The sequence below is a fragment of the Dipodomys spectabilis genome, unplaced genomic scaffold (genome assembly GCF_019054845.1).
Source record: "Dipodomys spectabilis isolate Male_0828 unplaced genomic scaffold, ASM1905484v1 ptg000054l, whole genome shotgun sequence".
NCBI classification, from domain to species: domain Eukaryota; kingdom Metazoa; phylum Chordata; class Mammalia; order Rodentia; family Heteromyidae; genus Dipodomys; species Dipodomys spectabilis.
Window position 1 is genome coordinate 36,739,708 of NW_024870731.1, and position 144,179 is coordinate 36,883,886.

Genomic DNA, 144,179 nt, shown 5'->3' on the forward strand with positions numbered 1-144,179 from the left:
TAAGTTGTGGCCTCAAAAGAAAACGCCCTGGGCCCACACTGCCTCCTTGTTCACATCCGCAGCATCTGCGCTCACGGACTTGGTCCTAGCACCCCAGCAGACCCCAGGTACTTGCTTCATGCACCTGGTTCTGTGTGGAACAGAGGGACCCCAACAAGGTCAGCTGTGTGTCCAATGAAGGGGTCCCATAGCTGCCTGGTCCCTTTCTTTGCTTCCCGTTCCCCAATTTTCCCACATAACCTTTCAAGGAAACAGTGCAGGTGTCTGAACTTCCCATGGTATCTGAGATTGCAAATGTGTAACTAATAGCTACATAGAATCACTCATCGTCTAGCGTTAGCACAGAGTAGGTGTACAGGAGGTAGCATTGTGATCATTTCACGTATGTCTACAATTTAGCCTGGTCAAACACTCACCCCTCTTCTTTATTTCCCTTTCCCTCCTTCGTCCTTAAAACAATTCCATCAGGTCTTACTGTTCTGTTTTCACACGTAAACAAGTATAAAGTTCTTCAACCATGTTCAATCTCATTCCCCCTTCTGCGAGTGTATCACCCACATATCTCTTGATAATATAAAAGAGACTATATTCACACAAACAATGAAATTAAATTAGTATCAAATTCATTAAACTGAGTATCAAATACATTATTCATCAAATTGAGTATCATTGAGTATCATGTGTATGACTACAAAAGCATACTATACAGCCTGGGTTATATAGCAAGACTCTACATTTAAGCAGAAGAACTCCCTCCAAACTTGAAGTATTACTTGAATACCACTCACCTTGACACGTGTTATTTAACCAATATAAAAAACAGAACACTACGGAGACCCTGCTACATGAGCTGGGCAATGCCATTATTAATTCTGTCTCAGCTAATAGCAGAGTTACATGAGGTTGGTTTCCCCTTGCTCTGTAGGAGAAAGATTCCTATGCATTTAGGATCCATTATCTCTCGCTTTTCCTACCTTGATAGTGTCATAAAATTATTACAAGGTACAGTTCCAGCCTGGTCATGGGAAAATGAATTTCACCTTCCTTCCCAGCTAAGCGTCAACCATGTATTCCCACTTACTGAGAAGTGTGGCTGCCGAGCGATCGGCAGCAGCTGGCCTTATCTCTGGGATGGTTGGTGTTTTTGTTGTGGATTTTTTTTAAACTCTGACGTGGATCTTTGTTCTTTCACCATCGCTGTTGTTGTGGTTTAAAACTCGCAAGCGGCAGGCAATGCCATGCAACTTCTCTAAAACATCAAGAATTCGTAGCAGAGCTTAACTGCACGAGATCCATCCTGGGCAGATTTCCACCATCTGAGAGCTGTGTCCTCTGCATTTCCTGCTTCATTTTTGTGTGGGGGGGGTGAGGGGGGGGAATTCCCCCTAGTGTGTGCATGTGTGTATGTGTGTGTGTTTGTGTGTGTGTGCACGCCAGGAGAATTTCTCAGCATGGTAAACTGCCGGGGTGGATAACCTGGCTGGGCTCATCTTACATACACTGCCACCATGGTAGGGTTGGCCTGGGGCACAAACCTCCTGTAGTCACCTCCCAGATGCCCATGTGGCAAACAGCCACCCCTGGCATGCTCCAGCATCAGAGGAGTGACATGGGTTTTCCTGTCTTTGGTTTCATTGCTTATTCTGGGCAATTTCAAATTCTGGCGAATAACTTTTCATATATATGTTATATATATACACATACATACATACATACATATATATACATATACACAAGGCCTTTGAGAGCCAAGTGGCGGAGGAAAGTCCCTGCGAAGCAGACTCCAGAGACATTGCCAGACTCCAGAGACATTGCCAGGCTTTGATTGGCATTTCTGTCTGCAAAATGGCGCTCGAGGAAATGCACACAGCGAGTACAATCAGGGTACTGTTCTTGAAGTTCCCAGAGTAACTGGAATGACACCAGATGAAAGGAAAACAGAGAGAGAAAAAAAAAACAGGCCAGAAAGGGCTCTATCTCTTTGTTACTGTTAGGTTTTTTAAAAGAGGTAGCCGAGTAAGAACAGCACCATCCACATGGTATTCAGGTAAGGGGTAGGTTTATTTAGTAGACCTGCTGGGACCAGGCAAGGTTGGCATTCCACAGGGCTGGCAAAAGAGGGCGTCTGGCCCTGGGTTAGGCCTTATATGGGGTAGGGGGCGGGGAAGGGTGTGTCCAGGTAAAGGGAAGTGGAACCAGGTAAGAGGTGGGACCAGGTGGGAGAAAGGTGTGGCCACATCAGATTCAGATGTGACCTCAGCGGATGCAGATGTGACCTCTTCCAGGTGTCCCAGTTGCCTAGGTAATGCAGGTACTAGGCAGGGTCTGCTTGCCATCCAGGAATGGACCTTACAGTTACTGAGCACGAAGAAGAACTTAGCTACAGTATCCACCATCTGGCCCACTCTCTAAAGTCCTGCACATTTAATTTTATTTATTTATTTATTTTTTGCACATTTAATTTTAGATGTCACATATTCATCACCAAACCATCTTAAAAATGTTTTGCAGTCATTGTGAGGGTAGGAATCTGGGGTTTGAAATGTTGTTTTATGTTCCATACATTTCATTTGCTCAAAATGTGATTTTTGAATATAGCCGTGCAGCGTCAGTTGTATGAAGGATTTCAGAAAAACCAGATCTGTCTACTGCCCTGGATACCATTTTTATGGGCAGATGAACTTTTACTAACTCTTCCAATTCACAAGATACAAAGCACGGGCTTATATCTTTTGTATGCATATTCATCTAAGCCCAAAGTAAGAGAGGAGGGAATGTGTATAATTTATTTTTATCATGGAAGATTTATTCTTTAGAATGAAATGCAAATGTCCAAAGACATTATAATGTAATATGCTGGAAAAATTCACATTTAAAAAAAAATATGTCAAATCGAGTTTGCTAGTATTCCCAGAGAAGGAAAGCAAGAGGTTGGGCAAATAGCAGATGGAATGATCTGAATAGAAATAACATGGGAAGCAGGATTTAGTGGCTCCCTTGAACTCTTCTGGTTAAACAGGCTTTGTAAAGTGTAATATGTAGACAGATTTATACAAGACTGAGCAAAAATGTGATGTACTTTGACTTGTAATATAAGAGTGGCTAAGAGAAGGTCGATAAATAAAAACATTAAAACAGTATTTTTAAACCCTTTCAGAGCTGGGTGCCAGCAGCTCACACCTATAATCCTAGCTACTCAGGAGGCTGAGATCTGAGGATCTCTGAAGCCAGCCCAGGCAGAAAAGTTCCAAGAGACTCTTTTTTTTTTTTTGTGGTCCGATCGTGGGGCCTGAACTCTAGGCCTGGGCGCTGTCCCTCAGCCCTTCAGCTCAAGGCTAGTACTCTACCACTTGAGCCACAGTACCACTTCCGGCTTTTTTTTTTCTGCTTATGTGGTGCTGAGGAATCGAACCCAGGGCCTCATGCATGCAAGGCAAGCACTCTACCACTGAGCCACCTTCCCAGCCCCCAAGAGACTCTTATCTCCAATAAACTACTCAGAAAAAGCCAGAAGTGGCTCTATGGCTCAAGTGGTAGAGTGTTAGCCTTGAGCACAAAGAAGCTCAGAGATAATGTCCAGGCCCTGAGTTCAAGCCCCAGGATTGGCAAAGCAAAACCAAACCAAAACAAAAAAAAACCCTCTTAATAACAGGGTGTCATAGAGCAATGAGCGCACTCATAATATTCAGTGTACATATGTGACAATGGAACCAGTTAACTTGAGGGGAGGGGTGGGGTTGGGAGAGATGGGAGGGAGAGCAATGGAAAGGGTGACACTGATCATACTCATACACCGACATGTTGAAATGAAAGCCTTAAGCTCAGCTATTTAACTATATTAAAATGAATTTAAAAAATAATCACTATGCAGTATCTGCACCTGGTCCCAGTGTAAGAAGATAGTTGAGGTTGACTCCAATGTAGACAATGACAAAGGAAGACGTTAGAGCCTCCTACATATCGCTGGGGTTGTGAAATGGTGCAGCCTCTTTTGAAAAGAGTCTATCTGGCACTGCCTCCAAAGGAAGTAGACTTAGCATATTCTCCAGCACTTCTAGCCCCAGGCAACCACCTACCCAAGACTTGAAAGCATAGAGTTCTGCCAGTATTATTCAAGATAGTCAGGAAATGGAAACCACTCAATTGTCTACCAACGGATGAATACAAAAAGCATAAAAGCTGAGTGTGACAGCTTCCCAGGAGGTCGAGATCAGGAGGACTGAAGTTTGCTCAGGCCAAATGTTAGCAAGACTTCATCTCAACAGAAAAAGCTGGCAGGGATGGCCCGAGCTTGTCATTCTAGTGCAAGGGAAGAGTAAATAAGAGCACCATAGGGTCAGCCTAGCTGTGGGTCAAAAGTAAGACCTTCACTCAAAATTAACCAGAGTGAAAAGGGTTGGAGGTGTATTTAAAGTGGTAGAGGGCCTTTTGTAGCAAGCAGAAGAATTCTGAGTTCAAACTCCAGTAATCTCCTGAAAGAGAATGTATAGTGTAGCCATACAATGGAATATTGCTAAGCAATAAACAGGAAGTGGTGATAAATGCTGCACCACAGACAAACTTTAACAAGAAGCCAAGTCCGGTGAGTCCCCCAAGACCACACAAGCGTGATTCCACCTGCGTGCCATTATGAAAGGCTCAGAACAAGCTAATCTACAGAGGTAGAGCACAACTGAGCGATGATACATTGTTTAGGGGAGGAGTCTGGAAGAGTGTGACAAAAAGTTAGTAGCAACAACTAACAAGTGAGAGGTTTCTTTGGGGCCCATAAAAATATTCTGTGCTGTGTATCGTGGTAGTTGTCAACTTGGTAGATATACTAAAAGCATGCAGTTAATTCTGTTTAGGTGAAATTTGATGAAATGTACATCATATCACAATAAAACTATCACAAAAATACTGGAAAGATCCCCTAGCAAGATTTAAATGCAATCCCAGGTAGTTATTAGAAAAGGCCCAGCGTAAACATCAGTGTGCAGACTGACCATGTGTAGCAAAAACAAAAAGCTTGTCTTTCTTCAGTGAAGACTTTCAATCATGTCAGCTTTTCTACTTCTTTACGCAGCAAGCAGTTTGTTCCTTTGAAATCCAGATATAGAAAATCAGGTAGATGTGTGGAAGCAATAAGCAAAGCTATAGACAGACTTTATTAACAAACAATCATCGCCTGTGTGAGTCAAGAGAACCCCCACTATGTGCTAGAGATTGCCATTTGCCTTGTATGTGGTATACTGTGGCCCTTTAAATCAGATTGACAGATGAGAGGAAACTAAAGCTTAGAGAATCCACTTCACCCCATTTTTCTCAGAGGCTCCCCACATTCACACAGCTCAGCATGGGGGAAAGCGGTCATTCTTTAATTGTCACAGGATTTTCTGGTTTGTTTTAAAAAGGATATGTTTCTCTACCTTGCGTGGACTATCTAGTTTGGCTGAGTAAGAGATCCCTTTTCTCCTCTCTCTCCCTTTATTTTTTGGGCAGTCTTGGAATTTGAACTCAGGGCCTGTATTTGCTAGGCAGGTGCTCTACCATTTTAGCCACACCCCTAGCCAAGAGGGGCTACTTCATAAGAACATCCTGATCCTTTTTCGCTAAGTCTGACTGTGGTCTCCTGTGGGGAGCTTTCTCTAGCTCTCTGCTTCCTCAAGTGTGAACTCAAGACTACAGCTTGTATGTATCTTTATTTTGCTTTGATAGCGGGATATTTGTGCCTATCACTGGAGAGAGTTGTGCATTTCACTTTTTGCATCTGAGATATGGGTTAGAGGACAGGCCTTTAGCTTGGTTTTGTCTGAACTTTTCCTGGTATCCAGTGCCAAGAACAGGTCCTGGATCTTAATCAAAGAAGAGCCTCCTGGCTTTGCCAGAAAGAATTCTGCATGAGCTATATTCAAAGAGAAACAAACCATGCAGGGAACATTACGAAGAAGGGGAGTTGAATCTCCACCTGGTTCAGATCTGAGGCTGCTGATAACTTAGGATTTTGAAGGTGATTATTCTCAGTTTTTTACCCTTGGGCCTTCGTTCTCTTTAACTATTATTGAAGTCCCATCTTTTAAAATTAATGACCCTGTATGAAATTTCACAGCAGCGAAAATTGATTCGTCTATTTACTTACCTCTTTTAAATGTAAAATAAAATTGCATTTGTGTGTGAAATCCCCCAGCACCAATGAACATTGAGATTGTACATTTGCTGAGAAATATCTTTATTTGTCCTCTGGGAGATCTTAAACTTTAGTTGGCTTCTATTAAACTTTTATGAGAACAAAACTAGTGGATGACTTTTTCTTTAAACAGGTACTTTGTGTTGTTCCAAAGGAAAAACTCACTCCTGAAACAGAACTTGTTCTTTTCAACAAATTACTTCATGTCATTTACAAAGAGAAAGTAGGGGAGGGAAGGGGAAGGAAACGAGACACTAACCACATCAGTGTGCCTAAATTGCAAAATATTTAAATTAGGGCATAACTATCTTCTGTCTTACCTGAATATTATCTCAAATACCTTTTCCCAAGGTGCGACAGGTGTGAATGACTATTAGTCATTCCTATCTTCACCCACAACATCACTAACTGGGCATATCTAGATCTAACATGCAGGTATTTCTAGAAAAAGCTAGCAAAAGTGTATAGTGGCTGGTGCTGGAGTTATCCTGGAATGAAAAATGTGTGGATGGATGAATGGAGGTATGAATGGATGGATGGGTGGATGGGTGGATAGACAGGAGTAGATGAATAGCTAGGTGGGTAGCTAGGTGGATAGTGGTGTGGGTGGATGGGTGGGTCAATGGATAAATAGGTGAATGGACAGTTGGGAGCGTGGATGGATGGATAGGTGGAAAAATGGATGAATGATGGATGGGTGGGAGGTGGACAAAGGAATGGACAGGTAGAGAGATGGATAGAAGGTGGATGGATGGATGGTCCTGTAGGTTGCTAGATTCATGGATGAGTGAGCGAATGAGTAGACTGAAAGGGATAAAGCAAAGTTAAAGTCAAAACTGTTCCTTATGCATCATTATTTCTCTCTCTAGTGGCAACAAATGAATTAATTTCTCAGAAACACAAACAAAAATGAGGTGCCAACGGACATTTGAACATTGGGGAGACCCTTTGAGCAGCCTAAGAGATAGCTTATGTCGAAGTAAAATAGGAGCTCTTTAAGGAAATGTTTATCAAGTACTGAAGTGCATTCGGTTAAGGCTCACAAAGTTAAGACTTAATGACTTAAACACTGAAACTTATTTCTAAACTCTTCCTAGTTCATTTTCCTGAATTGCCTTAACATTAGGGTTCCACTGCCTCCTAACGGAAGAAGAATATTCCTGACTATTGTTTTTCTACAGAGTGGTACAAACTTGCCAGACCCTAAAAACACTCACTGCCCATGAAAACTACAAATACAATAAGATGCAAAATAAAGCACAAACCCCAAGGAAATGCTTGTTCTGGAATTCCTATGTTTTGATCGAGATGATTATGAGCCAAGCTCCTATGACACTCAAATACATGTTTTACTGTGAGCAGAGTTTTCCTTTCTGTGGGCCAATGCTTTGCAGAGGGGTGGCTTGGTTGTAAGGCAAGTGCACGGGAAATCACTAAACTGTCATTCTCCATGGCTGCACTAGTTTACTACTGTTTTTTTGTTTGTTTGTTTGGTTTTTTTTTGTCCTGTTGTGGGGCCTGAACTCTGGGCCTGGACACTGTCCCTCAGCTCTTCAGCTCAAGGCTAGCGCTCTACCACTTGAGCCACAGTGCCACTTCCAGACTTTTTCTTTTTGCTTATGTGGTGCTGAGGAATCGAACCCAGGGCCTCATGCATGCAAGGCAAGCGCTACCACTGAGCCACCTTCCCAGCCCTGCCGCACTAGTTTGCATCCTCACCGACAGCAAGTGAATGAGACATCTACTGCTCCATATGCTCCTCTGATTTTAATACTGCCAGATTTTTTTAAAACATTCAAATAGGTTTGCATGGTTGTCTCATTGTGTGTGTGTGTTTTTAATTAGTAATTCTCTGGCCACTGGGTGATCTTGAATATCTTTCCATTTGTATTATACTTCGATGCCACGCCCATAGCTTCACTATCACATTTATTCCTACAGATTTTATTTTTAATACATAAAACACATAGATTTGCATTGCATATTTTTTTTGCTGCTAGGATATAAGATTCTTCACTGTAGCCTTGCATCTCGAGGCCTTGTTAAATTGACTTATTAGTGGTGGCATTTGTTCTGCTGTTTGCTATGATTTCTTTATAAACCATGCCATCATAGGAAGAGAGGGTTTTACCTCCTTCCCTATGGCTACACTTTTTAACGTCTTCCTTCTTGATTTATCTTCGTGGTGACGTACTGCAGTCACATGTTGAAAGTGAGGTGACGGAGCATCATCAATTTGTTCCTAATATTGGGGGGAGGGTGGCAACAATGTTGTCATTAAGTCTGCTGATAGCTGTGGCTTTTTCATAGATGCCTTAACAAGTGTTGTGGACAGCCCTCCTGAGTTTTAGAAGTTGTTTTTATGCATTCTGAGTTTTAAGTGATTGTTGTGTATCTATTAAGATATAGTTTTTCTCTTCTTTTTCCCCCTTCTCTTCCTTTCTCCTCTGTATCCTCCTCCCTTTTCCCTCCTCCCTCCTCTCCCTCTTCTTCTCCCCAACCTTCCCCTCCTCCTTCCCCTCCCCCTCCTCCTCCTCCTTTCTATTTTGAGACAAGGTCTTGCTATATAAACCAGGCTGGCTTATGATACTCCTGCCTCCCCTCCTAAATGCTGGGATCCCAGATGTGTACCACCATGCCTGGCCAATTAAAACTGATATCAGAGTTGGGGGAGGAGGTTAGGAAACTCAGTGGTTAAGATCCACGGCTTGGAGGGTGATAAACATCAACTCTTGGCCTGCTGATGTTAATGGATTGTTTTTGACTTGCAAGCCTTAGAATCTGCAGAAAATGACAGTACTAGTCTGACCATTCAAGGCTCAGAACTCCCCTGCCAGATGTAAAGTAGTTAATGAGACATGAACCAGTCTCCAGGAGTCAAAGACACATAATCTAGTTTTCCAGGAATGAGCACCTGCATGTCCAGACACCCCCCCCTCCTTGGGACCCTTAGCACAGATGCTTCTTCCTAAATATGTGGACTTCCTGTCTGAAAGGTTCACTTAGCTTTTCCTTTGTGTGGCATTAGTCAGTCTCCTCCTGCTAATGTCTTTGTATTCCTCTTTGTCCTTCACTTCATTCTCTGCAGAAATCCACAAGCCTTCTGGCTTCCAGACCCAGGGGCCCAAAGTAGATAACAATACAGAGTCTTGTATGGACTGGCTTATGAACATTAAATCGACCTCACATTCTTAGCATTGGGGCCAACTCAAATAGATAATGAGTCGTTCTATACATTGCAGGATTCAGTTTTCTATTTGTTTCTCAGCTGGAATGGGATGTTAGTTTGTAATATTTTATATTGACTTTTAGAATTATCCTGGCTTCAGGATGAGAGGAAAGTGCTTTTTTTTTTCCTGAACATTTTTCAACTATTTTATTCATTTATTGTTATGATAAATGGGATGTACAGAGTGGTTACAGTTGCATACATTGGACAGTGTTACCCCCAGTTTTTCCCTCCTGACCCCACCCACAAGTTATGTAATTGATTTTCAACATAATGTGGAGCAAGTGCCCCGCTGCATTTGTTCACTCTTTGATCCAACTTTTCTGTGCCTCCCCCCTTTACCCTATCCCAAACAGATAAATGAACAGACAAAAAGAAAAGAAAATCAACAACGAAGAAAAATCGCTTGTTTCCATTTCTATGAGTTCATTTCCGCACGCATCATTTTGTATGTTCAGATGCACATGGGCATTGTGCCTTTGTGTTCTTTGCCTAAGAGTATCTTTGGTCTCCCTTGTGTGTGAATGCCTAGAGAAATGTATACTTGATCATGTCCCGGTTAATTTTTAGATCTAGCTTCCATATAGAATAACTTGTGCCGTTTGTCTCTCTGAGATTGGCTTAACCTCACTTACCATGATTTGCTGAACCATTTTTTAAAATTGGCAAAATAGGTGCTATTTGACCCCTGAAACGATCTGGGCCTGAAATTATGAAGGGTTACTGAACAAAATTCATTTTTTTTAAACAAAGAGCTATTTAGATTGATTTTCAAGCTCATTCAGTGCTTCACCGTGCTGCTACTTAAAGAAAAAAAAATACAGTTCGTCCCTACCCTGTGTGTCACCAACGGTTAGCATGTGATGGAGTGGTCGTGGAGAGAGGCAGCAAGGGCCTTCAGGGGGCCGGCTTTTCTTGCTCCCTCAAGGTGCTGGATGCCGTCCACAGCTGTCTGTCTGGAGCTGTGCTTCTCACAGGCCTCGACACCCCTGGGGAAAGGAGGCTCTAACAGGAGGCCGCATGCGCTTTTCAAGGAAAGCTGTATGTAAAAGGCTCCACTCTCTCACGTTAAGGCTCCAGGCCTTTGCCACTGGATCCTCTCTGCCCTAGAAAAACATTAAGTCTCAGCTCTTGCAGCTAACAAAGCCTCCCGCCCAGGGCCGGCCCCGCTTACACCCGGCGCGCACACGCAGCCATTCCCGGGCCTGCAGGGCTCAGCCGCCGAGGTTCCAAGTCCCCGGGCGCCCTGGCATCAAATCCAGCCTCGGCGGGGAGGGGCGGGGCGGAGACCCGCCCAGGCCCCGCCCAGGCCCCGCCCAGCGTCCCGGCGTGATGACGCCACCACGCTCTATCCCGGAAGTGCGCGTGGCGGCGGGGCGGCCTCGGGTGAGCGCTCGCCAGTGAGCCGGCGGGGCGTGCGTCTCCGTCCCTGCGCCCCACGCACGGACCCAGAGGGTTCCGGGGGCATCCGGGAGGCGGGGTGCGGCGAGAGGCCGCGGGGCGCGGCTGGGGTCCCCCGGCGGCGTGGCGGCCGCGTCCGGGCGCTCGGCCCGAGGGGTTTGGGGGGGGGGACACCGTGCGGGCTGACCCCGGGGCTGGGGTGCGGGGTGCCGGGGCGCCGTGCGGGCTGACCCCGGGGCTGGGGTGCGGGGTGCCGGGGCGCCGTGCGGGCTGACCCCGGGGCTGGGGTGCGGGCTGACCCCGGGGCTGGGGCCCGGGGCACCCGTGCGGGCTGACCCCGGGGCTGGGATGCGGGGCACCGTGCGGGATGCTGGGGCACCGTGCGGGCTGACCCCGGGGCTGGGGTGCGGGGTGCCGGGGCACCGTGCGGGCTGACCCCGGGGCTGGGGCCCGGGGCACCGTGCGGGCTGACCCCAGGGCTGGGGCCCGGGGCACCGTGCGGGATGCTGGGGCACCGTGCGGGCTGACCCCGGGGCTGGGGCCCGGGGCACCGTGCGGGCTGACCCCGGGGCTGGGGTTCGGGGCGGGTTTCTGAGCGGGTGGGAGTCGGGGCGGAGTCAGCTCCCGGGTCCACGTGGCCGGGACGGGGCCTCCCGCTGCCCCGCGCCTGCCCCGCATTGAGATCGCGGGGTCCTGAGAGCCCCCCGTGCGCGGCCAGGTCTCCGTGGGGGGGGTCGGGAATCCGGGGTGCCTCGATGGTCGGGGGGGGATCCAGTTCGTGTCCTGGAGGCCTGCTCCCCCTTCCTCCCTGTGTTTCTGGCGCGGGAACTCGGGCCTGCGGCTCCTGCTTGGCTTTTTTTCCCTTGTTGCCGGGGCGGCCCTGCCACCCGCGCCCCCTCTGGACAGGGAGGCGAGTTCCTCGCTGTTGGTGAGTAACACTGCGTGTTATTCTGTGCTCAGCGCGTGGAGCTCGGTCGGTGCACCCGCGGCCCGCCTGGTAGAGGTGTGGCCACTGCTCCAGATGCTGAGACTCCTGTGTCCTTGGAAGAGGCGGGGACCCGGCGCGGGCTGGAGCAGCCTCTGTCTTCTGAAGCGCTGTCTGTTCACCATGAAGTTGCAGTCTCCGGAATTCCAGTCCCTTTTCACAGAAGGATTGAAGAGTCTGACAGGTGAGACCTGGCTTTGGAACAAGCGGAGAGGCCTTAGGTGGAAAGACACAGGGTGGACGATTTTTTTTAAACCAACCTTCAAATATTGCTGTTGTTGAAGTGACAAAAGGAAGACTTGTGAGTAAAGCAACGAGTGGAGAAGTTGACCTTTAGCTCTTCTGTACGATGGTTTAAGTACTAGATTCCTGATGCATTATGGGATCCGCTGTACTTACCTGATACACTGCCTCCTCCTAGTGTGTGAAGAGGTACTTGGGAACGCTAAGTCTCTGCCAGTGTTTCCAGAACACATAACTGGAAGGAACTGAGTAAAACATACATTCAGTCCCCTGTCATCAAGATACGATCACGAGTGTGAAACTTACAGAACAATGTTACATCATTTCCCCCCACTGTTAGCATCCCTTGTTTGTACAAGGTTATTTTTTGACGTGTCTAGGTATTCATAGTACTTGATCACCCCCCCCCCCCAAACTCTCCCTGATCCTTTTCCCAAAGGGATCTCAGCAAGCTTCACTGTTCCATTTTCACGTTACATGTATTTTGACCATAGTCACCCTCCTTCACCCACCCCATTTGCCCTCTTCTCCCCATTAGCATCTTGTTGTAGGACCTGCTTTACATTCCTGTCTTTCTTGTTTTTAGAGTTTGCTAACTCTTCAAAGGGGCTTCAGCTTATTTCACACATGGATATACAGTATCAGACTGACCCCCTTTTTATGTTGTTGTAAGACTTCCAAACCTGGAACACATTTAACACCATGTCTCAATTCAGACTTAAGTATGTTCTAAGTGCTCAGTAACTGCAAGTGGTGAGCGGCGCTGTCTGAAGAGACCAGCTCTAACATCACCAGTTTGGGGCTGACTGAACTGTTTCTTTATGGCTGTGCCTTCCTCCGTCTTGTCCTCTGTTGCAAGAGTCTCCTCGGAAAATATTATTGGCAGTATACCCTCTCTGATCATTCTGCCTTAAAAATCAAATACTGCAGTTTCTTTAACATCTTTTAGTACTACTATATGATTTATAAAACCTGAGTTTCTGAGCTTTATTTTCTTCACTGTGAAAGTTGGAAGTTCTAAAGTCAGAACCTCAGTAGCGTAAAACAGGAAGTGGTTTTCAGGATTCTGTCTGTGAAACAACACTATGGAGGGATATGTACTGAAGGTGACTTCAAACACCATCAGTAAACTCAGCGAATAACTTAACTACTTTGTAGGATTGGGTGCCCTGGCATAATGAAATGTCCTATGTGAAAACAAAGTGCAGACAGACATATTTAAAACCTCTGTGAAAATTGGCATGGTGCAGTTTAAATCCTGTCATGAGTTCTAAAATCATCATAGTTGCTTTGTCCCCATATACGATTAACTTTCAGCAGAGAAAATCGAGGAAGCTAGGATAGTTTGTCACAATCATATAATGCAGCGGTTCATGATTTGCCAGATTGTTTCATTTTTTTCCCTCTGCTTCATTTGAACTATATCATTTCCATGGCAGATTAAGGTTATTTCCTTAGAGATAAGACCAAAGTTCTAAAGGTCATTCACTTCTGAATTACATGGTTCAGGTACTAGCCAGGGTTTCCTTGGCTGTGTGGCTATGGTCCATAACCATTGCTGGGTGATAGCACTTGATGGTAACGTAATGCCAGTCATCTTGTTATCATTGGTCAAAGATGTCCTTGCCTGACTGATGTGCTTGGAACACATTCTGCAGAATGCCAATTTGTAACAGTGCAGACCAGCTTGTGTGAAGCCAGCTGTGGACATCATTCTCAGTAGACTGGCCAGAGTTGTAGAAGCCTTGTCCTCACCTGTGTGGTTGTTTGTAGTAGTTTTCCATGTGCATTGATTTCAGGCAATATTCTCACAGGCTGTCTATTGAAGGATCTTGGTGGCAACATTTATGATAAGGGGCCTGACAGCTGGATGCATGGAAATGCTTGTATATTATTCACAGAACTAGGAGGAGACTTGGTTTTCTATTTTGCATTACTCTTTGACTATAATTCATATTTGTAATCATGATTGTGAGGCACTGTAGAATTTTGAGTTGTCTTAATCAGCAAAGCAGTCATGCAGGTTCTGTTTCCCATGGTTCTCAGGCATCTACAGCACAGCCACTTTGTGTTTTCCGCCTTGTTTTGCATGAAAAGCAAGGCCTTCTTACATGGTCTAAACTGTCCCAATAAATGGCCAAACCTTGTACTTCCGGTAACACGCTGTCATTACTGAAACACATTGTACTAAAAATCTTGTCGCTGTCATTTCAGAATTATTTGTGAAAGAGAATCATGAGCTGAGAATAGCAGGAGGAGCCGTGAGGGATTTGCTGAATGGGGTGAAACCTCAAGATGTTGATTTTGCTACCACCGCCACCCCAACCCAAATGAAGGAGATGTTTCAATCGGCCGGCATCCGGATGATCAACAACAAGGGAGAGAAGCACGGAACAATCACAGCCAGGGTGAGTCACAGGCTGATACTTACTGCACTGCGTGAACATCTGCTTACCAAAGTTCAGGAGTTTTTTTATAGTTGGGAAACAAAATGCCTAATTAAAAATAGCAGTGTCTTCTACTCTACCCTAAGTCTTTCATTCTTGTGTGTTGTAGCCACTGCTAAGTTTAACGACTTGACCTCCACAAGTGGTTTTGTGTTTTTACAGGAGGACCCTTTCCATGCTATAGTTTTTGTTTTTTAAGTTAGCATTTTTAAAATATAATCTACTGACTTCTTGTGTAGCTTTCTGACTGTACTCCCTCCCAACAGCAAATAAGTCTTTCCCTATCTCCACAGTAGGTCATTTTCCCAGTGTGTCTCTGATTTTTCATTACATCTCTATCTCTATCACTTTTGTTTATAGGTGTGCACTGTGGAGTATTATTTCTGTTTAAAACTTTTTAACTCATTTAACATACTGTTCAGTACACAAAAAAATTCTTTATTCTAAAAGTGTTTTCCTGTTCTTTGGATTAACAAGTAAGTGCACAGCACTCGCCTTGGCTCTACAGGGTCTGGTCATGATGTCACTGTCTTAACTCCAGAACTTGGCCCACTGCATTCTGGAGGAGCAATGACACACGGAGCTGACATCGTGTGTGAAAGTGTGTTCTAGGAGCTGCTGAGGCTGGTTTCCAGCAAAGGAAGTACACTCCAGAAAAAGTACAGTGTAGTAAATCCCTATTAGAGGAAGCATTCAGTTTGACATCATTAAATCATGTACTGCACATAACTGTGTGTGCATAGGTCTAAACTCCTGGCAGTGCTGCATGTTTGTTTACACCAGTACAGACACGGGGGAGTATGGTGTGTTCCATGATGAATGAGCTGTGGTAGAATTGCTCAGTTCCAGGATCACTGGTACATGCAGTCCAGTGTGGCACATGACCACTTATTTTGCAGCTTCTATGCTTGTGTCAGATGTAGTCACTTCTCTTATTTTCCTTAGGTTCTCAGTGGTAATTGTTTCAACAAAGTCTTCATTTCCTTAAAGTTCTTTGGCTGTCATCATAGTTGGGTGCTGCAGCACCCAACTTCAGGGCTTCGTTGTAATTCTACCTGGGACGTGCTAGCCAATTAGAAGTGTTGGAATCTGCAGGAGTTTTCACTATAACTAGAGAGCAGTCCTGCAGTGTATAGTTGCCCTAGTTCAAGCCGTTTCTTTTCCCTTTTCCTTTCATAGATAAATTTTATAGTGAGAATGTAATGTGTATCTGGAGGAGAATTTGTATGAAATCGTGAGAATCCTAGAAGACTTCAAATGATCCCAGTTTTTGCCTGTGAATTCCAAATTCTTTATCAAGAAAACCTCATTGCTGACTACTGGTAGAATGCTATTTGTCAGTGAGATTTCCCCTTTTATAAATTCCCTCTGTACTGTGTCTTTGGACACGCTTTTATTTGAAATGTGCTTCTGTCTACATCCACATCGGCTTTCAAGGCTCAGCTCCTGTTCCTTAGCCTTCCCAGCTGGAGGCAGTTTCTCTCCCCACGGTGTGTGTACCTATCACCTTAACCTCACTGGGGATGACCAGTAAAGACCCTAGGTTTGTTACCTATACTTATTCCTGACAGGCCTTTGCTCTGTGGCATATATTAACATAGCTCTGTGCAAACTGACACTGGCAAAAAAACTAGCTCGAGAGTAGCCCTTTATACCTACCATGCTGCTTTTCAGTAGCCATGTTTGCCTGTAAACTCAAATTATTTTACAAAAAGGTATTCTTTGGATATGGCCTTGAATATTCTGTTTCAATGTTTTTATACTGGTTGAGTTTAAAGACAACTGTATTACCTTGCCTCAGTGAAGCTTTCCAGTCTTTAGTGATGCTATAAACTAATTTTTAAAAAGTCTTATATTCAATTGCAGCTTCATGAAGAAAATTTTGAAATTACCACACTAAGGATCGATGTCACAACCGACGGAAGACATGCTGAGGTAGAATTCACAACTGACTGGCAGAAAGATGCCGAACGCAGAGACCTCACTATAAACTCCATGTTTCTAGGTAATACAAGGATAATGTGATCTATCAGACTATGCCTTCTTTTCAAGTGAAACTTGCATTCTGGGAATGTCCTCCAACTGAAGTGGCATTCATCTCTTCTAAGAGACAGCATATCATGTTGACAGGATCCAAAAATACTGGCTGAGATTCTCACTATATTACTCGCTAGCTGTAAAACACACAGGTGTTAATGCTAGTTTATTTTGTAGGACTGTTGTAAAGATTAAGGGAGCTAATGATTGTATATGCTTGGAGCAGTGCCTGACACATTCACACCTTCATCTGCTAATTTATTAACTGCATCTAAACAGTGCAAGAAAAATGTATATATGTGCACATGCACACACTCCTCCTGTCAGTGTTCATAGGGCCCTGTCATTTACACACATGCTCCTTCTCCATCCTTTCCTGCAGGGCCTTGGCATTGGGGCGAATGACTTCAGCAAAAAGCAAATTACTGTTGCACCTACACACACCTCAAGTTCTTTCTTAGCATTGCATCTTAAGGAATCACAAGTCTGCCTTGGTATGTTAAGATGAAGCCTATTTGTCATGTAGGTCCTTAAGTTCTTTGTTAATGAAGGTGTGCTCACAAAGGGCTAGAGGTGAATTAGGTTAGAGTAGGCTAAGGTGGGACAGGTGAGACTTGCAGATGTCATGTAACTTGGTCCAGGTTAGAGCCTGGGTTTCCAAACTCTACTATTAAACGGGGGACTGGAAGGAGCCCAGCAATACACACCTCCTCCGTTACACAACCAAAGCTTCAAGTATCCACTTCTTCCAGCATTACTCACATGGTGCAGCCTTCTCTAATGGTTTCCTTGTAGGTTTACTATTGGTTTCTAAACATTTGCTGAGCCCTATTTTAAACTCATAACATAGTTTAGTTTTCCCAGCAACCTTCTGAAGCAGTTGGTGCTGTCTTAACTCCTGATAACCTGCTCAAAGGTATGCAGCCTGTATACTGTAGTGTTATTAGTTGTAACACAAACTGTCTCCAAAGCTTATGCTCTTAAGCATAAGCCACTTAGCTGCATTTCACATTTTTACTAGTATACTTTAAAAGAAAGATTCAGAGCAAAACAAAACTCATATTGGTATCATACTAATCTATATTTTCAGCTCAGGAATTTTTTTAAGCCTTTCTGCTGTAGACATTTGTTGTTGTTATTGTTGTTTTTGTTATATTCCTAGGATGCTTTTCCTCTTTTCCCCCCCCCACCCTGGAGCTGGGGTCCTGTACGTGCTTGGTCTACCACCGCGCCACATCACTGGCCCCCTTATGTTGATCTTACTAAAAAAGCCTTTCTGCTGCCAGTATGTTCAACACGCATTCTTTACCACAACAGTAAGATAGACATAGGATATTTGCCTTTTTTAGTCCTATTTTGCCTATGCACTTTTGAATCTGGAGCCTGTAATTTCCCGTATTTATCAAGGTAGTTCCCATTTAGCAAATCCCTGTGTGCTGCACTAAAAAAGCACTGTCTGCCCAGAGTGGTACTTTGCGGATAGCCAGAAGGTATTCAGGGTTCAAACAGAATTAAATGGACACGTGATTGTTCTTCACAAGTAGTAACAGCAGTGCCCTGTCCCTGATGCCACCCAGTGAAGTGCCTCTTGGGGCCAGTCACCCACCTGCCCCCTTGGCAGGTCTCCTGTTGCTTTTCTCTGTCTTGGGGAAGACCTGTTGTCTGTTTGGGATTGAGAGTTTACCTATGAGATATGATTTGCAGTTTGATAACTAAGAAAATCCCAGTGAGAATTGTTTTGTTTACAGTACAGCATTTTTATGAAGGGATAATAGGCTCTCATGGTTTAGTCTCCTAACCTATCCTGAACCAGGTAGTAGCAGACACTACTTGGAAATTTACCAGTGGGAAAGAAACCCGGGAAATACTATTTCTACTTAATACTGTTTTACTTCCTATTTCTTATTACTGCTGTTGAAAACGCTCATTTTACAGATTTCTGTGTTTCTTCTGTATGTTTGCATGCTATGGAAATTAGCCATTTGTCTCTATTGATACTGACTTTTGGGGTCTTTCTCTGAGTATCTCTTAGCTTAAGATTTTTTTTTTTTGGCCAGACTTTTATGCCTTACTCAAGAAGGCATAATAGATATTTATTACTGATATTTAGTTTGAAAGGTTTAAAAGGTCTTTCTTGATGCAGGATGACAAAGTAACTGCCCTGTGGATTCCCCTGCCACTCCTGATTTTCCCATACAATTTTGGCTATTCATATTTTTTATACGAGCGTGTTCTCCTCTCATCCTCAGTCTATACATATCTGGCACATTGCTTTAGGTTCTTATTGGAGGTATAATCTTTCAATTGTAAGGACAGCTGTTTACTCTGTCTCTGAATTAGTAGTGATGTATACTGTCACTATATGTGATAAACAGCCATGCTGAATTTCTCCTGTTTGTGGTAGTTTTTAGTTTATTTATTTATTTTTTTTGTTAAGATTGTTAATGATTCTGTTTCCTCCTTCTAAATGACTAGGCTTTGATGGTACTTTATTCGATTACTTTAATGGCTATGAAGATTTAAAAAATAAGAAAGTTAGATTTGTAGGACATGCACATCAAAGAATACAAGAAGATTATCTTCGGATTTTAAGATACTTCAGGTAAGAATTTTTTGCAAATTTTAGAAACAGTTTTTAATACTGTGTGTTGTGTACAGTAACCGAACGGGTAGGTCTACAGAATAGTGACATCCCAAATGTGTGTCTGGTGATGAGGTAATCCATGTCTTATGTACATGTTACTTTCATACAACATTTACTATGATCTTTTGCTATAAAAAAAGGTTTTGAGGGGTTAAGAAGGTGGCTCAGTGGTAGAGCGCTTGCCTTGCATGCATGAGGCACTGGGTTCAATTCCTCAGCACCACATAAAGCAGAAAAGGCTGGACGTGGCGCTGTGGCTCAAGTGGTAGAGTGCTAGCCTTGAGCTGAAGAGCTGAGGGACAGCACCCAGACCCAGAGTTCAGGCCCCACGACCGACCAACCCCCACCCCCCAAAAAAAAACAAAAAACACGTTTTTGAGCACCTTTTAAATGTCCATTCTCCTTTCTATTAAATAATGCTTTCTTTTCATTTGTGAGCATGCCAAGCACCGCTATCTGACACAAGAGGGAAGGAGGGATTGTGGGAGAGAGAAAAATAAAAATCTGCCTTCATGAGGCTTATGAGTTTTACCTGCTGCAGCACAGCTGCACCTTAGTCACTATTGGTGAAATCGAGTCCGCAGGCTTCTAGTGCTTACTGACTTGGAGGTTACTTACATTGTAATTAATCTTGGGTTTGTACATCTGAAGAAAAAGGTGGAGATATGACTAATGCTTTAATTCATTTCCATTAAATAGATGCAAAAATGAGAAACAGAATTCTGGCTGTTCTGCCAGTATAGGTGCATTTAGAGGATTTTGTTTTCTAGGTTTTACGGCAGAATTGTGGACAAACCTGGTGAGCATGACCCTGAGACTTTGGAAGCAATTGCCGAAAATGCAAAAGGCTTGGCTGGAATATCAGGAGAGCGGATTTGGGTAGAATTGAAAAAAATTCTTGTTGGTAACCACGTAAACCACTTAATTCACCTAATCTATGATCTTGATGTGGCTCCTCATATAGGTGAGAACAAGTTATAAAACATTTAAAAAATACTTTCTTTGGTTGGTTGTGGGGTATGAACTCGGCCTCGGCGCAGTCCCCAAGCCTCTTGTGCTCAAGGCTAGCACTCTGCCACTTGAGCCACAGCATCACTTCCAGTTTTTGAGTGACTAATTGGACATAAGAGTCTCACAGGGACTTTTCTGCCTGGGCTGGCCATGATCTTGAGATCTCAGCCTCCCGAGTAGCTAGGATTTCAGGAGTGAGCCATAGGTGCCCAGCAAAACATTAACATTTTTGGCAATGAAACATTTAGTTTAAAAATCCTTAAGGTAAAAATGTTTTTACTCATGTAGTTACAAAATTCCACATGGAGAAATCAAATTCCAAGATAATCTTTGGGATCACAGGTAAGGAGTAACTCAAAAGACTTGGCTTTGATTAGGTTAGGTTAACTGACACTTACCAGCTTTGTGACTTGTTAGTTTCTGAAGAAAAGGAGTATAGAAATAATAGCACTTATCTACTGAGTTTTTAAGATGCCTTATGGATCAATAAATGTTATGATTAATACTGACCAAGGATGATCACACATCAGGGAACTTCAGGACATTTCATTAGTCTTGAGTCATTGGGAAAGGGATTTTCATAAAGTGCTTTAGGATTTGACTGGTCTTTTTTTAACACTAAAAAGAGAAAAAAAATTTTGTTCCTGCAGGTTTGCCTACACCCTCAAGTTTAGAAGAATTTAACCAAGTCAGTAAAAATGTTGAAGGTTGCTCAGCAAAGCCAATGACCATCTTGGCCTCACTGCTGAAAGTACAAGATGATGTCACAAAATTGGATTTGAGGTTGAAGATTTCAAAAGAAGAGAAAAACCTCGGCTTATTTATAGTTAAAAATAGGAAAGACTTAGTTAAAGCATCAGACAGTTCAGAACCATTGAAACCCTATCAAGACTTCATTATAGATGTAAGTATACACTAGGTTTGGTCCAAAAATAAGTTGTCTTCACTTGCAGAAAAGTTGGAAGATAAAATCCAGAATTTATTCATTAAGTGTTACTTATTTGGAATGGTAATTTTCCTAGAGTATTTGTCATTTAAATATCGGGTAAACCATTAATGGGGGCTGTAATGTGTATGGTGAACTTAATGTTTGTTTGCACTTAGTCCAGAGAGCCAGATGCAAGTGCCCGAGTATGTGAGCTGCTGAAGTACCAGGGTGAACGTGGTCTCCTGAAGGAGATGGAGCAGTGGTCCATCCCCCCCTTCCCCGTGAGCGGACACGACATTAGAAAAGTGGGCATTTCTTCTGGGAAGGAAATTGGTGCTTTGTTACAGCAACTGCGTGAACAGTGGAAAAAAAGTGGCTACCAAATGGAAAAAGAGGAACTCCTAAGTTACATAAAGAAGACCTAGAATGACCTGGTACTCAAAAGGGACAAACATTTGGTAAGACTGGTCATCTTCCCCTGTCTGAGATTTAAGAAGCTATAGCAGAGTTAAAAGAGAATCTGTTAAGAAAAATTTTCTTACTTTGTGAAACTGCATTTCAGGTACTGACTTGAAATGGAGTCTACCTCCTCTTAATATGATTGTATCAATGAATCCTAGAATGCTTTTGGAGTAGGTTCTGACTTGCCTGTCTATGCTTTTTAAATAAAATGGTTTTTCCATAGGGAAAAATTAGGATTGACTTTAAATTATTTTGCCGGGTGGTATACACCTGTAATCCCAGCTACTTGGAAGGTGGAGACATAAGGAACTGAGTTTGAGGCTCACTAGCAGTTAGTGACACCCTGTCTCAAAAGCAAAGTATAAACAAAAGGCTGGCCGTGACTCAAGTAAAACAGCAAAAAAAAAAAGAAAAAAGAAGTGCTTAATACTCTGCGCATTGAGATGAATGGGCTGCTTGGCCCATTGATAGATTTCAGTCTACCTGAATTCCAAAATGAACTGGTACCTATAATTGTTGGTAAATCTGTGTAAAACACCTATCCATTTATTCATAGTGGATTTGTTCTAGCAATTTGTGTTTTGGTATGGAGCTGTTATTTGTCATAAGGATTGCTTTATGTGTGTGAAGCCCGGAGAAGTTAACTTGTACAGTCTCATTATTTTAGTAAAATATTACCCTTGGTTTTGGAAGGTAACTGGGTTTATACTACAACTTTACCCAGGTTAGTAATTAAATGCAATATAAAATATCTGAAAACATTTAAGTACTACAAGGATATTCTATATGATGTAGATTTAACTAACTGTTACAGAAGCCTGTGGTGTATAAGATGTCTCTGGGCAGTACTATGAATCTGAGATGCTACCTCTGAGGAGCAAAAAGGAGAGATGCTTTTCCCTCACTGCCTGTGTTTTGACTTGTCTGCAGAGATGCAGTGTCCTAGATCTCCCCGTAGTATCCCTTTAGAGTATAAGTGTGTGTGTGCATGTGTGCGTGTGCCTATTCTGGGACTTGAACTCAAGTTCTCTTGCTCTCACTTAGTTTTTTTCAACTCAAGGCAGTCACTACCATGTGAGCTCTACACCTCCATTTCTGGCTTTTTGCTGGTTATAGAAGTCTCATATTGGTCTGACTGGGCTGGCTTTGAAGCTTGATCCTCAGTTCCTGCTGCAGAATTAGGATAGAATAAGTCCTGAATGCAGTGCAAATGAAGTTTATTTTCATTTACTGACACAAAGTTAACAGTCCGTTTTTGGCCTCAGTATTAGAAATTGATTAGACGTTTGACCTGATGAGTTTTGAGTTATGTAAATCAGTGAAGGATATGAGACCAAAGTTACACAGCTGTAAAAGGATTCAGTAAACCTTCAAATATATATAAGCAAAGAGGTAGGTAGCAATCTATGGATTTTATCTTAGTTATTTCTTATACCTCCATTGTTCAGTTGTGAATAGGTTACATTATTTAAATAAGGAACATTAAATTTAGTTTTGGTCAGTTTACTTACACATTTTCTTCCAGTTACATCAACTGAAATAGATTGCAAAATACAGTGTTATTTCAGCCCCATAGTAGTTTAAGTTAAACATTTTAGGAGCTAGGGTTATAGTTCAAATAAATAGTGCAAATGCACAAGTAAAAACTTTTCACCAAGAAACATGTAAAGGAAATGGGGATTTTTAACTCAAACTTCATATTTAATATTTTCAAAATTTACAAATCAGTATGAGCTAAGGAAAATTGAGAAGAACAGAATCCTTTAAAAGTAACGCACGCTGCCTTGCTGCATTCAAAAGGAAACTTGTGCTTGGCACCCTAGCTTGGAACTTGATCATTCAGATGACTGGTGCCAATGCATGATGAATTAAAGTGTTTTGTGTGAATGTGTGTGTGAGCGCGCACGTGTGTGCACACAGCAAACAGGATCATCAGTTTCAAAGAGTTTTCTTGTATTCTAGACTTCCTTTCATCCTCTCTGAAAGTGTACTTTTCCATACAGGTGGACTAAGAAACTGTAACCCTTCATACATAATGTTGCTGGTTACTTACGTGTACGCATCAAAGGCAATTTCCAAAGCAGATCATATCTTTACCGCTACCATATTACATCCATTTACAAGCAAAGTATTACTTTGTCTGGGCTTAGTTCATCTTCTGTGTCTGGGATTGTGGGCAACAGAGCAGATCGGGTTAACCCCCAAAATTTTTGAGGGGACATGTCTTTTTTAGTGGCTGTAAATTTCCATCCAATGTGGCTTGCACAAATCTTACACTGGGCAATGGTCCAGGCATACCTATAAAATGAAGGGAAGATGGCAGCTAAGGAAGCATGACTCAGTACCCAAGCCTGCCGTGGAAATCTTTTGCATGGAAATTTCTTAAGAGCCAAATTTGAAGAATTAAAAAGACTGGCCACAGTGTCTGAGACCAAGGCCAAAGGATTTACAAGTTTGAGGTTAGCCTGACTTACATGGGATTTAAACCATACACTTCACAGAAACATTGTACAAGTATTTGGTCACTTTTGCAATTCCTATGGTAATATATCAGCTTTCATGTATAATTGGCCGTATTAATGATTTGAAGCTATATTATTTGAAGCTATGGTTCGGTTTTTCTTCCACTGGGAAGACATTTTCCCTTTGTTGCTCTGTAGAGTACCAAGTTGGGGAACAGCAACCCACCTGCACACATACACGTTTGTTTTAGTCAACTTGCTATCTTCAAAGAACAGTTTAACTAGGAAGAGCTGACTGGAAGCTCTGTTGATACGGGACCCACCTGTAGTGCCTTGGCCACCTCCTACTGTGGCTCTCTCAAAGCAAAGGCTGATTCCATATGTGGAAGAGAATGTGGCAGGGCTAGCTATTAGGGTAATACAGCAGGAAATCAACGAGTTCTGAGACTCTTAACGTTGAGAACCACTGGGGTAAAGTAAAATAAGTACAAGGAAAAGAATTCAGTGTTCTCTGTAGCTTATCAGGAAAACTCGATTTGATACTACTGTAGAACATGATCCACACATAGATTATGTGCATCATTGCAAACAGCTCATTTTTAGCGCTAACAGAAGAGAGTAACTTCGGATTAGCTATGTAGTAATTTCAGGACAACAGTAATTGTTAACCTTTTTTCTCCATATATTCAGTTCAATGGTACTATGCAAACAGTTCATAAAGACATTTTTGTCTATTCATGGGATAAAGGCTGTTTAAGTTATTCATGTCATGCCTGTTTTCTTTTCATTGTAATTCTAGCAACTCTATTTAGAACTTTGGGGTTTTCTACCCATTAAACCAAAACAACAAAAAAACCACCATCACCATCCTCTTACCCAGGAAACCAGCTGTGCTCTGTGGTAGGCCGGCCTATGAGATTCAGGTTGCCGGCTCTGTACACGGTAAGCGTCTCATGCACATATCCATGAGGATTCACATAAGCAGCCATCGGCCCACATAAGGATAAGCTAAAGCAAAAAACAGCATGGACTATAAGACAATCACTAGATTTTTCTGATGAATTTTAATCTTCTGTGTTGGTACTAAGGCTTGAGCTCAGGGCACATAAACACTGTCCCTTAAGTTTTCTGGCTCAAGGTTGATGCTCTACGACTTGAACCATGGCTCTACTTCCACCTTTTTTGCTGGCTACTTGAAGGAAAGAGTCTCACAGACTGTCTTGCTCTGACTGGATTTGAACTATGATCCTCAGAGCTCAGCCTCTTGAGTAGCTAGAATTACAGCGGTGAATCACTGATGCCTGGCTAATCTTTTAGTTTTATAGTAACAGAATCTTGTATGAGTCATCATTGGAAGGTAGCAGATATTCCTTTGTGTAGGTGCACATGATACCCCAAAGGAAAAAGTTAGTTTTAAAATTCAACAATAAGTTTAGTGAAAACATCTTGGGCAACTGATGCCTTTTTCTTTTCTTTTTTTTTTGGGGGGTCCAGTCGTGGGGCCTGAACTCTGGGCCTTGGCACTGTCCCTCAGCTCTTCAGCTCAAAGCTAGCGCTCTACCACTTGAGCCACAGCGCCACTTCCGGCTTTTTTCTTTTTGCTTATGTGGTGCTGAGGAATCAAACCCAGGGCCTCATGCGTGCAAGGCAAGCGCTCTACCACTGAGCCACCTTCCCAGCCCCTGATGCCTTTCTCAAACATGTTTCATCACTTGTTTAGAAGCACGCCCTGCTTTGGCAGAAGTGATGTTCTCCACTGCCATTCTTTATATGGCCACAGCTGCTGGGACTTCACTATCTGAAAGATGGCCTTTCCCTAAATTGTGTTAATTCCATGCATATTTCGTAAGTATAGTTTCAAGCAATGGAGGGAAATATGTGGGAATGGAAATTAAGACTTGACCCTAATTTTTGATAAAGCAATTGGAAATGTATAAGGGTACATAAATAAATATTTTACCTGAATATTTCATTTTTGGTGGTTATTTCTGTTTCTTGACACTGTTTACAGCAGAGGGAGGTACACTAAGAAGTTAAAGAGGAAATGGTTAGCAGGGATGATGAGCATCAAGAAACTTTTTTTTTGGTCAGTCATGGGGCTTGAACTTTGAGCCTGGGCACAGCTCAAGGCAAGCACTCTACTTCTTGAGCCACAGCGCCACATCCAGTTTTTTAGTGGTTTATTGGAGATCAGAGTCTCAGACTTTTGTGCCTGGGCTGGATTTGAACCATGATCCTCAGATCTCAGCCTCCTAAGTATCTAGGGTTACAGGCGTGAGCCACCAGCGCCCAGCTAAGAAACTTCTTTTGATATATTTCACCACATTCCTTCAAATACTGGAAAATGTGGATGGGATAAAAACACCGAAACTACGATCTGCTAAACATGTACTGACTGTTACCCTTACAAGGTCATTTAGTTTTATAAGCAATAAATAACCACAAATGTTCCATGATTATCATCATATGGTTTCATAGTTGAGAAATGCAAAATAGTTAAAAGTTTCTCTGATGCCAGCTGAAATTGTAAGTCAGTTTGACTGACTGACCCTTAACAAATTTGGGACAGGGATTCTACATTTTGGAATACATGCATGGACTGGCTGATCACACCTAGTCCCCAAATTCAAAATGGTCTGAAACCTCAAAGGAAAAACATCCAGAGCACTTTGGATTAAATCTGAATGCTCAATCTACTTCGAAGTGTTTTTAATGTAAACTGTGACAGGCAATCAAGAGTTTCTCTAATTACATGACTACATAACTTAATGCTAGTGACAGCTCTCTTGCTCCCAACAATAAATGGTTTTCTAGTTTGATTAAACATGAGTATCAGCAACATTCACTTTACTTACTTTACTCATGATGTCTAATTCACAGCGGAGTCGTTGGATAGCACTACCAATTTTAAGGAGCTGAATTCTCAATACATCATCAATAGGAAGACAGGCAGCTACTCTATAAGAAAAATCTTAAAAAAAAAAAAAAAAAGGGATTTTCAGATGCTAAAATTAAAAATCCTCCAAAACATACCAATTACTATCTTCCTTTAAATAAAACCAAAGGCTCAAACCCATGTTAGAGGTCAATTAATTTTCACTATGTAAATGATATTATGTGTATATAAAAGTGTAAATTCTAGAACTATAGTCACTTGTAAATAATGCAAGAACAGAAAAAGGTCTGTGCTCAGGAACTATATTTGAATGACAGACTTAATTGCAATTTGAGTAGAAAATCTGGCTAAAATGAGAGTATTCCCAAAATTTCATTATTAACAAAATGGCCTGCTTCTCAGAATTATTTTAACCATGTCTTAAATTTCTTCCAGCAATATATAGGCCACAGCAAAGAAGTTGACTTTTCATACCTATTGGATTTGAAGGAAGAGAGTCCTCTTTGAGATTTTCATCCCATTCATGTAGCTGTTTCTTAATTCTATCCATTAAGGTTTCCTGGTTAAAAATAAAAGTAGCCATGGTAAAGTTCACAGACTTGTTAAACTTTACTATGAGTTTGTAATAAAACTGTACTGACAGTAGTTGGAACCATTATATGCAATAGGCAGTAAGATCTCAAACCATACACCCAAGTTCCAGTGTGCTACACTGAAACAATGGAGCAGGCTTCTGACCCACGTCCATCTGACCCAAGGATGCTCCCAGCTGCCCTGCAAGTGTCCTGTTGGCTTCTGCTTGGAACTGGTCCCTCTTCTAGGGCTTACTCAAAGCCTCTCCTGGCTCAGTATACCAGACTGTGGCCTTACAGATCACTGCTCTAGCATTTGCTGTCTGCACATCTTATCTGGAACCTATTTACTACTAAAAATGCTGTTTATTTTTTTCTTTCTTCAGCCTGTTCCATAATGGCTCAAAGTGAAGAACAGAGAACCGCTACCTTTCCCATAAATGATAAGTGTGTCCTAAGTGCTCAAAACCTACTTGGTCAGCTTTCCCAGGACTTTGGATTTGTTGCACAGTGATTCACCTAAGGGGAATCTGTAATACTTGTTGAGTATCAGCCAACTGTAGTAGCTTCTACTCCACTTTCCTTCCCTGTATTTACAGAAGTAATCTGCTCCAAAGCACAGTGACAGAAATTGAGCCTGAGTCTTTTGTAGATTCTCTAAGCTACTCCAACAGTCAGTGTGGTTTTGATAAAAGCGTGGCGATGCCTGCTATTAAAACCGGGAACAAGCCGGGCGCTGGTGGCTCACGCCTGTAATCCTAGCTACTCAGGAGGCAAGGATCGCGGTTCAAAGCCAGCCCGGGCAGGAGAGACCGTGAGACTCCTATCTCCAATAAACCACCAGAAAACCGAAAGTGGCGCTGTAGCTCAAGTGGTAGAGCGCTCGCCTTGAGCTGAAGAGCTGAGGGACAGCGCCCAGGCCCAGAGTTCAAGCCCCACGACCGACAAAAAAAACCAAAAAACCGGGAACAGAAGCACTCATGGAGCATGCTTATTAGACTAGAGATCAAGAGAAATGAGTTAATGATCTTGTTTAGGGGAAACCCAAAGAAAAATGGTATCTGAGACTTATTTGCTGTTTGTGTCTATCACTTCTCCCAACAGATTTTCAGATGTTCAATAAACCTTGAAATTTTTCATGGTATCATATCCTTACAGTCACTGACAGCTGTGAAAGGTGACTTTGGTCAGACTGTAAGGGTATATCCAACAGTCTCCTTCAAGCGCAGTCACTGGCACTCTTCTGAAAATGGCAGACTACAGAGGGTAAGTCCTGGTAGGGCGGCCCCGCTTTCATGATCCTTCCGTAGGACAGAGTTTACCACACAAGTTTAGGATACTTACCGCATCATATAAGGAGTACAGCCAGCGAGGCCATGAAGTCAGATTTGCACAGTGAAACTTCCTCTGCAAACAAACAAAAAAAGTCACTTAAAAGCAGGAAAATAACCTGAAAGAGCAACAGATGAAAACAGGTTTTATCCTGCAAAAACATTTTCTAATTTCAATAAAGCATATTATAGCTAATAACATAATAGATATTTTTATGCTTGACAATCATGTTTTTATACTCTAAATACATACTGGGGCTAGAACTGTCATTCCTATTGAAAAAGTACAAAAGTATGTCTCCTGGTTAGGTGACTAGCATGTGAGATCTGTGCTGCTCTGTGGGGCCCACACTGTGCAGCCATCAAAAGTGCACTAACAGAAGCTCTAAGTTACTAACGCCTAGGCTGCATGATAGCTTGTTGCTCCTAGACTACGCACAGCACATTACTCAATACTGCAGAAAACTGTAACCCTTGAAATTTGTCATTTAGAATAATAAATTCACGCACTCCAAAGGTTTTTAAAGGAAGCCAATTTGTTCTAGAACACAGGATATGACTGAAATATGGATTGAAGCAATGCCATTAAAGCAACAAATGGGACAAGCTAAACATCAACAATGCATCTTTACAGCTGAAAGTTTATACTAGTTTATACTGCTGCTAAGCAGCAGACCAAAGCACTTTAAACACTAAATAAAGATCAGTAAAGCAAAATCCATAGTGTTCAAACGTCTGTATATCACAGCAAAACAGAACAAAACCACTATGACACAGTATGACACATGAAATTTGGAGAGAAAAAGTAAAGCACCAGCCAAAGAAGCAAGGTCACACTCTTGAATCTGCAAGACCATGAGAACAGGTACAAAAGGAGAGAGATGTAGGTACACATTGGAGGACTTATGTGACACTGCACCTGTGTACAACTGTGCTGTAAAGCCTCACTGTATCACAACTCTAAAATCTAAGGAAAGAAACAGTATGCTATATTCTATACTAATCACAACAGAAATACTGTTAAAGAGGAAGTCTTAGGTTGGAGGACTGACCTTGGCAGGTGTCTCTCGAGGAGATCATACTTGTATTCAAGTATTTTAGGAATTGCTGCATGGGAGAGGACAGACCTATTCTCAAACAGCCCTGAGCTGCAGCTCAAACACGGGGTCATTTAATGAAAACATACACACAGATACACACACACACAAAACCCACACACCTACTACTACAAACGTCCTCATAGCCGAGGCTACACAAAGATTGGTTGGAATAGCCTCCTAGCTCCTCAGACAGTGCTTTTTGCCTAAGAATCAGACCATAAGACCATAATGTGCTTTCCAGGAAGTTGTACTTTTAAGACTAAATAATGCCAGGAACTGTTGTCAAGGCCCAATTGCAGAATTAAAAAAAAATGCTATCAATAACACAGAAGATAACCAAATATTTAGTAATAGCAGTAGCAACTGTTAATACTGTGGCAAGAATTTTATTGCCTCTCGCAAGAAAATTAATGGCTGATAGTAATATTACCATTTTAAAGACAAGGAAAGAAGGATCTACACCCTCAGAAGATAGATACCTTGTTAACAGTCGCAGATAGTAAATGCTGAGGAGCTAGGATTTGTCACAGGAAGTCTGCCTATCACTTATTCAACATACTTTAAAGCACCTAATGTTCCGGGGCTTACATATCTGTGGGCTTAGATTTAGTAGAAAACTGAATCACAAATGACAAGGATCCAATAAAGTTTCAGTTTGGTGGGCTGACACACATCCAATTCAATTGTTCAAATGTATTTTGCACCTTAAAATGATTACTTCTCCAGCACAAAAAGTTTCCAAATTTGTAAGTTTATCTGGCACCCATATGAAGATAAGACGGTGAATAAGAATAAATCATTTGTGGACATACAAATTCCAATTTTCAGTGGAACAGAATGTTAGGGCAGAACAGGAGAGCAAAGCCACTCTGCCACCCACCATAAGAAAGCTACGCAGCTGCAATGCCTTTTCAGAGCACATCTAAAACTCCTGTTGGAATTATTCCAACAGATTCTACAAGCTCTATTTACAAATCAGTTAAATACTTTAAGGAGCTCTTCATATTTGTGAAGTGCTTTATGTTAATTACACATACTGCAGAGAAATATGCCAGAAAACACTAGTGAGCTTTGACAAAGCAACTGCCCAAAGTGACATCCTGTAGATAGCTTCCAATTTATGAGTCCTATTTTATATCTGAGTCTAGCAAGATTATCAACTTCATATTAGACAAAGAGTTTAAGCACCTAAAAATGACCAGTGCCTGATTCTCTTCTCTAGGTACTATTTATTCTGGGAAAAGATTTACTACTACAAGCCAGCAGAAAGGCCTGAACGTGAATCCCTCTCACCCTTTTTTTTGGGGGGGGGGGGGGGGGGTGGAATCCACTACATATTAACTATGGCTTTAGCTTTACCTTCCCACAATGGAGGATATTAAAGAAAATGTAGAATTCTAACTAAATGGGTCTTTGAAGGACAGTTAAAATGGAAAGGAAATGCAAGAACACCAAATATAAAGATTAAATCATGCCCATTGATTTCTTTCCTTTTTTCTTTTTTTTGTTGGTCGTGGGGCTTGAACTCTGGGCCTGGGCGCTGTCCCTCAGCTAGCTCTTCAGCTCAAGGTGAGCGCTCTACCACTTGAGCCACAGCACCACTTCCCACTTTAAATAGTAACCAGTAACCAAAGATGTTCATTTACTGTTTCAATTTCTACTATAATTGACAAAGTAAATTATACAACTAATTCACTCCAATAAACTAGAAGGTAGCAGTTCCTTCTTGGTAGTAAGAGCTGCAGCAGAGTATGTTACTGTGGATCCCTAAGGCTTACAAGCAAATGCAGCCATACCCACAGAAGAAGCTGGGTGGGGTAAACCACCTGACTACAAACAGCCACAATGTCATGAGAAACTAGCTAAAGAACAGCAGTGAGGAGGCATGTTAGCTGTATTTGTACTTACACAAATAAGCAGCCATTACAACACAACATAATACAACATAAACAAACTGACCCAAAGAGGAGGTAAAGTAAAAAACACTCATCTATGACATCACTGAGTTTAAAACGGTGAGCAATTTGGAAAAAGAGGAAATCTTATCAGGAAAACACATGGATCCACACTTTCCATGAAATTATTATATAAGATGTACAAGGAAAACACGGGAGCATTCTGCTTGGTTAAGTCATATTTAGTTGTGACTCAGAACACAGAAACAGAGCAATTCCACTACATAAAAGGGAGGAAAAAAACAAACAGGCCACATTCCAAACTGTTCTATCGAGACTACGTATTGATAGCTAACCTTGACATACTCTTATTTAAAATTATGTTCAAAATTACTAAGAAAGCAAAATTTTCCCCAGCCAGCAGGAGATTTAAAGTATCTGTATCAGGTTTGGGACAGAAGCTTTACACACATAGTGATAATACCTTACACCTTAACAATCCTACTCTTAAGGCTGTTTGGAAGTCTTTAAGCAGGCTAATTATATCATATACTAGAATCTTTAGAAATACTCATTGAAGCATTTTGTACTGTGTAAGATTTGGTCAGCTGAAGTACACAGACTAAGAAGTCTACAGACACCCACACAGTGATTCATGTGCCTGAGGCCCTTCAAGTACCCATTTAATCCAAACTTTCCTTTACAACCAGTGGAATTCTACAGAAAGAACACTGCAAGTGAAAGTATGTGGTCAAAACTAGAAGACCCCTTCAGGAAGAATCTATGCTCATTTCCACAGGACCCACTATTTGACACCTATATTTAAAACCTTCATTACTCTAACTACAAAGAGTAAGGGATGATTAACAAAGAACTTTTATGTTAAAATAAAAACATTTATGAAGTCTGAAAAGGCCAGTTTAGAAACCAGTACATTTTCCCTTTAAGCAAGAATGAAAAATAGTGATTATTTTATATGTGAAGATACGCATCTCATAAATGGTTAAGGAGAATTATTTAGCCAGAAGAACATAAGAACCAATGCTCAATCACTGAACCCAGGGCCTTGACGCTGCTTAAAAAGGGGCTTGACCACTGCTTAAAATAGAAATTGTTTTGCTGGTAATGCAGTTTGAACTCAAGGCCTCATTTTTGCTCAGCTGGTACTCCAATATTGAGGCCCTCTTCCAGGCCAGCTTTTGCTAGTTATTTTAGAGACAGAGTCTCACAGACTTTAGTGCCCAGGCTGGCTTTGAACCATGATCCTCAATTCTCAAGTCTCCTGAGTAGCTAGGATTACAGGTGTAAGTAACCAGCATGTAGCTCAAACAAACAATACTTGTAAAGAGCGTCAAGCCTCAAGTCCATTTTTGTGAGTCAATAGTTGTCAAGTAGGAGAGCAAAAGAAGCTAAGGAACAATGCCCAGGCCCTAAGTTCAAGCCCTAGAACTGGCACAAAAAACAACAAACAAACAAAAAATTAGAGGCCTAGAAGAAATAGAATATTCTCTATTTCTATTATCTGAGTGCTATCCTAAGTGAATCATTTCTCTTTTTTTTTCCCCTCCAGTGAAAGTGCTCTACTACTGGAACCATGTTCTCTACATATTTTTTTGGTGGTGCTGGGATTTGAACTCAGGGCCTCTTGCTTGCTAGCCTGAGCTATGCTTGTAGCCCTGTTTGTTGCTGGTTATTTAATTATATTTTTTATTTTTTTTTGTGTGAGAGGGGCTTGAACTCAGAGTCTGGGCACTATCTCTTAGTTCTTCTGCTCAAGGCTAAAACTCTACCACAGCCTCATTTCCAGCTGTTTTTGGTGGTCCAGAGTCTCATGGACTTTGACTGTGCTGGCTTCAAACCAAGTTCCTCAGATCTTAGCCTCCTGAGTGTTAGCTAGCTTCCAGGTATACACCATGAGCATCAGCTTCAGATTAGTTTTTAGTTAAGGTCTTGTCAACTTCTCTTCCCAGGCTCGCTTTGCCTCCACCTCCCAAACAGCCAGTAATACAGACATGCAGCACCATGTTCAGCCAAATATCTGCTAAGATCACAGAAACTGCTATGGAATTAAACACCACAAATGATAATTAATACACAACTGGTAAAAAGCTATTATCAAGAATGCCTTACAACTGTGGCACTGTACTTTATTGTGAACTGCTATTCCTTAAATAACCATCTGTGAAATTTTCAAAAGTTCCAACTAGGATCAATACAGCCAGAGTTCTGCCACAGAAGGTATCTGGGGAATGAAACATGACAGTTGTTTATGATTCTTAAGTCAGGTAAAATGGAACTTGCCATTTTTAGAAGATGCATAAAAAGTTGGTTTCTCACCTTCTGGTATTTCTGCCACCACTGACATGAATACTGGTCTTCCCACGATACAGGCTTGGAAGGAAATATCTGACACTTATTGAGGGATTCTAACTGCACTGCAGACATGGTGGAAGGCAACACACACTCAGGAAGAATTTGCACTTTAGCCTGCTGGATTCTAAAAGAGAACCAAGCATGGTGTTCATTTGTAAGATAAACAGACAATCTACAACACTCAGGATATTCTTAAACACTAAGTTTCTCCAGTTTTGTTGGAATGTATTTGCCAAATGCGGATATTAAGATACAAGAAGTTTTCAGAAAATAATTTTATCTCACAAGACAAAAAGTCAATACCAAAGAAAATGCAAGGTTTTCAGTCTCACTGTGGAATGAATAGAAAGGGACAGTCATTTCTCAAACAGTTTGTTTTTCAGTATCAGTGCAAAACCTACTCTTGCTTACCTGGCACTTCTACGTTGATGTCGTTGGAGTCCTTAGCAATGCCAAGCCTCCCCAACCCCCCTTCCCTCCACAGCTCATTCTTACTTTCATTCTTTGCCAGAAATCATTCTGAGGATCACAGGAAGGAGGAAAAAAAGTCACAAACCCATTTATAGATGGTTAAAACACCTGGAAAATTGCATGTAGCTTTCATTTCCCTGTGCCCTCCTCTTTTCATTCTCAAACATTTCATGTGAGTATGCAAAAGATCAAAATATAAAGATTTTTTTGAAAGCAAAACACTAGTCATTTCCAAAATGCTACTGGAGACTACCATAACTGCAAACACCTTAGAAATTAATGCAAACAGAGAGGCTGAGCACATGAAGCAGCTTCCAAAGAGGCACTGGATCTCCTTCAGCATAGCTTTGGAAGGAAAGAGTATAGATAACTACACTGATAGAACAAAACACTTTGAAACTGAGTCGATGCGTCTCTGTCTCATCTTAAGACTTTGAGAGTCATCTTTCATCATCCACACTGTCTTGACCTATGAAAAGTTACAAAATTCTGTTATTTCTATTTATGAAATATCTACATGTGTCTCAAACAGCGTGGTGTTTTTATCCAACCACTACGTGACTGTTTACTACCTAGGAACATTTCTGCTACGGGAGCCATGGCTGCATCTGTGGTACCAGCTGTTGGAACGGCCTCAGGGGACCAAGGGCTGCCCCACATGGTCTCCAGTCAGCACTCCTGAGGCCCTGGCGTGTGCTCAGGCCTGGCTCCCTCCACCACTGACTTCTGTTTCCAACTTAAACTAATTCTGTTTCTTCCCAATGTGTTTATGGCAGTTGCTGTGTGATTCTAGCAATTTGTGTTATAAAATGAGTGAAATGAAAGTGTAAGGAACATTAAAACATAAATACTGCTTTCAAATTAGGTAGACATCTCCAATATTAGGAAAAAGTACACAAATCCGAACAGATTCTGTACTTGAGCTGCCTCGGACACTCTTTAAGAAAACCTAGAGGTATACACTGTAAATGGATAATGAATAATGAAGAACCAAGAATATCTATGGCTATAATGTGCTTTCAAGAAAACACCTCATTTGTGCCTCAAGAAAGAAACTCTAACAACTGTATGCTCATACATTTCTGGTTGAAATGTTTTTGAGATCTATGTCTAACTTTCTGCCTGATAATTACTGGCCTTGATCAAGGCAGGTAGGGGCTCACCTCTTGTAATTCCACTGAGGCGTTAACCGTCCTTTTGCTACGCACTCAGGAAATAGGGATTTCTGAGGAGGGATCCTACACTGACCCAATGAGACTTCCTATGTTTTCATTCACTAAAGAAAAAGTTCACATATGCAGAAAATGCCAAAGAAACAAAGACAACATAGGGAAGGCTAGAAAGAAGCTATATACTTTTTATTCATAAGACATCCTTTACATGTAAAGGAGAAAAATACAACTACCTTGAGTTTCCCATATGCTCTGGAGACATTCTGATATACTGCACAGGGAATTAGTTTGGGATTCAGGATGTAGACTCAAGGAACTGCCTTTCATATGACTACAGGCAAATTCCTAGTGGGGCTTGAGACACAGAATAAAGCCAGGGCAATCAACTCCACAGAGGTCTCTGAAACAAAGACATCTTCTGAGAGACTTTAAGAGGCTTATGCACTACTTAGGGGACACACCCTTTCAAAGTCTTGTCTAGTACTGTCAGATGGATTTTAATCTTCACTGCCATCAAACTACATTCTTTCAAATGACTGCACACTTAAGGATCTACTGCCATCTTGTGTTCAAGAGTTTTTACACAATCAAATAGCCCTAAAGTCAAGGTAAGCTGAGAAATACACTGTCCTAATTCAATTTCCATTTGGCTTCTAGCAAACGATAATAATAATACTCAAAAATAAAGTTGTATGAAGCATGTAGATGAGTAGTAATCTGAAAAAGGAACTTAGCAAAATCCACAGTAACAAACAACTGGCTGATGATGACAGTGCAGAGCCCTCCATGGCTCCTCTGTCCTTTAGGACATTCATTGCTGTAAGCCTCAGGGCTATGTGAGCTGCGAGCGCAGAGTGAACGTTCTGTGGAAACACTTGGAAGAACTCAGCACCCCCATCTCCCAAGAGGTTTGGTAGCCCAACTCACATGAAATCTCTATGCAATCTCTAGTTTCACAGTGCAGCGATATGAAAGCCCACGGAAGGTCCCATTTAGGAATGAAGGCCTTCCTGAGCTCACACAGCTCACATTCTTCTAAATCTTCAACAAAACCCCCAAAACTTCTCTGCCCTGAAGATGACAGGTGCAACCCAGAGATATGATGAGATGTTCAATTCTGGCCACAGATCAAAGGCCAATTCCCCAGAATAAAGGGACATCCAAAAAGCTATCTATAAAACAGATCCCTTTATGCAGAGATGAGGATCACAATTTCACAGAGAACAGCCAATGGTTAAGAAAAAGCCTTATCGCCTTTTATTCTTGGGAGGCTTAATTAAGGTAATTAGCATTTAACAACACTGCCACAAAAAAAAAAGTATTCAGTGACTATACAAACAATTCTAACATGAGCTGCACCTAAATGGGTAACACTAAAAACAATTCTTGGGGGGCTGGGAAGGTGGCTCAGTGGTAGAGCGCTTGCCTTGCATGCATGAGGCCCTGGGTTCGATTCCTCAGCACCACATAAGCAAAAAGAAAAAAGCCGGAAGTGGCACTGTGGCTCAAGTGGTAGAGCGCTAGCCTTGAGCTGAAGAGCTGAGGGACAGCGCCCAGGCCCAGAGTTCAGGCTCCATGACCGGACCCAAAAAAAAAGAAAGAAAGAAAAACAATTCTTGGTAAACTCTGAAACCCTACAAGGCAACAGGACTCAGGTGTTTCTCAATCACTTTGTGTGTGTGACAGAAAATTCATACTGGAGGTTGGCACAGTTCGGCACAGGAATGTTTGCACACAGCTCCCTACCTAGGTCTCTATCCCTTATGCTCTGGAGAGAAGTTCTGCATCCCAAAGAAGCCACACTCAAGGATACTTCCCTTTGACCCATACTCAAATTTGGAGGAATATTACAATCACCTGGAAATCATTTTAAAAAGATGTCCAGCCTCACCACACACTAAACCCCTCTCTGGGGATGAGGCTAGGTTGGGACTCAAGCTTATACATTTCCAAAAACTTTGCAGATGGTTCCGTGGCCCACCAAGGTTGAAAACTGCTGGGAAAGAGAACAACTAATTCAAACTTGCAAAACAGGAAAATTCAGTAAGACAAAATGAAAAACGAAATCCCAGCAAACTACTGCACTGTGAGAAGCTCACAAAGGTTTAAGACAAGGTACTTCTTACCCATCTGACTGTGTTCTTAGCTCAAGGACTTTGAACCTCTGTCTGCCAATTGCTTTCACTTTCACGACTTCGATTCCAAAGTCCTGCTCTTCTCGGTAGGCATAGATCTCTGCTGTGGTTCCGAACTGCGCCTCCCTCTCCTGTGTATTACTTCCAAGGAACATATTAAGAGGGAAGATTTCAACGTTTAATTTTTTAAACACAATTGCGTTGTTATTATTAAGGTGTACTGAGGGGTTACCATTTTAAAGTCAGATAATAAGTGCATTTTTTTTTTTGGACAGTGTCATCCCTTCCTTCATTTTCTCCCAATTTCCCTCTTCTGTCCCTGCTCACAGTTACATAGTTCATTTTTCCACATAGTATATACTGAATAGCATCACTGCAGTTTGAACAATTTTTTAAATACACAATGTTGCCAAAAGCAAGATATATGGGGAACCAATTTACAACACTCAATCCTCAGTGGAACATTTAAAAATTACATGGATAAAGCCAGGTGCCTCTAATCTTAGCTTTTCAGGAGACTGAGATCTAAGGATCCAAGTTCAAGGCCAGCCTGAATAAGAAAGTCCAGGAGACTCTTATCTCCAGTAAGCTAATAAAAAGCCAGAAATGAAGCTATGGCTCTTGTGGTAGAATGATAGCCTTCAGCATATGAAACAAACAAACAAACACCCTCAGAAAGCATACCTAGGCCTTGAGTTCAAGCCCCAGGATTGACTAAAAGAAAATTACATTGATATGCAACAAAGCTTCAAGATGTACAATTAACCCCCTTTGGGGAAAAGAATGTTAATGACTGAAATGATCTAGAATTAAACGTTTTAAAGTATTATTTCCCAGCTGGGCATGGTGGTGGTTCAGGCCTTTAATTCTAGCTCCTTGGGAGGTAGTGCTCTTGATCATTACAGTTCAAAGCTAGCCCACACATAAAGCTAGCATGACCTATCTCAAAAACGAAGAGGGCTGTGGCAGTGCACAGCTATATGACCTGAGCTACTTGGGAGTCATAGCTAGGAAGATCATGGGCTGAGCGCAGCTCTGGCAAAAAACACAAGATCCTACCTACCTCAACATAAGGTACAAAAGGGCTGGGGGACTGCTGACACAGCAGAGTACTTAGCAGGCGCAAGGCCTACTGCCACCCAAAGGTTTTAAAACACAATTAACTTTTTTTTTGTACTGAAGATTGAACTCAAGACCTTGTGTATGTTAGACAAGTACTCCAGCCGTTTTGCTTATATTTTGTTTTTGAAATAAAGTCCAACTAAATTGTTCTGGTCTCAAATTCCATCTCCCTAACAGCATTTCCACACTCAACCCAGACCAAATAGTGTCTGCCTTTGTTAGACAATCATTTCCGCTTCTTATCTGCAGCTCTGTACTAGGGGAGCAGCGGGGCAAGGGCAGAATGAACAAAGAACACTTCCTGCTTTTATTTCCTGTCTCTGCTACAGACTTCCGGTATTTACCATGGACTACTTGAAGTACTACTGGTTTATCCTGGCACAACTTACGAATTCTGAGAAAGATGAAACGACTCTCAGAAAAGTAATCATTTACATTAAAATATAAAAGTCCTTTTTAAACAAAGAGAGTTCTAGAAACTAATTTTTAGAAATGTTCTTCATTAAATATAACAAAGTAAGTTTTTCAAAATTCTCAACACTAACATGGTAATGAAAATGAAAAAAGGTAGTCCAGTTTACACTTTCACACTTTTCTCAACAAAATTCTTTACCTCACATTCTGTGTGTGAGCAGGTGATGATTTTAAGGACTTGAACTCAGGGCCTGAGCACTACCCTGAGCTTTTTGTGCTCAAGGCTAGTTAGTGTTCTACCACTGAGCCACAGTTCTACTGCTGGCCTCTTGGTGGTTAACTGGAGACAAGAGTCTCACAGACTTTCCTGCCCAGGCTAACTTCAAATGTCGATCCTCAGATCTTAGCCTCCTAAGTCGTAAGCACTACAGCCACCAGCACCAGGCAACCTCATACTCTTATCGACATTTTCTATATGTAGCTTCCACTTCAACACTGACGTGGGTTGAGACTACACAGGGAAGGACGGTGGTAAGTAAACTTACCTGTATGCAAGGACTGCAAAGGTTCTGTCTTTCTGAATTAGATTCCGCACCATGCTGACTTCTTGAGGGCGAGAGAGGTGCAGAGGTAAAGTCTGCCCGGGAATGAGGATCATCATCACCTGCGGCAGCACGGGGATCACCTGACAGCTGTCGTCGTCATGCAGAGTCCGGCCGTGGAACTCCTCCATATCCGCGCCCAGGTACTATTCAGAACACACACCACGTCAAACAGACACACAACACAAATCCAAGAGCAACGCATGAATGCCAAGAACTAATCAGATGCACAGAAAGTTCCAACAGAATACTAATATTTATTTATACAATAAGTTTGCATACTAACATCCTACATGAAAATCTTCTTTTTCCATCTAATATTTAGTGCTAGAAGTAGAATCTCAAATCTTATGAAGAATCTAACATATACCACATTCAAGAATATTTACCAGGGGCTGGGAAGGTGGCTCAGCGGTAGAGCGCTTGCCTTGCATGCTTGAGGCTCTGGGTTCGATTCCTCAGCACCACATAAGCAAAAAGAAAAAAGCCAGAAGTGGCGCTGTGGCTCAAGTGTAGAGCGCTAGCCTTGAGCTGAAGAGCTGAAAAAACAGCACCCAGGCCCAGAGTTCAGGCCCAAGAATGGACCCCCCCCCTCCCAAAAAGAATATTTACCAACAGAAGAAACTTGTCTATGTCCGAATACTACAAATGACAAGCCTACTACAAGGCTGGTACATAGAATGGCACCCAGCTCCCAGTAGTCTGGAGAACATGTACTAAGGTCCACTGGTAACAAGGCTGTAAGCAAGTGACAACTCCACAAAGATTTATAGCATGGCCCACTAATAAGCTGTTAAAAAAGTGGTTTCAAGTTTATCTACTGAAAAAATAGACTATGCCCTCAAAGAATTATACCAGACATAGTACTGAACTGCTAAATATATTAATCTGCTTATTCACTGAAAGAAAAACCCGTGTCCTCATCCCCAATCTCCATGTGGGGTAATATACAGCTAAAAGTAAGCCCTTTAACTTTATGGCCATTTGTCACAGGCAGATGTGTAGGGACTACATACTGTATGTGAGGTTGGCAGACTGGTGTCAAAGTTGATGATGTTTGGTTTTCTGGCTTCTTTGCTATCCTGGTCTTCAACTTCCATTTCATCTTCTTCTTCACTCTCTGCTGAAGTACAAAAAAGATGAGATGCACTAAAAACATTGAATTCCTTTCCAAACCCACCATCCTTGAGAAAAGGGGCTCCAGACTGCACATCGGCGCTCTCTACTGTGGCAAGGACGCAGCAGAGAAGGGTCCCGCCGCGCTCCCCACGAGATGGTTGCCTCCTGTTCTTTTTAAAGTTCAATCTACTTTTTATTTGAGAACAGTTTACAATTTACAGAAATGTTGGAAAGACAGTATAATGTTGCTGTATTTCCACTTTCCCCTACAGTCCACATGGTATATTAGTGTGGTACACTGTGGCAACACAGTCATTAATATTAACACATTACTACTAATTAAGCTCTCCACGTGATGAGTGGACTTTCCTCATTCTACGCAGTGGCTCTTTCTGGTACAGGACCCCCTCCAAGGTTCCACACTGCCCTGAAGCTGTCATGGCTTTCCTCTCTGGTTTCTCAGTTTCCCTTCCTTTTGAAGGCTTTGACTGCTTTGAAAAGTTGGGTAATTTGTATACCCTCTCAATTGCAAAGCTGTAAAATGTAATTCTCATGCTGAGCCCGAGGATATGCTTTCTTAGGGAGGGAGAGCACAGATGCATGATTTCCCACTGGGCCCTCTAAAAGCCAAGGACTAAGGAAAGCCTACTTGAAGGGTGCTGTGGTAAGCACTACAGCCCGGCAAAGGAAATATTGTGTCAATTCTCCTGTATACATTTTCTCTTCTCAGTTTCAGGCATTTGACACCTAAAATAAACTTAAACAAGACTATCTCTGAGCTTCTTTCCAGCTCTTAGCTTTAAAGAGCTAATACAAGAGAAAAAAAAAAACAGAAGAAACTAATCAAGTAATCAAAGATCTGTTAACTAAAACTGAATAAAGATAACGTAAGAACATGCCAGAAATAATGCTGCAGCAATTTCCCAGGGACATTACTCCTTGGCTGTCACTATCTTATTTTAAAGTGAGTGCTTGTATAATTATTTTCACAAACATTTTGCTTTGTGAAGAGTTTAACTTTGAAAATAAAGTTGCCATGAAACATAAAACATACTTTAAAAGAAATACCCCAGGAAGCTTTTTCCATATACATTTCTTAAATTACAACTAAAGCTGACCCTAGCAGAGACAAGAATGGAAGTCAGAAAAAACTACACTACAAATACAGATGTCTTCCAATCATGGAGGAGCCGGTTCTGTCCATGTCACCGGATCAAGTCCGGCTTGTGCAATCCTGTCATCTTCCTACCTGAGATCGAGGACAAGGGTGGATCTCCCCGTCCTGTGACTGCCACATGGGAAGATATGGGTGGGTGTCATGCGGAAGAGATTCCTACTGGCGGTCTAGAGCAGTGGGCCAGGGACGCTATTATTCTACTACACTGCACAGGTTCTCCTCACAACAAACTATGTCGTGTGTCGAGGCTGGGAGTGAGACTCTAAAGACTTACTCTCATTTCTGACCTCATGATTCACCTATCTTTAAACATCCTCAAAGTGTCTCAACCTAGAAAGTTACTAGCAATCACTCCATTGATTTCCTTTGTGCCCATCATTATTTAAGATAAGCCATTTCTAGGTAGGTCACTGACAGAAAATACAAATGTTTTACAATAGGGTTAACTGCCTGGGGTTATTCATTCTTATATGTTCATAGAAGGTTTGGTCAAAGAGATGAACATAACCATTTCGGCCTGTATGCAAACAGCCAATGGACTAACACTGTACATATACTTTCTCCTGAGAATAACGACGTTTCATGGGTGATAACAAAGAAAAAAAATTAAAACTGCTGAGAAAAAAATCTTCCGTCTCAATTCTGGAAGCATGCTTTTCACCTGGAGAGACCCACTTTACTACATTAACTATTAGCTCAAACGATGGAATGATTGCTTTACATTTTAGCTCTGATTTCTAGTCTCGATAGGAATGTGTTATTTGTTATGTAAAGCTCATTCCTCCTAAACATAGCCCAAATCCCACTTCCCTGACTTGCCTGTGTTTATCTATTAATGCTTCATCATTTAGCTTGAATTCTTCCTATCTCAAATACCAGGCAACTCCTTGACACTTAAAGAGGATTACCCTTCAGAACAACCCATACTACATGGATTTATAGACAGCCCATTATTTGCTCTACACATAAAACTCACATTTAATTTAGAAGAACATGATGGTAGAGCTACCTCTCTGGGCTCCCTCACTTGTGACTTTTTCCTCCGAGACTGTTAAGTGCTACCAGGGTGCAGAGTGATGACTCATGCAGAAGCCTGTGTGAATGCCAACAGAACATCTGTATCCTCCCTCTTCACCGTTCTGCCTCCAACACTGGATTTGACAACTACAGGGTTGGGCTGAAGTCTCTAAAGAAACAGCTCAGTTCTTCTGTGGAACACTGACACACTTGCCCCTTTAGCATTTCAGTTAGGTTGGCTTCAAGAACAGCCCACAGAAGCTAACCATGGTTTGGGTTGTGGGAAGTGGAAAGGGTGTCCTGTAGGAGGTGGGCATGCACCTCAGCCGTTTTTTTTGTTTTTTGTTTTTTTTTCCCAATCCATGTTATTCCCAGAGGACAAACTAATACTCCAAGCACAGTCGTCCTTAGGCAACAAGGTGAAACTGGTGATTAGCAACCCCAGGAAGAAAAAACAACACAAACCCTAATCCCAGTGGGAGGAGATGCAAGTTCCCCAACCACTTGGACCCAACTTATCTCCTGAAACTTTTCTCCCGGAATCCCCCCATCCTGAGTGTGTGTGTATGGCCACATCTACCGCACCAGGCTCTTCTTCCCCAGTTCTTCTGACCCCCTACATCGGCGATCCTTCCCTGGGAAGAACCATATTGGGGGGGGGGGCACTCAGTGCTAGAAAGGGAGGCGCTGGATTACGCGGCCAGCCCTGAAAGGAGAAAAACACTTAAGAGGATGCTCGGCGGCATTCACTTATCTGCCGCAACTCCACTGTCCCTGGGCACCAGCGCTCTGCACAGCCGGACCTCGAACGGGACCTCGACCAAGAGTCCAGCCGGCATTGCACGTCTTTCCATCCCCACAACTCTTGGGCCCAGTGAGCTCGGGGAAGAGGGGGGGAGGTGGGGAGCCCTTCATATAGCGACCGATCGCCTCCGGCCTCCCGCACGACACGGATCTTCTGTATAAACCGTTCCACATCCGCCTGGCACTCGGGGCTTCTAACACCAGGCCAGAGGCCGGATGTTCCCGAAAGTCAGAGGAAGGAAGAGGAGCCGAATTGTTGAGAGAGAGAGAGAGAGAGAGAGAGAGAGAGAGAGAGAACCGGCCCCCAGTTTCTTCAGGCAGGGACGCGCCTGGGTGTCTGGTCTGGGCTGACCCGTCCCCAGGCTCCCAGCTACGGAGCGGCCGGGGCCGGGGCCGGGGTCGGGGCCGGGGTCGGGGCCGGGGTCGGGGTCGGGGCCGGGGCCGGGGTCGGGGTCGGGGCCGGGGCCGGGGCCGGGGTCGGGGCCGGGGCCGAGGCCGGGGTCGGGGCTGTCAGACGCGCTGCAGGGCGGGCCGCTGGGGGGGGGGGGGGGGGAGAGGCAACCCCGGCTTTAATCCCACCGGGCCGGATGGAGAGCACAGGGTCCCCAAAGTCTCCAGCGGGCCGGATGGAGAGCACAGGGTCCCCAAAGTCTCCAGCGGGCCGGATGGAGAGCACGGGGTCCCCAAAGTCTCCAGCGGGCCGGATGGAGAGCATGGGGTCCCCGGATCCCCGAAATCTCCAGCGGCCGGACGGAGAGCACGGCGTCCCGGCCCCCAAGCCCCCCCGGGCCCCGCCCCGCGGCCCCGCGCCCCTCAATCCCCCGCGGCTAAGCGGGGAGCACGCACGGAGCCCCCGCGCCCGGCCCAGGGCGGCCCCGCGCCGGCCCCGCGCCCGAACGCGGCCCGTCCACGCCGCACGCGCTCCGGTCCCGCCCGCCCCGCGGCCCGGCCCCGTTACCGAGCAGCAGCGGGAGACGGTTGCCCATGTCGTGCGCAGCGTCCTGCGGCTCTTCCTCGTCGGCCATGTCTGTTTACCCGCAAAGCAGGCTGGGACAGGGCGGTGCCGCCGCCGCCGCCGCGGGGAGGGGCCGCGCCGCGCCGCCGCCGCCGCGCTCCGGGGCCACAGCGCCGCCTGGCGGCTCCTGGGAAACGCGCCGCGGCCCCGCAGGCCAGGGTGTCAGAGCTGGCGGTGGTCCCGGCCACACCGGACCCAGGGCTTCATCAGGACGCTGGTGCTGGAAGCTCAGCCACCACCTCGGTTTTAAAGAAGAGGGGAAGCGGAGCACATGCACACCTGTTCACGCAATGAGTGCTTCCCTCCCCCCATTTCATGCATTTAAAAACCTTGTTATTTATAAAGGTGCTGTCCAGGGGGGCTGCGGTTACCTGAGTCAGAGCACATTTCTTGTTGAGCAATGTCACCTGCGGAAATACAGAAATGAGAGTCAGGGACATGCATCCGTTATCTCAGGAGCGCTTGAAGTGGAGCTGATCCCCCCGACCTCACCCCGCACACACACACACACACAATTTCTGCCCTCCTCCTGTGTAGCCCCAGCTTCACCTGCAGCAAGCGTTTGCAACCATGGTTACCTATAATCAGACAAGGCCTATCATTTTAAAATAAAAGTGTCAGACTGCTCGTGATGATTTTCAGTGACCAGGTCATTAGCTGGTGAAAGGATTTTTTTTTTTTTTTAAAGATAAATTCTCCTCCTGTTAGACAGGTTGGCCCTGTTCTTCCTGTTCTCTGGCCTAGGTGATGCCCTCAGTTTCCCCAAGACTCGGTCGGTGCTAGTTTCACCTAAGTCGGGCCACAAGGGGTCTCCTGAACACACTGAAAATGTGTCACAGACTTTTCAAAAACTCCTCGACTTTCACTGTGATATACTAAGGGCTGCTTAGTAAAATACATACACACATACATACATACATACAAATAAACCCTTGGTTTCCAAAGAAATTTATGAGGATTATTAAACTCGGCTAGAGACTGCAATTTTATATTAATTAAGACGTCTGGCCACTACCCAACGCATTGGCAACGATGCCCATCTTCTACTGAGAATGTACCACGTGAAGCCAAGGGATTCGCAGCACTCTCTGGAAGGGTGCATGGGTTTTTTCAATTGTTATTCTTAGTGCATACACTAGTATAGTTGAGAAAAATGTAGAGATTTGCTCTTGTCCACATTTTATAGACTGATTCTCTTCCCCCCCCCCCTAGGAATTTTGTTGATACTGGCACTCACTCTAAGTCTTCAACTTGATTATTATTTTTTTTTTCTTTAGAAAGCAAGTACGTATAGGATGAATAGAATTGGGTATTTGGCACTCACATTCTGAGTGAGTTAGGATCTACAAAGTCGCAGGCATGTTTTAAAGCTCAGCCCGATGGCTTCTGAGCTTTACCACATGTCCATTTTCCTGTTGATAGGAATCTGCACAGGCTGAAGATCCTTGAGCAACCTATATATTCCAATCAAGCAAACAGACTAAACAGCTCTCTGCAAAAGCAAAGAGTCCAGGATTTCTCATTGCATTAATCTCCCCCGCTCCCACCCTGTGCATACAATGCCACAAACTCTTTCTTTGCCAGGTTTGGGCTGGGGAAAAAAAAGCACAGTGGTGAAGCTCTTATTATTCTGAAACACTCAAGCATAAATCTTGCTGATGGCAGAGATTGGCCCAATGCCTCCGGCAGTGATATAATCGATGAGTACAGAGAACAGAAAATGCTTATCATTTAACCCTTTTCCAGCAACATATATTTCCTGCCTCACTCAGTTCAATTGTCCCTTTCACCAGAAGTCCTTCCTGATTCTTTAAAGTGGTCAAGGCATTTACATTTTACTTGGTTGGTTTTCTATATTCACTTCCCCAGCTCTGCAGAAGAGCTAGTGAGGATAGGAATCATGCCCCCCAGCACCTTTGTATGCTCAGTGAGTAATGGAGTGTGGAGTATTGAAAAATGATTGTTGAACGGAATTGTTGGACTCAGAGAAGCAAGTCTGGGCCTCTCTCTAGACAATCCTGGTATGCACTGTTAGAATGATGGCTTGGAGGAAGGATCTTAACGTCTTTCAATTCAGGCTAGACCTCTAGATCCCAAGCTAGGACAGCAGAAAGGGGAAGAAACAGAAGAAAAATGGTTGCAATGAATTACCTTCACCCAACACATTCAATCTGCCAGGAAAGACTTGAATTCATCATTTCACAGACTCCTTCCAGTGGCCCAGAAACAGACAGCTTTAAGACAACTGAACAGGAACCGAAGAATTCTGTGACTGAACTTCACAGTGTGGAGGTAGAATTGGACCAGCCTGTCTTCTGATAGAATTTGATAATTAGTTGAAAACAACGAGAGAAATAATTGGGGACAGGAGGAACACTCCACGTGAGAGGTGGGACAGGGTGCTATACCCCTCACAAACACACGGGGCATTCTTAGGAAACGCTCTGTGTGTGTGTGTGTGTGTGTGTGTGTGTGTGTGCACGTGTGTGTGTGTGTGTGTGTGTGTGTGTGCTTCTTTTTTTCCAGATTTACTTTATTATTATAGAGGGGATGGACAGAAGGATCACAATTACACGAGTCAGGTAATGAGTACATTTCTTTGGTACAGTGTGTTCTGTTCTCTCTTTCTTTCCCAGTCCCTCTCTCCTATCCCCACCCATGAGTTGGATAGTTCACATTCATCAGTATCCAGTGAGCTCCGCTACTGTACTTTTTTTTACTCCTTTTCTTCGGATTCTATGACATCCCCTCCACCCTCCAGAAGATGGGCGCGTGAATACACCGTATAGAAGGTAAAGAAGACAGAATCATCAAGAAACTCAAAACTTAAAAGACAAAAAGTCTTTCGTTTCCCTATCCTAAGAGTTCATTTCAGTACGTATATTATTTTCTGTAAAGGTGAAGAGGTGCTTAGGCACTGCACCTTTGTGATTCTCTGCTAAATGAATCCTCTTTTGGTCTCACTGGATGCAAGGATCTAGAATCTGGTGTAATTTGTCATCTCCCAGTGCCGTTTTAGATCTAACTTCCACCTATGCCATTTTGTCTCTCGGAGCTTGGCTTCCTTCACTTAACATGCTTTGTTCTAGTTCTATCCATTTTCCCACAAATGACATGATTTTCTTCCTTGTAATGTCTGTGTAAAATTCCATTGTATATATAGTACCACATTTGTGTGTGTGTGTGCTTCTTACTCGGCAGATCGATCCTGGCCATCACCTCTAAACTCTCTAATACAGCTGGCCATTCGGTGACCTGAGACTTTGTGGGTGCTCATGAGACCTGGATGGATGGTGGCAAATAAGATCTCTCTCCTGCTGAACGAGGAGAAGCAGCCCATACAAGGCTGCTTTGTTGAGAAGGAAAACTACAGATCAGCTCTCTGATCAGCTATCTTCATGGGGGTGTAACAGTTCACCCATTCACCCCACATCATATCCTTTTTCAAGTGATTACAGTGTCCCAATTTAATGAGAGTAACCGAGGAGGGACAGTGAGGGACAATTACAGCCTCGTCTAGAAAACACGGTTCAGACACTGAGTCAGAAATGATGAGGACTATACAGAGTCTGGGCAGCTAGAAGGCTCTGATTGGAGAAGCTGGATCCACTGGGCCTTAACGAGGGAGTGATGGACAAAACAGTATTAAGAGTTATCCTCAGGGAGTGAGCGCAGATTGGGGGAGGGGAGGCTGTAGTAGGAACAACACATGTAAGAAGAGGGGTGGGGGGGGAGGGGAGGGAGAGCAGGGATTGCACAGGCAAGACCCAGTAGTGTGGGAAGTTAGGAGGGCAAGAAGTCAGGGTGAAAGTGGCTGAGGCCAGCCAAGGGGCGACTGCCGGGAAATGAGCGCCTGATGGACCATCTTAAGAATGTGCACCTTCTGCCCAGCACTGGTGGCTCATGCCTGTCATCCTAGCCACTCAGGAGGCTGAGATCTGAGGATCGCAGTTCAAAGCCAGCCCAGGCAGGAAAGTCCGTGAGATTCTTATCTCCAATAAACCACCAGAAAACTGGAAGTGGTGCTGTGGCTCAAGTGGTAGCATGCCTGCCTTGACTGAAGAGCTGAGGGACAGCGCTCAGGCCCAGAGTTCAAGCCCCACGACTGACAGCAGCATCATCAACAACAAAAGAATGTTCACCTTCTCCAGCAATGAATCACTGCATCAGGTGTGCATTTTGAAATCAGCCTTTGGCTCCCAGGTAAGGGAACAGTGGATTAAGGCAGAGATGATGAAGTAAGAAACATCCATCGAGAGACTGTGGGATAATCTGAGGAGAGGAACACAAAGGCGCAATGCCTACGTGCATCTGATCATATAAAACAATATCATTGACATGCGCTCCAGGCAATGGAAACAAGAGGGCTTTTTTCATTGGTTGTTTTCTTTTTGTCTTGTTTGTTCATTTATCTGTCTTTGGGAGGGTAAGAGGGGGTACAGAAATGGAGGGACAAAAGGGGTGAACAAATGTAGCAGTGGTACTCACTAAACACTATGTTGACAGTGAACTATACAACTTGTGGAAGGAGGGGGGTGGGGGGGGGAAATCTAGGAGAGAACAAGGGAAGGAGAGACACTGTCCAAAAACAAATCTGAGTTGTGTAACTGTAACCCCTCTTTGGGAGTACTGCAGACACCGAGGGAGCTCAACAAATCTTAGCTCTTACCTTAATTCTGGAAGACCGTCACACGAATCTGTCCTTTAAAAATATATTAGTATATATATATTATATTAGTTAAAAATATATTAGTCTATATTATACTATATTATTATAAAATACTATTAAAAATCTTATTCTATATTATTGAGATATTATTATACAGAGGGGTTACCATTTCATAAGTCAGACACTGCATGCATTTCTTTGTGGACAATGTCACCCCTTCCTTTACCGTCTCCCAGTTTTTTCCTCCCCTCTAAAGGAAATCAGGTCTTCAATTTATTTCAGAGATGCACAAATAAATAAGTGAGTTCTTCTATTTCCCCCAAATCTCCTACAGATGAGCCTGAGGAGGCAGCATTCAGGGGTGGACAGCAGTAGGATAAGGTGTTGTAGTAGTTCGGCTGTAGCCAAACAATCACACAGAGGTAGTGACTGTCTATACAGCTTTCCTGCAGAGAAGGCTGGGCATAAAGGTTCTTTGGATGGTTTTTGTGTTTTGGCAGTCCTGGATTTTATACTCAGGATCTTGTGCTTGCTAGGCAGGTACTCTACTCCTGAGCCATGTCTTCTGAACTGCTTTTTTTCACTGCTTCATTTAAAGACAGGATCAAACTTCCTACCTGGATTGGACCCCAATCTGCCTACTTCAGGCTGAGACTACATTGCTAGAATGACCAGTATGCTCCACCCTCTCCCGCTGCCTTCCATGGATATCAGGTCTCAGGGTATGCTCTGCCTGTGATGACCTGGAACTCAAGTCCCAATGTCAGCTTCCTGTTTAGCTACGATGACAGGCACGTGCCACAGTTCTCAGCTTTGGGTTGAGAGTCTCTCAAACTTTTTGCCAGATTGACCTCAGACCATGATCCTCCTATTCTCTGCCTCCCTCATAGATAAGAGCCACTGGCACCCAGCTAGGCATAAACTTTGATCCTAGAGACATCAAGTTCTCACCCAAAGACTAAGACAAGGAGCAGGAAACAGAGTAAAACAAACATTAATCTCACACTAACAAAAATCTGTGGTTTTTCCACCACAATGACAACCATTCCTGAAAGACCAACTAACAGCAGATAAGAACTGCACAGATGAATACAGAAGGTAACGGAAGAAAGACGCTGATTTCATTGACTATCATTTCTTGATGAGCTCATATGACCAGAAAATACTGATTACTGTAAAAGTTCCCTTCAGTTGGAGCCTGCCGTTAAATTTCCATTTCTCATTTACTATAATCTTTTATAGCTTTCGTTTTTTGATACAGTAAATCTTTATTTTTCCAAACTTGAATATGAAGATGAAAATGAATTTGGTATATCTGGAATGCTGCCTGTACTTGGCACTTTTAGGCTACAGGGCCCTGAATAAGTTTTGTAAACGTCCTGTTTCCTTATCTTTCATATCCTCCACAGGAACTATGATATTACGCTTTATTTGGGGGGGGGAGGGGAGACTGAACTCAGGGCCATTTGCATGCTGTCTACCATTGAGCTACAACTCAGCCCCTGATAGATAGTTCATACCTTGACTTCCAGACCAAGGGCAGGCACAAAAAATGGTGAGTGGGGGGAGAAAGGAGGAAGAGAATTGGGGCCTTGGGTGGGAGTGAAACAGGGAGCAACTTTGATGAGGAAATCCTGTGCAAATATGGAAACATGACAGCGAACTCCTTTGTACAACTAATATATGAGTATTTTTTTTTTGTGTGTGTGTGTTTTTTTTTTGGTCGGTCGTGGGGCTTGAACTCTGGGCTTGGGCGCTGTCCTTCAGCTTTTCAGCTCAAGGCGAGTGCTCTACCACTTGAGCTACAGCGCCACTTCCGGTTTTCTGGTGGTTTATTGGAGATAGGAGTCTCACGGTCTCTCTTGCCCGGGCTGGCTTTGAACCGCGATCCTGAGTAGCTAGGATTACAGGCGTGAGCCACCAGCGCCCGGCTAATATATGAGTATTTTAAATAAATTATTTTAAAAGACATGGCCTCTGTCTTTGGTTTCTTGTAGCTTGGAACTTAAAACACAAAACAAAACAAGACAAACTTAATCATAACATCACCCATCTGCTAAAAAAGGGTTCATTTTATTTGCCAGTCCTGGGACTTGAACTCAGGGCCTAGGCACTGTCCCTGAGCTTCTTTTGCTCAAGGCAAGCACTCTACCACTTGAGCCACAGTGCCACTACTGGCTTTTTCTGAATAGTTAATTGGAGATAAGGGTCTCATGGACTTTCCTGCCCAGGCTGCCTTTGAACCTCAATCCTCAGATCTCAGCCTCCTGAGTAGCTGGGATTGCAGGCAATGAGCCCCTTGTGCCTAGCTTAGACAGGGTTTTACTTGATTGTTGAATCTTTTGTCTGATGCCAGTCAGTGCTCAGGGAAGGTCTGTTGTGTGATTACTAGGAGATATTTACTTAAAACATCTCATTGCTATTCTCACAACTCTTCATAGAGAAGACATTCATATATATTTACTGAGGGCATAAAAATGAATTCTGAAACCATAATTACAGTTTAAACTACTCTGTGTCTCACAAGAAAATTGACTTCGCATTCTTTAAAACTATTCATTGAATTGTCACCACATTTCCCAGGTAAAGTATATAACCATTCAAATACATTTTCTACTTAGTGGGAGAATTGTTTTCTTGCTGAAGTTTTTAGCACTGTTATGTGGTTTCATTTTCTTTTTTGGGGGGGAGGGGGTACTGTTGTGGGCTCTGAACTCTGGGCCTGGGCGCTGTCCCTCAGCTCTTCAGCTCAAGGCAAGCACTCCACCACTTGAGCCACAATGCCACTTCCGGCTTTTTTCTGCTTATGTGGTGCTGAGGAATCGAACCCAGGGCCTCATGTATGCGAGGCAAGCCCTCTACCACTGAGCCACCTTCCCAGTCCCTGTGGTTTCATTTTCTAAATGATTTTTCTTGTTAAAATTGTAGGCTTAGCTTGCTGTGCTCCAAATAGGAACAGAGAGCTCAGCTTGACCACAGACCACCAAAGACTCTGGTTGACCAGAAAATCCTTTTAACTCTGCCTGACTTGTATCTATTCATTCACAAAATGGAAGAGGTTGGAGTTAAGGAAAACGAATAAAGGCCCTACCAGCCATGATTTGTTCATCCCATCCTTTGCAGACATGACTAATCAATCACATCATACTTCCCTATGGAGTCCAAATGTAGCTCCGGCAGGCTTAGCTGACACATCAGAATACATCCACTAGCTTTTGCCCACTGGTCAGCCCTTAACAAAATGATCAAAATGTCTCTGCAAAATTTCAAAGTTCTGTGGTCCTAGGACCTACTAAATAATAATAATCTCTGTGATCGCTCTGAGACACTGTGCACTATTAAAGGGACCTTCAAATTCACCAAAGAAAACAGTTAATTTCCATAGAACTCTATCGTGTTATCTAACTTTGCAAATGGTCCTCATGTATGTAACACAATTCAGCAATACATTTCATTTCTAGGATAAGATGTAAGTATTAAGTATTAAGTATCCCCATATTAATATAAATGCCCCAAATTGGAAGTTTCTTCTGTGCCTTCACTAACAACAGTAGAATGAATTTTCTAAAAGCCATAGTGCTCGACAGGTAGGCATTTTAGTCTACAGCTTCAATCAAGGAGTGAGTTTAGGGAAATCAAGAGGGAAAATTTTATCTTCACGTCCAACTGGCTCTGGACAAGCATCTGTATCTAAATGTTACACTGTATACTAAATGTTACATTCAGCACACTGCATGGTTTGTGTGGTATTACTGCTAATGTAGTATTATTTGGTGGAGGACTTGAGGTGAGGAGTCTGTGGCTTTCTTTTCTATCTATGTAACTTAATTTATCTTTGGTGCCAATACTTGGTCTCTGACTCAAGATCTCACATTCTTGCTTGGCTTTTACGTTCAAGTCTGACTCCCTTCCTCTACCTCATGCTTTTTGCTGGTAAACGGGAGATAAGTCTCACATGTTTTTCCACCTGTTGCCTTTAAACTACCTCAACCACTGTAGAAAAGTTGGCATGAGCTACCAGTGCCCAGTAATATCTGTAGTTTCATAAATCTGTGGCATTCATATATATGCATGCATACATATATTATGTGATTGCATACATATACTTACATAGACATGATTAGGTGAACACACTTCAGAAAAGTTATTTATTTTTTATTTTATGCTTTTGTTGGCTGTGAGACTTGAACTCGGGGTCTTGTGCAGTCCTTGAGCTTGTTTCCTCAAGACTAGCACTCTACCACTAGAGACTAGCACCACTTCCAGAGGTTCATTGGAGATGAGTCTCATGGACTTTCTTTCCTGGACTGGCTTTGAACTATGATCCTCAGATCTCAGCTTTCTGAGTAGCTAGGATTACAGATGTAAGCTACCAGTGCCTGGCTTTTTATTATTTAATTTTAATTTCATTTTATTTTCGAAGTTCTGGGAATTGAACCCAGAGTAGTACACATGTAGGCAAGTGCTTCACCACTGAGCTACATCTCTAAGCCCTTGATGGAATGCGGCCACTGCAGGCCAAAGAGCCCCAGGAATCCCCGCACAAGAGGCCTTTGCCTGCCTAGTCGGTCATGAGTGCAGAGTCTCAGACTCCTGCCTGTTTCTTTCCTTCAGTTTAAGGATCTGGTCATGGGCTTTCTACTACTGTCATAGTAGTAAATCACTACCAACTTGTCACCATGAACAATAGAAAGTTAGAAGTCAAAAGTCCAATTCAGGCTTGCTATTATGGGCTGTGTGTTATAACCTCCATGGAAGAACCTGTTCATTGCCTCTTCCAGCTAGAAGTCCTGTGGCCAGGGCTTCCTTTTCTCTCTTCAAAGCTAACAATGTGGCCTGGGTCTGATCCCTTCCTCCAATACCACAGCTTCATCTCCCTTTGATCCTCTTAAAGATTGGGCCCACCTATAGAATCCAGGATTCTTTTTCTACCTTAATCCAATCCTACATGCAACATCTCCTTGTTAAGGAAGGCAACAAATCCACAGGTTCTAGGGATCTCAATTTGGCCATCTTTGGGGAAATCATTATTCTACCTACCATGATATAATTCGTGGAGGTTTTCAGGAGAGCTTATTTTTTCACACCCAAGAACAGATGTGTTGAGAAATTAAAAAAAAATTAAATTTGTAGCTGTTCAAGATTTCACAGTCAGTTGGTAAAGAAAGTACTCTTTGGGTACACAGCTTAATTTTTCCATCACTTCTAGTGGCTTTTCTGACTAGATTCCTGCTACATAAATGACCTCTTGAAAGCTAAGGAAGTGGTTTTTGTCTTATAAAACCATTGCTAGAAATCTCTTTCTCACTGAAAAACAGTTTTCATGGAGAAGAGAACTTTGTTAAAAGATGGGTACGGATGCAATTTGAAGATGGTTTGCCATTTTTCAGAAGAGTCATTTTTAAAATCCCAAGTGACAAAATGATACCATTACCACAGGGTGCTGGTATTTCAATAAAGGTCATAGGAAATTGGGGGTTGGGGATATGATATTTTGTGTCAGAAATTTAAGGATACATTCAAAGAATCTTTGAACTGGGGAATCTTTAGTGCTCTGCCATCTACTCTTGGGCAGTCTTTATTGAAGACCCCAAGAAAGGGTTTAGGGTTTAGGATTCAGGGGAGGAGGAAGGTAGAGTAGGAAGAGAGCCAATCAGAACTCTGCTCTACATGCTACCAGGATTTTACTGTCTGCATTTTATTGGAGGGATGGGGTAGGTTCTCAGATTCTTAATGAAGGCGTCACCTCCCTTAACAAACACTTAGGAATGCACACTCTAACAATTAAAATGTATACAATGTCAAATACAAATCCATATTCAGGTTGGTTTTTCCCAACCATGAACCACTTCCCAGGACAAGAGGATCTGTGTCAGGAAACACAGCCCTGGTCAGAACTCAAAGCGTAAATGCCATGCCACCGAAGGAATGTTTGATATTACATGCCTGAGTTGAGATTACAGGTGGCAGGTTCCCGGGCCTTGGTTTCCCTGAAGTGAAAAACCACAAAAGCTCAGCCTGTTATGAAGCTCCCCATGGCTGGTCTTAAATCAGTTATCTAAATGTCACTTAATAAACCCCACAAAATCTGGCAAACATCGAAATGCGAATCTCGCAGCTGTTCTGAGTTGATTGTTGCTTTGGAGAGGCGCCGGTCCATTGCTAAAGACCCCAGCCTTTATCAGAGAGCTTTTCACACCTAATCACACACCACTGAATAATGGATGGCTCCTCTGAGAATGTTCACTTTTAGCAGCATGACCTGAATCCCTACTGCTTCAAAAAAGTACTAAAGATCCACATCCCAACCAATTTCACTGAATTACTCAAGTGATGTCAGTTTACATCAGAGAGATGTTTGTTTCTCATTTGTATCTGTTTCTATAAGTGCTTATTATTATTTAAAAGCATCTTTTTTGAGGCTGTATTGAGGATAGAACCCAGGGCTTGCATTTGGTAGGTAAGCACTCTACCACTTGAACCACACCTCCAGCTCTTCGCTATCGGTCAGACAGGGTCTCACGCTTTTTGCTCAGCATGGCTTGGATCTGAATCCTCCTACCTGTGCTTTGCATTCGAAAATAAAGCTGAGGAGCAGGCATGTGGACCAAGTAATGAGATGTTGAAATAAATAATTTAAAAAGTGAAGAGCTGAAGGAGAGAAGGCTGGGGGCAATCCTACTTTTCCTTAGTGGAAAAGAAAACCTTCAAAAGTCTACTCACACAGATGCACCTGAATTCTCGCGCTTGTTTTTCATGGAATTCTGGCAAGGAGGTGTTTTTTTTTTTTAAATTCACCTAATCTGTAACTGCCCTTCCTTCCTTTTATCATGAATATTTTCACAAGGATGTACTTTGCAACCTCAGAAATCCTGTTCTGATCATCGAAGATGATGAAAAATCGTGACCTTGGTACTTTTCAAAAGTGAGATTTGAGCCAGGTGTACAAAGACCTATTAGCCACAAGATGGCGTGGTTGATATGCACAGAGAGTGTCTGGGGACCCAGAGGTAATCAGAATTGCTTTCCCCTTTCCCCCATCCCCTGCTTTCCCATCTCCTCCTTTCTCTCCCCTACTCCCTCCCCTCCTTTCATATTCCCTCTCTTCTCCTCTCCTCTCCTCTTTTCTCTCTTTTCTTCTTCTCTCCTTCCCCTCTTTCTCCTCTCCTCTCTTCTTGTCTCTCCCCACCCTCCTTTCTTTCTCCTCTCTCCCCTTCCCTCTCTTCTCTTCTTTCCTCTCCTTTCCCTTCTCTCTCCTCTCCCTTCACATTCCCTCTCTCCTCTCCTGTCCTCTCTTTTCTCCTTTCCTCTCTTCTCCTCTCTCCTCTTCATCTCCTCTCCCCTTCCTTCTTCCCTCTTCTTCTTAGACCTCTCTATCCCTTTCATCTCTCCCACTTTCCCCTCTCCTCTGTTTCTGTCTCCCTTTCTACTTAATTAGGGAAATGAAAGCATATGAGAAAAGAAAGGCATTTAGAAATGTTCAACTGAATTTTCCCAAATAGAAAAATGATCCACCTGCTTGTCTATGAAAGCTGATGTTACTGGGTGCGTGGCCTCTTCTACCTAGTCTTCATCTATGGTGCCGATGATTTAAATTTTCCATTCCAAAATACATTTCCCTCCCACTAAGACTAAAGTGAATGTTTTCTTTAAGTCAAACAACAAGAAGTATGTACGTTGTTGAGTGCATACGATTGGGTGTGTCAGAACATAGTGACGGTCTTCTCCCTTTTTTCCCCTCCTTCCTCGTGCGGTCTCCATACTCCACGTGCCCTGCCCTCACCTACCTCTCTCTACACTTTGCTGTTCAAACCATCCTCATTTCCATCCTTTGGGTTGAAGAAAACACAATCTCTGCACTTCCTCTGTGTAGTCAGAGTGGTTGGTTCTCTTTGCCACTGCGAAACGTTTTCTAGTGTATCTCCATCTCTGTGGGTAAATCCCAGGAGTTCCTTGGGCTGGCTTTAGACGCGGGTCTGAGAACGTTCACATTGTGTTTCCAGTCCTTCCACGTGGCTTTCCCTTTGCATGTGCAGCTTTGCCACACTCCACACCCACCCCTCCTCCATCACCTGGACATGGAAACCTCACTCAGCACGGCTGATCATTATTTTCCAAAATTCTTCCCTTAGCGTTCAAAAGACTTTCCTTCTTATGGGGCTACAGAGTTTTCTCATGGCGGTTCTCCCTGGATCTAGCTTGCAAACTTGTTTCATTGGGCCCTGGCATTAGAGTAAGGAACTCACCATCTCATCTTGCTAACTAATTCTCTCCACTCTGCGAAACCCACAATAAAAGGAGAGCCAGGTAGATTTGCCTGCTTTCTATCTGCTTTCTTGATCTGAGCTTAAAAACAGCTCAAAAACAGCTCTATTTTGGCATGCTGGAGCCTACCTGACTAGCATACAGCCTGGAATCTGGGCCACGAGTCCCTGACTTTCATACATTTACTGTGTGACCTTGGAGGTGACCTCCTTGAACCTCTGAGTCCTTGGTAAAATGAGGGTCTTGGAACCAGGCTCTGGGAGACCTCTTCTGGTTGTAACATTTTATAATGTTGTACCTCAGCAGTTCTCTGCTTCATACCACCTTTGCCAATTCTTGTTGATTCCTAACTCGTTATGTGCAGGGCTGCTCTGACACAAAGAGGGAATGGGAAGGGGCAGAGTGGGGAAGGGAAGGGAGGGTGGGAGGGAGGCGAAGAGTAGGGCTCAGCCTCACATTCCCCTCTCTTCCCAAATCCTGTCACTCCTGTAAAAGCTGTGCAGGAGCCAGAAAAGCAGGAATAACACAACACCCGTGTAGGTGACATGCTGACTTTCACAAGTCATGTTTTGAATCCTCTTTGGAACAAGAAAGGGAATAAACAAGGGACATGCAGAGTGATATGAAAAAATGATAATTTCACCTTCAAAGGACATAGAGGCCTCTTAGTGACATTTCTCGTTGACAATGAATAAGTAGAGGCCCCGCTGTTGCTGAACGCACAGAAGAGGATCTGTCCTTGCTCCTCCACCTTCCTAAACGGCTTCTTCTCATGTTTGCGCCCCACAGGAGCTGGGTCCTGAAGTCTACGAACACATGGATTATCAGGCACATTCCCCTAGTGTGCCTCATACACCAGGCTCAAGGTGATCAGAATTCTACCCACTTCCTAGATGTACTGATCTCTCTTCTAGGACCATAGCTCCTTGAGAATCTCTGACCTGAGAAAACCCGTTGGGCCTTCACTATTCACATTCTTGTTACCTGAGAATGGCTTTGCCTAAGAACAGTGGCTCCAACCTCAAAATCTTCAGCTGGCCCTTGTGCATGTGTGTGTACACACACACACACACACACACACACACACACACACACACACACACGTATGTGTGTGTTTTACAGATAAAGAGAGATTTTGCAGATGTGATTAAAGTAAGTATCTCATAGTGGGAATTAACCTAGTCTCAAGCACCTTTATAAGGGGAAAGAAAGAGTCAATGAACACAGATGATGTGGCAACCAAAGGAGAGAAGGGTGTAAGGGGAAGAAGGCCTGCCTTGGGCAGGCAGGAAGTGGGAAGAAGGTGGGAAGGGTTGGAAGGAAGAGTTGCTTTGTTGCTTAGCTCTAGCTTCTTTCCAATGAAAGACTAGGTTGGGTAAAACTCTGCCTGTCATCCCAGTTACACAAGAGGCTTTGACTGACACGACTATGGTTCCACGTCAGCCAGCCAAATTTTGCAAGGCTCCATCTCAACAGAAGGAACTGGGCCTCATGGTGCACACCTGCTGTGCCCCCACCCCATGGGAGGAAGCATACAATAGGAGGATTGCTGCCCAGCCATTGAGCCTCACGTAAAATGAGACTCTTATCTCAAAATAACCACTGCTCAGAAGGACTAGAGGCATGGCTCAGTGGTAGAGCATCTGCCTTGCAAGCACAAAGCGCTAAGTTCAAACACAAGTACCACAAAACAATAACCAAACAAAAATTAAGCCCTAACTACCAAACTTACCAAAGCATCTTGTTGATAACACAATACACGGAGATTGCTGGTAGCTTCCTTTGAGTACGTGGCTGACTGAAGTTCAGCGCTCTCCATCCTTGCCCATTTTCTCCATAGAGTATGTAGTACATACAGCCAGGTTGGGAAATGCTCAGATTTCAAAATTCAAACTATGTCATCTGTTGAGTGCTCCATTCTTTAAGACCAAAAAAAAAAAAAAAAAGAGAGAGAGAGAGTTAAAACTGAACCATTTAAAATGAGGACCCTCTGTACCTGGAAGACGAGAGGTGTGTTTTAAATCATCAAACTCAGGTAGCCTATGGAAATCTTAAAGTAGGCTCTATTGGACCCTAGAGGAAAATTCCAGAATCTTCTAAACAATGGACTCTATAAAAGAGTCAAGTGAACTGATATGAGAGCGCAAGGGAGAGCAGAGGGAAGAATCAACCATCAGTGGACCTGGACTTTTATTTCTAGTTCCACCTCGAGCTAGCTAGCTGACCTCAGAGGAGTCTCTTTAATTTCCCGGGCTGCGGTCTTATTACGGCTATGATATTAGAGATTGGTACAGCTCAAGTCCCCGGGGAGTATCTTAGAAGACTCAACTCTGCAAAGACTTGCCATAGAACCAGGGTTCCATTTTCAGGCAGTTTGGGAATGCCAGGTTTTTCTGTGAATCTTTGAAAGCAAATATAGGAAAGGTCCTATAAAAATGAAACCTGGGCTTTGTATAATCGAGTGTACTTTGCAAATGTACTTGACCAAAGAATAAAGTGAGGGAAACTGCAGTCTAGATTTCATTGTATATACCCCCAAATTAAGAAAAATAAGGGAAGGGATGGGTAGAGGGGGGTGAGAATGTTGAGAGGTGACACCGATTAAGATGCACTGTATTCATAAATTGCTTGGTTAAATGGCATGTCCATTGTAAAGATAATTTTTTAAAGATTCTATTTAAAAATATTGTTTTGATTGCTTCAGTACTGGGGCTTGAACTCAAAGCCTCATACTGTGCCTTAGCTTTTATCCACAAGGCTGGTACCACAGCTCCACTTGAGCCATAGCTCCCCTCCTGGCTTTTTGCTGGTTAATTGGAGATAAGGGTCTCATTTTCTGCTCTGCCTGGGCTGGCTTTGAACCATGATTTTCAGATCTCAGCTTCCTGAGAATGACAGGTGTGAGCCACCAGCACCCATCTTTGAAAGAACATTTTCTAAAAGAGGCATCTATTAACTTGGTGCAGAGCTTTTGTCTGCTGCATACATTTAATGGGTCCCAGCTTATCTGAGATCCCCTCCAGTCTAAGGGTTGTAGGTATAGGTTCAGATTTTGAGGGACTTCTATTTTAGAATGTTTCTAATTAATTCATTGTATTTTATCCATTCCTCACTTCCTCTCCCACCCCTCGTGGATAATATTCTATTTTTCTCTCCTGCCAACAAATTAGCAATGGAAAATGCATCCTCTTTGCATTTTCTGAATTCGATTTTCCTAGGTCTTCCTTCTCCAGATGTAATGGTGCTCACCCCTTCCAAAGTGACCATTATGTGACTCAAATATTGAAGTCTGGCAAGAGCAGAGCTTTGTGGAAACAGTAAGGCAATATAATTACCATACAATGGCGCTACCACATTTGCATATTGTTGAAATGCATCTTAATGGGAGGAGGAAAAAAAATAAAAACATTTTCCGGGGGAAAATATTTCCTGTGTCATGATTTCTCTCTTCTTTGTTTTCCTTATACTCACGGGTCCAATCGGAATGCTTTATTCTACCAATTTGAAATAAATCAGGGATAAAAAAATCTACTTCCTATGAACGAGGCAAGCTTAATCTTTTATAGTACCTTAGGGGTAAGTTTGGGAGCCCTGAAAAATATAGATCCTTGGGGAAAAGTAAATTCTTTTGAAAGAGCTCCTGAACGTGCTGTTTTCTTCCATACAACATCACATCTGTAAGCAGACCTAGAGCAGTCAGCTTGCAAGCCGATTGTACCAGGTACTAAACACAGGCACTAAGTGTTCTGAGGGTGAATTTTATTTCTATCTCTAAAACAGTCTGAATGGCAACATTCAAATGCTTCATGCACAGCTGCATTTTTTTATCCCCCACAAACAGAGAATGCTTAGGTGCTCTTTTCAGTGCTGAGTTTCAACATCCCTTTGTTGTCTTTTCTAAAACACCAATGGTGACAGCAAGTAGTTTCCATTATTTTATTGTAGCCTGGCCTAGAGTATTACTTACTGCCTGCTTAGAGACTTGGAGCTTGCATCTAGAAAGGAATGTGAGTATGTGTGGCCTTCTACCGCTACGCTACCTGCCCAACTCTTTCGAGAAGGGTTTTGAGAGTAATAAACCATACACCAGGAATCCGGGCCATTTGATATTAGAATATATCTATGGTCTCTGACAAGTTAAAAGAATTAAGTTGCGCAAACGTATAATGTGTATCTAGAACAGAAAACTGAAATTAATCATGTGCTCATCACACAACGCAGGCTCAAAGTTTTTAAGAGTGTAAGCAGGTGCCCACGATTCACGGTTGTAATCCTAGCTACTCTGGAAGCTGAGATATGAGGATCGCTGTTCGAAGTCAGCCTGGGTAGGCAAGGCTGTGAGAGTCTTTATCTCTAATGAGCCAGCAAAATTCCAGAAGTGGAGCTATGGCTCAAGTGATAGAGTGTGAGCCTTGAGTGAAAAAGCTAAGAGATAGCACTTAGGCCTGAGTTCAAGCCCTAGTTCTGGCACACATACACACACACACACAAACACACACACACACACACACACTTACTTTGAAATTAGAGACTAATATTGAAACTAAAGCTTAAAATGGGAAGCATCTACACTTGGCAGTCCAGATGTAGACTACTAAGTCTGTATCAGAGAAGGCTGATGTTGGTGTGGGGGTTCTAGAAACTGACAATCAATAAAGTATGGACTCTGAATGGCATGGCATGGCATGTTTGTGTCCCCCAGGGCTGGTTGTTTGGAAGAACTAAGAATATGAGAGTCCAAAAAAAAAAAAAAAAGGAAAGGAAAGGAAAGGTTTAAAGGAGGCTGACTGTTGGCTACGATGTAGATAAAGGTGGTTTTCTCATTTTGACACACAGCTCCACTTTCTGTTTTGTGGTGGTTTATTGTAGATAACAGTCTCATGGACTTTCCTGCCCAGGCTGTCTTTGAACTGTGATCCTCAAATCTCAGCCTCCTGAATAGCGAGGATTACAGGCATGAGCCACCAGCACCCGGCTATGTGATACTTTTAATTCTAATGTCTGATAATAGAACTTAGATTTGTCTAAAGTTTTCCACTCTTTCCTCCTTTTTTCCTTATTGTATGCTAAAGGATAATGGTATAGCTCCAGGAAAAATGCTTTTTCCTGAATTAAGGAAGAGCTATAAAATGTGTTTGTTTGTTTTTTTGTGATTCTTCACGTATCTCTGTTATTTTCAGTATTCTGTTCCCTATTCTACTCCCAAACAAATCCAATGATAAGCAAAATGTGGACTGTTAAATCATAAAAAGCTCATTTAATTAGTAACATCTAAATCTAAAAGTACCAAAGTACAGTCTACTCAAAACAGAACAGTTCCTTCTCTTCCCTCCCTCCCTCCCTCCCTCCCTCCCTTTCTTTCTTCCTTCCTTCCTCCCTTCCTCTCTCCCTCCCTCTATCCATCTTTCTCTCTTTCTTTCTCTCTCTCTCTTTCTTTCTCTTCCTTCCTTCCTTCTTTCCTTCCTTCCTTTTCTTTTTTCTTTCTTTTTTCTTTCTTTCTTTCTTTCTTTCTTTCTTTCTTTCTTTCTTTCTTTCTTTCTTTCTTTCTTTCTTTCTTTCTTTCTTTCTTTCTTTCTTTCTTTCTTTCTTTCTTTCTTTCTTTCTTTCTAGCATTCCCTCTCTCCACCTGGCTTGGTTTTGATTGCATAGCAATGACCTTTATTAGCAAAGTAACTTCCAATTATTTTCTCCCTATTTGCCTGAGCTGTTCAAAGGGCTCTAGCCATAAGAAAGATGGTAGAGGGCAGACTGGTATATTTGTGTAAAAAGGTAATGCAGAGTAGCACAGCAAATACATGGGAGAGAGCTAATAGTTCTGAAACTTTTCAGCAATTAGAATAACCCAAGGATGTTAGTGCGGTGATCCTCTGACCCTGGAACTCCATAAGCAATGTTGAAAATCTAGGCACATCAGTGGAGTCTTATGATAGAGGAGATGTTAGATTGCTACATGGTTTCCAAGCTATTCGTTCTTTCAAATCACTAAAAAAAACCCCAAAACAGCAATGATCAAACAAAACACAGAAAGCATAGAGGTTCTCCTAGCTGTCACTCCTACTGAAAACCAATTTTCTAGTCCTCTGCCAATGTCCTGCTCCATTTCTTTGTCTTAATCTGAGAGACATAGCCAAGATATACGACCCTGCAAGAAGAAAGTTCTGATTATTTCATCTCGTCAGCAGGATTTCTGGGTGCAGGGAACTGAAATGGGAAGGGGGCATGATAAGGTTCTACTTCAGTGTTTCTTCTGCATCTACTTTGATTAGAGAACCCTGTTGACCCTGTAGGTGAGAAAGCAAAAAAGACCAAGAGTCTGTTATCCAAGGACATAACCATCTTGTTGCGGACATAAAAACGCAGGGGACTAAATCATCTGTCATTCTTCACTGTGGCCCTGTCCCTTCCCAAAGCCAGCTGCTCAAATCGTAAATTCAGTCTGCACAGTCACCCTTCCCCCTCCTTGCCCTTCCCTCCTTCGTTTTTACTGCTTCAGATTGCACCCTTGCCCACACTGTTCCTCTCCAAATCTGACTTTCCAGTGGTAATACTTTCAACATTGGATGTTATTACTTTTAATCAGTTACTCTCAACTGAAAAGCTTATTCTGACTCCTACATTTATTTCGAAACAATCTAAAACCAAAGTATAGTCTTGAGATGATTGGCTCCAAATATTTTCTACCATTTCCAAAGGATTGGCTCTGAGGTCTTATTTGACATGCCTGGTCATCTGCAAATGTTTTCTGAGCTTTTCTTCTGCTGGCAGTATCTTCCTCTCAGTATCTACCTATTTAAATATCACCATCCTTTAGTTCATATTCCAATTGTGTTCCAAACTCCTATATCTTAAATGACTTCTCTTATGACAATGAAGTATATTTATCTATATGGAATAAAATAGAAAGGTAAATTTAACTCTTAGAAATACAACTAGCTGCTGACAAATGAGAAACATCAGTAATTATTTTAAATTTAGATACAGAAGCATATTTTTGTGCCATTCAATGAAAACAAGCCCCAAATTGAGATTAATCTGCCAGATTTGATGTCAGTGTATGTCATAATGTAAACATATATGCTTAAACACAGTGCTTTAAGCACAGTCCCACAGTTTACTGAAATGACCCCTCATTCGCCTTCACTACTGAAGTGAGCACATGGTTTAGACGAGAGAAGGCATAACACTCTCAGTCACCTAATTCAATTTCATTTTCCTCTTCCTACACAAATGGAAAAACCAGAACCAAGTTCACTCTAAAGTGGTGCTCAACCTAAGAATGGCGATCTGCAATAATTCACAGTCCTGGGTTTTCTGGGAAAGACATCTTGCTCTGGGACAGGTCCCAAATCTTCCTTGGGGACCTCAAAAAGAAAGCTGAGCGAGCTGCTTCTTTCTTTTTATGCTGGCTTTAGAATCTAGTCTCTGTGTACGAGGCAGCCCCTTATCTGGAGCAAAACTTTTAAGTTTTGGAGCAAAAGTATCCGAGAACCATAGTCAGGGTACTTTGGGGGCTTGATAGCAGTCTGATGAATAAGGAAATAACCACATGTTCAATGGTGAAGATGTCACAGTTAGATGTTCCTTTCGAAATGTACAAATTCGTTGAGAACTGTCCCATCTACAGTCCACAAAACCTACCGTGGACATTTGTAGAACAGCTACTCCGAGAGGATCTTAGCTGTGACCATAGATGACAGCAAAACTAACTTCCTCCTTCTTCTCCACCTCTGCCACCCACGGGGACTAAATATCTATATCATAACATTTAAATGAAAGTAAGGGAGACCCGTTTCTGGATCCACAAGCTAACAGCCAAAATACTTATCTACAGAAGCTGGGTCTACTCCAGATGGATTCTAGTTTCTGCATTCCAGACAAGCTCCTCTCCCCTTCCCTCCCTCTCTCCCTTCCTCCCTCCCTCCCTCCCTCTCTCTCTCTCTCTCTTTCTCTCTCTCTCTCTCTGCTCTAAGATATACGATGCATCACATAAACCTGATTCATGTTAATGACAGCAAACATGGCACAGCTGATGGCTGTTTGCTTATTTACCAACCTGTGGATCGACCATTTACCATTCTGAGGCTCCAAGTGGGCTGTGTTGCAAATGAGAGGAAATCACCCAAGCCATATTTCAGTTGAGAAGAAGAGATTGTCAACTCATTGAAAATGTATGAAAATAAATCCACCTGATATATGTATATATATATTTGATCTGTTCCAGCAGGACATGATAAAAATGTCTCTGGGTAAATTTTATTGCTGATGAAAAGCAGAGGCTGACAGCCACAGGGCAGGTTTGTAGCGCACAGGGCCTGTAGGTTAGGTCTCCTTTCCACTGCAAATAACTCCACTGTTTCTCTCTGATCTATCCAGGTGAATTATAGTGTTCAAAGTTGAAAGGGATCTGCTATAACCTTTGCTAGGATTTTGAGCCTGAAACCTACAAACTTTCAAAGCCATCTAGGAGATCCCCTCCCCCCCCCACCGAATAATATGAAAACATTAAACAATCATGGCACAATACCCATACCATAAAATATAACATCTAAACAATTTGTTTTCTTAGACTTTTCTGAGACAAGGTATTAATTATGTAAACAATGCTGGTCTTGAACTCAAGTACAGACATGTTACTAGCACATACATCTCATTTTAACTGTGTGTGTGTATATGTGTGTGTGTGTGTGTGTGTGTGTGTGTGTGTGTGTGTGTGTCCGTGCATACATGCTAGTCCTGAGGCTTGAACTCAGGTCCTGTGCACTGTCCCTGAGCTCTTTTCCTCAAGGCTAGTGCTCCACCACTTAAGCCACAGCACCATTGGTGGTTTTTTGGTAGTTAATTGGAGATATGAGTCTCACTGGCTTTCTTGCCTGGGCTGGCTTCAAACCATGATCCTCTAATCTCAAGCCTCCTGAGTAGCTAAGGATTACAGATGTGAGCCATTGGCACTTGACTTCATCTTAACTATTTGTAAGCATGCACTGATATTGTCAAAGGCATTCTGTTGTACAACAATCTCTAGGTATTTGCATTGAGGAGTCTAACCTACATTCATGATACTTCACAAGGCAGAGGCAAAACTGGGAGAATTTTAGAACAAGGCCCCTTCCTAAGTCTTTAGGTATAACCCACTGTGGAGGCAGTCTGTAAGATCAGTCTTGAGCTCTACATCAGAGTCATATTGAATTTGGTTACTAATGAGGTATGGTTGAAGTAGACATTGGTCTTTCTTGGGAGACTAGTTGTAGAGGGAATGAACTTGTTACCATGGGAACTGATTGCTAGAACACAGGGCATTTTGATGCGCCCTTTCTCTTCTGCAGATACCTGCTCATCCTTCCAAATACTCTTCTCATAGGGAGCCACCTGTCATGTTACAATGGAGCTTGAGGCCCTTACCAGCTACAGCCATATGGACTTTTCTGCCCCCAGAACCAGGACCTACATAAGCCTCTTTTCAGAAGTCATCCAGTCTCAAGTAGTCTGTTATATTATAGCCACAAAACTCTAGGAAAGAGAATCTAGGTGTGATATCTGTTGTTCTCAACCATCCCCAACCTCAGCCCTTCCTTCACAAGACCTCTCCAGCTGCCTTAGACATTTAGTAATGGAAATCTCAAGCAGAGACACCCCTGGAAGAGGATAATTGAATTCTAACAAGATGGCTGAAAATAGACAAGTAATCCCCCAAATCTATTCTTTAGAGATAACAGGCACAGCAGTTACAGACTGGAGGTGAAGAAAGATCCAGAATCATAAGCAAGCTTCCCAGCGAGGATTATTTCCATGAGGCTGAGGCTGGCTATAGGGTGTTGGGGTTGGGGGAAGTCCGCACATCAGAATTGATGAGCCTCCCTTCCCCCCATCTTCTAATAATAAAATTCCAATGGTCCTACTTCTAATCCATTCTGAGATTCCATCAGAATGGTGTGTGTGTGTGTGTGTGTGTGTGTGCATGAGCGCATGCATGCACATTCAAACACACACACACACATACACAATAAAAGCAAGGGTGTGAAGTGGCAATCTCATCAGAGAGTCTATTATCCATTCTGCCACACAGATCACCTATTGTGCATTCTCTGATGACCGTACTGAGACAGGGTTCCACAGAGCAGCTTTATTCTAGCTGAGATGCCATTGGTGAGTTCCAGGGACACTCAGGGGCAGGTGGCAGCAGGGCTGGAGGGGACCATCCCAGGCACACACACCTCAGGTCTGCTTCCGAAGCCCTCCCACACCATTGGTCCTTCCTTGTTCCACTTCCTCCAGGCAGCCATCTATGGATGTGTTACTGTTCTTATCTTCCACATACCTCCTCTTTCCTTCACTCCCAATCCTCTCTCCTCATTTCACCCCATCCCTGTCTTTGCCTCTCATCATCTCCTATTTACGGTCCCCTAAGCCTTAACCCTACTGTGGTTATAACAAAGATGACAAGACTGGTCCCTTGTCCCTGGAGGAAGAGCTAGCATACAGGAAAGCCAGAGACAGGTCAGTGCCAGAGGACAGAGAGAAGCTGACAGGAACCTCACCATACCTACCATTTCTGACCTGTCTATTCCACAGCAGTGTAGAACTAAGGGCGTGGAAGATTTCACCTCATCTTATTTAAGCCTATGATGAGTAATCCCCTTTGATAAATGCAGAAATGGGGGCCAAAGTAAGTTATGGACACTTATTGTATACCTTAACTGTAGATAAGTGACTATATCCTTATTAAAGCCACCACAAGCTGTTGGTGTTGATTAGAGGTTGAAGCTCGGCCCTTAACCTCTAAGGCTTTAGATCCTGAAAAGAAGCAGAGTAAATTTGTTTAAAAAGGAGATGTGAAGGCCAGGTGTTGACTGGGTCTTGGATCTAGAGGTGTTCCATATTTCCTACCTGGGGGTTGGGAGTGGGGATGAGAAACCTTCAAGCTTAAACAAGGCGTAAATATGCTCTTCCGCCCCTCCTTCTGAGTGTGTTCATTCCAGTTTAATACTGTGACAAGGATGCTTTAATGATCCTAGTACAAAGAAGATTCCAGAAATCAATTTTCAATCCACATCGGTCATTGAAGATTTCTATGGTAGGTGCTTCTTTTCTTCCTAGTGAATTATTTAGGACATCCTGGTTCAGAAATTGTGAGCTGATTATCATTTTCATGGTTTTATGATAAACACATCCCTGAATTGAGATGTTTAATTTTTTTTCCTAAGACTCCCCAGGAGTTTCATTTTCCTTTAAAAATTTTGCTTATTACTTATTCATTAACTAGATTTATCCTGAAGTAGATAATATCATCTCTCTTGAGCACAAGTTTCATTACCTTTCTTTGAGGTTAATAGCTGAAGGTCAACTATAAACCTGCCAAAGAGCTTTTAACTTACCGTGGATGGCTGTTGTCCTGGTGATTATTGGCTGCATTTAAAATGATTCTACCGCGACCTTGATTAGAGCTTTGACCCTTGAGATCCTCAGTGTAGCCCCTCAAGGTAGAATGTTAAATAAACATTCATTAGGGAATTAGGACCCGTTATCATCTATTTCACACATCCCCTAGTGTAAGAGCAAAAAGGCATTAGACTCATGATAGCACAGGCAAGTGTTTCTATCTAAGCTTACAACAGCTCAGTAAGGCATCACAATTCTCCCGATGCACATAGTGAGCACAAAAAAGGAGGAGCAAAGGAACTTGAAATGTGTGTGTGTGTGTGTGTGTGTGTGTGTGTGTGTGTGTGTGTGTGTGTAGAGGATTGAGACCAGGGCCTTGAACATGCTAAGTACTCCATCATTGAGCTATATGCCAGCCCTCCAGAATAATTTTTTTTAAATTGTTATTATAACAGTGATGTACAGAGGGGTTCTGTTTCATAAGTTAGGTAATGAGTACATTTTTTATGGGTAATGCCACCCCTTCCTTGTCTCTCTCTCCTAATTTTTCCCATCCATCTATACCCACAAATCCTATAGTTCACCTTCAACATAGTATCTAGTGAGCACAACTGCTGTATTTGTTCACCCTTTGTCTCTCCATTTCTGTGCCCCCTTTTTCCCACACCCCTAAGACAGATCAACAAACCAATAAGACTAAAAGAAAAAAAGCTCTTGTTTCCCTTTCTTGGAGTTCATATCAATATATATTATTTTACATGCTCAGAGGCAGAGCGGCATTGAGCCTTTGTGTTCCTCCCCGAAGGATCCTCCTGTGATCTCACGGTGTGTGACTAGAGTTCAGAATAAGTTTTAAGCATTAAAATCAAGAGCGATGCTTGTGCTGCATGTCTCATTTTCATGTAAATTTCTAGCAGTTCCCAAATAGTATACACATGTATGTATATGTACACACATGCACACACATACGAGTGGACTCACATTAGCCCAGTAAGACAGACTCCAGGTTCTAAGATCTGTATTGTATATTTTCAAATGAGTTTAATATCCTTGCCACCATACTATTTTACTCTATGAAAAGTAAATATGGAAGCTGAGCACCAGTGGCTCATACCTATAATCCTCACTACTCAGGAGGCTGAGATATAAGGATCATGGTTTTAAGCCAGCCCAGGCAGGAAAGCCCATAAGACTCTTAACTCCAATTAACCACCTGAAAACTGGAAGTGGCTCTGTGGCTCAAAGTGATAAAGTGCTAACCCTGAGTGAAAAAGCTCAGGGACAGGGCCCAGGCCCCCAGTTCAAGCCTCACAACTGACAAAACAAAAATAGAGTAAATACATGTTCCTTCTGCATTAATTTATTTACTGATTTGTGCTTTCTTTTCCCCACAGCAGCATTGTGATAATTTTGTGTGTCAAGCTGACTGGGTCATGAGATGTTCTAGGTAACTGTTCTGACATTGTTTCTAGGTATATTTATTTATTGTGTTGCTCCTGGGGCTTGAACTCAGGGCCTTGCCACTGTCCTTGAGCATTTGTGCTTAATCAAGGCTACCTTAAGTACCTTAAGGCTCTACCACTTAAGCCACAACGCTACTTCCTACTTTGGTTAATTGGAGGTAAGTTTCTTAAAAACTTCCCCACCTGGGCTGACTTTGAACCATTATCCTCAGATCTCGGTTGCCTAAGTAGGATTACAGGTGTGAGCCACTCGCACCCAGCTTTTCTAGGTGTATTTCTAAAGAGGTTTCTACAAGGCATTAGCATTTTGAATCATCAGACTGAAAAAAAAAAAGCAGTAGGCCCTCCCCAAAGATTTTGATGAACCTATCAGAGATCAACAACAACAACAACAACAAAACAGCAAAATAAGAGGAAAGGAGATTCCTCCTGCTTTCTTCTTGACTGCTAGAGCCAAAACATCTTTTCCAGCTGTCAATAGTCTGCTTACCAGTGTGAGACTCAGACCTTCCCCAGTTCTTAAGCCTTTGGACACAGACTGGAACTATGACACAGGTTTGAAGATGGCCGATCTTGCGACTTCTCAGCTGCTGTCATTGCATGATCCAATCTCTTACCATAAACTCCCACACCCTTGCACCTGCCCTGGGACTCTCTGAATTTGACTGCCTACCTGTCAACTTCCTATTTGTTTTGTCTCTTTGCACATACTAAACAATATGTGAAATGGAGGATGGCCAACTCAAATACTTACAGGTAGGTTGGACCAATTGGGTGAGACACATGAGGGCAGGAAGGTGTTCCTCATTGTCTGTGGGGACGTGTAGCTTTCCATCTTTTTTCATTTTCCTACTTTCTGTAAGGACATGTGTCCACTTCATCTTACCTTTGCAGTAAGAAAAAGACTAGCACAAAGATGAAATGCCAACTAATTCTTCATTTTTTTCAGGAAGCAACACAGTTTGCTGGGACTGGGTAAAACTGCCATGTTGGCATTTGTTGCTAAACCTTCACTAACTGACACGCAGAGCAAAGCAAGATCTTCTTCTTTCCCTCCAAGAGAAGCTAGAAATTTGAATTTATATGTAAACAGCCCAGTTTTGGAATGACCTCGACTCAAATTTCTAAAAGAGAAAACATGTAATCTACTTCTAGTAGGAATTCTAAATGGTGTAGAAATAAGAAGAACCACTGTATGAAATGATATTTTAAAAAAATCAGTTACTGCCAGGCACTGGTGGCTCATGCCTATAATCCTAGTTACTCAGGAGGCTGGGACCTGAGGCTCACAGTTCAAAACCAGCCTGGGCAGGAAAGGTTGTGAAAGTCTAATCTCCAATTAGCCACGTAAAAATTGGAAATGGAGCTGTAGCTCAAAGTGATACAGTGCTAGTCTTGAGCCAAAAAAGCTTAGGGACAGCACCCAGGCCCTGAGTTCAAGCCTCAGCCCTTCCCTGCTCCCCAAATGAAACAACCTGAAGAACTAAAACTTAAAAGTTTGCATTCCATTGATCAGATCAACTCTAACATAGTTAAAAATGGCTGGATACAGTCCTAATACCCAACGTTCGTATGTGAAAATTGAACCAGGGAACTTTGAGGGGATAGGTGGTTTCCCATGGAGCAGAAGAATGATGGAAGAGGTGAAGGGAGGATTCTGATCATGACACATTCACTCATAAACTGATTTGTTGAATTAAATAATAAACCAAGTTATAAAAGGTATAAGAATAAGTAATTGAGCTGGTCAGTTGCTGTCAGCGGCAATGGAACAAGTCTGCAGGTTACCACTGGGACACCCTCTGAATCTAACATTAAGATGGAAGCAACTTTATAAGCCAATTGTTTGCCTAAAGCAAGCAGGAAAGTGCAGCCAATGGATGAATCCGCTAACAAGAATTGCCACTGTTAATAGAAGTTATAAACATGATCGGAGAGAGGCCATGCCTTTAGTTCTAAGGAGGAGGGCAGGCCAGCTTATCTATGGTCAATTTGGTTAGGAAACAGCATTGTTCATTATTGACACTCTGGGCTGGACAACTCCTTCATATGGAAGCTGTCTGGTATATTTAGCGACGCCCCTGAGTTCTTCCATTAGATAATAGTAAGCATAGTGCCAAACTCACGGGCTGCCAAAAACAGTCGTGGCAAGTAATGCATGTCCAGGTGCCACCACCATGGAGTGTCCCCAGGGTACAAAAGTGTCCTCTGTTGAGCATAGCTGTGAATAAGATTACCACTCAAGAGGCATAGCCCCCTTTTATCCAGTGACTTTTTATAAGGACTCCTTTATTATATTTTAGTGGGAAACTTCCCAAATTTTGGTCATCCTAGCACCATGTCCAAATGTTTGCTCACTGCAGACATTTGAGATGGTTTATGATCTAGCCTAGGCTAGGCTTGAACTTGAGATCTTCCTGCTTCTGTCTTCTGACTACAGCATGATTATAGACATGTGTTACCCCACTGAGTGTATATAGTTTCTTTTATTTCCAGGATATAACTTACCTAGAATTTCACAATCAATATGTTTTGACTTCTCTTACTTTGTGGCATTAGATGGTGATTCTAATTCAAATGTGTCCTTGATTCATTTCAAATTAGAAGCTCCAAGCCCATTAATGGAAGAGGATTTTATTTGGGTAACCAAGTGCTGCATTCAATACTGATTTCTTCTTGAGCTAAGAGAGATTCTGACTCCAAGTCTCAAAGCCTCTTAAAAGCTGAATAAACAAGTTTTAGACCAGAGAAGCAAATATCTCATAGGAATACAGACTTCATTAAACCTTCTCTGTGATTTCAATCAGACACAATAATTTCTCCTAGCACTGGTCTTGTGGGCTGGTGTATATTTTCATGTTGCTGTTTTTTTTTTTTAATGACACGAAAGGAAAGCTTCTAAAATTCCAACTGGCTGTGAAGACAACACAGGCTCACAATCCATAACTTCGCTGAATTGTTTTTTTGCCAGTCCTGGGGCTTGAACTTAGGGCCTGGTCCCTGACTCTGAGCTTCTTTTTTGCTCAAGGCTAGGCACTCTATCTACCATTTGAGCCACAGTACCACTTCTGGCTTTTTCTGTGTATGTGGTACTGAGGAATTGAAATCCAGGGCTTCATGCATGCTAAGCAAGCACTCTACCACTATGCCACCTCCCCAGCCTCTCACTGAAGTTTTTAAAATTTTCTTTAGGAATGCCTAGTTTCTTCCTTTCCTCCCCAGTATGTTTGACTTTCCTAACATACTGGAAGTAAACTTAGAGGCAATTTTGCATCCAAGCTTACTTTTTCTATAGTCCAAGCCCAGAGAAGGGACAAGCTGATACTCTAAATCCTACCTAAAACAAATTATAAAAGAAGGATAAGAAAATGATTGCCTCTAGAAGGAAGACAGAGGTTTTGGGATGAGGAAATAGATGAATTAGAAAACTTGTTCTGATTTTATAAGCCTTGCTAAGGGCTTAAATTTGCTTTTTTTTTTTTTTTTGCTTTAAGGCAAAGTTTCAGTCTGCTGATTTCTTATTGGTTTCAATGTCTGGTAAGGCCGGTTATTCTTATCCTTTGGTTCTACATCCATAAGTTTGAAGCAAAAATATTTGAGAAATAAAGGATTTTTTAAATGAGCATATACAGATATTTTGTTCCTTATGCTTTCCTTAGGAAAACAGCATAACAACTATTTAGATTTAGATTTGCATAGAACTCACATTATATTGGGTATAAGTAATCTAGAGAAGATTTAAGGTATTCAGGGGCTGGTAAATAGGTTACAGACAAATTACACGCATATTATTATATTACTCAATCTTTTATAAGGGATTTGAGCCTTTGGATAGCACAGATTATTGGTATCCACAGAGAACTCACGTTCTATTAGGTGTATGCAATCTAGAAAGGAAGATAAACAGGGGGTTGTACTTGAGCTACAAGCAAATGTCACTCTATTTTATAGAAAGGAGTCGAGCCCCTATGGATGACACAGATTTTTGGTCTCCACAAGTGATCTTAGAACCAATCCCATAAAGATACTGGAGCACAACTGTAATTAGTTACAGTGAATATAAAGTGTAACTAAATCCCTTCACTTGAATGATAATGCTATGGCCGCTCTTACTTCAACAAAGATACATTGGTTTCTTCTGGATATCACCCTGCTCCATTACATTCAGGAATGATTCTATTGGCACGGAATGTGGGTCTCTTTGCTGGTGCTGCAACCTAGTCTAGCACATTGCATTCTGAGTTCTTCTAGGAAGTGCTCCACATCACCATCCAAGGTTTTATACACCAAACTAGCCTGTCTTTGTTGCTGAATCCAAAGTTCTTCTCTAGGCCCTTGCTCTCTTCCCTCTAGGTCTTTAGCAAATTGCAAAGCAGAAATGTATCTTAGTTGCCACGTTACTCTCTTTTGCTGTCTCCCACCCTCTTCAACTTTGCTTTGCCATCCTCACCGGATTATTACCATATTCAGACAATGTGAAAGAGACCGGGACGCGTGTATGAATCTGTTATAAGCTGCTTTCTCAGTCTCTTTCCTCTGTCCCACACTATTGGGAGTGTTTCCCTAGAAAACCCTGGTTAAATGCATCCTGGAATCTGTGACTATTAATCTCATTTGAAAAAAAGAGATCTTTGAAGATATGATTAAGAATCTAGATGTGAGGAAATTTCCTCAGCTAATCTGAGTGAGTGCCTTAAAATCTAATCACAAATACCTTTAGAAGAGACAGCCAGGAGAAGACAGATGAAGGGAAGAGAGATAGAGGCAAAAGAAGCCTAGATAGACACCAAAGAGAAGGCAATGAGAAGATGGAGGCCGAGATTAAAATAATGTAGCCAAGGAATTCCCCCCGCCCCCCTCAAAAGCCACACAGAAGCTGAAAGAGGCAAGAAATGAATTCTCTCTGGAGCTTCTGAGGGAACGTGGTACCTGGACAATTTGGCTCAGAAATTCTGGTTTCCATAACTCTGTTTTATTAATTTCACCGTTATCATCTTAAAGCAGCCATAGGAAAGAAAGATTGTAACTACATAGGGAATTTCTATTACTATTAACTATCTTCTCACATACTGTCCATAACAAAACCTGTTAGAGTACAACCTGGAAGAAAGTAAGTAAACTTTCTGAGCATCCTTATGAATGACCACCTAGTCATTTTACACATTATTACTCCACAGTTGCTCGATTTACTGGGTCTCTCTGAGCTGAATTAAGTCTTATTATATATACTGATGGAGAAAATTCTGTTTCCACACATTTAAAATTACCTTAGGCCCCAGTCAGAATGTCCCACATCCACAAATCAGCCAACGACAAATGCTGGAGGGGATGTGGAGAAAGAGGAACCCTATTACACTGCTGGTGGGAATGTACACTTATACAACCACTTTGGAAAGCAGTCTGGAGGGTCCTTAGAAAGCTAAAGATTGACCTTCCTTACGACCCAGTCATACCACTTCTAGGCATCTACCCTGAACAACAGGAACCAATATACAAAGACACATGCACCTCCATGTTTATTGCAGCACTGTTCACAATAGCTAGGATATGGAAACAACCAAGATGCCCCACCACAGATGAATGGATCCAAAAATTGTGGTATCTATACACAATGGAATATTATGCAGCCATTAGAAATGACAAAATAATGGCATTTGCAGGGAAATGGATGGAGCTAGAAGGAATCATGTTGAGTGAGGTAAGCCAAGAGCGAAGAGACAAACAGTACATGGTCTCCCTGATAAGTGGATGTTAAATCCAAAATGTTAGGTGATACGACAAAATTAACAGGACTTAAGAAACAAAGAACTCCCACTCATCTGGTCGAACCACTACTAAATATCCCCATGCTGCTGATCACATGTATGGTGTATAACATGTGAACACCGTTATATGGTATAGACTGTGATAGACAATTTGCTCCAGGAAAGTTAGAATGAACTTGTGACTTTAAGTGAGCATCATTATTCCACAATACTGTGAAATTCCGGAAATTATGTAATCACTTAATCACAATAATAAAAAAAAAAGAACCTCTGGGAAGGTAGGGAGGGAAGGGATGGTAGGGGGAAAACAATGGAGGGGGTAACAATGTTCAAGAGGAAGTGTACTCATTACCTCACTCATGTAACTGTAACCCTCTGTATAGTATCTTTACAATAAAAATAAAATAAAATAAATTTACCTTAGGAGTGGGTGGTAGAACTCACCTTTGAGCTACTAAATGAAGCTCCTCCCTCCCCACCTTCAACCCCTCACCCACCACATAATGTAATCAGTATAAGATTGCAGTCTGAGAGCTGGCTCAGGCCTATAATCCTAGCTACTCAGGAGGCTGAGATCTGACAATCACAGTGCAAAGCCAGCTCTGGCTGAAAGTCCCTGTGAGAATCTTATATCCAGATAACTACTCAAAAATTGGAAGTGGGACTGTGGGTCAAAATGGTAGAGTGTTATATTTGAGCAAAATTGCTCGGGGACAGCGCCTGGGCCCTGAGTTCAAGCTCCATGACCAACTGAAAAAAGAGAGAGAGAGAGAGAGAGAGAGAGAGAGAGAGAGAATTTTCCAATAAGGTTAGTCAGGAACACCATCATACTCAGAGGAAAAGTCACCAAGCTCTTCAGTTTGGGAGAAGTTACTCAATCTCAAAAGTGTAATCAGGGCCTGGGTTGGACCCAAAGTTACCCATACAGCCTGAGTTTATCTTTATCCTGACTCTGGTACTGGTTTCAACCTGGACATGAGATTTCTGATACAGCTACTCTATCTGTGTCACCTCTGTTCACTAAACCTCCTGGTATGAAGAGAGCCTAAGAGCCTCCAATCATCTGTACCATACTTTGTCAGTTGGTTCCTAGATGACTTTTTTTTTTTTTTAACTAAACCTCTGTTTGGATTTTGTAGGTTGGTTGGGGGGGTGGCAGGGTTTGAACTCTGGGCCTGGGTACCGTCTCTGAGCTCTTTTGCTCAAGGCTAGCACTCCACACTCTTTTTCTTAATACTAGTGATAGTAGTAGATGGCCAAGATAAAATATCAACCTCCATTCTTCTTCCCCTAAGCTCTGCCTATTCTATCTCTTCAGGGAGACAGACCTCTTACTACCTTGGGACTATAAGAGGACTGCACTACTTGCTAAATAGGCTACTAAAGTCAAAAGATGTTTGTGACATGGAAATGGTTTCAAGTCCAACTCCCTAAAAGGGATCTGCAAATACTTATTCCATTGTGGGGGCCAAGGTCTGAAGCGCTGATGTTTAGTCACGGTGGCAATGGGGTAGGCAAGGTTGGCAAACCCAGCTTGGACAAGAAATCTGAGAAGTGGGCAGAGAAGCATCCTCAGTGCTTTGCCCTATTTTCTGTTTTTTGTTTTGTTTTTGTAGGTTGTGGGGCTTGAACTCTGGGCCTGGGTGCTTTCCTGAGCCCTCCAGCTCAAGGTGAGCACTCTACCACTTGACCAATAGCGCCACTTCTGGTTTTCTGGGTGGTTTATTGGAGATGAGTCTCACGGAGTTTCCTGCCTGGGCTGGCTTTGAATTGTGATCCTCAGATCTCAGCCTCCTGAATAGCTAGTATTACAGGTGTGAGCCACCAATGTCTGGCCCTATTTTCTATTTGAAGCCTGAGAATTGAGAATTGATAGCTCAGTCAGAGAAGTACAGATGGGTCCTGTCCCAATTCTGTGAAGGGAAGGTGATGCCTAGGGATTTCTGCCAGGTATAAGCTGAGGATTGGGTCTTTGTGAAGATGCTGGAAAGGAAACTCACCCAGCTATGGATTCTCCAGGTAGACATCAACTTCTTGGTCTCCAGTTTTTGTTTTTGTTTTTAGAGAGCTGCACATCAAATCCCATGCCAGGTTCTTTTTCGTTCTTGTGTTTCCTACCCAGTGGTAGATTCAACCACACACTGGTCTCATTTCCAAATTAGTGCTGGTCTCCTCTAAGCTGAGTCTCCTCACCAAATTGGCCCAAAGAGGGACATAGCTGTATCCCACCCAGGCCTGAGAAACATCTCCTAAACCAGGAGAAAATAAAAGAGCAGCATCCTATTGACCCATGTCTGGGAAGGGCTATTCTTGGATAACTCGCACCTCTGTCTTCCTGATTGTCCATTTATGACTCAAAGCATCTTATCTTTCCTAGAAACAACCCCCTAAGAAATAAATATGCCATCGCTCTTCTCCCTGAACAAATTCTGTGACTTCTTGAATCACCAGTCACAGAAAGTTGTTTTTAAATGTTAATAACTCAGTCCATTTACATACAGAAGGTCAGTATTAGAAAATACCTTTTCCCCATTGTGCCTCTTCTACACCATAACATTTTCATATACATTCCCGCAGTGCTCTCCGTGTGATGCCAACACAAGGAATAAATGCGTATCGATAAAAATAATTAGGAGAAAATGCAAAAATTATTTGGAAACTGGCACTGAACTTTTTCTTCCAGTTTATTTTCTGCTCGTTTAATAAAGCGGCTAAAGGGAGGAATTAAAAACTAATCCTGTGATAATGTCAGTTTACATCTAGTGGATCAACAGTGGCCATAAATCTAAATTTAATTTTATACTTAATAAAAGGCTCCACATTCCCTGCACTTGAGTTGAGGAAACTGATTTGCTCTACCCCGGTGACTTTCTCTATGCATTAAGCGGAATATTGAATCTAATCATCTGATTTGCTGCCTTCAAAACACACGTAATTTTTAAATAAGACTGTTGATAAGGCGTATTGCCTTCTTATTTAGGTTGGTTTGGGTTTTTAATATTGTAAATGTTATTATCCAGAAGTAGTTACACAAGAGTTTCCATTGAACAAAGTAGTGTATAAATACAATGCACCTTCATCGGGTTACCCTTTTAAGTCTCACCCACCCACCCCTCCTCTCCCCTTCCCTCATTTTTCTTAATTTTGTAGGACATACATTAAACTCTTGGCTGCATTCTACCTGCTCCATCTCGTCATTCATCTGCCCCTTTCCTCTCGACTCCACTCTACTCTTTTCATGTACTCGTTTCCTGGTGTTTATTTTGTTGAACTTCGCCTTTCTAAGGAATTATGCTAGTTGAGTTCTCCCTTGAAGTTACTGTATTTCAGTAAATACATTTTTATACACTTGCATACCACCCAGCACATTTTCTTATAAGTAAGAGAAAACATAAATCCTTTGCTCTCTGGGACTGACTTGACTTCACCTAACACAATTTTTTAAAATAAGTTTTTTATTGAGAAAATACTGTACAGAGGGTTACAGTTACATGAGCAAGGTAATGAGTACATTTCTTATCTTGTTGCCTCCTCCTTTGTTTTTCCCCTACCATCCCTTCCTCCGGCCTCCACAACTACACTCCCCCCAATCCCCCCCACCCTAAATTATAAAGTTCACCTAACATAATTTTTTCCAGGTCTTTCCATTTCTTTACAGAGGATACAATACCGTTCTTTCTAAGGGGGAATAAAATTCCATTGTATGTATATACAATGTATGTATGTATGTTATATTAATTGTCTTTGAGGACTTATGATTTATAATTTAAGAACTCTAAGAAGGACCAGGGATTATCTGATTTAGCTCTGTCCTCATATCTTGAAGATCATGCTTGGTGTCAGGTTCATTTCTATACATCTCTATATTTCATAGCTCTTTGTAGTAAAAACAACAACCTATGCTCAGAACTACTTTCAATAAGTCTGAAGGACAAGAACCCATAGCTGAGTGGAGTGTTCAATTCGGTTTCTACGGAAGCTGTGTGTGTGTGTGTGTGTGTGTGTGTGTGTGTGTGTGTGTGTGTGTGTGTGTGTGTGTGTGTGTGTGTGTGTGTTCATTTGTGCATGCATACCAGTCCTTGGGCTCAGGGCCTGAGCACTGTCCTTGAATTTTCTTGCTCAAGGTTAGCATTCTACAGCCTAAGCTATAGTTGTACTTCTGATTTATTGATTGATTGATTGATTGATGCTTAGTTGGAGATAAGAGTCTCATAAATTATCCTACCCAGGCTGTCTTTGAACTACAATCCTTGGATCTCAGCCTCCTCAGTAGCTAGGCTTACAGGTATGAGCCACTGGCATCTAGCTTCTAAGGAAACAATGTTTTGAAACAATGATAGAAAAAGTCCAAATAGTGCAACCACAAATTTTCCCATCATCTAAATTTGGGAGATAAATACTCTCAGACTTCAGCCTTGTACTCTATAATCAATGAGTTTCTGAGAACATGATCTCATATACTGTCACAGAGAAAGTATATTATGATGACCTGCACATTGACGGTCAGTGGTGACAATTCCCAACGGTTCCATAGAAAATGTATGGTATCAAAGGACTCTCGTAGCTAAAGGAACACTAGCAAACTTTTACAAATCCAAATGATGGATTCATGTCATAGAATTTAAGTAAACCTCAACTGACATCAACTTCAATAGAGCTTTGGTATATGTATCTATTGGATTTGTTTTTGTATTTTGAGGTACTGAGGTTGGAACTCAGGGCCTCACACTTGCTAAGCATATGCTCTACCACTGGAGCCATATCTCTAGCACTAGATGTACTTCTAACAGTGGTGGAGCTGGTGCAGAAATAGAGAAATGTATGAGAAAATCATATTACCTCTAGATTAGTGTCAATGGTTCAGGCCATCTGGAAATGTCACAGTTCCTTTCAAAGTCTGCCCCGCAATCCGCTGCTATTCCTCATTCAAGGAAGATACGTGCAATGCTGCAGAGCAGCACAATCCACAGCAGTGTGCACCAAAACATGCTTGTGTATTTATCCTGCCTACCTTGTCCTTCAGTCTAGCTGAATGGATTCTCATATCATTGGACTAGAATTCTGTCTGCACAAGTGCTCAAGTCTTGGGTTTCCTTCATGGAACTGGGACAGAGGAAGAGGTTGTATTTAAACAGTATACATAATTCAGGCCTTCCCTCCTCACACCATGATTTAATTCTAATCTTTTTTTTTCTCTTCGTGATGGTAGTGGGGCTTGAACGCAGGCCTGGGTTCTATCTCTGAGCTTTCTTTGCTCAAGGCTAGCACTCAACCACCAGAGGCACAGATACATTTCTGGCTTTTTCTTTTTGGTGGTGAATTGGAGATAAGAGTTTACCTAGGCTGGCTTCAAGCTATGATCCTCAGATCTCAGCTAGGATTTATACATGTGAATCACTGATGCCCTGTCTTAATTCCAGTCCTTCTGAGTTGTTAGCTATAATTTCTGTTTCATAATTCTCTGAGACTCATGATGAATATAATTTTCTCCTGGGTCCCTCAAAGCTACAGAGATCCTGCTCACTGGGTCTCACTCAACCTCCTTCCACAGAACCCACACACTGCTCATGATCTGGAAGCTGCTCATCTATTGAGAATGCTCTGCGATCTTCTCCAACATTCTAGCCTTTCACTGCGTGGAGCAGATTCTCAGTAAACCAGTGTTGGGAAAAAAAAGAAGACATTTGCAAAATAAGGGAGTCAGACCAAAGAACTTCAAAGCACTTTCTAATCTTCTGTATATATATACATATGTATATACATATAGTAATTAATCTTTCATATATATACATATGTGTATATGTATATACATATAGTAATGAGCCTTTCATGTCTTTTCCCAGCCACAAAAAGGCATGAGAAGGTCTCTAAGGCACAGAACTGTTCAGGTTTGGGTGGTGAAGGAGATATTCTTAGACAGCTTGCTTTGACTGGGCCATGGTGCCAGCACCTGTGTTGCTGAAGATAAGATAATGTGATCTGCAGAAATAAGCCCATGACATGGAATCAGACAGCGCTGGGCTTAAATTCAGATTTCACTAGATTTCACTAGATGCGTGAGTTTATGCAACCTAATCTCTTCCCCATCTTTCAAAATCAGAAATGCAAATCAAAATGAAAAGTTAGAAAGGCCAGAATAACGATTGCTGCCCAGGAAAATGGTACGCGGGAATCAATGAGCTAAGGATGTGGAGCACTAAACACACTGCCTTTACCAACCACATAGTAGGTGATCAGTAAATCACTGGAGGATCAAAGTGAGTTTATTCTTACTGTCCCTCTGGTGCTTACTGAATGGCAAGTTGACCTGGGCTAGCTCCCAAAATATCCACAGGAAGTCAGAAGAACTAACAGAATCAGACTCATAATCAATGAGCTGAGACCAATACTGCACCCACCTTCTCTTGGCAAGTTATTTAAAGGCACTGGACCTGCCCCCTCCCTGTTCTCTAGCGTGAGGTAATAGAGAAATCCATTTGCTTCTGTCTAGTGTGAGAATCGGTACAGCGACATCCATACACCCCATATTTTAGCACTTTAGCATCTTGAGCTCTTAATTGGTCTGTCTCACCGCATCCACCATGTTTTCCTGGGATTTACTCGGAGGAGGCTCCCAGCTGGGTCTGCTGTGCAGTTCTCAGTAGACACGGCACAGCTACGGCTGCATCAAACAGAAGAATTTGCATCAGAGAACAGAGTAGGGAGAGCGAGGCAGTGTGTCCCGTGAAACACAACGTCCATGCACACCACCCTCTTAAAATGGATTCGGTTGTTTTGTTTATGAAACATCTAACAAAGACTGTAAGCATGGGACAACCAAAGCACAGCTTTTGGAAATAGCTGGTCAAGGAAAAATTTTGGATGATTATTTTTTTTTTTTAGCTCTTCTACCACGAAGCTGTTTGGGATCAACACTGCTACTGCTTGGGGTTTTGCTCTCATTTTTATTTTGAGGCAGGGTCCCACTATGTCGTTGAGGCTAGCCTCAAACTTGGGATGGTTCCTTCTGCCTCAGCCTTCTGGATGCTGGAATTACAGGCAGATACTACCATACACAGCTGCTTTTTAAAAATGTGACAGCTATTCTTTCTTTTATAAACTATATTTTTATCTTCAAATCATTATCTTAAAAAAAGGCAAATTGTGGCTGAGTGCCAGTGACTCACAACTGTAATGGTACTCCTCATTAGGAGGTGCAATTCAAGAGGACCAATGACACAGCCAGTCCCAGCCAAAAGTCCATCTGCAGTGGTTCATGCCAATCATCCAGCCACAGTGGGAAGTACAAATAGGAGGATCACACTCTGGGCTGATCTGATCTGGGCAAAAAAGCAAAACCCCTGTTTTCACTGTATTTGATGTTGGTATAATTTGGGGAGGGGAAGGGAAAAAACAAATTGTTTAAATTGTGGACTCATTGCAACAATGAGATGGGCAAGTCATTACGTTGAAAACGAAAGTTACAACTTTGGCAAGGGAAGGAGGAGACAACAATGCTTGATAAGACATGTACTCATTACCTTGCCCATGGAATTATAACCTCTCTGTATGGTATTTTCACAATAAAAAACTTATTTTAAAAAAATCAGCAGAGCACAAACGGCTTGGAGCACAGTGGAAGCGGCAGAGTACCTGCAGAGAAAGTGTGAATCTTTTTTTTTTTTTGGGTCCGGTCATGGGGCCTGAACTCTGGGCCTGGGCGCTGTCCCTCAGCTCTTCAGCTCAAGGCTAGCGCTCTATCACTTGAGCCACAGCACCACTTCCGGCTTTTTTCTTTTTTGCTTATGTGGTGCTGAGGAATTGAATCCAGGGCCTCAGGCATGCAAGGCAAGCGCTCTACCACTGAGCCACCTTCCCCAAAGTGTGAATCTTTAAGTTCAACCTCCAGGACTGCCCCCAAAAGAAGATAAAATGTGACTCAAAGGAAACAATTTAATGGTTTTTTTTTTCTATTCAGTTCTGTCTTAGATGAGTGAAGCAAACATTTGAATAGAAGTATTCAATGGGGCCATGCTTTGGGATTTGGTGTTAAGGAAGAAACACTTGACCAGGAATCAGAACTCCTGTTTCACTCAACAACCATCTGTGTGGCCTACAGCAAGTCCAGGAACTTGACTGGATTTTAAATTCTTCCTTATTTAATCATGACACCAATGGCAGTGTTCAAATTAGGCAGTTACCAGATACGCTCTCCCCATCTCAATACCATCAAGGAATACACACATATGGCCAGCCACAGCATTCATTCCCACACATACTGCGTAAAAGGAATATTATACAGACACAGGGGTTGCACAGAAAAGAGACTGTGCAGTGTAAGGATGATCAGAATATTATTTAGAATCAAATGAACAAAGTTCATTTACCTCTAGCCAAGTACAGTCAGAAAAGTCTGTTTACATACTGAAACCTTATTGGCACTATTAACAACAAATTAATGAGAATGATTATTGACATCACTACCTATAGTATCTGGTGTATTGGGGAATACAAGAAGCAATCAAAGGTGCTTGCAGATGAATGCCCATGTAATCCTAGCTACTCAGGAGGCTGAAAGTTCCCGGTGAGACTCTTATCTCAAATTAACTACTCCAACAATGGAAGTGGTGATGTGGCTCAGAATGGTAGAGTACTAAGCCTTGAGCTAAAGCTCTCAGGGACAGTGTCCAGGCCCTGAGTTCAAGCCCCAAGACTGACAAAAAAAAGTGCTTGCGAAAATGCCTGGTACTTTATAGAGTGCTTATTTAGAAGAGAAAATATTGACTTAGAAGTCCTAAACGTCATTAGAAATTGTCTGATGACTCTTCTTCCTCTTAATAGAAATGTTAAATGAGGTTCTGAATGTCAAACAATAAAGCATTAACTGTGACAGAAAAAAAATGCCTGGCACAAGGTATCGACTTCCTAATAATAATATATTCAGGGAAATGATTCTGAAACCTAAAAGTAGTTTGAAATCTCAAAATGACTTCTAAGAAGTAACTTTTGTAGAACAGGAAAAAAAGGAACCATCCATAGTTTTTCCAGTTGTCTGGTTGCAAATGTATCTTTCCAAGTAGTACTCTGTGGTGAATTTTATTTAGGAGCACACATCTATCTCTATCTACCTAACTACCTATGAACAATGTTGTGGAGATTTGACCCTTGGTCGAATGGCTCTCCAGGTTTTGAGAAATGCAGGCGACCATGTGACCTCCACCTCCACACCAAACAGTTCCCTCTTATCTTTCCCTAGTCAAGCTCCTCATGCTCTCCAACCCCCGGGAAATATTGACCTGTCTTCCATCCCTGTAGCGTTCCTTTGCTAGAATTCCATGCAGAGGAGTGATACAGAGCTCAGACTTTGGTCTGGCTTCTTCACTTCAGATTCCTATGTGTTCAGAACCAGCAGTTCAGTCCTTCTAATTGCTGAGTAGTATTCCACTGAATGCCCAGCCCACAGTCTAGTTATTAGTTGGTGGATTCTAATAAAAGTTGTAAAAACAAAATTGGGTAGGTATGTGTTGAAATATCTAGGAAGGAATACCGGGTGGGCTGGAGGTGTAGTTCAGTGGTAGAACACAAAGTATGTGTAAGGCACTGGGTTCAACCACCAGCACCAAAACCAGCCCTCCATCCAACTAATAAACCAGAAAAATCTGCCATGGACCCACAGATATCAAGTGTCTAGGAATGGGTGTTGTTTAGGGATGTGCTTTTAACTTTGTTCAACATGGCTCCATTTGTTTTCCCATGTGGCTGTGCTCTTCACATGCCTACCAGAACATAAGGAGTGTTCCGGTGAGATGATCCATTTCCTTGGTTTTCAGCTTTAATCCTACATTCTCTGGCCCGTGGCCTCTTCCATCTTCAAAGCCATAGCAACTGGTGGAGTCTTTCCTATACAACGTTACATTGATATTGAGTCTCTGGCCTCTCTTCCAAATTTAAAGGGTTTTGCTGACAACAAACAGAATAATCTATTTTTTTAAAAAGTCAGATGACCGGCAAATTTAGTTCAATTGGCAATGCTATTTTCTCTTGCCATGTGATGAAACATATGGTCATGGAGATTGTGCTGTGGACATCTCTGAGATGGTCATCATTCTGCTGACCATAGTCTATAACTTCATAAACAAAAAAATATCATCAATCAAACAATGATCGTTTCACAGTGGTCAATCCTTATGTTTCTGTTTCTGTTTTGTTTTATTTTTGTGCTACTCCTAGGGCTTGAACTCAGGGCCTGGAAGCTGTCCCTGAGCTTTTGTGTTCTATTAGCGTTCTATTACTTGAGCCACAGCTCCACGTCCAGTTTTTTGGTGGTTAATTGGTGATAAGACATACATAGACTACTTTTTTTTGCCTCGGATGGCTTTAAACCACGGTCCTCAGATCTCAGCCGTCTGAGTAGCTGGGATTACAGGAATGACCCACCAGCACCGGGCTGTACTCTACTTTTGATGCTTAGTGCTCATGAACATTCAGATTAAGCATCTGTCCTATGTAGCGTGGGTGGAGGGAAGAAGCCACCAAGCACTGATTTGGAAATCATTGGGAGCAACCACTTACACAAGGGACCAGCCTTGTTTGCCTCTGGATGAAACACCGTTGGCTTATCTAGAACCAGGCTCATGTTGCCTCTATGATCACCGAGTCTCTGAATAGGACTGAAGCTGCATTTTAATAGGGATAGATGTGGGCACCCTCTTAGCCAAAGAGGACAGTATGACTGGCTATTTTCTCTCCTCCCTGCATTATAAACAGGATTCAATTACCCACAATCCTTTGGAACAGAAAGAATCAAGGACACAATGACCCAGAGGTGGTGCTTTGAGGTGTACTATCAGCTGTCTGGAAAGAGGATTTACTATGGAGTCACAAGGCTAAGACTCTTGATGCAAACCGTAGCAAGAGAATACTCTGCAGAGAGATTTATCGGACTTGGTTCCTGAATGTGTTTGTGCTCAGCATCTCGGTAATGGCCTATGGAACCATGTTCTATGGCATGCCACTTTGGGAAATACTGCCCTTGAATCCTGAGAGCTAGCTACACGTAATATAGATATTACCCACCTACCCTACTGTCTCTCATTCTCAGAGTATCTTAACATTTTGACCATTCCCCTAACTTCAATAGATTTTCTTCTCTTGTTATAAACTTAGTGTGTGCAAGTAATTAGGGTGGTCTACATACATTTTGTGGTGTCCATAAAAATGTGTGAGAATTGTTCAAGGCCCTTCATAAAAAAAAGGGGGGGAAGATAAAGTCAGGTGCTAGTGCCTCATACTTGTAATCCTACTCCAGAGGTGGAGATCTGAGAATTATGATTGGAAGCCAGCCCAGAGCAGAAAAACTGTGGTACTCTTTTCTATAATTAACCAGCAAAAAGCCAGAAGTAGAACTGTGTTTCAAGAGGTGGAGTGTTAGCTTTGAGTGAAAAAGTTAAAGGAAGGGTATCTAAACCCTGAGTTCAAAGCCTAGTACTGGCACGCACACACACACATACACACACACACACACACACACACACACACACACACACACACAAGGAAAAGAATAATGATAATATTGTGAATCTCCAGTTCAGTAATGATAATATTGTGAATCTCCAGTTCAGTATTATACTTGGTAGTATGTACAGACACTGCCTCTAATTTCTGTGTCACTAACAGATGCTCCTTTCTTGTCCTTGGTTCCTGATTTTCTTTGCCTCTCTCTAGACTGCTTTCTGGAAGGAGGAAATGAACATAGCAGGATACATTCCAGTACTTAGCTGAGGGGAGGCGGACGGGAAACATGCATGCATGGGATTTTCCTCTGTCCACAATCTTAGGGGCAAGTAGGACACCAGCAGTGACAGCCATTCTGAATTCTATTGTGAGGGCTTTGAGTCTTGTGTACAGCCTTTGGAACTCCCCATATCCTTGGAATCCACTATTAAGTCTGTTGTTTCCAAGGGAGAACCCTTGCATCTCAGGGAGGTGACCTGAGTTTTCCCATAGCACAAAGTTGGTGTCTGGGGGGAACAGGTGATTCCAGAAGCTGGTCCAAGAATACACCCTCAGATCTGAATACAATGGGAGAAGAGAAATCAGGCCAGGAGTTTCAGACTCATACTCATGGTGACAGCTAATCAAGCAACACAGACAGCTGATCTAGCCTCACCGATGGAAGAGAGGGAGAACGAAGAAGTGAGCAGCAAACCTCAGAGGCTGCAGCTCTATTAACGAGAATCCTGTGGTGCAGAACATGAGGGATGGATAACGTTCAAGAAGGTGGCTCGTGAGAGCTGCTAATCCCTGGCTATCTTCCATTCTGAGAGTCTAAGATTAGGAGAAATAAGAGTGGACCTGTGTGTGGGGTGGGGGGATTTCTGACAACTCTCAGAGTCTCTGTAGAACACCCCGCAAATGGGACCAGCTGCACCCACATCTGCTCAGAGCCCCACACCGAGATGCGACCAAGGTGGGTTAAAGGCTTGGATCTCATCATTCTTGAAATTTGTAGTCCTTTTATTTTCATGCATTAAAAATTGTTATTATAAACGGTTTTCCCTCCTGTCCCTGCCCACAAGTTGCATCGTTCACTTTCAACGAAGTATTCAGTGGGCACCACCGCTGCATTTGTTCACCCTTTGTCCCTTTCTGTGCCCCATCTCATCCTTCCAAAGACGCATAAGCAAATAAGACAAAAGGAAAAGAAAACAACAACAACAACAAAAGAAAAAACCTCTTGTCTCCATTTCCTGGAGTTGATTTTCACACATGTCATTGTATAGGAGCAGATGCACATAGGTATTGCACCTTTGTGTGCTTTTATTTTGTTGTTGGCTTTTTGCACAAGGAACTCTTTGGTCTCATTTCTTTCTGCCCTCTGAAATTTCTGTGGCTGTCTGCCCCCTCCCTCTTCCCCATTTTATGTTCCAACCCCATTTCCCAGCTCATGGAGAGGAAGAGAATCATGCCACCAAGCTTGAAGGTGAGAGACCAGGGCCATAGCAAACTAAGCAGGGTGAGGAGGAGAGAAGGCAGCCTCGTGTGAAGTTCCAACCCTTAGCACAGCATGGATGCCACACAATTCTGACAGAACCAAATTTAACCAAATTCTCTGTTCAGTCCAACCTTCAGCGAAGCAGCATAGGTCAGCACCATTTTTCAGCTGTAAATGGTCTGGCAATGTAGCTCCGTGGTGGAGTGCTTGCTTAGCGCACGTGCCCAGGATCTTGGGTTCGACCCCCAGCGTTGCAAAGAAAATAAAAGTAGAAAGGAAAGGCCTGGGCACTTGGACTTTTCATTCTTTGAGTGTCGCATGTGCAGAAGAGGAATCATCTCTTAGGAGTTCCCCCTTTTGAATTACACAATTTCAAGCCTGGCCTGAGAATTAAGCACAGGAGCAATTAGCTCTATGAGTCATGGCCCCGAGTGAAGTCTCCCTAGGGAGACAGTGACATTTCTCTTTGCCAGCACAAACAAAACTGCCTGCTGCCCCTGAGGCCACCTGTCCCTGGGAAAGGCTATCTGACTACCCGATAAGTAGCTGTTGGTAAGACAGGCCCAGGGCTGAACCACAAAACCTAAAACACATAGCAATTCATTGTGGGACCTTGAAAACATGGAAGGTCTACTCATCTTGTTCAATAAAACATTACTGTGGAAGTATATTTGCATACTTGTGTCACTTTAGATAAACTCCTTCTTGTAGAGGGAACTCTCATTTTATTTTACTTTATCTTTTCGAGTTGTCAGACAGCGTTCAAAAAGTGGCAGATAAAACGCTATGGACCAGGATATGTGATTTTTGTATTTAATCAATCAATCAATTAATTAATTAACTTAGGTGCCAGTTCCTGGGCTTGAAATCAGGGCCTGGTTGCTGTCCTGGTTGCTCAAGGCTAGCCCTCTGCCACTTGAGCCACAACTCCACCTTTGGCTTTTTGGTGGCTAATCAGAGATAAAGAATCTCACAGACTTTCCTGCCTGGGCTGGCTTGCAGCCCCGGTCCTCAGATCTCAGCCTTCTGAGTAGCTAGGATGATTACAGGCTCTAGCCACCAACACTTGGTTTGATTTTGAATATTAATATTTTTTCCTCCCTTTTAACAAAAGAGTTATCTTCATGGTCTCTGAAGAGTTTCACTCACACACACACACACACACACACACACACACACACACACACACACACACACACACACACGCCCCTCAAGAATTGTTCTAAGAAATATTTTGACAGGATACTTGCAAATCACACCTTTGTCAGCCAAAGGGCAGCTCCGTCTCTGCAGAGGCCCATTTGTGATGGAACCTTAGGGCTGCAACAGGGGATTTCTGCAGCAGATTATAGCTCAAATTCTCCCAAGTGCCGGCTGGCATCCTCAAGACCTTGCCCTGTGGGTCTGACATGGTGAGGGGCAGCTCTGGGGACGGGATCCCTCAGGAATCATTTGTTTGGAGGCAGCTGCCAAGTTCTTTGTGCCTGGCAACTGCTTCCCTCAGGAATTCTTATCTACCTGACACAGGCAACGGCAGGTAGGCTGCATTTCCCACTTGGTAAGCGTGACCTTCCTGCCTCTGTTCCTCCTTCCCTCCTGAAGCACCGTGGGGGTGAGATCAAGGGGGGAGAAGCGGGGCCAGACTCTGTCTGCGTTGGCCTGTGCACCTGACACATGCTAGAAGCGCTGTGCAGTCCCTTCACGTCTTTCAGAATGCTTCGAGGATACCAATACGGTCTCATACCATGTATAAATCCTCACTAAAAAGGTCTGCCATGTATGCCCAGAAAATACCTGCTTTGCCAGCTGGGCACTGGAGCTCATGCCTGTCATCCTAGCTACTCAGGAGGCTGAGATCTGAGGATCACCATTCGAAGCCAGCCCAGGCAGAAAAGTCAGTGAGACTATCGTCTTCAATAAACTACTCAAAAAATCTGGAAGTGGTGCTGTGGCACAAGTGGTAGAGTGCTTGCCTCAAACAAAAGAAGCTCAGGGATGGTGCCCAAGCCCTGAGTTCAAGCCCCAGAGCAGGGTAATAATCGTCATCATCATCATCATCATCATCTTCATCATCATCATCATCATCATCATCATCATCATCATCATCATCATCATCATCATCATCATCTCTTTTGTAGTGTTAGAGCATGTGAGCACTGCAGTATCCTGGATTTCCCCTTTTGCACTGGCTTCCAGGAAGCTCAGTCTTGTTAAGTTTCTTCAACCTCAGTTTTTCTGTACAGTTTTTGGTCTTTTACTCCTCATCTGTCTCAATTACACCAACTTTATGGTTTTGTCATTGTTCCTAATTATTCTATTCAGTCTATCTCTTTCAGTTGAAGGAGCTGAACATCCACAAAACACTTCTTATAGAATAGTTAGCCTGAAACGTCTTCTTCATTGATTTGATATTTGAGACAGGGTTTTTGGAGTCAAAGCCTCCTTTGAACTCGTGAACTTCCACCTCCTAAGCGCTAGGACTGCAGGTGTGAGTGACCACACATGGCCTGTTATTGGTACTCTTAAGAGCAATAGTTTTCACACTGGGGGATGTTCTTTGTAAAAGTGCGTGTCACCACTCCCCCTTTGAGGGACTGCCAGGTGTGTGTGGTTGGGACAGCTTCCTGATGACTCTGCTGGGTCCCTTACTGCCTTGGCCCAGCCTGAGAGCCCTTGTGGAAGAGTGACATTGCTCAGCTTGCATTAGTGTGGATGGGACAGTTTATGTACTGAAACATGCACTCCATACATTTTTAAGAAGGGTTTAGAATACTCTTACGTAGACCCTGAGCAGCACTGACTAATGATGGTTATAAAACAATTTTTTTTAATGTGGCATTTAAAACATCATATTAAGTGAAGTGAGCCAGACCCAAAGAAACATAGGTCCCATGGTTTCTCTTATTTGCAATAATTAGTATATGTCTAGGATAATCTTAGCAGATGAACAAAATAGTTCAATATCTATGTACATATGAAAAGAGAAGATGATGCTAAGTGAAATGAACTCCAGGACATGGACACAAGAGGTTTTCCTTTGTTGTCATTTTTAATGTACTATGTGATTTCTTGTTTCTATTGTACGTTGTTCCTCCTATGGTTTATCCCCTGTTGTCACTGTATTTAATTCTGGTACCCTGGTGTTGTATATACACTTATGTGAATAAGGGAAGGAAAGGGAAACAACAGAATGGTAAGACAAGGACAAGGGAAGAACCAGTTCAACAGGCATGTTCATAAGACAAATAAGTTGGATATGATCTGTACAACTGGGAAGGGCTGGGGGGGAGGAAAAGTAGGAGAAAATGGGGGAGGGGGTAATACGTTTGACAAGAATTGTACTTATTACCTTACGTATGTAACTGTAATCCCTTTGTACATCACCTTGACAATAAAAAACAGAAAAAGCGTGGCCTGAGGGGTGGGGGTGGAGGCAACCCAGGAAAGGTAACTGACTGTCTCCCCTCCCCTGTCATTCAGGGAGACAGTATTATTTAGAGACAGGAGGCATTTTAGAGAACCAGATAAGAGATGTACAGAGAGGACAGACAGCTTTTTCTGAAAGCAAAACAAAAAGAAAGAAAGAAAAAAGACAACACCAATCCCAACAACAAAAAACATGCTAGTATGATATGGCTTTCTGCCAGACAGGCAGACACACAAACACTTTTGATCCTTTTTAGCACTACAAATGTGAAAAGAGATTCACAGGACGAATGAACGGCCATTCGATCAACATGCACTGGAGCCAAGTGTGATTGTTACATATTCACAATCGATAGAACAAATCTGTCAACCTGGCTGAGCTGGGGACAAGGGAACTGGGCCAAATCAAAGCCCCAGAAAGCATCAGGCAGCCGTGGGAAGCTGTGTCCTTCGGCTGGAGTCACCTCCTCCGAGACCATCACTGTCCCTTCCAACAACGTGCATCCAAAGCGCCTTCCAACAATGCGCATCCAAAGCGCCATCCCAACAACGTCTGCTTGAAATTAACGAGTTCTTAATCCCATATCTCTCTTGGGAATAGAATGGCCGAGACCAATTAGCTTCAATATTAAAAAAAAAAATCCAACGTTTATTTCACGAGTATAGACTCCTTCTGCTATAGCTGTATCTCAGAATACAGGGCTCCATTTTGAGCACAGGAGAGGTAATTAAATTAGAATTTGTGGTGAAAAGCAAGAAGCTGATAATAATTGGTTTTCCGAGACCCCTGTAATTGGGGCTCCAAGGATTTGATTTCACGGCATCCCAAGTCAATTTATGAGGCTCATTTTATCGGGATTGAGCTGCTCTGAGGAAGACCTTCTATCTTCATGTGCTTAGGTTTTCTTGAATTTTAACTGTTTTTTAATGATTATGTTAATCATTACAGTACCATGCTGTCCTTTTATGGTCAGGAGAAGATAAAATGCAAATTTTCCTTCTGCCTATTAGTAAAAGTTGGAACCACAAAGTATACACAATCCTTGCTCATTTCTCATGTAAGTAACGGTCCCTTGAAATACCAAGAAAAAGGAAAGTGCTTCTACCATTGGATGGTCCTGTGCAGTACTGAATACTGTGCAGTACTGAATACTGCAGTACTGAGATAGGACAAGGAGGTTGTTCATGAATATTCTTCTATTACCCTGGTTTTTGCTCACACAGCTTTTGTAACCTTAAAATCTACCTTTCTGTTCTGGTTCAATTAGACAATGCTTGAATATCACTTTATTTATTTGTTTGTTTGTTTTGTTGGTCATGGGGCTTGAACTCGGGGCCTGGGCGCTATCCCTCAGCTCCTGAGCTCAAGGCGAGCACTCTACCAGTTGAGCCACAGTGCCACTTGCAGTTTTTCTGATGGTTTATTGGAGATAAGAGTCTCACAGACTTTGCTGTTCGGGCTGGCTTTGAACTGTGATCCTCAGATCTCAGCCTCCTGAGTAGCTAGGATTACAGGCGTGAGCCACCAGTGTCCAGCTTATCACTTCTTTTATGAAGGCTTCCTGGATGACCATTAGGGGATTCAATCAGTCAGCCAAAAGTGGCTGACAACTGTAATCCTAGCTACTCAGGAGGCTGAGATATGAGGACTGCAGTTCAAAGTCAGCCCATGTAGGAAAGTCTGAGAAATTCTAAATCAGAGTTGTGGCTCAAGTGGTAGAGCACTAGCCTTGAGCAAAGAAGTGAAGGGAGAGTTCCCAAGGTCCTGAGTTCGAGCTACAGTACTGGTACGTACGTACACACACACACACACACACACACACACACACACACACACACACACACACACACACACACACACACACACACACACACACACACACACACACACACACACACACACACACACACACACACACACACACACACACACACACACACACACAGAGGACTGGGTTGTTCTAAGTTCCTATATCAGGGCTTAAGCTTCCTCCACAGAATGGCAGAAACAGGGGGCTTTGGTGACAATGAAGCAAGTCAATGTTTTGGATACTGAAATGAAATTGTTATCATCATTCAGTTGTTCTGAGCTGAGCTGTCGCATGCATGGGGTACTGCCACCAACAGGACAAAATTTTCACCTCTAAGCAATGTGAATGGATTATCTGTAAGAGGATATTTTGTCTCTAAAAGAAAGGGAACAGAGGCACACATGCATGCTCGCTCACACACACACACACACACACACACACACACACACGCGCGCGCGCGCGCGCGCGCGCGCCCATAGGCCCCCCCCCCCCCGCCCTTCCTTCCTTCCTTCCTTCCTTCCTTCCTTCCTTCCTTCCTTCCTTCCTTCCTTCCTTCCTTCCTGCCTTCTTTCCTCTTTCCTTCCTTCCTGCCTTCCTTCCTTCTTTTCTTTCTCTCTTTCTCCCAGACCAGGACTTGAACTCAGTACCTGCTGCTTCCACTTAGTGGCTAGTGCTCTACCAACTGAACCATGCCTCCAACCTCCATGACCCCAGTATGTGACCTGGCAAGAGTTGTTTGATTTGCAGGGCTTGGGTTTTCTTTTGTGCAAAGCAAGTTTATCCAAGTAAAATTACCATCGAGATTTCTCTTAGTCCCAGTTTTCTGTGAGTCTAACCACAGGTGGTGTAAACCTCAAAATTGTGCTCAAGGTATTTACAGTCTTAAAAGTAATTAATAACCTCCCCAGTCTTGCCAACAGAGATCGAATTTCTTCTTTGCAATTACCGGTCCTAGCTTGGTAAAGACAAAGCCGAGCAATATTTCATTATCTTCCCTCTCCCTGTAAAGTTGATTAGCTTTGTGCAATATGCTGGGTAATTAATAACTGGGACCAGTGCTCTCCATCTCATGGCTATAGTATCATTTTGACAAACTACCAGCATCCCTCCCCTTCTGTAAAGGAATATAGCAAGTTCTTCAAATGTTTGCAAACGCCATGGAACTTAAGAACAAATCTGAAATATAGACCAAATAACAGCCAACACTGGTTATAATATTAAACAGAATACTTATCCTATCTGATATATTATTATATATTAAATATAATATTATGTTGATAGTGATTGTGTTTGTGAACATTTGCCATGTGCCAGGCACAATGCTAAGAGATTCATGATGACATGGCTGCTGTCATCATCCTATCTTCCTATCTGGGAAACTGAGGCTCAGAAAGGCAGAGGACTAGCCTGGCACCGGTGGCTCATGCCTGTAATCCTAGCTACTCAGGAGGCTGAGATCTGAGGATCACGGTTCAAAGCCAGACTGGGCAGGGAAGTCCGTGAAACTCTTATCTCCAATAAAAACCACCAGAAAACCAGAAGTGGCACTGTAGCTCAAGTGGTAGAGCTGAAGAGCTGAGGGACAGCACTCAGGCCCAGAGTTCAAGCCCCATGACCGACCAAAAATAAAAAAAAGGCAGGGTACTCCATGAAGATGATCAGTCTTTCCTGGAAGTAATGGGATTACAATGCAATGGGAGCTGACTCTAGAGTCTGACTCTCGGTGAGGAAAAGGTCCAAATGATTCAAGCACAGTATCAATAATCAGCACTCAATGGACATGAAGGGGAGTTGTCACACAGTAAAAACAAGAATGAAGCCAGATGCTGGTGGCTCACGTCTGTAATCCTAGCTACTCAGGAGGCTGAGATCTGAGGATCATGGTTCAAAGCCAGCCCTGGCAGGAAAGTCCATGAGATTCTTATCTCCAATTAACCACTAGAAAACCAGAAGTGACGCTATGACTTGAAGTGTTAGAGCACTAGCCTTGAGCAAAAGAGCCCAGGAACAGTGCCTGGGCCGTGAGTTCAAGCCCCATGATCCAATAAAGAAAGAAAGAAAGAGAAAAAGAAAAAAAAAACAAGAATGATATTCAACGGTAAGATACTTGGGAAGTCCTACCAAAGCAGAGGATACAGACACTCTCACTGACTGGAGATTGCTGTCCTCATTCTGTCCCCAGAGCCTATCCCAGAATCCCAGGTTGCTGTGGCCTGGAACTCCCTTATCTTTGTGTCTCCCAGTATCTCCTCCTGAACTAGCAGCCATGTCCAACACAACAGCAGCACCCAGGGCCCAGACTCAGGTTAAGACTAGCAATACCCTCATAATCTTTTGTTAGCCATGCCATAATGACTGTGGAATATATATATAAATAAAAGATGGGAGATATATATATATATATATATATATATATATATATATATATATATGTATATCTAGCTCCTATCTTGGTAAAGATGGGATAAAAGCAATGAATTTGTTTGTAAAATAGGGAAAGAACAATAGAAAATGACTAAACTGTCAATAAATTCTGCAGTTTATTGAATAGTAATGCAGAAGGTTGATTTCTCACACTTGGTTCATTATTCAATGGTTATATAAAATGTTAGTGGGAGAGGAGTCCGTGAAAGTTACATAAAAATTCTGTTTGTCAATTTGTCTAAGTATAAAACTATATCAAAAGAACAGTTTGTTTTGGTTTGATTTTTGTTTTTGCAGTGCTAGGGGCTAGACCTTATATTAGGTAGGAAGGACTCTTTTACTGAACTACTTTCTTAGCCTCTCAAAATGAATTTCTTTTTAAAGTGAATTTAAGCTGAGTGCTGGTGGCTCATGCCTGTAATCAATCCCAGCTAGTCAGGAGGCTGAGACCTGAGGATGTCACTTCAAAGCCAGCCTGGGCAGGAAAGTCTTTGAGATTCTTATCTCCAATTAACTACCCCAAACCCCAGATTAGAACACCACCCTTGAGCAAAAAAAGCTCAGGGACAGTGCTTAGGTTCTGAGTTTGAGTCTCAGGACTGGGACCCCCAAAAAAGTGAATTTAAAAATGAAAACCACAGGGGCTGGGAAGTTGGCTCAGTGGTAGAGCACTGAGGCCCTGGGTTTGATTCCTCAGCACCACATAAGCAAAAAGAAAAAAAAAAAAAGAATGAAAACCACAGGTTTCTCCATCATGTCTTCTAAAGAAAGCAAATCCCCCTTTCCTGAATCATGCAAAATTATATATGGAATTCATCACAATAAGCACAAGATTTGGCCACTTACAGAGACGTTTCCTTTAAAAGAATTCATTGAAGCCGTCTTTATGGTTCTCCTACTTGGAGGCAGGAATGGTATTGTTACAAATATCTTTTTCTCTGATATTGTATAACCTTCATTTCAAACACTTTCTTTCTGCCATAAGAAGTGAAATGAATTTTCCAGACATAAATCTATTTTCTCCCAAGAAATTGCTTCTGGTCAGTTTGGTCTGTCAACAAGGCCCTGGCAGGCCACTGGTGGTTTTATTTGTTGCCTGGTGTTATCTTGGGTGCTGCTGGGATATGTGAAGGTTTGGGAAGTTTTCGCTATATTTCACTCTGGAAAAATAAATCACAGTGCCTGAGAGTTTCCTTTGTAAATAAACAGACCATGTTATCCCACCGATTGCTAGACAGAAAGAGGCTGGGGCACGCCTAGCTTGTTTCTTGTCTCTTAAGAATGGGGTAATCAAGAACAGAATTTTAACAACCTACAACCCAAAGACTTCTCTTACCCTCATGGGTTCCTCTACAATTCTATAAGATACAACTAAAATCATGGCTTCTAGGCTCCAGCTTCATTTATGTATAAAGCACAAAAAAGGGAATCTGAGAATTTTGTGCTCGTGGATAATATTTTAAATGTATCACTTGAGAAGCGTACGACTGTATCTTACAGAAAACCATGCCAACCCACTTATGACCCATTACAGTGGCTGTAATGTGTCAGTTCACAGGATATAGGTTGAGCCTTTTTATCCACGTTCTTTACATGCTTTGAACTTCATTTAGGAAGATAAAACAAAAAACAAACAAAAAACCCCAATTAACAGATTTGATAATGGTGAGCTGAGGAAATAAAGCCAAGGGAACAGAAGGAACTAAAATCAACTTTAAGGGCTTAAAAAATATGGGGAAAGCCAGGCGCCGGTGGCTCACACCTGTAATCCTAGCTACTTAGGAGGCTGAGATCTGAGGATCCCTGTTCAAAGCCAGCCTGGGCAGGAGAGACCATGAGACTCCTATCTCCAATAAACCACCAGAAAACTGGAAGTGGCGCTGTGGCTCAAGTGGTAGAGCACTCACCTTGAGCTGAAGAGCTGAGGGACAGCGCCCAGACCCAGGGTTCAAGCTCCACAACCAACAAAAAAAATAAAAATATGGGGAGATTATAGAATTAATAACTACAACAATGTATAGCAGAAACAAGGCAGCTAGAATTTATGCACACAGGTTTGTGTATCTCTCTCCATGTGTGCTTCATATGCTAACGGTGAGGATGGAGGGAAAAAGAATAAGGAAAGAAAAAGTATCTTCTCTGTGCAGGTGAGTATGGCTAGAGAAGCGGACAGCTTAACTATATACATGGGAAAAGGTCTACATGAAGGTGTGTTCTAACAAGCATGGTCTTGATATTAAAACACACTTAAAAGCTATGCTGAAAATGAACTTTACAGCTTCGGGGGGCAGGGGAGGGAGAAGTTGGGGGGTAAGGAGGGAAGGGATGGTAGGAGAAAAACAAAGGAGGGGGTAACAATGCTCAATAGGAAATGTACTCATTACCTTACTCATGTAACTGTAATCCCTTTGTACAGTATCTTTACAATAATATATATAAATACATAATATTATATATATATTTTAAAAAGCCCCAGCTGGGTGCCACTGGTTTACACTTATAATCCTAGCTACTCAGGAGGCTGAGATCTGAAGAATGGTGGTACCAAGCCATCCTAGGTAAAAAAAAGTCTGCAAGATTCCATAGTTAATTAATCAGCAAAATGCTGGACTGGAGCCATGGCTCAGATAGTACAGTGCTACTGTAAGCAAGCAAGCTGAGCAAAACCACAAGGCCCTGAGTTCTAGCTCTGATACTGGCACACACACACATACCTTCCTGTTCCCTTATTTACTAAAGGAGATTCGTCTCTACTGCTCAGCCACATGCCTCTAAAGATGCTTCCTGCTTTGTCCAGCCACTACCCATACAAACTATCAAACTCCTAAGCCTGGAATTAGTGACTTTCCTTTTGTTGTCCTTACCCCCCCCCCCCCCCCATTCTTCTTCTTTTTATTAGTATAAACTGATTATACAAAAGTGTTTCAAGGTGATGTTTTCATATAGACTGTGGTCAGATTCACCCCTCTGCTACTCTTCTTTAGCCTCTTTCTTTCTCCTGCCTTTTGCAACAGTATTTACTTATTTAGCAGGCTTTGCTACGCTATCTTTGTACATATAAAAGCTACTCTGATCATATCGACCCCACCTTATTCCCAATTCTCTATTACATAAATCTATTCTATTAATCTTCCCTGTCTGAACTGCTTTTCCCTTGTATTTTTTTTTTAGCACGCCAGGTAGCTGGAGTCAGTGCGATTCTCATGTAGTATGGGTGGGTGATGACGAGGCAAGTCTGTGTGCTGGGAACAATTGCAGCTAGAAAGAGCCACATGCTCGCTTGCTCGCTCTTTTCTTCCTTCCTTCCTTCCTTCCTTCCTTCCTTCCTTCCTTCCTTCCTTCCTTCCTTCCTCTCTTTCTTTCTCTTTCTTTCTTTCTTTCTTTCTTTCTTTCTTTCTTTCTTTCTTTCTTTCTTTCTTTCTTTCTTTCTTTCTTTCTTTCTTTCTCTCCCTTCCTTCCTTCCTTCCTTCCTTCCTTCCTTCCTTTCTCTCTGTGTCTCTCTTTCTTTCTTTCTTTTTCTTTCTCTCTCTCTTTCTTTCTTCCTTCCTTCCTCTCTCTCCCTCCCTCCTTCCCTCCCTCCTTCCCTCCCTCCCTCCCTCCCTCTCTCCTTCCTTCCTTCCTTTCTTTCTTTCTCTCTCTCTCTCCCTTCCTTCCTTCCTTTCTTTCTTTCTCTCTTTCTTTCTCTCTCTTTCTTTCTTTCTCTCTCTCTTTCTTTCTTTCTTTCTCTCTCTCTCTTTCTTTCTTTCTTTCTCTTTCTCTCTTTCTCTCTCTCTTTCTGTTAGTTGCTTCCATCCAGACTTGAGAGTGAACAGAATCCCTTTGGATTCCAGGGAACTTCTCTTGCTCCTTCAGCACTCAGGGGCTGTGTCACATCTTAGGTAACAGAAAGAGCTTTCCTCCGACTTGGAAGCTGGGAAACTCCAGCCTAGAGCCAAGTCATTAGCCAGCGGCAAAGCAGGCCCAGCAGGCTCACAGGCAGGGCTGCTCTCATTTGCCCCAAGCTGCCGTCTCGTCTGCCAGTTCTTCCTCCCTCAAAAGTTTCATAAATGCTTTTTTATTACATAATTATACTTCTGTGCTTTACAGTTATGTGAAGTAACTGCTCACAATTAGCATGTTTAATTAGGAAATTAGGTGTTATAATCACAACGTGGAACAAAAATTTGTCATGAAGTTTTAGTTCATAAACAAATGGCTTTTTTTTTTCTGTTAAGGAAGAAGAAAGAAAAAAAAACCCAACCTTCCAATAAAATCAATGTCAGCTTTCTGTTTTGGCTGATAGTAAGAGTACAATTTATGTGTCATGCTAACAGGGAGGGTTCCATCTGCCTTCCAGATGGAGCCTGCCTTCCTTCTTGACTGGGAATTAGTCACTCTGGTATGTACCTTTCCCTCAGTCACTCTTTGGCTGTAGGCTGGGTTTTTCTCCCTAGAGTAGATGTCCATCAAATTTACCTTGAGACATCTTGTACAGTGAGATGTACAATATGTACGTTCAAGATGCGTATGGTATGCCCTACTGGGTGTTAGATGCTTTGAGGTGTTGGGAATGAGTTAATCAGCATAATTGGGAGACCAGCTTCTAAACACATGGATAGGGATGGATGAATGTAGGGAGTGTGTTAGGAATATTAAAGATGGAGAATCTAATGAGGAAGGCAAGTTAGCTGCTATAGTGGGCATTTCTCAGGCGTCAAAGTTCTGTCCTAATTTTTTGGGGGGAGGGTGTCAAAGTTAAATAGAAGCAAGAAATTCCAGGGTGCTACTGCCCAGTAGGGTCACTGTGGATACCAGTGATGGAATGTATATTTCAAAAGGCTAACACTTGAAAGAATTTTGAATTTTCCCCCCACCTTGCTAATCCTGGGATTAGAACTCAGGACTTCCTACTGCCTAAGCAGGCATTCTACTGCTTGAGCCACACCTCCAGCCCTTGATATTTGAGGAGGCTGACACATTTCACCCGATTTCAGCATTACACAACAGAAACATGGGTGAAAACATCATGTGGAACCCCATTAACACACAATTGTGAGCTTTTATGTGTTAGCTAAAAATCATTTTAAGCTGGATACTAGTGACTCATGTCTATAATCCTAGCTACTAAGGAGGCTGAGACCTGAGGATCAGGGTTCGAAGCCAGCCCAGGCAGGAAAGTCTGTGAGATTCTTATGTCTAATAAACTACAGCTTCAAAAAGCCAGAAATGGAGCAGATCTGTGGCTCAAGTAGTAGAATGGAAGCCTAGAGAAAAAGAAGCTCAAGGATAATGCCCAGGCCCTGAGTTCAAGCCCCAGGACTGGCTCAAAAAAATAAAAAAAGAAAAAGGAAAAGAAGTATGTTTGAACCAGCCTACCAGCCATACACTAACCTTAGAATTTGTTCTGACACACTCTGTTTCGCTAAACCATATTTCATAAAAATCCTCTTCCAGTGTCTACCAACGGACTTGACTGAGTTCTAGGCCTGGCTTCATTCTCTCTGAGGACAAGCAATGAGTTTGGAAATCTTGTGACCTGTAAGATACGGAATTTTGCACAATATTTCTTGGATTTGCATTTTTCTGGAGAAAGGTACAGGACTTCATGTGTAAACACATATTACTTGTCCTCAATCCTACAGAATATTTAAAGCTACTGGCTCCAATTGGCAAATATATGTATTGATGAATTTCATGGAGTTATTGGAATATGAGCCCTACCTTCAAGCTATCAGGAAAGAGAGAGGACACAAAGATTCCTAGAGATGCGCAGCTAAGCAAACATCTCAGCATTCTTCCTGTAGAGTAGAATGGTTACTAGGAAGCAATTGTCCAATTAAGGCATTTTATTAAGGCGTAGCTTCATGACTAACACTTGCTAGTGGAGTATAAATGATGTGTGTCACTTTCAAGCTAAGACAGAGGTCTCATTTCTCCACTCTTGTTTTCTCCTTGGTGGTAGATTTGGAAATATGTGTTGAAAATCAGAGGAACAAGATGGACAGAGCCTGGATTCCTGCATCCTAAAGTAGAAGCCCACTACCCACTGAGTGCTTGCCCTGTTCAGTTCCAATACAACGGGAGTTGATTGATTTTTTTTTTCCAGAAAGTAAAGAAAAAAGACAATTACATTCTGGTAGCCATTAATATTTTGGTGTTTATATGTTACAGAAACTGAGATTGACTTAACAAGATACAATAGGCAAGTTCAAAAGAATACAAGAAGTATTACCACGGTGGAAATACAATAGAGTAATAAAAGCGGGTGAGGGGGAAGAGGGGTGTTGAGGAAGATTAAGAAAGACATCTAAGGAGAATGGGCACTATCTCAATGATGGTTGGCTAATCCACAAGAAGATCTGGAGAGTTTGAAGGGGTGTTGTCAAACAGAGTTTAGTAAACAGTGGGTATTCCAAGTGGAAGGAATGCACGGGTGTGCAAAACCCCTTTGGATATAGACTGAACTGAGATGGGCTGAGAATGGTTCCATCTGGCCACCTAAAGAATGGAAAGAGATGGGCTGGGAAGGTGGCTCAGTGGTAGAGCGCTTGCCTTGCATGCATGGGGCCCTGGGTTCGATTCCCCAGCACCACATAAGCAGGGAAAAAAAAGCCGGAAATGGCGCCCTGGCTCAAGTGGTAGAGTGCTAGCCTTGAGCTGAAGAGCTGAGGAACAGCGCCCAGGCCCAGAGTTCAGGCCCCACGACCGGAACTCCCCCCCCCCCCCCCCAAAAAAAAAAAAAAAGAATAGAAAGAGAAACTCAAAAGCTCTTGATCTTGATAGATTTAGTCTGCCTGCCAAGGACAGGAGTAATGGATGATAAGGAGATGTCATAGTCAGATTCTGGTTTTTGCATCTTTTAACTAAGTCTCACCTCATTAAAAGGTACTTGTGACTTTATTATTTCTTTCTTATTAGCTATCATTTTATTATTGGCAATGCTGAGGGTTTGCTTGCTAGGCAGGCCCTCTATTGCTGTGTTCCAATCCCAGCCCCAGATCTGGATTTTCAAAGAATCACTCTGGTGGCTGCGGGGAGGAGGAAAGGAATAAGACCAGAGTCAGGGTGAGGTTTTGGTATTAAACTGTTCATGGTTGTCAGCGCTGTGGGTTTTTCCTGTAGAATCAGGATATCTTTCCAGTTTTTAGGATCTTTGTTAGAATTAAGTAAGACTCTGGTGTCCAGGTGTTGGGTGACTGCTTTAGAAATGGAACGCTTGCACCTACAAACCATCTACATACCATGCACCTACAAACCGTCTATATACCATCGTGTCTCACCTACAGAAACCAGAGCGTTGTCACTGAGATGCTTGAGGGATGGGGTCTTAAAGACCCCACAAGGGAAGGTTCGCCTTCTACTCTGGCAGTCCAGACTCTCCAGTAATATAGTATGGCATCTATCTGAGGAGATGCACTATTTCCCTCCAAATAAGTTACTGAGGCCTCAGTGGACCTCGGCTACACATTTAGGGACATCACATGACTGGGTGATCTGGTCTTTGAGTTGACCCTTCATTCTGGAATAGCTCTGGATTATTGGTAACACCCTCAACTATTGTGCTAAGAGGACAGGAGCAAGAAGTTCTAACAGATTGGTATTTTTATTTCCTCATTTCTTCTAAAAGTAACCAGGTCAGTAGGCCACTGGATGCTTCAGAATAGCCTTTACTTGACATATTGAGTCATAAATACTGAGGCCAGGGTGAAGCTTCACCCAGACAGCTCCACCATGCAGCCCATCAATGTATCTGTGGTCTGCTTGTTTGCCTGGATTCCTGATACCAGCCAGGATGAGGACAGTCAGAGAGGAACATACCGAGTTCATTTTGGGAGAAACAGAACCACCTCTGTACTCTACTAACAATTAAAAATTTAGGTATGTCTGACCTGCATAAACATTTCTCATTTTCTTATGAATCTGGATCTTGGAGAAAATTCAAAGAACTTCCTTCTTCAGTCAGACTAACGGCATTTGGGGAGACCAAAAGAAAACCAATTCAAGCAATTTTTCTGACACATATTTTCTCAGCCAAGGCCAATCAGACACTTGGCAGGTGGCAACTCATTGGAGTTGATGGTAGACTGAATCTTTGATTGGAGTACTTAGGTCAAAGATTTCAAGTCAACAACAATAGCAACAACAACAACAACAACAACAACAAAGCAGCTCCTACAATGTAGCAGCTGGTATTACAAACTCTTTGCATAAAACAACAATTTGCACCAAGTAGAGATGGATCGTTAGTGCTTTTGGAACAATAAACCTCTCATTTGATGGCAGCATTTTAAATATTTGATGGAGTGTGTTGTGTTACCTAATTTAGTTGTTCGTGAACCGCAGCATAGATGATGCTCTCCATTTGTCTTCACAGTTCATCAAATGTCTGCCATTTCCCTGTGATGGAAAATGATCACAGAACGGAAAGACATAGGAGAGAGAGAAGACAGCATAAAGCATAGACTTGCCACAGTGATGTAGACATGGGAAAGGAGGTGGGTCTCAGGTAGACAACACGGAGTTTAGGCTGCTCAGCCCTCTCAGAGGGAGGTCTTGCCTCATTCTACCACCAAACCTAGGTTTACAGCATATAATAGCTAGGGCATTGGCTGTGGTGGACCGCCCAGTACACATTCCCATCTTCTTCTATCCCTTCCATGCTGGCATAGTGGGAATGAGCATGGACAGAAAAACCCAGCCACACCAGTTTGAATGTATTTCATTTCCCAGACTGCTGTGGGGCTCAGAGACAAAGGTGTGACCAAAGTTAGAACAAAGAGTTTGTCTTCAGTCTTTACTACACTAGTTGGGAGCAGGCACACAAGGTATGAACTTGTAGACCAGGGTCTCAATAGCTAATTTTTCTGGCTACATGGAAAGGCCCTCCCGCTGCTCCGCGGGGCAGGAGGAGGTAAGGTCAAAGTCAGAGGAAAGCAGGGCCCTGCTGTGGAGTGGCATAGTGCCTTCCACACTGCTAGCTCTGAAACCAGAAATGAAGTACTCCCTCAGTACACAAATCAGTACAGCAACCTGCTGCTCCACCTGGCTGTAATGCGGGTTTCTGACACTTGGAATAAACAAATAACTAGTTATCACAAGTGTAGTTATAAAAATCCAGTTTCAATGAAGGGATTCAAAGTTTGTGTCACATGTTCTCTCTTGACTCGTTTCTGTCAAGATATGCGTGCTGGGCTTCTGCTTATATGTACAAAATGATTGCTTGTAGCGCCTTTATAAAGCACAGTGATAAAAAACATTAAAATCATACAAGAGGCCATTTTTTCCTAATGTGGAAGGAAAGGTGATCTTTAGATGTCAAAGCAAGGTGGGCCGTTAGCTAATGGCTGCCATAAGGAAATCGTGCGTATACAGCAATGTGCTCTTGGACAAAGGCAGAAAATGTTGTCTTTACAGATGAGGTATCATTGTTGAAAAAATCTGTCCAACACTTGGATTTTTGTCCTCTATATCAACTTTTCATTTCCTGGCACTTCTCTATCTTTTAGATGACAATGCATCGAGGCACGTTTCACATACTTTGTGGTTCAAGTGTATATACAATTCAATAGTGTTAATAAATGGACAGGGCTGTACAACTACAACCCTGGACAAATTTAGAACATATTTGTTGCCCCAAAAAGAAACTTTGTAGCCTTTAATAATCATTCTCCAGTACCCACTCCTTCCAGCCTACACAATATCTATACTTTTTCCTATCCTGAATTTTATCATACATGGAATCACACAATATATGATTTTTTTTGAATGGGCTTTGCCTCCCATTCATCATCTGTTTTAAAGATTCTCTTTTCAGCAATTGGTACTTCATTCCTTTTCTTAGCAAAATAATATTCTTTTGTATGGATCTCCCATATCTCTTTATCCCTTTTTATTAGCTAGGCATCTGGGTTGTTTCTGCCCTTTTGCTGTTAGCATAATGCTGCTATGAACATCCATCTTATAGATGTGGGTGCAGAAATGTATTTAGCCAATGGCTAAACTCAAATGGAGGCCATGACTTGCATGATTCTCTGGTAGAGAAGAAAGAAATTGGCAGATGTTAAGAATTCAGGTAGCTCAGTCTTGCCTTGATACTTCTTTCCCTCCAGGCTGTCAACACAAGAAGCTGATGTCCAGGGAAGAATAAATCTCAGGAGGAGGGGGAAAAAGGTCAAAGATCAGTACTCACTCAATTCCAATGAGGCCTTTCAGAATAAAACCCAGTTGGAGTGTGAACGTGAATGTGAATCTGGGCCGGCTTTGGCCTGAAGCATTTAAATAGTTTAGCATATGGAAGCAAGAAACTCAATACAGATGGTTGGAAGAGTATCCTTGCAGAATGAGGAAAAGAAACACCAAGGGGCTGGTGAGACTTTAATGGTTATTCCAGAAGCTTGACTGGAGTGGACCAACTGTTATTTTCCTTTCCTTTTCTGTGGTAGCTAATCTCAACTGCCTACCGTATTGGACTCAGGAACACCTGGGTTACTGATTAACCTCTTATTATGTGTATGAAAGATGTTTCCAGATTGGAAGATTAATTAGGGAGATAAACCCCACCTTGATTGTGGACAGTATCACCCAATAGGCTGGGGAGACAAATGGAATAAAATGAACAGAACCACTGCCTGGTGGCTCCCGCCTGTAATCCTAGCTACTGATAAGGCTGAGATCTGAGGATTATGGTTCAAAGCCAGCGCAGGCAGGAAAGTCTGTGAGACTCTCATCTCCTATTAACCACCAGAAAACTGGAAGTGGTGCTGTGGCTCAAGTGGTAGAGCACTCACCCTGAGCTGAAGAGCTGAGGGACAGCGCCCAGGCCCAGAGTTCAAGTGCCATGACCACCACCACCACCAAAAACCAAAAAAGCAAAAAAAAAAAAAAAAACCCAAAACCCTCTGGCTCAGATATTCTCTCTCTCTCTCTCTCTCTCTCTCTCTCTCTCTCTCTCTCTCTCTCTCTCTCTCTCCTCCTGTCTCCTGGCCAGCATGATGTGAGTTACTCTGCTCCATTCTGATATCACAACCATGATGAACTAAAATCTCAAACCAAGATAAATCTTCCTTCCTTTCAATTATTTATCTGAAGAATTTGGTCACAGCAGTAAAAAGTTAGCACGGTTGCCAAGGTAACCAGAGGAGGTGATTTCCATATTCCACACGGGTTCCACAAGACCAATACCTTCTTCATCCTTGAAGAAGAGCTCATAATCACAAAACATTTGAAAGTTATTATAGGCCTCACAGAACATCATGAAATATTGATACATTTAATTCTGGAACAATTTCAAGTTGAAAATATGTCTCTATTCAATGTCACAATATAAAATCATCACCACAAACACATACATCCATGAAAACATGCTGTTGAATTAAGAGTGATTGGCTGTTTGCATTAACTTTTACTTGGGCCTTATTCATTTGTTATCAGCTAGCTCTCTCCAGCAGATGAGGAGCAGCAGGTGCAGGGAAGCTGAAAATCTTGGCAAAGAAAAGCTTCAAATTATGAAAATTTTATCCATTAAGTTATATTTTCTGGAAATTGCAAAAGCCCAGTAATTATTCCAATTGAGTGATGGAACATTTCCGTTTTGTAGAGATTGAGAATCTCCCAACTCGTTCTAAAATTTCATAATACAAATTGACCTGTACTACAAAAGCCATGATTTGTCTATTAACGGATACTTCATTAATGAACGAACTCAGCTTTCTTGGCATGTGCTGAGAGCAGCTGTCACTTAGCTCTCTGTACGTCCCATTTCCTGCTACCAAACGGACATAGATTCTTCAACTCCTTGGCCCTCTTTTATGTTAACTGTCCCAGTTTTTTTTTTTTTTTTGGCCACATGCAAATTAGCCTCCATCAAGAGAAGCTATGTGAATAGAATCTTCCTTCTACTAAGTTCTTAGATCTTAGGGCTACTGCAGTCTCCTACATTGTAAATGGCGTGAAAATGTTTTAGCTGCATGGAAGCATTGGGGCAGTCTCTGAGCCACGTCTCTGGGATGAACATGGAACCCTGGTACATCATAGGTGTTTGAAAATGTTTGTTCAATGTAGCTCTATTGTAAGAGTGCTTAGCGATCGCTTCCAAAGCCCTAAGTTTGATCTCCAACACCCAAAAACCTACAAACAAATGGAACTCAAAAGACGTATTCTTCATGAGATTTGAAGCTCGTTTAGAAGCATTGTGTTTGGAGCAGTAAGTCTTTTGGAAGAAGACATACACAGGTTTGATTTCAAATTTATTGTCCGAGACAAGAAATGCAACATCTCAAAACTTACACAGCTGTTAAATTAGGACAAGGCAACTTACCTTTTATAGCATTGCCACGAGAACTAAATTACTCTCAATACAACATTAGGGCCTTACCTGGAAGAGTTAACTAATAAATAACAGCATTGTAATTACAGAGTGTAAATGAGATTTAATTTTATATACTTACAAAACTGTATCATATCAAAGCAGGGTAGATATATATTATTGTAATGTAATTTTTACAATATAGGGTTTCAGGGTTTTGTTTTTTAGTATGATGTAAATTTACTTACTAACACATTTTAGCAATTAGCAGTCCACAGAGTGGGAAATAATTTTTTATATCTAATTTAATTCTCAAAAAACTTAGTCAAAGTGACTCTAAAATTGTCTGGTTACAGAGCAAGCAGAAAGCTTAGGAAATGGAAAATTTTAATGAAAATCATTTTAGTCCTTTTATATCAATGCCGACTTTGCTAATTAACATCCCTAGATTCTCTAGGCTTAGTATTTAGGCAAACCAGATGGGCCCTGAGTTTGATAGCCAATTTTCTAAGTTGATTTGACTATAAAAAGAACTACTGTGAATTATTTCTACAAAGGAACAGTTGATTCACCATTTGCATATCAATGTAAATAAACACACAGGAAAAAAAAAACATATGAAGCCAATGACAAGGTCAAACCATTAGGCAGAACCCGGCAACAAGCACCCTGGGGGTATTCTGAGTGAAATTTCAGAATTTGGATGGTTCTATGATAAGTAAAATGGCAGCGTTCTCCTTGGCTGTGAGGTAGAGCTATTTTTTTCTTCTTGTGTGTGTGACATTGCTCTAGATGGTCGATGCAACCATGTATTCATGCTTTAAACTAGCAACCTTGGACTTGAACAGATTACATTGGTAAGTTTATTGCCACTAGAGGATAATGAATGTCACCTCCAGCCTGGAACTGGGGGAAACACAGGAAAAGTTCATCATCAATCTGACCCTCAGAATCTAATCTTTAGAGAAGAACAAGCTTCTGGAGGTGGCCCAATAGAGGTCGTCTGAACCTAAATAATATACTTAAATTCCCACAGTGTAGACCATGCAGTTCCAAATTTCTAGCACCAAAGATGACTTAGCAGTTCCAGTGTCCTATTTAAAATATACATAATTCATCAGGTGCCAATGGCTCATGCTGTTATCCTATCTACTCAGGAGGCTGAAATCTTGAGGATTGCCAATTTAAAGCCAATCCAGGAAGAATAAAACCACAAGACTCTTCTCCAATTAACTACCAGAAAACCAGAAGTGGGAATGACTCACATGGTAGAGCACTAGCCCTGACTGCAAAAGCTCAGAGATTTTGGCCAGGTCTGAGTTTGTGCCCCACAACCAACAACAACAATAAAATTTTTTAAAAAAGAATAAATAAAACAATATTTCACTTGTCTTTTAAAAGAGTATTAACAGAGCACCTGTACCTTATCAACCATTATGGAACAGCAGTTCACAATAAACCTGGGAAGATTTACATGCTAGTTCATTAATGCCTTAGTACAAAGTCATTTATCAGGAATATCTCCATAAGGGCAGGAAGGATCAGGTAGGAAAGAGAAAATCTGGAAAGTGGAGATAAACATAAATAGCTTTAAGCAGGATTTTGGGTTATAAATAACAAAATCCAATATGAACTATCTCAATTTTTTTAAAAGAATCAGTTTCAATTACTTTTTTTTTTTTTTGGGTCCGGTCGTGGCGCCTGAATTCTGGGCCTGGGCGCTGTCCCTCAGCTCTTCAGCTCAAGGCTAGCGCTCTACCACTTGAGCCACAGCACCACTTCCGGCTTTTTTCTTTTTGCTTATGTGGTGCTGAGGAATCGAACCCAGGGCCTCATGCATGCAAGGCAAGCGCTCTACCACTGAGCCACCTTCCCAGCCCCTCAATTACTTTTATATTTTGATTTTATTTTATTAATCTCTACTCAATATTGTTTTATTTCTCCTGCTTTTTCAAAGGATAAATTGCTCTTCCTTTTTCTAGTTCCCTAAGGTAGAAGTTTGAGAGAACTGATTATAGATCATTCTTTTCTAATAGCAGCATTTAATGTAAATTTCCTTTTAAGCATTGCTATTCTGTCTTCCCTCATTTTGATTTGCATTTAATTTAGAATATTTTTCACATTTCTGGGGGGCGTTTCTTGGATCCATACATTATTTACAAATGCATTATTTACTTTTAAGATACTTCAGAATTTTCCAGGTTTGTTATTAATTTATTGTTTGATTCCTTTGTGATCTAAAAACATTCTTTGTATGACTTCCAAAATTTTTTTCAGGTATGTTTTATAGCCCAGAATCTGATTTACTTTAGCTAATATTCCAAATGAACATGAGAAGAATGCATATTCTGCTGTTGTGCAAAGATATTAAACTTAATTGTTGACTGGCAAGTTGTTTATACATATCAACTTTCTGCTTGCATAATCTATGTATTATTAACAGGAATGCTGAAGTCTTCAAATGAAATAATAGATAAGGGCTGGCAAAGTGGCTCAGTGGTAGAGTGCTTGCCTTGCATGCACGAGGCCCTGGGTTCGATTCCTCAGCACCAGACAAACAGAAAAAGCCAGAAGTGGCACTGTGGCTCAAGTGGTAGAGTGCTAGCCTTGAGCTGAAGAGCTGAGGGGCAGCGCCCAGGCCCAGAGTACAGGCCCCACAACTGACAAAAAATATAATAGAGTGCTGGGAAGGTGGCTCAGTGGTAGAGCACTTGCCTTGCATGCATGAGGCCCTGGGTTCGATTCCTCAGCACCACATAAGCAAAAAGAAAAAAGCCGGAAGTGGTGCTGTGGCTCAAGTGGTAGAGCGCTAGCCTTGAGCTGAAGAGCTGAGGGACAGCGCCCAGGCCCAGAGTTCAGGCCCCACAACCCCCCCCCCCCCCCAAATAGATTAGTAGAGTTCTCGCTGGTTTATTTTTTTTGTTTCTTTATGGTTTTCAAAAACTTGGGACAGAGTTTAACTGTGTAGCCTATCTTGTCTTTCTACCTTCGCTTCTTGAGTAGGTTTGTTTATCTTATTTTTCCCACTATCCAGGGGACACAGCAGTGAAGCTATGTATTTGCCCTACTGGGTGTGGCTCTGATGAAGTTTGGTTAGTAGGTCTTAGGTATGTAGCAGGCCCTAGGTGAATTTTAGAATGGTTCCTCGTCCCTGCCAGGGCAATGAGGACCACCTTTCTAGGATCATCATCATGGAAACCTTCTGGGTGAAGGTCTCAGAAGTATGGACCTTACAGATCACTGTCATTTGGTAAGTCCAAAGAAAATCATTTTGTGTGACTAGCTTTTTCCCATTGTCAAGGATGAGAATTCTATCTCCTGAGATGATTATAGGTAGAGCTCATGCCACAAGACTGTTTCAAGTGGTAAAGGTGTTTGCTTTTTTATTTACATACCTAACAAATCATGGTAAGGTGAGGGCAGAGCTGGATACAGAAGCTGTCAGAACTAAAGCATTGAATGCTGTGAGAAGCGCTTTCTACCTTGAATTCTCTCTGTCAAAACGGTAAAGTTCACTTATGATAAACACTCATCTTTTTTTCTATTTTATGCTATCAGTCTATTAACTAAAAAAAAAGGATCTTCCTTTTAAGCTTTTTTCTTTAAAGGTTATTTTAAAATTGTTATTATTAAGGAGTTGTATAAAGGGGTTACAAGTTCATACGTCAGGTCATGAGTACAATGCTTCTTGGCTAATATCACTTCTTCCTTTGCCTTCCCTCACTTCCCAGCTCCCCATCCCTGTCCACAAGTTGCATAGTTCACTTTTAACATATCACCTATTGAATGCCAAGACTGCATTTGAGGGGGTGGGGGGAGGATGGGATGGGAAGGGGAAACAAAGGAGGAGGCTGCAATGCTTGATAAGAAATGTACTCATTCTCTTGCCCATGTAAATGTAACCCCTCTGTACAGTATTTTCACAATAAAAAGTTAAAAAAAGACTGCATTTGAAATTTTCTGGCTGGGTTGTAATTGGCTCTCATTTTGTGTGGCGTGCCTACAGCCTGGACCAATCACTGTAGCTATGCTGTGGACACAGGGTGGTGATTGGCTCACTCTGAACTATGTGCATATCACTGGTGACAGGAAGACAGGATCATTACTAGAAAAGTTAATGAAGATTCTTTCTAGACAGGAAGTGGAGTTTAGAAGAAAGAAGGAAATTCGTTTAGAAAAGGAGTAGAGGAAGGAGAAGGAAGACAATCTATGTACAGGAAAAGAACATGAGAATGAATCCACCGTTGACAAAATATTCCTGTATCATGACTCCCTGTGCTTAGAAACCCTTTCTAATCCTTGTGGGTGTTTTTAAGAACAGATGATTTCAAACTTTGCCTCTTATAGTCCTAAGCAAAATGGATAACTGGCTCTATTAATCTGACAATGCATTTAAACTGAGTTACTGTGACAAGGGACTTCCATTATCTATTTCATCGAGTTATAAACTGTCAGAATAAATCTCATAGTAGAGGGAATCAAAGCTATTTTATCTGCCATCTTTTAAAAAAATATTCCACGAATGCTGAGATTGAACTTGGTTTAAAGCATAACTCAGGAAGAAGAGCAAGGGGGTCATTTCTAAAATGCTCACAAAATAAAAGTTGAATTTCCTTCTGATAATAGTTCCTGGCTATTCAAACTGGATGACACTACCATTCTTTAAGGTAATTAATGTTTGCTTACTTACATTTGACTTGAAATAGCCTGACTCTCCATTAAAATTCTCAAGAAACGATGAGAAGGTATGGCAAGTTCTCTTTTGGTTAAATCCAATTTGAAGTAGTATATGGAAGAAAAGAAAACTGACTGTCTCATCCACACACACAAATAATTGGGTACCCAGCAGCATTTAGTCTACAGTTTTAAATCGTGTCATTAGAAGTTACTATTCATCTCTTGATTTTTGCATGTTGTAATGGGTTTTACTCTTCACTTGTTTCTTTATGCAGTGTTACATATTGGAAGTGAAAGCATATGTCTCTCACACAACCATCAAATGTAAAGATTTTGGCCTGGGGATGTAGCTTCATGGCACAATGCCTGCCTAGAAATGTACAAAGCCTTGGGTTCCATCCTCAGTTCTTTCAAAAAAATTTCTTTAAGAATGCATCATGTTGGTGATGGATTTCTACAAAGATAGGTTAAGAGTGTGTGTGTGTGTGTGTGTGTCTGTCTGTCTGTCTGTCTGTCTCATTCCTTTTTTTTCCTTGAAGAAAACCAGCTCCAGTTTAGAAACATGTAAAAGGTACCTGCTTCTCTGGCCTCATGGAGTCAATTCCTTTTCTCCTGAAACCCCAGAGAAGCCCCTTTGGTTTGGATTTCAGTCTCTCTATGTAAACCACGTGTAGGGCCGTTGGCAGAAGATGTGTTTTTTGAGAACTCCCAAGGATAATTTGCACTGGCAAGGAACTCTATGGAATTTGCAGGAAAAAAAATGTTAAGCCAGGTGTGGTGGCTCATGCCTGTAATTCTAGCTACTCAGGAAGCTGAGAACTGAGGATCATGGTTTAAAGTCAGCTGGGGCAGGAAAGTCTACAAGACTCTTATCCCCAATTAACAACCCAAAAGCCAGAAGCAGAGGTGTGGCTCATGTGGTAGAGTATCGACCTTGAGCCAGTAAAGTAAGGGTTAGTGCCCAGGCCCTAATTCAAGCCCTAGTTACAACTAGGCACATAGCCACCAAAATGTTAGTCAGGAGAGTGGAGAGGAGGCAGACATGCATTAAAATAACTCTGAATAATCTACTTGGAAAGAAAAAAATATATACTATATATCATGAGGAACACAGTGCAGAAATACTTTATGATTTAATTGTGCTTCTTTTTCATTAAATAAGTTGATATTAAACTGGGTTCAGGCAGGTGTTGTTTCTAAAGTGATTTATGTAGTGTGACAAGCCATCCAAAACCCAGTGATCAGGTCTCACTTCTCGTGAGTCTGTAATTGACTGGGATTTGGCTAATCTAGACTGGACCTGGCCAGGAACAGCTCCACTCTGCATATTTGTCAGCCTCCTCTGGAAATCATAGCAGGGACTGAGGATTAAGAGGCTAAGCCTCTGTATAAACTTTCTGAGCCCCTGTCTCCATTGTCTGCCAAATTTCCATTGGGCAAACCAAGTTACGGTCTAAACACAGGATTAAGACATGGGAAGCATATGCTACAGAGAGGGAGAGAGAGGGAGAGAGGGAGGGAGAGAGGGAGAGGGAGAGGGAGAGAGGGAGAGAGAGAAAGAGAGAGAGAGAGAGTACTGCAAAAAGAGTCAGGCATTAGTCAGGCATATATCCTGGCTATCCAGGATGGTAAGATCTTAGGATCACAGTTTGAAGCCAGCCTAGGCAGGTCCAAGACTGGTGCGTGCAGACACACACACGTGCACACACACAATTCAAAATAAGTGAGTAGATGCCAGGAGGAATAAAGAAGTAGGGTCTTTAGAGAAGTCAGTATTGCATGTTATCCTTAAATCCTATATGTAGTAGCTGATTTTTCCTCCAAAAAGTCAAACAACTGTTAGGTTGGCCAGGACCCATTCATGACTGAAATGAGCTAATCAGCTACAAATAACACCAGCCACCTATATCATGCTTGCTATATGCTAGCTATCCAAACACAAGTATTATTTAAATGTAATTAATAATCATGTTACTTAATAAAATATAATCTCTCTCCAGATAGAATTTTTCCATATATACTTCCATACAATTTATCACCACACATTCATGAGAGAGGTATAATTATTATGGCTACTTCCTTCCAGAGGAACCTGAAGCACAAAGAAGTTAAATCAGTACATAGAAGAGGAGATACACAAAGCTGCATAACCTGACGGGAATGACTACGTTTGTCTCTTTCAGAGAGAAATAGGAGGAGTTTGCAAAGCAGCCATGCAGGAGAAGCTGTAAGAATGCCACTGCAAGCCAAAGGCACATAGAAGTTCGTATAAGAACACAGGTGGGCTGGGAAGGTGGCTCAGTGGTAGAGTGCCTGCCTTGCATGCATGAGGCCCTGGGTTCGATTCCTCAGCACCACATAAGCAGAAAAAAAGCTGGAAGTGGCGCTATGGTTCAAGTGGTAGGGCGCTAGCCTTGAGCTGAAGAGCTGAGGGACAGTGAGTGTCCAGGCCAGAGTTCAGCCTCCACGACCAAAAAAAAAAAAAAGAACACAGGTCAGGATCGAGAAAGTTAGCATAGAAAAGAGAAGAAAAATCAAGAAGATTTAGGAAGAAGTGAAATTGAGAAGAAGGCAAACCCCAGCACCACCTGGGCCTTGAGCATTCCCCGGGGTACATACTGTCCACAGGAACCTCTGCTTTGCTTTTCAATTGTGGGGCTTGAACTCAGAGCCTAGACACTGCCCCTGAGTCTCTTTGTGTTCAAGGCAAGTGCTCTACCACTTGAGCCACATTGCTACTTCCAGTTTTTAAGTGGTTAATTGGAGATAAGAGTCTCATGGAGATTTTTCTGTCCAGGCCAGCTTTGAAATGCAATCCTCAGCTCTCAGCCTCCTGAGTAGCTAGGATTACAGGTGTGAGTCACCCCGCACCCAGCAAATCTCTGCTTTCATAGAAATAATAGAAGCAGGACTTTGTGTCCTGGAAAGTAGATTGCTGGCCACTGCCATTGAGACTGGAAAGAAAGACTTCAAATACTTTGAAGAATTCACTGCTGGGCACAGTGGTTTTAAACTTTTATAAAGCTAGCCCTAGGTTTATAAAAGTATCAAACAGATAAAGCAGAGTGGTTCAGGTGGAACAGAACACACCTTCTGGTGAGGCCTCCTCCCTTGGGGCACACCTTCCTATTTCCTGGCCAAGGTGAGTTCTGTTGAGCCATAAAGATCCTTAGGACACTGTTTGAAAGATGTTGACCTAAAACATGGCCATTTGTGTCTCAAAGGGCTTCATCATAAATACTTTAGGCATTTTAGACTCTTGAATTATCGTAACAGTGCTGAAGCATTTATAGACAGTGGATAAATGAGTATGCATGGCTATGTTCCAATAGCATTTTATTTATGAACACTAAAACTTGAATTTCATACAATGTCCACATGTCACACAATACAGTCATTTGTAAATAGAGACTTATCCTTAACTCATAGACTTTGTAAAAACAAGTAGTTAGTTGCCTGTGGCCAACTGGGAATAGATTGTTGAACCCAAATTTGCACCCTGTCCTAGGATGAGGACTTGAAGAATCTTGCCAGATGGAGGCATAAAAAAAAAACCAGGAATGATTTTAGATACCCTAAGACGATACTGGGTGGATTTCTTAAGACTTCAGCATTTTAGGTTGTTTCGAATTCTGAGCATATCTATTTCCCAAGCTTTTTCTTCTACCGTTCACAAGTTCTTGTCCTATATAACTGACAACATCTATTATTCTACAGTAGATAGAAAGACATAAAGACCCATTGGAAAGTTCTGTAAGTACGTAAACCTTTCTTGAGACCAAGTTTTGACCTCAATGATGAGGGAAGACACAAGCTTTTCCATTCTTCAGGTCTGAAGATTCAAATAATAGAGACATAGGAGGTAGAGACACTAAGAGTAGTTTGAAGGTAGCACTTGCTACCTTCTCTGGGGCCAGTGGTGGTTGTAAATGTGTGCTTCTGGTGTTCTGTCCATTTTCAGTCCCAATGAGCAATTGCAGCCAGGTTGGATGATCAAAATCTAACTCTCACAACTTTTTTTTCTGTTGCTGGTACTGGGGCTTGGAATGAGGATATTATACTCTTGCTTAGCTTTGTTGCTCAAGGCTAGCTCTATCACCTGAGCCATGCCTCCACTTTTGGCTTGCTCAGTGGTTAATCAGAGAGAAGAGTCTCTTGGAGTTGTCTACCTAGGCTGGCTTTGAACAGTGATCTTCATATCTCAGCCTCCTGAGTATCTAGGATTACCAGTGTGAGCATCATACTTGTAGTGCAGCAACTCTTTCAGCCAGAGCATAGTTTGGGTTTTTCTGCCTCAGTTGGAGCCAGTAAACATAAGAAGGAAACATGGAAAGAGGATGAAAGTCAAAGTTCCAAGAAGGCCCCAAATTGCTCTACAGCAATTAAGAAATTACTTTGATTTTTCTTACTGTCTAATTCCCCTTTGTGGCTGGTTTCAAGAGCTAATCCAATTTGGCTGTATCTTTAATGAATGGGATGAATTTTTAAAATTCATTTGTACAGGACAAATCACAAAAGATAAAATTTCTAGTTTTATTTACAATAGTTTGTTAATTGACCCAGTCAAATTGAATGGAGTTGATTATTAATTTGGCCACAAAAATCTGAGCACTTTTTTTTGCAGATAAAGCCACAGGATAGACATTAAGAAGTAGATGAAGACATCAATTCTTTCCCAAATTCTTACTTTGTCTCTTCGCTTTCATAGAAACACTTCACAATTCAACCCCCCAGATCCCCAAACAACTGGGTTAATCTAAAGTTTGCTTTCCTTCGTTGCTTTGACTGGGTATGTCTCTGAATAAAATATTCTCTGCAGTATCTGTTGAAAACATATCCTCACACATGGGAGACAGGGTGTAATGGTAATTTGTGAAGGCTTGATTTCCTCCACAATCAGTCATACTGAAGTATGTGATACGTGAAAAGGAGACCAGATTTAATGAAAACATTATTCCACTGTTGATACAGGAAATTGGTAAGAGAAAATAAAAAGTTTTAGCATCCAACTCTGTTGGGGAAAACAGTAGTTCCAGTGACTAATTGTATGTTTGCAAAGTTTAACTATTCTATAAAGTGCAAAAAAACAAACAAACAAACAAACAAAACTCAACTTGTGAATTTCCCTGAAGCTGTCCTTGAGTCTCCGAGGTTGGTCAGGAAGCGAAGTACAAACTATCAATGTCATTGCATCTCTGTGAGTCTTTCCTTTGATCAAGTTTGGAGCCCAGACAGGAAACAATATGCTTCTTGCTTTACTGCCACTGCTGATTGTTCATTAGATATAATTATTTCCCAAGATCTAGAGGGAGCCATCAAAAAGAAATTAATGATGAATGGAAGGCAAGGAAGCCTTCTGTGATCATAAAAACACATAAACCATTTTAGATTATGGACTCTTTATGATTTATACTCAAACTTGAACTGAAGGGGGCATATGGCGTATCAGCATTTATTAAAGAGGCACGGGGATTTATGATAAATCATAAGCTTTATTGGAAAATAAAACAGGTTTCTTTTCTGTTCTGTTTTTAAAGTTAATTTTGCAAGCCTGTGAGGAGGAGCTCCTTCCTCATAAATTAAAAAAAAAATACCTTATTGCTAGGAGGACTGTATTACAAAGTTAGATGAGTAAGGCGATGTTTATATTCCTCTAAGAATTCCTACCAACTGCAGGGAATTTCTCTTTTCTGGAAAAGCTTAGAGTATTTGGGGAAAGCTTAGAAATTTAGAACCCTATCCCTCCACGACTTCACATATTCTACCACTGTAAGATACATGCATTTCTTCCTGACAGCCTTTCAAGTTCTGAAGCAACTACCAAGTCTTTGTGAAGTACTCCAAAGGGTTGAAGATGGCAGACTCTGAAATCTAAACACTCATGTTTACATTGGTGTTCTACCACTTTCTTTTTTTTTTTTTTTGTCGGTCGTGGGGCTTGAACTCTGGGCCTGGGTGCTGTCCCTCAGCTCTTCAGCTCAAGGCCAGCGCTCTACCACTTAAGCCACAGCGCCACTTCCGGTTTTCTGAGTGGTTTATTGGAGATAGGAGTCTCACGGTCTCTCCTGCCTGGGCTGGCTTTGAACCGCGATCCTCAGATCTCAGCCTCCTGAGTAGCTAGGATTACAGGCGTGAGCTACCAGCGCCCAGCTGTTCTACCACTTTCTAGATGGGTCACTGGTTAAGTTTTGGTTTCTTATTCAGAAACGATGGAGAAAATAATTCTGTCTACTTATAGGTTAACAATGAAAAATTAAATGAGGTTATTAATCTGAAATGGTCTAGCATGTAGCTTAACAACTGGTAACTGCCCAGAAATAATATTAATAATTACTTTTAAATATTACAATTACAATCTGATGCAACAAGTTCCAGTGTATCCTTGTATGACATGGTTTTGAGTCTCATCACCATTAAGGAGACTAACTTGTCCGAGGTTTAAAAGTTAATGTCCCACAGACCAGGCTGATTGGCTGTTCTACTCACTACTTTGATTATCACATCAAGATTTTCCTTCCCCATAGAAAAAGTCCCTCCTTCATACAAACCTGCCATGTGGGCCAGCCCAATGCAAAACTCGTGGAGTACCAATGTCTTTGGAGAAATTGTCTGATCAAAATTAATATTGGGTCAGATGGTATCAAATCTTGACCCAATCCTACTTCTCTGGCAACAGTCTGGTACCTTTATGTGTTCTTGTCTTCATATTCGAGTTCATTCAGGATTAGATGGAGTGCTCCGTTACAAAAATGCTGCTGCCTGTAGCTCCAGAGGAGCTAAACTGATGTCCCATGATTCCTCATGTTCCTGAGAGCCTGCCTCAATACTGCCCAGGAGACCAAGTAAATCACTCTGTCTCAGACCATAAGACCAGGGCTTGGAAATGAGTGAAACTCAGTCTGCATCCTTAGAGATTGGTTTGTTCAACCATTTATGAACTCCATTGGTACTGCTTTCTAATATAGCCTTATAAATCTGCTATAGCTTGATGTGTGTGTGTGTGTGTGATACACAGAGAGAGAGAGAGAGAGAAAGAGAGAGAGAGAGAGAGGTGTTAAAGGCTTAGTCCTCAATCCATGACTCCTACTGGGAGATGGTGAGACGTTTGGGAGGTGGCACTTAGTGGAAGGAAGTTGCCTTTGAAGGGAACATGAGGCTTCCCCCTCTTCCTCCCCCTCCTCCTCCTCCTCCTCTTCTTTTCTTCTCCTTCTTCTCCTTCCTCCTCTTCTCGTTCTCCTTCCTCCTCCTCCTCCTCCTCCTCCTCCTCCTCCTCTTCTTCTTCCTCTTCCTCTTCCTCTTCCTCTTCCTCTTCCTCTTCTTCTTCTTCTTCTTCTTCTTCTTCTTCTTCTTCTTCTTCTTCCTCCTCCTCCTCCTCCTCCTCCTCCTCCTCCTCCCACCCTCTCCTTTTCCCTGTTCTTCTCCCTGTTCCTCTCCCTCTCCAGTCACTGTGAGATGTGAATAGGTCTTCTCCACCATGAACTCTCACAATGATATACTCCATCAAAATTCCAAAGCCACATGACCAAATAACCATGGACTGAAATCTCTGGAAACAGTGGCCAAGATAAACCACTCTTCTTAGCCGGGTGCCGGTGGCTCATGCCTGTAATACTAGCTACTCAGGAGGCTGAGATCTGAGGATCATAGTTCAAAGCCAGCCCAGGCAGGAAAGTCTGTGAGACTCTTATCTCCAATAAAAACCACTAGAAAACCGGAAGTGGCATTGTAGCTCAAGCAGTAGAGCTCTCACCTTGAACTGAAGAGCTGAGGGACAACACCCAGGCCCAGAGTTCAAACCCCACGACTGACCAAAAAAAAAAAACAACCCAAAACACTCTTCCTTATAAGTTGATTGTCTCAGATATTCTGTCACACACAAAACTTGACTCACACAGCATGTAACTACAATAATGATGTGAAAGTAAGTGTCAGTGCATAGCTGGACCTTTAATATACTCATCCCTCAGTCACCGTGCAGAATTGGTTTGAGAACCCTTACAAATCCACAAATCCACAGACATTCAAGTCTCTTAGGGGATATGATACAGTGTTGGCATATAATCTGTATATATTCTTTCATATATTTCACATCATTCATAGATTACTTATAATACCTAAGACAAGGTAGATGCTGTATATAGTTGTTAAGATAAATGGTTTAGGAAATAATAAGGTGCAAAAACATCTGTCCATACTCAGTACAGATGAAATCTTTTTTTCCAGTGATTTTCAATTCATATTCAGCTTTCTACCTGTGTGTTTGAAACCAGCAGACACAGAGGGCTGAGTGTATATAGTTTTTTTTCTCTGTATTTATCTTTAAGAGAAAGCTTTCAAAAGAAGAAATGAATGTGGTCTGGCACAATAGTTTCTGTAATTACAAGGTTTTTTTGTTGTTGATGGTCATAGGGCTTGAACTCAGAGCCTGGGCATAGATATTTTGCCCAAGGTTAACATTCTACCACTTGGAGATACAGCTGTACTTCTGTTTCTCAGGTGGTTAATTGGTGATAAGTCTCATGGACTTTTCTGGCTCAGTTGTCTTTGACTGTGATCCTCACATCTCAGCCTCCTGAGTACCTAGGATTACAGGTGTGAGCCCACCAGCACCACACTACAAGGTTTTATTTCATTTTTCATAGATCCAAAAACATACACATGATAATTCACTGTCTGAGATTCATGGAAAGACCCCATAGAGTCAGAAAAAAGCTGAATGTTTTCTTTAAATACAAAGGATACATAGATTTATCTATTTAGAGGTGACTAACTCAAGGCAGCAGATAATTAGTACGCTCTTGACTTCCCGGGATTCCCAAAATTCACCCCCTGGAGACCTACCACTGGTCTCCTTTTCACGTACCTGGCAATCCTTAATAAGAAAAAGCCTGCACTACCCTATTCTCAAAGGCCTTTATAACCTCCTTGCCTTCCATCTGCCCTTAAGATGCTGGCTTTGAGCCATTCATGCACCAGGTGCAATTAATTAGTAGAAAACAACCCCAACACATCCATGAGTGTTTACCACTGGATTTAAATAAATCCCTGATAAATTTCTCCAGTGAACTCTCCTTCTGCAAAGCAACCCTCGGACTTGCTTTAGGCTAATTCAGATATTATGTGCTAGAAACACTGCCTAAGAATGCGATTAATACAACAGTCAATGGTGAACTGAATCTACTTTCTTTTTCAAAGTCATCGCTGAGCTTGCTAGTCTTTGGGTCTCTAAAAAGTTATATGCTGTTTATTCTCTTTTGAGGTGTGATGTATCAAAAGGGTCTGGCACACACTGGGGGGGTGGCTCAGAGGGTTAGAAAGGTATTACCCATTACAAGCAAATCTTAAGGCAGATACAGTGATATTTGGAAAGCTTTACTTTTGCTGAACCTCTATAGAATATAATTATGCCCTCTCTTAACATTTCAAATACATTTTCTCTTGCTAGATTGAAAATCAATTTTATTTATAATCATATTCTATGCAATACTTTCTTAGCACGGTTCTCTTTACAAAGTGATTTTTTCCCTTGGTAGAAGAGTATTTTCCAAGTATCGGAATTAATCAGACATGTAAATCAAGATTTCCCAGATTTTGTTGGAACTGCATCTAGGTAAATGGGGTCCAGTATAAGGACTAATGGAGAATTTGTAGCAGAATCCCACAGAAAGTAGCATACAGATCCATTTCTCTACCCAGTGCAGTGTAAACTATGTTAGCAACAGTGATTTTTATGGATCAGACAGTTAATAGTACCTAATGTGAATGGTTGCTCTGAATGTCTATCTTTGAAGGTAGAGATACCAATCATTCCATTTCATTGTTATGCCAAGCCATAACCATTCACCTGGGCCCTCCCTCCCTCCCTCCCTTCCTTCTTCCCTCCCTTCCTTCTTTCCTTCCTTCCTTCCTTCCTTCCTTCCCTCCTCCCTCCCTCCCTTCCTCCCTCCCCCGTCCCTCTCTCCCTCCCTCCCTCCCTTCCCTTCCCTCCCTCCCTCCCTCCTTCCTTCCTTCCTTCCTTCCTTCCTTCCTTCCTTCCTCACTCCTTCCTTCCTTCCTTCCTCTTTCCCTCCCTCCTTCCTTCCTTCCTTCCTTCCTTCCTTCCATCCTTCCATCCTTCCTTCCCACCCATGGCTTTCATATTTGCTCTTTTGCTCATGGCATGTGGGAAGCAGAAGAGATGGAAGAAGAAGCACCTCCAACCCAAATCCACGGGGTTACTTCTTTCTCTTTCACCTTTAGATCCAATCCATTAGCAGACATTCTCAATGTTCCCTACCAAATACAGAGTTAATATGCCTGTTTTGATCTCTATAGCTTCTCCCTGGGTGAAAACTATTACTGCTGAATGACTTCAGTGGCATCCTAAGGCATCCTTTTTGTGTCACATTTCCACACCAGCAGTTCTCAATTTAAGTGGGCATCCGAAGTCTATAGGGCTTGTTAAAACAGCTTCCTGAACCCAGCGCTGGTGGCTCACGCCTGTAATCCTAGCTATTCAGGAGGCTGATATCTGAGGATCAGGGTTCAAAGGCAGTCCAGGCAGAAAAACCATGAGGCTCATTTCCAATTAACTACCAAAAAAGTCAGAAGTGGAGCAATGGCTCCAGTGGTAAAGAACAAAAAAGCTCAGTCCTGGAGTTCGAGTTCCAGGACTGGTACCAAAAAGTTTAAAAAAAAAAAAAGATTTTTGGACCCCACCCCAGAGGTTCTGGACAGTGTACAAGAGTGTGTACTTTGAACAAGGTCCAGGAGATGCTGATATTGCTGGCTTCAAGATCGGCCTTTGAAAAATTACTGCTGCACACAATTTTCCACCGAACAGACTGACTGATCTCTCCTAAGCTGAAATTGAAAAAAGTCACTACCTTGGCAAAGAAGCTTCTCCCGTCTTCTCCTTTATGACCGCTACAAAACCTGACTCCTCAGCCTCCCCTCTAAGCTCTCCCCTTCTGTGGTATCTCCCACAGATTTCTCTTGACCTTGGTCTTTCTTGCTCATTATGTTTTCTTCCCATTACGCACCATCCAATCTTCCCGTGTCTCAGAGCTTTGGGCCATCCCGTGGCAGCATTATTCCATCTCTAAACCTTTGAGTGGCTAGCTTCTCCCTTGGCATTCACTCAGGAATCAGCTCAAGGCAGGTTTCTCCGAGATCCTTCCCTGACTTTCTCTTCTTAATTTTTAAAGTTATTTTTGAGTAGATGTACAAAGAAAGAGGTTTCAGTTCAACGTGGCAGTTTGTGAGTATAATGCATCTCGATTGGGTCACCCTTTGGTTTTCTTAGAAGTTGCCTTCTCAGTAACTCTCCTGCCACTCTCTCCCTGTTGACTTCATTTGCTCCCCACAATTCCAGAACATAAGAAAATTGAGCCATTTTCCACCTGGCTTGCCACACTGAAGTCAATGCCACAAACCATGTCTGGCACATAATTGGACCCAATAAAATATTAAAAAAAATAAAGTAGTCTAGCTGAGATCCTAGGTCTAATGGTTTGTAAATCTCTAAGGGGCAATGGTGAGTTCTAAGCACTTTGCAACGTTCATCGCCATTAAAACAACAAAAACTATATAAGAGAACAAATGCATCACGGAGCTGACTAAGGGGAAGAAAAGTTGTAAGTAAATAAAGTAACTAGTAGAGTCAGAGAACCAATTTTCCTCACTTATTTGGTTAGTGTAACAAAAAGGAAAGGATTAGATTGTGTTACACTCATGAATAGGCACGTGTGCACATGCCTGGATATATAAGTAAGTAAACGCACACAACAGACAGAATATCTGTGGCCTAACTTGCAAAATTCCCAAAGCTTTTTCCTTAGTATATATTCTCACTGGTGGAAGAATTCCCTTTTCCCCCAGCTCCATGATGAACAGACTGCTCAAGGCTGGCCAATCAGATGACTATATTCTTCTTACTAGTGGTTGGTGGAGGGATATGTAACTGCATCAAGCTGGACCAATGAGATTATCTTTTATCAGTTCTTCTGAGGCTATTGGGAAAGATTCTCTCTCTTTCTGGAGTCAAAACAACAATGTAAACTGGTGGCTACCTTTTCATTGCTAGGAGAGTCTATTTGACATAGAATTGAACCCAGATCCAGAAACACAGAGTCCAAATGACATCATTTAAACCTACTGGATGCAGATGTGCTGGAATCTGGATTTCTTACTCAGATGAACACATCACTTTTCATTTGTCCTTAAATCAATTTGAGTTAGATTCCATCACTTACAATGGGAAGGGTGCTGAGGAATACAATTGCATGTCCTTATGAGACTCCTCTCTGCACCGTCCTGCTGGGCTGTGTTATATTTCTGTCAACACCTCGTTCAAAGGCAGCGGGAACCACCCACAGCCCAGCATTGAGACAACGGTGGATTCTGAGCCCACACATCATTGCCATGGCAAAGCAGAAAATGTTATTGACAATGCTGGCTCCATTTCTCTCGAGTTTTCTTGTAAAGAGGTCAATAAACCCAGCGCACATTTCTTTTCTTTCTATCCTGTTCTTATAAAGGAACAAAGAACACAGATTTTTCTCAAGCTGTGTGACACTGGGAAAACTGCATCCGACTCTCAGAGTGCAAGTTTCAAGTGTGAAAAACGAGCAAGAGGAGCTTCAGATTTGAAATTCAATGGGACAGTAAGACAAAATGAGAAATAATTAATATCTTGGCTGCGGGATTTTGAGAAGCCCAGATGCTGGCATTGAATACAATCATCTGGAAGAAAAAATGCAAGGACACATCATCTAGGTTACCTCAGGAGATTTCAGAGCTACTCAGGATGGGGCGGGGGTGGGGGGAGTCACATGCTTTGCATGCAACAGACCTCTTACATGACAAACAGAAGCATTTTTACACGACCCACGCTTTCTCCACCAACTTCGCTAGAGGAACAATATTGTCACTTTCCAATCAACCCTGAGGATAAGCCAGTATAATGTACCCAATTTTGAATTATAGATGCCTTCCTGTGTTCCCAAAGCACACATAGGCTGAAAAATAATGCATCTAAATGATCTCTCCTTATAATTGATAGTTCAATCGTCAATCTGCATGCCACCACCATCAACAGTGCTTTATGCCAAGGTAAGCTAAAATACAGGCAAATAACCACGGGATTAGTAAGGAATTTGTTGACATGCCCATGTCATTAGCTCTTTTTGGATACTTCCAATCTGCAGACTGGAGGACGGGACCCTACAAAGGAAATATTACACATAGTCCTTCTATCAAGTTACAAAAGAACTCTCTGGAAATCCATGAGAGAGACCAAGAAAACACTTAACTCTCTGCTAATAAATACAGAAATAATTGAAAAATTACAAGGCAAGAGAAAAGGTGCTAGGTGGAACTACTGAGACAATGTTTATGAGGGTAAATCGAACATTGACGCGAGATGTTAGTGAAGGAACAGGATAGATATCTATTTGAGAATTTTCTCACATTTTCTTCATAGGTGGGGAGGGAGGTAGCTAGTATATGAGGATCAGAAAAGTGGTTCATGTGGCATGACTGAGGAAAATAATGTGATACATTACCGAAAATGTCACTGAAGTGTAAGAGGATGCCATTAGGCTCATGCCTGTAATCCTGACCACTCAGGAGACTGAGATCTGATGATTGCACTTTGAAGCCAGGCCAGGCAGAAAAGTCCATGAGACTCTTCCCTCCAATAAACTACTCAGAAAAAGCCAGCAGTGGTGCTATGGTTCAAGTGTTAGAGCATTAGCCTTGAGTACAAAGACAGCACCCAGGCCCTGAATTCATGCTCCAGAACCAACAAAAAACTCAAAACAAACAAACAAACAAACAAAAAACAAAACAGGGTTTAGTATTAACAATGGTCAGAACTATTCATGCTCTCTAGTCAAAGTATGTCCCAATATTATGTGAGAATATTATTGGAATTCATTTTTTTCTATGAAGATAAAATTTAGCAATGCTTATGTCTTTGTTTGCTAATTCTAGAAACCCTATGCAGGAAGATGCCAGTCTAAACCTGCTGTAATAAATGAGATTAAAGCATGTTAAGTCACATTTTCATCCAGGCCATATTGCACTCATTATGTGCCAGGCTCTGTCCTGGGCACGTTTTTTTTTTTTTACTCACTTAATCCACACAAAGATGTATGAAGTAGATATATTATTGCTTTAACTTCTTGTTCCCAGAGAAAGAAACTGAAGAACAGAGAGGTTTAATAACTTGTCCAAGGTGACAAGTGACTGAGGGGCCCAGGTAAGAAATGAACCCAGGCAATTTATCTGTAGAATCAGTGCGCCTCATGGCTAAATAACTATGCGGGGTCTATTTTCACATAGTGATTGGGGGAAAAACATGTCATCGTGCATGGCTTCTTTAAAACTTAATTGTTAGGGGTGAACAAATGAAAAGAAGAGGGGGAGAAAGCAAACTTAAGAGGAATGAGGGAAGAGGTGGCATTGATCGAGAGGCATTGTATTCTTACACCATTTGTTTAAATGGAACATAAGAAATAGAAAAGTAAAACGTGATTGTTGGGAAATCCAGCCCCCTGGGCAGAAGCTCCGGGAGCATTCGTCTCACTGAAGTGAGTCCCAGATGTCTCTCCTGCAGTCTGCATCCACGTCTCAGCTGGCTGTAGTGCTGGCTCCTCACCTCCCTGGGCCCTTTGTCTACCTCCTCCGTGCTGCCCCATTACCATTTCCTCCAACCGACCCTCACCCATCTTCATGAGAAGACAGTATCACAGTGCACCAGAATCCACATGTGCACCGTCTTGCCTTGGCCAGGGAAGTGGGAAGCATTGGAGCCTCAAGGGAGCTTCAAGGAACAAAGAAGTGTGCTGGCCGAATGCCCACCTGATTGCCAGGGCTAAAAGCTTATTCCTTTTATGTATTTGTCCAAGTTGGTACTGAAGATGGACATCTACCTTCTGATACATCTTCAAAGTGGAATAACACCAATGTCCAACAGATAGATGCATTTATATCCTTAAGAAATCCAGCATAAAGACTTATATATCTATATCAACACCATCTACATCCCTCTCATTCTTAGATAATGTATATTAATCTTAAGGGTGTTTTATATATTGATGTTCTAATCTGTACAACAGAAAGGAAAAGTGCATCAAAAATAAGCATTATTAGCATATTTAAAAACCATGAGGTCCCTGTATTGACTTGTTTTGGCTTTCTGTTCCATGCTATCAATTTGTGGGGTGTTCAAGCATTTAACTTCTAGTACAACATTTATTTCAATAAAATAATATAAAACTCGCTGTCCATTCCTACTTACAGCTGAGGAATAAGCCTATTTGTAATGACTCTTACATGAGGGTTGTATTGAATGCTTCGCTGTGTAATCAGACATTACACAAAATTAGAAACAATAGGGGAGCCAAATCAATCAGCCGTGGCAGAGGATTGAGATACACAGACTCGTTTGACGGGGCTGCTTTGGAAAATTAATAACAACAGAGGTAATTACTAACCTGGGAGAAGGAGACTCGATCATTCTTAGGCGCTTTGGAACATCAAGTCTGAAGTCGCTCATCTCCACAAACCACACGCCTGCTTGTCTCAGCCAACAATGGACTGGATCAGATGTTTCTCTGAGTCACATTTTTTCTAGATCAGTGATTCTCAACTCAATGTGACTTGTCCCTAAGGGAATGTAGTAATGGTAGGAAGTGATGGTTGTCTAAACCTGGTGGTAAGGGCTAAGGTGTGTGTCTGTCTGTGTGTGTGTGTGTGTGTGTGTGTGTGTGTGTGTGTGTGTGTGTGAGAGAGAGAGAGAGAGAGAGAGAGAGAGAGAGAGAGAGACTATTAGCATCGTGTGTAGAACCCAGAGTTGTAACTACATCTCAGCCACATCCCTGTGGCATGGAATTATTCAGCCCTAAATGTTAAACAGTGCCAACATTGGGAAATCCCAGTCCCAGGTGCTGCCTTCAAGTCTCAAACTGCCTCTGACCCAGAGCTCAAAATGCAGGTCATGAAAGCACTCAGGACAGAAGCAGCAGCAATACACTCAAGATGAATGGCTTGTCTCCTGCTTCCTTTGGTTGAGGTCTCTATCTACGCAAAGGGCTTAGCAGATCCCTTCATTTTTCTTCTAGTTCTATCTGTTCTCCAGGGCAGAAGCATCTATCACAGCCACCTGTCCATGACTCGAAAACACCACGGCAGGAACGGACAGCTTAATGCATCAGAGAAAGGACCACTGCGGACACAGCTCGCTCCACTGGGAAATTTAACCTGGCTCTGTTCTTCCCACCACCTTAGTTGTTTGAAAGTATCGAGGACTTTATAATTAAAACATGTTTGCTGAGCAAGCTTCCAAGTGGCTGGATGTACAGGTGTGCCAGGATGCCCTGCTATACTAAATATATCTGCCTCTCATGTCCAAGTATTGCTTGTTTATACCTCAAGTCGCCCCATGTACAATTTGACCTGTTCTGTGTCAGGCAGGCAGTAACTACTTCGCAGTACAACCAAAACAAACTTCCTTCCCAGTCCACCAGGAGGTCCACAAAATTCCAAAAGTAAACTCACCCTACCTCTGTTAGAAGCATATGGTCTCACTTCATAGTGCTAGAAAACTCCGTTTCTATACCAAGGAAAAGTCAACTTAGAGGAAAAATATAGTTCATATTAGTTGCTTCAGGAGTAACAACAACAACAACAACAACAACGATGCTGATGACAATAATAATAATAATACTGAAAGAGCTCACTTGGCCATGTGGGTATCTTCACACCTTTGTCCTAATGGAAGCAGCTCCTTATATTCTAAGATTCTGTCACACCTGGATGTCCACCCTGTCCTTAGGGAGAACATCCCTTGGAATCTCTGAGTCCTTTTCCATTCCCTTTTTCATTCCACTCCCATCTTTTCCACAATTGTTATAAATATATAATGATTAGGTTATTAGTTAATATGTTATAAGTAGATGTATATTAAGTTATTAATATATTATAAATATAGAATGTTCAAGAACCACCAGAATCACAATTATAGACACAAAAATGAAGAACTGTCTCAGCAAGACAAAATTTACTTCTGCAGAAGGGTGTGCCATCAGCCCCAGATCTGGCCAGCAAGCACACAGAGCAGGCAGGTTGCTCCCTATTGAGCCCTAGCCCACAGGCTCCGCCCCTCTGCTCGGATTGGTTGAGCTCAGGTCACTAGTTTGACTAGGGTAAGATGTATTTACTTAGGTGAGCATTAAAAGAATTAGAAATGAGAGTGGCAGTACACAAGCAATCCCCAAACACACCCATGCTCTATGCCATTTCCTGAACATGAGGTATGCCTTAAGCCCATCCTGAATTAGCCAGTTAAGACAAAAGCTTACATTTCAAAATCCTCCCATAACCCCAAACCATACTTCCACCTCTTTCCCTTTCTGTACTTGCTGATACTGCCTTAGAATAATCAACAAGGGGCAAGCCAGTCATCAGGCCAAAGCAGGGCCTTTTTTTTTCTCCCAGTTGTGGGGTTTGAACTCAGTACCTTGGCACTATCCCTGAGCATTTTTGCTCAAGGCTAGCAGTCTCCCACATTGAGCCACAGCTCCACTTCCTGCTTTCTGGTGGTTAGTCGGACATGAGTCTTATGTACTTTCCTGCCGGGGCTGGCTTTGGATCATGATCCTCAGATCTCAGCCTCCTGAATAGCTAAGATTGCAGGTGTGAGCCCCGGGCACTTGGCTCAAAGCAGGAACTTTTTTGTCTGTCGTGAGTCTTGAACTCTGGGCCTGAGCGCTGTCCTTCAGCTCTTCAGCTCAAGACTAGCACTCTACCACTTGAGCCACAGCACCACTTCCAGTTTTCTGGTGGTTAATTAGAGATTAGAGTCTCATGGACTTTCTTGCCCAGGCTGGATTTGAACCGCGATCCTCAGATCTCAGCCTCCTGAGTAGCTAGGATGACAGGCGTGCGCCACCAATGCCTGGCTGCCAAGCAGGAACTTTTAATGCAATCCACTATTATAATTTTTTTCTCACAATATAAACATAATCTTTGTGAAGTTGGTGTTAGTGTTATTGAGGTATCCTCTACCAGCATGAGGGAGGAGGTATTCTGGCAAAGGAGACAGGTGTGGCCTTCATTGTGGGCACCTCGGATCCTGGGGCATTGGCAGATGAGCCTGAACTCATGCATTTGGGTGGATATTCAGCCACTACGGTATGGGACTCTCTTTCAAAACTAAACACCTTCATCCCATGTGGCACAGGCATAGTACTGTGTCCAGGAAAAAAAGTACCCATTCCATGCATCAGTTCCACGGTCAGCAATTAAATCCAGCCTCAGTTGCTATATATATATTCCAAGTTCTCAAACAGCACAGTCATTTTCTCAGGACAGTTTTACAGATATTCACACCTATCATACCATTTCACAGATATGAAAATGAATCCACTGCCTTGTTCAAGGTTGCTTTGGTAATTGGTATTCCTCAAGGTATTTGTTTCCCAGCTTTGGGAAATGATTTCATTTCTTTACTCCTTGGGCATCAGAGCTGGCCATATTATTCTCTTTGGACAAAAGAAACAGAAGTAGAAATGATGTCATCATGTGGTTAGGCTGTGTCGACTACCAAACCATATTTTTTTCTTTTTGGCCGTACTGGGGTTTGAACTCAAGGCCTCATGCTTTCTTGGTAGATGCTCTAACACTTGAGCCACCACACCAGCCTTTGGTTTTGTCATATTATGGTCACCTGCGAATCTAACAATATGCTTTCTGAATAGGAATTTCTCCTTCAGCATTAAGTTCAAGATCAAAGATGAGGAGAATCTGAGCCACAGACAGCTCTCAGCCACATAAAAGTGTTTTCAGGATAAACTACCATGTTGCTTTTGACTTGAGGATATTTGTTACTGTAGCATCCTATTGCCTATACTGATGAACACAATCACCTAGAAAAGTAATCCTAAACCTGCTTTAAGCTTTAGTTGTGATTCCTAAATGTTTTCACAATGTACCACACAAAATGAATTTCTGCTATAATGAGCCCCAAAGTGAATAACAGACAACATTTGAGCAGAAAGTCCTTAGTTTTTTTCATGTTTTTAGGCATCTTGTATTCCAAGATCAACTAGAAAAGTCTTGGGCTTTATCCTCAACATGGATGGCTGTATTTATGGGAATAATTAAGGGTATAATTCCCCAATAAAGCCTAGCCCAAAGGCTTAGACTTTTCTCAAACTTGAATTTCATACTCTGAAGATGACCTAATTTAACACAGCACCAAACCTAATGTGTTATTTACAATCAAAGGTAAGAATTAACAAGCCTCCAAATCCCAGAAAATTCAGAGAGAGTTAAACAGAAAAATAAGGCAGAATAACAGACCAGAAAAAAAAAAAAAGGAAAAAGAGAAGGAAAACCCCCAGATACTTCACATAATCATAAACACCAGTTGGGTGTATGCACTGACTTAATTATTTTCTAGTTAATGTGTTTTTAAATAAGCTCAGAACATTTTGGTGATGACTTTATTTAACAATGTAATTTGAGGAACTGTCAAGAAGGAAGAACTCCACTGGGGTAAACGAAGAAGATATGCCTGAGTTTTCTTAATTGCTACCTAGCAAAGGCTGCGAGCTCATTGTTCAGCTCTGTGACAAATAGTTCTAAGCACTGTCAAGCAACCACAGGAGAGGTGGACGGAGTTGCTATACAATGTGCCCATCTCATTATTGTGTGGCTGACAGCCCCAGCTGAGAAAGGAAACAAACTTATCTCAAGAGTGGAGTTGGAGGGGCCAGGTAGCAGTGGCTGCCTTCTCCTACTGTTAGAATAGTGGCTGTCCCCAGATGTGGTCATGCTCCATGGAGAAATATTGGCTTGAGGGAAAAGCAATAAAGGGAAACCCTGGACTCCTCATTAGCCCCTAATCCAGGCACAGGATTAATAAATGCCTGTTGAATGGATGAATAGATACGTGAATGAACACATCTCTCCTGCCCAGGCTCACCAAGCCTCCTCCTCTTCACATCCCCCTTGCCAGCATAAAGAGAATGAATGATCTCTGGGTTCAAGTTTGGTGCCTTGGAACTGAATCTCTCTACCTACTGCCCATACCTGGGACCTTCTACTCCACACCTCCACTCTCTTGTACCTTTCCTTGTCCCATTGGGTTTGAATCTTCAGAGACAGGAGCCATCGGCTCTGCCAGCTTCTTTGTGATTAACATGAGTGATTAGCATTGGATTAGCCCTTCTTTGTGATTAGCACTTAATTCCCCAAATCATGTTTTATATTCTTTAATGTGTTGTGTCTCAGAAATACCAGCTGGTTAGAAGAGAAGTAGGGTGTGAATGGAAAAACAATGAGGACTACACAAAAATGAGTGAAGGAAGGAGGCATTTCAGTGCAAAGGGACTTTTGGCAGTCTAATGTAGTCTTAAGAGTTGTTTCTGAGCTACCAGCACAACTATGTTTATTGCAGCATTATTTACCATAGTTAAGATATGGAACCAACCCAGAAGCCCCTCAGTAGATGAATGGATCAAGAAAATGTGGCATATATACACAATGGAATTCTATGCCTCCATTAGAAAGAATGACATTGCCCCATTTGTTAGGAAATGGAAAGGCTTGGAAAAAATTATATTAAGTGAAGTAAGCCAAGCCCAAAGAAACATAGGTCCCATGCTTTCCCTTATTTGCAATATCTAGTATATGTATGAGTCAAGCGGAAAAGGTCAGATAATGTGATGTTAGGAAAATGAACCCTTAGATATGTATTTAAATGTTTTTTTTTCATGCATTTGTTTCTAACACATTTATAAGATTATTTCTTTGTTGCTTTGTATGTCCCTCCCCCACAGTATAATCCCTGCTTTCACTATATTTGATGTCGGTGTAATTTGTGGAGGAGAAGGGGAAAAACAAGTCCTTTAAGGATCCAGATGGACCCGTTGCAACAATGAGAAGTACAAGTTGTCATGTCGAAAACGAACTTTACTACTTTGGTGGTGGGGGGGGGGGGGAGGATTGGGTGGGGGTGGGGGGAGGCTGGGAAGGGATGTGAAGGGTAAACAAAGGAGAGGCTGCAATCTTGATAAGAAATGTACTCATTCTCTTGCCCATGTAATTGTAACCCCTCTGTACAGTATGTTCACAAAAAAAATAAAATTAAAAAGAAAGAAAAAAAAAGAGTTGTTTCTGGTCCAATTCACCAACTGGCTTTGGTCTACCATGTGACTCCCCCAAAGCATGCAAGATAGTCTCTGAGAGTAGGAACACTGGTTCTTTGGAGGGGTAGCTGAATGTTCTTAAGAGATTATGATGATTTGGGGACTCTGACAGCTCACAATGCATAAACCATATGCGGTATACTTGTAGTATTACAATTGCATGGATGAGTCAGTCAACATTGCTCACAATCTGGCATCCCAGCTACTCAGAAGGGTCACAGTTCAAGCTACCCCAAGGAAAAACACAAGACCCTACATGTAAGAAACAATGAAAGCAAATAGGGCTGAGGATGTGGCTTACTTGGTAGAGCACCTGCCTAGAAAGCATGAGGCTCTGAGTTCAAACTCCAGTACTGCCATGACAAAAACTATATGGCTAGGGTGATTAGGAAAATAAATATCTAAAACGACCTTGAGGAAAGAAGAGTTGACAGCCACTAGTTTATGACGACATTTTTCATAACCCAAAGGAAAATTATGTGTGCTCTTCCCTACATTATGTATAGATGCCAGCACTGCATGGATCAATAAAATGTTCTATCTAATTTGGATGATAGGACTTTGGAGAACAAATCTAGGCTTTGTCTTGATGTTGAGATTTTCCTTTCTTAGGAAATTAAATATGTTATGAACACAATGTCCCTAGTTATTTAAATCTGTGTCAAGGCTAGATGCAGGGTAGTATGCTTATAATCCCAGCTACTCAGGAGGCATTAAGTAGAAGGATAATGGTCCAAGGTTTGTCCCTGGTAAAAACAGGAGACTCTGTGTGAAAAATAATTGAAGCAAAAGGAATGGCAGCATGGTTCAAAGAGTAGAGCACCTGCCTAGTCAGTGTCAGGGCCTAATTTCAAACCTCACTTACTACCAGAATAAATAAGCAAATAATAAAGTAAACGAATGAGCAAATCAAAACCCACAGCTGAGAATCCCCATTTTGAACAATGCACAAATGAATCAATGTGTAAAATTAGTCCTGTCAAATATTAAGCAAAGTGACTAATCTTGTAGCAAAGGAAGTGAGCTTAAAGAAACTTGAGTCCCAGAAAGAACCTCAGGAAGAGCCCAGTGTTCTGTAAGTCCTTGTGCAGGAAATAACCCAACCAAATGGTGAATGATTCACTACTTGTCTGGAGTGTTGGACTGAAATCATTCATTCCTTCAATCATTCATGAGATTAAATCTTTGTATATTCCACCCCCACATCTCTCTCCTTAATAGGCTAAAGTGTTGAATAAATGTGTGTTATTTATTAATGAAAAATGTACATTGATTTGTGTGCCAAGTGTTTTTATTATATGCACAATGAACTTTTATCTTCCTTTCACTCTTCATACTCTTTCTACTTTGCTGGGCTTGTTTTTGGTTCTTTTGTTTTTGTTTTTTGCTTGAAATCAGGCCCTCTAGATCTTGCTCAGCTTTTTTCACTCATGGCTGGTGCTGTACTACTTAAGTCATGTCTGCATTTCAGGCTTTTTGCTGGTTAATTGGTGATAAAAGTCTCACAGATGGGCAGGGAAGTTGGCTCAGTGGTAGAGCGCTTGCCTCACATGCATGAGGCCCTAGGTTCAATGCCTCAGCACCACATAAGCAGAAAAAAGCCAGAAGTGACATTGTGGTTCCAGTGGTAGGGCTTGAGCTGAAGAGCTGAGGACAGCGCCCAGGCCCAGAGTTCAGCCCCCATGACTGCAAACAACAACAACAACAACAACAACAACAATGGGCTGGGAAGGTGGCTCAATGGTAGAGCGCTTGCCTTGCATGCATGAGGCCCTGGGTTCGATTCCCCAGCACCACATAAGCAAAAAAGAGAAAAAAAAGTAAAAAAACAAAACAAAAAAACAAAAAAAAAAACCTCACAGATTTGTCTGATCTGACTGGCCTCAAACTTAAGAGTCTCAGATCTGGGCTGGGAAGGTGGCTCAGTGGTAGAGCACTTGCCTTGCATGCCTGAGGCCCTGGGTTCGATTCCTCAGCACTACATAAGCAAAAAGAAAAAAAGCCGGAAGTGGCACTGTGGCTCAAGTGGTAGAGCGCTAGCCTTGAGCTAAAGAGCTGAGGGACAGCACCTAGGCTCAGAGTTCAGGCCCCACGACCAGACACCCCCCCCCCTGAAAAAAAGAATCTCAGATCTCAGCTTCCTGAGTAACTAGAATTATTGGTGTGAACTATCATTGCTTAATAACAACTTTAATCATACTCTAATGTAAATGTACTACTTTCCATACACTAGGCTCTTTTCCAAGTAACCCTACTGCGAAACTGTCCCCAAAGGAAGTGGCTTATGACAATTTGCACAGGTCTGCAAGTTGACCTACGGTGGCTAAACTAGCTGGGCTAATCTAGGTCATCAGCCTTCAGGATACAGGGCTATTCTATATATGTAACTCCAAGAGCTAGAACCCACACAACAGAAACTACATGTGGTTTGAAATTCTGCACAGCATCATGTCTACACACATTTCATTGGCCTAAACAAGTCACATGACCAATCCCAACATGAATGGGGCAGGGAAAAAATATTTCCCTCAGAAGAGGGGTAGAGGAAGAAGGAAGCAAATATTCACTGAATAATGTCATGTGTGGACACTGGATTATTAATACATTGAAAACAAAGCCATTAAAAAAAACTTTAGTCAGCTACCACTACCTGCAAAATAGGATTTCCAAAGAAAATATAGAATGCCTAGTCACATCTGAATTTCAGCTGAAAAAAGAAAACATTTTAAAGCATGAAACATACTGTAAAATATGACTTTGCTGTTTATTCACAGTTCAAATCGAATCTGGGCATCCTGTGTTTGCATGTGTTAAATCTAGCAGCCTTATGTAGAGAGATTTTTAGACTGAGCCTGCTATTTCTTTTCCTTTCTATTTTGAAAAAAAGGGATGAGCGAGCATTGCAGATAGAAACTATGTAAAATGAATCGAGTACAAGAGAATCGCTTTCTCCTAGTGCAATTCAATATCTTTTCAAGTGCTTTTGCTGTGTCATGTAAGATACTAAACATTCATACAAGTCTCGTGTACAGCCAGAGGAATTCCTCTACTTCTACACCCTCTGCAAACCTGACACCTCACAGAGGAAGCCGTCACAGGCAAGCACCAAGTCTTTACCTTTCCCTCAGCCACCAATGGAGACTCAACTCAACCTAGAAGGCACCTTAATGTTCTACGTTCTGTCCTGTGAACGACAAAAACCACACAAATAGGAACAGTAAGATACATCGGACTCTTAGGGTATTTGTTTCTAACTCTAGAAAGTTCTGAGAGTCAAGCGTCTGATTCTGATTTCAGGATGTGAAGTTTTTGATCATGTCTGGCAGTCTTATAACTGACTTGAGGGGAGTTTTCACTCATCTCCGTCCTCGATACGCCACTGCTATGTGGAAATAAATATTTTCCACTTCTCCCAGATGCTTGAGATAGATGGAGAGATGCAGAGATGCTATTAATTAAAAGTCATGGAGTGTGGACAGCTTTTTGATGGTTCTACAACTGCTAATCACCTGCTCTGTCTAGCGTGGTCCTTAGCGGGCCCTGCGGGATAGAGCTGCTCAGGTATTTAATGAGAAAAATGCCAAGACTGGGTTTAATTTACTTGAAGGCCACCTTCCACTCCAACTCACGCACAGACAAGCATTATTTCAGAACAAGAGGGGAGAGCAGGAAAGGTTTACTAAGTCCTTGGAAATCCTCTACAACTGACTCCTAAAATGAGCAGAGGCCTCCCAGAAAATTAAGTACTGATTAATTGGAAGCGTTTTTTGTTCAAGTCCATGAGGATCAAGGAGGCCGCTGCTTACCTATTCCAAGCTCCCTCATTACTCTACCTACTTTCACCCCTCCCAGACTTCCCCGCCGAACACAAGGCCTTTGCTCCCCACCCCATGAATTCGGTAAAGAAGTGAGAAGTCACCCACCTTGTGCGCATGAGTGACAGCTGAAGGAGAGCCAGGGCCTCCCTAGGGCGTGAACAAACACACCGAGATGCACTGAAAGTCTTTCCTTCTCTCTTTACTCATCTTCGCGCCTCTAGGTGGGAGCTGCTCTCTTGATAAATAGAGAAACGAATGAACTCCGTAGTCCCTGGAAACCTCTTCCTCTTCTTGCTTCTCAGGCTCACTAGCAATTGCTGGCCTGAACGCCACAAAGGCATTCTTCCTCTTTGCATCCAACTACAGATCTCTGGGGGATACCACCCTGGGCCCCTCAGCTCCCTAGAGCAAAGGTTTCTTCATTCTCTCCAAATCCAGATAGGAAAACATTCTAGCTCTGCCAGCTCCATAGGTCTTTCTCACATCTAGCCAATTTTGCCATTCCAGTTCAAGAGCAGCCACGGATGTGACTGTGTTTCAATAAAACTTTATTGATAGGACATCTGAAATTTGAATTTTATTCCATTTTCTACTATTCTTCTAGCTTGTATGTTAGAATTAATTTTAGCTCTGGGAGGCGTCACCAAACTGCCCATCCTTCCCCATTCTCCTTCAGGAAGGTTCCTCAGGCCCCTGAGTTTAGAATGCCTCTTTCTTATGTTTACAACTCTGCTCTACTGTCACCTCTCATAGTCTCTGCCAGTATCTCTTAATATCTCACTGTCTTTCCTTTCTCCAACACCCACTGCCTAGTTTCCTGGTTGATATTCAGCTCCATAATTTAGAATAGTTCTGGACACATAGTAAGTGCTCAATAAGTATTTATTGAATAAATGACTAAGAAGTTAGTTAAACACTAACACCTCACTGCCCAACTTCTTGGTAAATTTACTTGCTAAGCCTTTGTTGTTGTTGTTGTTGTTGTTTTTAATCCGTTAAATGCAAATAACCTACTTAATAATCTTGATTTAAGTACAAAATAAGAAAATGGCATTTAAAGTACTTACACAACACCTAGCACACAGTAAGGGATTCCAGAAATATCCATCCATGCATCCATCCACCCATCCAATCTACCATAACTATCATTTATCAATTATCATCATTATTAATGAGTTCATTATCATCTCAGACCAGAGATAAGCCTATTAATGGTTTTAAACCCATTTCTTTGTCTTTAGCTAAATGGTTCTGACATCATTTTATTCTGCCTAAAAACAGGAATGAACAAATAAATCATCAGGAAGAGATTTCTCAGGCTTTGTTTCCTACCCTGTAATTACCTTTGGTTTTCACACAAAAACATATATCTACACCTGGGCTGCTCTTGGTGGTAGGAACTACCCATAAATAGAGTCACCTATGGATATTTTATACCATAAGGAGGGATACCACCACTAATCATATTTTATGGATGTCAGCTAGATGAAAATAGTCATTTTTATTATTTTATTTTTTAAGTATCTGCCTCTGCTTTGAGCACTGATGGCTTTTTAGCAAACCCAGACCCTGTGCTCATGAAAACAGACTGTCTCACCAACAACTCTAGAATGCTACAGGGCGTTAATTGTTGCAATTATCCATGGAATGGACTTGGTCTCCGAATCCCTGGAAGGATAGACTGCTAATTGCTGCTAAATGGTGATTAGATTACACTCTCCAAGTTTTCTAAATGAACTGGAGTTTAGCAGACCTTCAAGAATTACCTGGGACAAAACGAAAGGGCAGGGAAGGTGTTAGCCTATCTTGATGAAACCATGCCCTCTAGACAAACCCAAAACTTGTTTAGAAATTCTTTTTTTTTTTCAGTCCTTGCTTTCATACACATATACCTATGTATCCTATTTTAGATTTAATTAGGTCATAATTTTTCCCTGGACCAAATAATTAGGAGGTCAAAGAAAATCAATGCTGTTTGAAAATTCGACATGGAGTTCTAACAGTGTGGGGAGGATGTTAGTATAAGTGCTGCACAGGAATGTGTACAATTAGTTGTTTTGCATTGACCTGGATCTTTTATCTTTGAGGGGTTCATTATGGTTTTCCAAGCCTCCCATAGTTAGCAGCAATCTGAGTTCTGAATCAAAGGAGTGTAGCTAAGCAGTAAGCTTTAAAAGCACATTATCTTTACGTTGCTGCCTGTTCTTCCTGTGTGTGGCTTTGGATCAAGTAAGTGTCCTCTGTGTATCTCAAGGTCAAATGATAGACGTTGACTTTCCCCAAGCTCTTACCACCTCTGGGTACAGGGCAAAGAAGTCTGAATTAATACATGAACAAATATTGAATTAATACATAAATGAACAAATAAATAGCATGTAACAGTGTGAATTCAATGGGATATTAATTAACATAGGAATTATTTGCTATAGCATTAATCTCTTAGGAATTTTGTCTTTTTTTATTTGTGAAAATACTGTACAGAGGGGTTACAATTACATGGGCAAGATAATGAGTACACTTCTTATCAAGCATTGTAGCCTCCTCCTTTGTTTCCCCTTCCCATCCCTTCCTCCCCTTGCCCCCCCACCCACCCAACCCTCCTCCCACACCCTACCAAAGTTGTAAAGTTTGTTTGAAAGCAAACCTAGATATGGGCTTTTTCCCAGAAAGTTTCTTCATCAATACTTACGTAAGAAGCTAGTCAATTCTAACTTGAAATACCTTGGAATTTATAATGCCTTACCTTCATGTCATGATTTATTTTTTTTTTAATTTTATTTTATTTTATTTGAGAACATACTGTACAGAGGGGTTACAATTACATGGGCAGGACAATGCATACATTTCTTACCAAGCATTGCAGCCTCCTCCTTTGTTTACCCTTCACCTCCCTTCCCAGCCTCCCCCCTCCCTCCCACCCAATCATACCCCCCCTACCCCCCCACCACACCGACATTGTAAAGCTGGTTTTGACATGACATTTTGTACTTCTCATTGTTGCAACAGGTCCACCTGAATCCTTAAACGACTTGTTTGTCCCCGTCTCCTCCACATGCTATACTGACATCAAATATGGTGAAAGCGGGGGTTACACTGTGGGGGAGGGACATACAAAGCAACAAAGAAATAATCTTATAAATGCGTTAGAAACACATGCATGAAAGAAACAAAAACATTAAAATACATATTTGAGGGTTTGTTTTCCTAACATCACATTATCTGACTTTTTCTGCTTGACTCATACATATACTAGATATTGCAAATAAGGGAAACCATGGGACCTATGTTTCTTTGGGCCTGGCTTACTTCACTTAATATAATTTTTTCCAAGCCTTTCCATTTCCTAACAAATGGGGCAATGTCATTCTTTCTGATGGAGGCATAGAATTCCATTGTGTATATATACCACATTTTCTTGATCCATTCATCTACTGAGGGGCATCTGGGTTGGTTCCATATCTTAGCTATGGTAAATAATGCTGCAATAAACATAGTTGTGCTGGTAGCTTTAGTGTGGTCTTGTTTGTGATCATTTGGGTAAATGCCCAAAAGTGGGATTGCTGGGTCATAGGGGAGTTCTATGTGAAGTCTTTTGAGGAACCTCCATACTGCTTTCCAAAGTGGTTGAACAAGTTTACATTCCCACCAACAATGAAGTAAGGTTCCTTTCTGTCCACATCCCCTCCAGCATCTGTTGTTGTTAGAGTTCTTGATTTTTGCTGTTCTAACTGGAGTGAGGTGATTTCTCAATGTTGTTTTGATTTGCATTTCTTTTATGGCTAGGGATGTTGAACATTTCTTCATGTGTCTATTGGCCATCCTTCTTTCTTCTTCAGAGAACATTCTCTTTAAGTCTTTCGCCCACTTATTTATTGGGCAGTTGTTTCTTTGAGGGTTTGTTGTTGGGTGGTTTAATTTTTTGAGTTCCAAGTATATTTTAGATATGAGACCCTTGTCCGTTGTATGGCTAGTAAAGACCTTCTCCCAATCCGTGGGCTTTCTATTGATTTTGCTAGCTATGTCATTTGCCCTGCAGAAGCTCTGCAACCTTATGCAATCCCATTTGTCCAACCTTTCTTTGATTTGTTGTGTTTCCGGGTCTCTATTCAGAAAATTTCGGCCTGAGCCAAGGAGACCCAGGGTTTCTCCTATTCCATCCTGTAATGTTTTCAGAGTGTCTGCTTTGAGTTCAAGGTCTTTGATCCATTTGGAGTTGATTCTGGTGCAGGGTGATATATAAGGATCTAGCTTTAGTTTTCTACATGTAGTTAACCAGTTTTGCCAGCACCATTTACTGAAGAGGCTGTCTGTCTTCCATTCTATTGTTTTAGCTCCCTTACCGAAGATTAGATGGCTATAGGTCTGTAGGTTCATTTCTGGGTTTTCAATTCTATTCCATTGGTCCTGAGGTCTGTTCTTATGCCAATACCAAGCTGTTTTGATTACTATGGCTTTATAGTAGAGTTTGAAATTTGGTATTGATATTCCTCCAGCAGTGTTCTTTCTGTTGAGGAGCGTTTTTGCTATTCGGGGTCTTTTATTGTTCCATATGAATTTTTGGATTGCCTCTTCTATTTCCTTGAAGAATGAGGGTGGAATTTTGATAGGTATTGCGTTGAATTTGTAGATAGCCTTGGGAAGTATTGCCATTTTCACGATGTTAATCTTTCCAATCCAGGAGCATGGGAGGTTCATGATTTATTTTTGAACTCGGTGACTCTGTGTGTGTGCGTGTATGTGTGTGTGTGTGTGTGTGTGTGTGTGTGTGTGTGTGTGTGTGTGGTGCCAATTCTGGGGCTTGA

General features: G+C 42.1%; 2 protein-coding genes across 3 annotated transcripts; one reads left to right on the forward strand and one right to left on the reverse strand.

Moving 5' to 3' along the window:
• The first annotated feature begins 11,572 nt into the window (after positions 1-11,572).
• Trnt1 (tRNA nucleotidyl transferase 1) lies at positions 11,573-23,160 on the forward strand. The gene is made up of 7 exons (XM_042679698.1): positions 11,573-11,965; positions 14,239-14,432; positions 16,338-16,476; positions 18,984-19,110; positions 19,923-20,116; positions 20,814-21,067; positions 21,268-23,160. Exons 1-7 carry the CDS (start codon positions 11,818-11,820, stop codon positions 21,514-21,516), a joined length of 1,305 nt encoding a protein of 434 aa, XP_042535632.1. The 5' UTR covers positions 11,573-11,817; the 3' UTR covers positions 21,517-23,160.
• Positions 23,161-23,459: 299 nt separating this feature from the next.
• On the reverse strand, positions 23,460-45,263 carry Crbn (cereblon). Of its 2 annotated transcripts, none has more exons than XM_042679696.1 (11): positions 45,174-45,263; positions 41,115-41,221; positions 40,042-40,244; positions 37,952-38,101; positions 34,147-34,306; positions 28,828-28,890; positions 27,386-27,470; positions 26,871-26,986; positions 25,976-26,040; positions 24,892-25,023; positions 23,460-23,851 (listed from the first exon to the last, which is right to left on the reverse strand). In XM_042679696.1, the coding sequence occupies exons 1-11, from the start codon at positions 45,238-45,240 to the stop codon at positions 23,671-23,673; spliced, it is 1,329 nt and encodes a 442-aa protein (XP_042535630.1). In that variant the 5' UTR covers positions 45,241-45,263; the 3' UTR covers positions 23,460-23,670. The 2 variants fall into 2 exon arrangements, with proteins under 2 accessions (XP_042535630.1, XP_042535631.1); XM_042679697.1 differs by having other exon boundaries at positions 41,115-41,218; positions 45,174-45,256.
• Positions 45,264-144,179: the final 98,916 nt, after the last annotated feature.

Excerpts from the sequence above, each read along its gene's own strand:
- Trnt1 (XM_042679698.1), top strand. The coding sequence starts at position 11,818 with ATGCTGAGACTCCTGTGTCCTTGGAAGAGGCGGGGACCCGGCGCGGGC. Across the intron at positions 16,477-18,983 it reads TATAAACTCCATGTTTCTAG|GCTTTGATGGTACTTTATTC; the intron begins GTAATACAAGGA and ends CTAAATGACTAG. Across the intron at positions 19,111-19,922 it reads CGGATTTTAAGATACTTCAG|GTTTTACGGCAGAATTGTGG; the intron begins GTAAGAATTTTT and ends TTTGTTTTCTAG.
- Crbn (XM_042679696.1), bottom strand. The coding sequence starts at position 45,240 with ATGGCCGACGAGGAAGAGCCGCAGGACGCTGCGCACGACATGGGCAAC. Across the intron at positions 38,102-40,041 it reads TTTGCAGTCCTTGCATACAG|TAATACACAGGAGAGGGAGG; the intron begins GTAAGTTTACTT and ends GTTCCTTGGAAG. Across the intron at positions 26,041-26,870 it reads AATTAGACATCATGAGTAAA|TGTACCTCCCTCTGCTGTAA; the intron begins GTAAGTAAAGTG and ends TTAACTTCTTAG.